At 37.3% G+C, this 121,896-nt stretch overlaps 1 protein-coding gene across 1 annotated transcript; it reads left to right on the top strand.

The window, feature by feature from the left end:
- Positions 1-52,044: 52,044 nt before the first annotated feature.
- Positions 52,045-121,341, top strand: CLINT1 (clathrin interactor 1). The gene is made up of 12 exons (XM_087709392.1): positions 52,045-52,275; positions 90,494-90,598; positions 91,331-91,427; positions 93,013-93,121; positions 94,014-94,178; positions 97,252-97,429; positions 102,411-102,657; positions 106,402-106,474; positions 112,197-112,277; positions 117,034-117,329; positions 118,143-118,347; positions 119,549-121,341. Exons 1-12 carry the CDS (start codon positions 52,235-52,237, stop codon positions 119,914-119,916), a joined length of 1,965 nt encoding a protein of 654 aa, XP_087565518.1. The 5' UTR covers positions 52,045-52,234; the 3' UTR covers positions 119,917-121,341.
- The last annotated feature ends 555 nt before the right edge of the window (positions 121,342-121,896 follow it).

A 121,896-nucleotide genomic window follows, 5' to 3' on the forward strand; every position in this document is an offset into this window, starting at 1 on the left:
AATTGTCTTCATGCCCTGCTTACAAATTTATGATGGTATCTGATTCTTTTGATGTTATGGGCAAATCCACTATTTCTTTTCATCTAAACTAGTGGCCATTCCTGTATTGCTGGTAATGAATTTGTTCAATGCTGTAAAGAAGTAAGGCAGCGGTAACCAAGCTGCTCCTTGTTTATTTTGTTTTATGGTTATTTTATTCCATCCCACTTTTTTACCGAGGCTAATCTGCACACATTCACATGAAAGTATAACAACAAAAGCATTCATATAAAGGGATATACATTTTAAATTCACAGAAAGCCAACAGCTCTTTCATCTTCACAAGCTTACAGTCAAAATGTGGGCACTTTTGCAAGTAAAGAAATAACAGCCATTTGGAAAAAGGCCTCTCATTACACACAAATACATACATACACATACACACACACACCAAACTACTGTCCTCTGTGGCCTGAATGAGCTCAAACAGACAGAACAGGAACAATAAACTTAAAGTGGCTGATATAGCACTGAAATGCATTTGTAGTGGACAGAAAATCCAAAATTTCTGGACCTCACAAATAATCTATCATCCCTTCAGTCACTTTCAGCTACATTAGTTTGTTTGCCATCTCTTGCCATCTTGAAATACCATAAGTATTTCAAGAATTAATACAAAGATAGAAGCATTTTCTTTCTTTCTGAAGACAAATAAGTGATTATAAGCAGGGAACTATTCTTCATTTCTCTGCTCTCACATCACCATGAGAAGGGGAAAAAGAACTGAGTTGAAAATAAAGCTTCACTTTTCATTCAAGCAATAATTCTCTTTTCTAGGTGGGTGATATTTAAGCAATCATCCCTACCAAATTGGTCATTACTACTGGTTAATGACCGATTTGTGAGCTAATAGCCCAAGGTGAAGCCAAGGGCAGCGAATGCTCTGGCAAACCACTCACCAATGGCTGGATTAACAGATTTCAAGGGCATCACTGCTGTTATACACCCTGTTCCGTGATTTATAACAACACTAATATGTTTTTAAAAAGAGCAGGTGCGGTAGGGTTGGGAAAAGTAATTGTTTCCTGCTGGTTCATAGCTGATTATTTTCTGTCTACAATCCTAAAATAAGAAGCCAAGTCCTGAACTATTTAAAGTGGCACAGGGGGGCATCTCAATGAAAGAGAAAATGTAGTAGGTAAGATTATTTTATTTCTTGATTGAGAGCTCATTCCATAGATCAGTGAGGGTTTCAAACTGGGTCTCTCTATTCCTAATCTATCACTTCTTTTAACAAAGCTCAGCCCATCACATGGTTTCACCCATAAAAATCATGTACAATATTGCATATTTTATACATTAATAAGGAAGATAAGGAACTCAAGATTAGCTGGAACCTTGTCTAGCACTTTAATGAAATAGGAAAAGGGGGAACATGATCATTTTTTATTGACCATCATCTGTTCTTGTACTTTTGTCTAGAAATTATTTTTCTCTACCCTGTAATGCTGTAAGACTGTTTTGTGAGAAAATAAAACAAAATGAAACAAAATGCTGGCTCAGGTACACAAATAATTTAATCTGGTAAAAGGCAGTTTTACCTCTTCCACCTTTTCCCAAGCTGAGACATTAAGGGTTGATATTGCCAAAGAGCAATAAGAATTCAAGAGAATTCCTAGATGCTTGGCACTCTGACAAATCAGCAATCAGTTGACATGTAGAAGTGACTCTAATTATGAAACATTCCAAAGAAATAACTAAAGATCAAAGAAAGGAGAAAACAGCCATGGGTTTATCCTCCCTTACTGCATGCTTACATACCAACACCAGACAAGCAGGAATCAGCACCTAATAATCACAATAAGTCACAGACAACAGCATGCCAATCGAAGAACAATGTTATACACCCTGCCAAGCTCATATAATGATGATAGGGCAACCGGCCGCCAACTTCATTTTCCATGTCACAGCACAAATGATGCTATCCAGACTTATAGTGAAATGTCTACAAAAAGACAATCAAATTAGAGAATATCAAGAATCTTACAGCTCAACTCTGAGTTACATATATTCTTTTGCATTGTTGGGATCTACCTTTATTTAAAATGTCAACAGCTTTCCAGCTGAAATTGTGGTTGAACTTGTCCATGTGCTGTGAAATTAACAGGTTTTCATATCATCAGAATGCCAACTGATGTTCAAATGTGTAGTCTGCCAAACGTCTAACAACTCATTGTGCATAGTGATTTTCACATTGTATTTATATTGTATGTTGTAAATGACTTCCTGATTTTTCTTCTGGGTTTTTGAGCTTGCGTAGGACAGTTGGGGGGGTGGGGGGTGCTGTTTAGTGGCTAAAGCGATGACAAGGGGTTGCAATAATCTGTTGGTGGTTTTGGAGATGTTCGTAATGGAAGGAAATGTTATCTTCATTGTAGGTGGTGAATGTTGTGCTACAATTGGTTGTGCAATAGACATTTTTTATGAAGTAATGTGAAATTCAATAGTTACGATGAGAAAATTCAAAATGATAGAGTGTTCTACAGTTATGCTATACAAATGCTTCCATACACAAAACCTCCTAACATCATTCCAGAACAGATCTCTGCCTATTGTCCTTCACTGTTATAACACAATAATTTTATTCCTTGTCCTACTTATCACAGAAAACTTTTCCTTCCAAATACAATTCCTTTTTCTTTGTTTTGACAGAAACCAAATGGAGAATCAGAGATCTATAGTATGTTAGCTCAAACATTTATGACATTCATAAAATTATATGTGGTTTAGAATATTCATACCAGGAATTGTCTTTCAATTTCTTTCACTTTGCATCCTTGCACTAGGCATTGACAAACAAAATTAAAATGATTGGTTAATTATTTTTATACTTTCCACACAACTTCTTAAGTCATTATTATAATTGTCTTAGAGAAAGTTCAAATTACATACAGGCATTTCCAAAGGGATTGTAGATTTCAATTCACCCAGTTCATTTTACTCTGACTGTAAAAGGGAAAAATTTCAAGAAAAGTACTGTTTCTTTGTTTTTCCTGATTAGCATCACAGCATGATAGGTTGGTATTTTGAGTCTTCCCAGTGGCTTTTCTGAAGAATTCATAGTCATATATGTATATGTATATGTATATGTATATGTATATGTATATGTATATGTATATGTATATGTATATGTATATGTATATGCATATGCATATGCATATGCATATGCATATGCATATGCATATGTATATGTATATGTATATGTATATGTATATGTATATGTATATGTATATGTATGCGTGTATATATATATATATATATATATATATATATATATATATATATATATATATATATATATATATATACACACATACATACACACACATACATACATACATACATACATACATACATACATGTTTTATTTGTGCTGATAAATAAATAAAGGGAGACTAGTATAGATCTATTTCAAGCTATTTAGCTCTCATCAGCTAGCCATACCCTTACTGGGATTCGAATCTGGGCTATATTACATATTAGGCAGACGTCTTAGCCATTAAGCCACAGGATCTGATCTGTTATCAGCTGAGCCAGGGAGAAAGGTATATATTTAAAGTCACAACCCCTGGTATGCCCCAATTATGGGAGGAAGCTAACGAATCCCAGTAAGGGTATGGCTAGCTGATGAGAGCTAAATAGCTTGAAATAGATCTATACTAGTCTCCCTTTATTTATTTATCAGCACAAATACAACACAAATATAACAAAGGCAACAGTAAAAATATTGGGTTTCTGTTGTGATGGACTCTTGTGACGAGCCGATTGACAGAGAATGGAAGCAGTTTGATATATTTATCATCTCATTATCATCTCATGTATGTATGTATGTGTGTATGTATTATCATAATACCCATGAAAAATACTTCAGGAAAATTATACATAAGAAACAAAAGCAAAAATGTGGATTTTATCACATTTATTTGAACATAAATGGGAAATTTCTACCATTTATGGGTTTGTTTGTTTGTTTGATGTTTTAAATTGAGGATGATTAGTTACACAATTACCTTTACTTTGATGCAAAATATTTTAGTCTCATTCCTTCTATTCCAAGGAAAGAAGTCCATAATTAGAAAGAATTAAGAAAAATAATGTAATTAAATCCTATCATTCTACAAGCCCCCAGATTTGTAAAGTTCTCTTTGCTACAGTAATGAGTCCTAAAAGTATAGGGCAAAGGTCAATGGTTGTGAGATAGATGTCCATTAGGTCAGCCACTAATTATTTATACTGCATAAAGAAATGAAAAGAAATCTATGGCCCTACTCTGAACTCAACATAATGTGAAGAAAGGCCAGCAAGAGAGCAAATAAGACCAATGAACTGCTGCCAGAAACAACCAACAAATGTTTCCTGTTGGGCTATTCTTCTATATAATAGCTTGTTGCTTTGCAAATCCTACACTTACTCAGTTTTCACTGGGTTGACCTCCTCCTAACCTTAGCTGATTTTTCTTTATTTTGTATGGAGTGTTGTGCTTCCAAGGAATCTATATGGTTGGATCCCAGACAATTTAATTTGATGGGCATGTTTGGCATTCAGAGAATGTGCCATGGCCACTCACACAAAATAACTCCCATAACGGTGTACATTGTCACAAATCATTTCTCTCTCTCAAAACAAGATAATGAGGATGCTCCCCATTACCCTTCCTATCATTCCAGTATGACCATTATCATCTCAGCTTTGTTGTCATTCTTTTTTCACAAAAGACTACAGGAAAGCTATTCACCACTCACCATTCATTTTCTAAGAATGTTTTTGGAGTCTATGTGAGGCCCAAAGACATCCTTGGAAATCAGTGTTCTATTTCTATTAAACTATTTGTATTATGATGCAATGAGACATTAAAATGATATTTGAATCTACACTATTCTCATTGGTTTGATGTGGGTGTTTCCTGTTTTTAAGAAACTTGGTTGTTATGAAGATATGTTTAATGTGTTCTTTTTTAAAAAAAAAAACCTCAACTTTCAGTATGGGATTACAGCAAACATCATTTCATGACAGGGAAAAATAGATTCACAATTTGTTTTATGTTGAGAAAGAGAAAGAAATAATTTTGACTTTAACCCAGAAAGCCTGATTGAATTATTCTATTTAACATAAGTATTTATGCAATATTCTAGTTCTTTTCTATTCTAGACCTAAAATTCCTAGTCAGTTTTAGAGTGGTCTGCTAATGTTATGTGGAACTGACGATAACTCAATAATATTCTTACAGATAACAAAGAACAAGTTCTGAATAGTAGCTAAGGAAGGCTTAGGTCACAAGATGGTTTCCTAAAAACAAATATGAAGTTGACCATGGATCATGCAGCTGCTTTGCATTCTACAGGGTTAAAGATTAGATCTAGGAAGAATTGTTTTTCATGTGTATATTTCTAGATTCTTCCTCCTTGACCTCATTCTTTGCCATAGCATCTACTGTGCCAGAAGGCAGTGTTGGTACCAAGGATGGTTTGCTGCTGGTTTTACTACCGGTTCGCAATGCACGTGTGTGCTATTCAATGTAAATTGTTCTTTGTGCATGCACAGAACAATTTACAGTGAACTGCGCATGCACAGTCACTAAAAACAAAAATGGCGGTGGCTCAGCAGTGGCCCAGCGGCGGCGAAGGAATTGGTTTGAGGGCATGGCAGGCCTAAGTCGCTGCCGGTTCGGCAACCCAGGCCTGAATTTCACTACTGGTTTGGCCGAACTGGGCCGAACCAGGAGCAACCCACCTCTGGTTGGTACTCAAGGAATTCATTGATCATAGAAAAGAAATTGGAATGGCATTGTGGCTTGAAGTATTCTAAAGAAGGTCATATTGCCTGCTCTACGGCTGTTTTTTTGTTCTCTTATGAAAAGCTACATGTTAGGAGGGTGTTAATAGACATTTCATGACCAAGCTGTTTTTCAGATGTTTTTCATATGTTTTAAACTCATTGGCTTTGCAAATTCCTTCCAGCCAAAACATAGGAACTAGATTCCAAGTAAAACCCAAGTAAAATCTTTAGGAACGATTTCCACTAGTATTCAAGAAGCAGGTACTCTTGGATAATCAAGCATTTTCTAATTATTCTGTTATAGTAATCTCATACATATTGTAATATTTCTAGTATTTGGCTCAGTTGGTTCAACAGTTTTAATTTAAAGGGTAAACTTTCTAAAACTACACATCAACCAAGTTTTCATATGCTGCTCTTCTGATATCTAACATGATTTGAATAGAAGAGCACGGGACAAGAGGATGTTTTATAAATTCACGTTTAATTCTATCAATAATAAATAATGAAATAATGTTACAGTATTCCCACAATTGCTAAAAATGTTAATCATTCTATGTTATTGTGAAGCAAACCATTTGGCCTGTGTCCGGAAACTCTAATATATTGCATAATCCTACACATTTGGCTTGTGTGTAAAATTGATGTTACCAGATGTGGCAAAACTATATAGAAAACTGTCTCTTTTTTTCATCCAGCGGTCATCTGGATGTTTACTCAGCAAATATGGTAGCTTCAGTTCAACATGTTTAACTCCTATTTGTATAGTTATAGGTTTTTTAGCCTTTAATTTATATAATTTATATCGGTATAAAGCCAGTTTGGTCTAGTGGTTAAGACTAGAAACCAGGAAACACTGAGTTGAAGCCAACTCCAGTCACTTTCTCTCTCACTCTATAATGTCAGGCTTGGGCAACAAGCGGATCAGTCAAATTCTGTTGCAGCCAATGGATCAAAATTCAGTTGATCCAAAGAAAAAAGCAGACCTTGCACTTGTAGGAAAACACTGGGAAAAATATTATAGAATTTTTATTCCAAAGTTGAATAAGGGTTTGGGCCTATTAAGTGTATTTAGGATTGCAAAATAAGAACTAAAAAAAAAAACCAGGAAGCTTAAATTTATACAATCACTGTATGCTGATTTTCGGTAACGCTATAGTTTTTTTACATATGGAATCTGGATTAGTGAAAATACCAGCTATGCATATGTTTTTATGGATTCTGTTAGAGTTTCCTTGTCATTTCACAACATATGTATTTTATAAAATTTTATGAAAGAATCATAGAAAAAACAAAAATTCTCGCCAATAAACTTTGTATTCCGGAATGATACATTTAAAATGATATTTGAATCTGCACTTTTCTCATTGGTTTGATGTGGGTGTTTCCTGTTTTTAAGAAAATTGATTGTTGTGGATATTTTTTTAATATGTTCTTTTTAAAAAACTTGTAATTTTCAGTATGGGGTTAAGGAAAAAACATTTCATGACAGAAAAAAATAGATTCACAATTTGTTCTATGCTGAGAGAGATCAAGGAATAGTTTTGACTTAAACTAGAAAGCCTGACTGAATTATTCTACCTACCATAAGTATTTATGCAATATTATGATAATTCCAAAATTCTGAAAGATCACCTCATGTTGCTATCTATGCTAGTAGCCATTACAAGGAAGCTAATTAACCTCTACTGCATTGATTGGATGATTATCCAGCGAAGAAGGTCCTGTTTGCAATTCTGGCCTAGAAAAGGGGAACACAGGTTCAAATATGTTCTCAACCATTCTCTGAGTGACTTTTAAGCCAGCCATTCACTCTTAGCACAGACTACTTCACAAGGTTGTTGTTGCAGAAAAAATAGGAAGAAAGAATCTTATATAAGAGCCGTGGTGGCATAGTGATTAGAGTGCAGTACTGCAGACTACTTCTGCTGACTGACTGCTGACTACAATTTGGCAGTTCGAATCTCACCAGGCTCAAGGTTGACTCAGATTTCCATTCCTTCTGAGGAGCCAGATTGTTGGAGGCAATATGCTGACTGCTTAGAGAGGGCTGTAAAGGATTGTGAAGAATACCATATTTTTCAGAGTCTAAGATGCATCTTTTTCCCTCAAAAGAGAGCCTGAAAGTCATGCATAGGCTTTAGGAGGCTTTCAGAGTGCACTTGGGGGCTGGGGAGGGCAGAAATGAGCAAAAAATGGACCATTTTTTGCTCAATTTCCCCCACCCCAATCCCCAGGAGCACTCTACAAGCTTCCTGAAGACTATTCATGCCCTTTTTTTGAAAAAAAAACTGGGCCATTTTTTGGAAGTCTGCGGAATGCAAAAACTTTTTTTTAATTTGCCTCCTCAAAATCTTGGTGCATCTTATACTCTGGTGTGCCTTATACTCCGTAAAATATAGTAAGTCTAAATGCTATTGCTGTACAACTCCTTGAGCTGTTGAATGAAACAGGAGGTATTCATCTTATTAAGAAATAAATCCCTTATATCACCTAAAGCAAAGCTCCCTCCTCAAAAAATTCAGACACTCATAGATATCTTGGTATGTATATCTATCTGTCATAATAAAACTTCCAGGTGGGCATTTCAACCTAAACATATTAATAGGAATGAGGGTCTAAATCTGAATTATCATGCCAGGAAAAATGGAATTATTTTCTTATTTCAGCTACTAATAGACTGACTACACATTTTCCTTTGTCTTAAGGATGAGCTGAAAGCACACACGCCCATACTTGATTACTAATACAGTTGCATTCTGTTGGTTAATTCATGGCACTCAATGGGGAATCCTACAGAAGGCCATAGACAGATGCTGATTTCTTAGAATCGATCTATTATTTTCCAGTGTTATTTTTTTTCCTGTGGTTCTGTAACTGTTGAAAAATATAAGAGATAATCTGAAAGAATATTGCTGCCCAAGGTAGAAAAAGTAGGAAGTGATGATGCTCTGGGGGGAAATCTTGTTTGCCTCTTCTGTGATTTAAAAGAGAACGGTGAACTCTATGGCTGGATGTGAACAGAGAGGTAATAGCAGGGAGGGAGAGGGGTAGATATCAGTTATTCATCACTGGAAGAAAGATAGTCTTTGCCTTTTCTCTTTGAGGCCTTGAGTGATCTATGGTTGCATTTTTTATTTATTTATCAGATTTGTAGAACTGCCCAGTTCAAACAGCATGATTCCTGGTAGTGTACCACAGAAATACCAACAAGCACCAAAATACCCCATCTATAAAATTGTAGCCAAAGAAAATAATGAAAACAACCCAAACAGGACTCAACTGACCTTTATCAGGAAAGTCCACATTTTTCTGAAGGGAACAAAAATAAAATTGGAAGAATGTCTTCTCAACAATTTTAAGGTTATCATTACATATTAGGATGACAGATGAAATAGGATATGTGTCTAACAAAGGTCTGTCTGTCTGTCTGTCTGTCTCTCTCTCTCTCATACATACACACAAACACACACACACACACACACACACAAGCACCATTCCAATCTTATAAACCTTTACATTAGAATTGGTTATGGATCATTTTAAAGCATGATCTGATTTGCTTGGTTTGATGTATCTGTTAATTCATCACAGTTATATCCCTTTTCCCCACAAAAAGCAGCCCTATGAAGTAGATGGGGCTGAGAAAGTGTGGTCCAAGTTACCTGTTGAACTTCCATGTCTGAAAGTGGACTGGAATCTGAACTTGCATCCATACCTGGTCAAAGTCATCACTTCCTCTTTCTATCCAGATTGCTGCATAGCCATAAATGTAGCATGCATTTAGCTGGCCTGATTTTATGGATAAAGTCATAAGAACTAAGGATTTGCTCATTCTTCTTGATCATGGAACCTCTCAGTAGTGACTTTTGATAGCTAGTAAGCATGATTCATATTACTAATCAAAATTTTAATCAATGTATAAATTCTGCCTGAACCAAAGTTGAAAAATCATATATAGTATCAGAATAGAATAAACACACACAAACACACACACACACACTTGGAAGCTTTGTTCTTGGAGAGAGACACCATCCATTATTAGAAAATCATAGGAACAGCTGAACATAAAGCAATCAATGATGAAAAATTAGTAATTGATCACTTTATTTTTGTTCCTCCAGTCAGTATTTGCACTCTTTTTCTCACAAAACAAAATGCTTTCTTCTGTATTTCTGTACATACTCTGGTAGTTCTCTGGGTCAGGGTCAGCTGTCCCTAGGATTTCTGTAGTAATCTTACTATTACAGGATCCAAGGAGATGGGAAGCTGGGTGAGTCAAGAATTCCCTCCAATACCAGCACAATAAGAGACCCATGTCTGTTTCTGAGGCAACATCCACTGCCTTGCAATAGCATCTCCTGACTCACAGACACAAAAGAAACACTTTGAAATGCCTTGCAATTGACAACTTTGGTTTTGCTCAGGTACCAGGATTCTGCCTTTGCTTGAAAGTGCTATATTATTTCTTTAAGTAAACTTTACAATACAATATAATAAAATACAATACAATAGCAGAGTTGGAAGGGGCCTTGGAGGTCTTCTAGTCCAACCCCCTGCCTAGGCAGGAAACCCTATACCATTTCAGACAAATGGCTATCCAACTTCATCTTAAAAACTTCCAATGTTGGGACAATCACAATTTCTGGAGGCAAGCTGTTCCACTGATTAATTGTTCTAACTGTCAGGAAATTTCTCCTCAGTTCTAAGTTGCTTCTCTCCTTGGTTAGTTTCCACCCATTGCTTCTCGTTCTGCCCTCAGGTGCCTTGGAGAATAGTTTGACTCCCTCTTTGTGGCAACCCCTGAGATATGGGAACACTGCTATCATGTCTCCCCTAGTCCTTCTTTTCATTCAACTAGACATACCCAGTTCCTGCAACCCTTCTTCATATTTCACATTACAATTTTTTAACACTCACACATTTCTGCAAAGTATGCTTTCAGCCAATATAGCCCTAGGCATAGGGAACTTCAGTGAATAATGGGATTGGTTCTATGGTTTCTAAAACACTAATGCCAGTTGGTGTTTCACCGTTCAGTTTCATACTGTCTTGAGGAATGATAAATAAATACATTTATTTATTATATTATCCTGTCTTAGAATGGATTACAACCCATGAAATACACAGAATAAAACATTAACATGGATTTTTGTTTTAAAAAATTAACATATAAAACAATAATAACCATTAATATAATGATACCACATACCATTTATATTGAGCCTTTATACCCCAAAGACCCTCGGTTTCTCTACTGGCTTTCCACACTTAACAAAATCAAGGATCCCAGTGAATTTCAATTTTAGTTAATGATAGAATTTATCTATTTTCTCCCTTTTCCTCTCATGCTGTGGCTATCTTAATTTTTCCCCTCTAGTATCAAAAAATAACAGTGATTCAAGGACTAGCAAAAGAGAGAGAGAGAGAGAGAGAGAGAAAGAAAGAGAGAGAGAGAGAGAGAGAGAGAGGGAGGGAGGGAGGGAGGGAGAGAGAGAGAGAGAGAGAGAGAGAATATGACCTGACAGCTTCAGAGCAGTAGAGAAAACTCTTAAGTCTTTGCTTCCATCTAGTGGTCATCTGGATTTGTTCAGTCCAGAATGAGTAAGCAGAAACTATGCTATACTATGGAGTCAGAAGAGGTGTAGGCAGCAAATCTGGAAGCTAACGAAGAACCATAATTGACTCTTCTTTATTGGTATGCAACAAGGGAGGGAGAGACAAAGAGATAGGCTCTGGTCTCATGTCCTAAATAATATATTCCTCCTATAACTTCAACCGAGGTATAAACTCTCTCATGGGCAGGGCGGGTTTATTTCCAACAATGTACATTTGATCCCACAAAAAGAAACACTTTCTGCAAAGCTATTAAAGAATCAGACAGCCCATCTATACCACAGTCTTGGTGTAATCGTAATATTACTTGTAATCATAATGTTGCCATTATCAAAATATTTGCATTTCTTCTTTATTTCTTTTTTTAATATCCTTTCACAAAGTGGGATCACAAAATTTTATGGTCAGCTCTGTCTTCATAACCACCCAGTGAATTACTTTAAACTTACTTAACCATCTGCTTACTTACTGGGTTTTTCTTATAAATGGCCAGTTGGCAAGTGCCCGACATGTGAACATGTGCCCAGAGGACAGGATGTGCAGCCACTGTAACTTCAAAATTATGTCACAAATAGCTTTTTGGGGGGCGGGGGGTGTTTGCTAAACAATCAGTCAAGGACCACTTGTATTGGCAACAACAAGAAAAATTAAGCATTTAGTTTCATTTTCATGTAGGAAAAATAATTGTGACACTAACATTCCCCTTTCCTTCCCCTTTTCTGATAAGCATCAGAAACAGACTTGATTTATGTGATTTTGCCAAACATTTAAAGACAAAGTCTCAATCTCTACTGGATATATGAACAAGTTATCATGTTTGTTCAAAACATAAATCCCGCTTGTTAGCCAGACCAGGAGTGGGTTGCTGCCGGTTGCGCAGAATGTGAAAAAATGATTAAAAACCAAGCCGGCAATGGCAGCGGTGACTGGGGACCAGTTGAGGGGCATGGCCAGCCTGCTATCCCTACTGGTTCAGCAACCCAGTTTCAATTTCCACTACCGTTTCACCCGAACCGATCTGAACTGGTAGCAACCCACCTTTGAGCCAGACGTGGACTTCCTATCTGCCTTTTTCAGCTTTTCATGAAAGCTATCTGTGAGAAATAACATTGTCTCTTCTGCCTATTCTTCCTTCTAGGAAGAACTTTGTAGAAGTGGGTCTTCTACAAAACTCTCTATCCCAGTCTTGCCCAGGCTCTCTTGAAATGGGCAACCCAACTATAACAGCACTATCCAGCACCCAATGGTTTGCCAGGTAGGCTAAGGCTGGCTGCGGATTTGATCTCAGATCTTTTTTTTTAATCTTTAGCCAGCATATTTGTATGTCTATTAAGCAAGATTCTTATATGGATGACTGGATGTTTAACAATTTTTCTAAGTCCAGGCTCTTTTAGAAGATCTGAAATTGAATTTTAGATATATTTATGACAAGACAGGGTGTTCCTTTTTCAGACCATATGCTGGGCAAGCCATAAACTAAACTTGAAAAAGAAAGAAAGAACTTGGCTGTGTTTAATGAAAGGCTTTTCAAGATCATTGCACATAGGAATCCTTGAGGAGCAATGAGGACTACAACTACTAAACTGCCCAGATGGATTTCCCATGGCAAATGACACCAGCCCATATTTTGTGCTACCTCCCAGTATTTTCTTTTCACCAAAGCATGATATTTTTTTTACTTTTTTGGGGAGGAAGGAGAGAGGTTTTCTTGGGGCATTTGTTTCCAATTTTGCAAACACCATGAATGTGGTTATTTTTATAACCCTGTTATGAAAGCGTGGCATTCGAATCTTCATTTTATAGTTAATTATAAATCATTTCAGAGGAGCTTTGCCCACAACAAAGTTCTCAGACCCTGAAACTGAATTGTTTTGTGATCGCTGTTCTCTCAGTCCCCTCCCATCTCCTGCTGTCAGATCCTCTTTTGGGAGGGGGGGGCAGGAGGACTTTATTTTAAGATGTTGCTCTTGGCTTGCAAATCCATAAAGTGTCAGTTCCAAAATATATATTTTTTTCCCAGAGCAGGATAAACTCCTTTGTATCATCCATCATTTGGGCTTTTTGCCTGACTTGACAGGACGCCACATTTAAATGCCTTTTGCAGGACCATATCAGATGGATTATGGGAAGGTTGTTGTTTTTCACGAGGATGTATTTTGAAAAGCCCTTTTCAGAGGCATTGGGCTTCCACCCAGCTTTACTTCTTTAACACTCTCCACAGCCATGCTTTCTCTTCTTTTTCCTTTTAGCACTATTCGCCTGATTTAGCTAATATTTTCAGAAGGAGTCATTTGGGGTAGTGAATTCCTCTGTTCAGCTACTTGTTTTTGTTTTTCAGAATAATACTCAAACCTTTTTAAGGATCTTGTGGCATAGTTCATTTTCCCATGTGTTTATTCAAACAGAGCAAAAATTCAATTTTGGAAAATTACGTCAAGTTCCCTTTAAAAAAAAATATGTTGGCCTTTTCTTACTTAGAACAGGTCAACTCTGATCGGACAGCGTGGTATTTGTAAGAAATTAAATATTCAATTAGATTTTCTTGCATTTATTTTTAGAAGATCAAAGTCTAACGCAGCTCCTACTAGGTATATGACTTTCCTTCTGAGGGTATGGAGAGTCTACATAGGAAGGCATTTAAATTCAATTAATACACAATAATTGAATTTATTTGATCAAATAAAAGACGTGGAGATGTGGTCATTTACAGTCACAAGAAAAGGTGTTCATCGTGTGAAGATTCAGTGTCTTTTAAGGCTGGGGACTGAGAGGGAAATCTGATTTTCAAAGTCTGTGGAATCTCCTCTGTTGGGTTCATTGTCACTGTTGTGGCTTTGGGAAGTTACTTTCTGCTTCTTTCTCCTTTTCCCCCTGTGGATTTCTGTCTCTGTCTTTTCCTTTCCATGATAGCTCTAGTTTCTACTCTCTTATCTTTTTTTTTATTCATTTATTGTTCTTGTTGTTGTTGTTGTCCTTTCTCTTCAGAGATACAGCAGCTCTGCAGCAGCTGCCAGAACTTCTATTACCTGCTGCTCTTTGTATACTGGATGCTTCGTGTCTGTCTGCTCTCTCTTCTCTTTTCTTTCATGTAGCTTAACTACACTAGCTCCACTTTAGAATTACGGTACATTTTTAAAGGCATACATAATTTAATAAAATATGCTTCGATTTCTTACTCTAAGTTTAACCAAAAAAATCATTTGTTTTTTTTAAAAAACACCAAACAAACCAGAAGCTATTGCCGTGTGTTCTCCTAATATATGGCACTGGCTTGGCAATTCAAAGTTTTACTCTAAAAAGCCTAAAAGGTTCTAAATAAGATTCAGATAGTGAAATTTAATTGCATGTAAAACTATTATATCTATGAATATTCAGATTCCATTATTAATCCCTGACAGTAACCAAGAGAAGGCACAGCCTCAGAAATCAATCCAAGGTAGGATGTTCAAAAATAAAAACATTTTAGACAAGCAACTCTGACAGCAATATCTGTTCCCATGTTGACACTCCAAAGTCTTTTTTTATTAAAGTAAAGAAGTTTTGTGAACTTGTTCTTTTTAAAGGAGAAAATAAGCCTCTTTATTATGTTAAATTTTAGTCTTTTGTTTATACTAGGATCCTGGGATTAAATGCTGATTTGTTTATATTTTAGAGTTGAGATGTGGTATGCTTATTAGAATGGGTACGTTGGTATATGGGGTGGCTTTCTTTGAAACTGTTGGCAGTTGGCATGGAGAATGTACATTAGAGCTTATCTTGTTTTTTAAAGGAGAAAGATTCTTTTTGGTCATGTTAAACTTGGGTTTTTTGTGGGAGGGTTTTGCACTAGATATCAATATCATTTTAGGGCTTTGGCTTACAGCTAAGAGTTGAGGTGTGCAATGTTGATTTTACGTATGGTAACCAGGGATGAGATACACTTACCTTCCCTCCACGCATGCGCAGATCCTTCCGTGCATGCACTTTTGCCAAAAAAAGGGCCTAAATGGGATGTCATAGAACCGGACATGGGTGGGCGGAGTCACCCACAATTTCTGCTACCAGTTTGGGCGATCCAATCCGAACTGGTAGAATACCACCTCTGATGTTAACATTATTATTTTAGAGCTCTGCTTGGCCTTTTTGCTGTTAACTGGACTGGAGGAGACCATGCCTGTTATTAAGAGAGAAGTTCTGGGATGAAGCGTTTTATATTTGTTAATTAAGAAGAGGTGATGAGATTATGAAATTTTTATGCTTGTCATGATTAGAGTGGGAAGTTGCTCTCTTGAGAGATCTTTTTAGCTTTTTGCTTTCTTGCATTTTTTCTTTTCTAATTTCTTTTTTAGTTTGTGTTATATTTCATTGTTGTAAGTGAAACTTTTAATAAAGTTCTGACAACAAGGGCATTTTCTTGCTTGCCAGAAAAATAATAGGCACATTTTCAAAAGCATTTTCTGAAGAACATAACAGTTGAATAGGTTTATAAATGAGAGATGTAGTCGCTTAGATCATATCCAGCTTTAAAATATGGAACTGAAATCCATTGAAATCCCTTAATTTGGACATAGAATATTCCAAAAAACACCTAAATAGTTCCTTCCTTTCTTCGAGAATGTGCCAGTTTGGCCATTCTAGTCTAATTTGGTGGTTTTTCTAAAAGTATGTTTCCAGAAAAAGAACATGATTCAGTGCCATTATACAGTAACTTTAAATGGGCACTAAATGAATTGTTATAAATCAAGGACTACCTGTAGTAGATTTTGTAATTTATCCAGATAATTCTTATTGGCATCTTTGGTCTAACCTATTTACCTGTCATTCAGTTTCATTGGACAGCTCCAAATTTGAATAGTATGAGAAAAGGAGAGAACTACCTACCTACATTTTTATGCTATCCCTAATCTTATGAATCACTGTCATGTTGTCTTCCCCCTTTTTTTAAAAAATGCCTTAAATACTGTAACTTCCCTCATAGCAGAAAGTGTCTCATTAAGTCTAACATAATCATTATTTGTTCAGTACATGGTAAAGATACACCTGCTCCTATTAAATATAACTGCTGTGGTTATGGAAGAAAAAAGATTTCTTTTTCAAAGTCATCAATCTCAATTTTATTTAAGCACCGTAAAAGCCCAATTATATTCTAGTACAGCTGCAAAGAAAGTATATGCTAATTCAGTATCAATGCAATTAATTACACAAACTTTGCAGTATATTTTAAACAAATCAAATCTGTTCTTAATTATCATGCAGAGGCAATTTTATTTTAAAATCTCAGTTAAGATATTTCTACTGCCACCAAATTGCAATATTTTAAATCTGCAAAATATTGACAGCTATGTGCTTGTAAGTGTTAAGTCACTGTATAGAAGACAGTGTGTTTTTAGTGTCCCTTTTAAAATTTCCAAATTATGAATTATATATTTATTTTTATGTAGCCAATTATCTCCATCTGTGTCATTTTTTGTTACACCCCTATAGATAAGGACTGTGCCCTCTTTCGTAGGATTCCAGAAAGCTTTGAAAACCTGGCCATGATCCTAAACCTGTTTTGTTTTGTTGGTTTTGTTGTTCATCAGATTATTTTAATGCAGGTAGTTTGGTTTTATGTTTTAGCTGTTTTTACCTTTTCCTAATTTTCTATGCTATCCAGAGTCTACTGGAGTTGGTCGGCCAATAGATTTAAAATAACAACAATAATAATAGTAATAATAATAATAATAATAATAATAATAATAATAATAATAATAATAATAATAAATAGAATTGGCAGAACTGTATATTTCTAAATTATCCATCTTATTTGTGTAACTTGGGTGGTTTACAAATAAAACCATACAATCATATATAAAGGCATTGTTAAAGCAAAGTTAAAAACAGAATTGAAACAAAATTAAAAATGAACAATTGAAAAGTAGAAGGGGTGCCTTCAAATCTTCCCAGGGTTGCATGCCACTCTTAGACACACACACACACACACCCTGCCAGTTGGCGCAGAGCCAAGTTCTCTGGAAGGTCAGGAAACTCCAGGCCCGCCACATTTTGAGGGGCAAGATATTCCATATCTTGGAATATATGGAAGCCCACCAGTCAAAACTGATGGGAACAACAAGATACCCTCTCTGCCTAATTGGAACAAGACAAGTCCTCATGTTACCTGGTCCTATGTCCTGACAGCTTTAAAGGTGATAGCCAACATTTTGAATTGGATCCAGAAGCAAAGTAGCACCCAATGCAGCTCACATAACAGAGGTGTTACATGCGCAACTCTAGGCGCACCCAAAACTGCTTGGGATTCTGCACTAGCTGCAACTAGTTGTGGTAGGCTACAATAACAGACTTTTGTAAGTCTTGATTCTTGATTCTTCAATGAATCAGGGAGGAACCAGTTTTTTTTTGGGGGGGGGGTTCTTTAAGCATAACACTATCTCCTTTTGTGGGGCTTAAGAATTTTTTTCTGCCACTGTTGTTTTCCATAACAGCTTCTGAATATTCTTTTCAAAGATCATTTCTGTCTACAGAAGGACGCTGATCTGTTGCACTTGTAGATTTTGAGCTACCTGCTCTGAACTTTGTAACACTGGAGAAACCACATGAAATAACCTTTCACCCTTCAGAGGCTGGGAATGGCACACTCAGCAGCATACAGCATCTTCAAATGACATTAGCTGCCTAATTTGCATAAAGTATATTATATGCGCTATTTGCATGATGATATCATTTATTATATCACTTCCTACTTCCTCCTGTGTATACCAGTCAGTGTTAGCACTGAGAAAGACCCTTCCTTGGGTTGTGAAAGACAATCGTGATCAGCATGGATTGGGTGGGGGGAGGTATTGTTAATAGAAGGAAATAGAAGAGATACTACATGTCAACTAGTCACAATGGCTCAGTAGTTAGAGTGCAGTACTGCAGGCTACTTCTGCTGAATGCCAGCTGACTGCAATTTGGCAGTTCACATCTCACCAGGCTCAAGGTTCACTCAGCCTTCCATCCTTCCGAGGTGGGTAAAACAAGGACCCAGATTGTTGGGGGCAATACGCTGACTCTATAAATCACTTAGACAGGGCAATAAAGCACTGTGAAGTGGTATATAAGTCTAAGTGCTATTGCTATTGCTAAATAGTTGCAATAAAAAAGTCAGTCAAAGTTAACCATAGATAAGAAATTTGCAGTCTACATAGCTCATCCAGCGAGATCCTGTACATCACCTGAAGGCAAGACTATATGATACAAAAACCATGTTAAGTTAGCAGCAGGATCCTAGCTTCCCTGCTGAGAGGAGGTCTATTTTAGTGGACTCCTGGGAGTCAAACTGAACAATCAAAATAGATATAATGCCTCTATTATCCTTTATCAGTCTTCATTTGACAAAACGCAGGATTGGGATATTATTAACTTTCTAAAACTCTTGCTGATGGAGAATTGCTTCGTTACTTTACATGCAGTTCATATTGCCATGGCCCAGTTTTTCAGGAATTATTTTGGGATCAAGAGTTCTTTCCTTGTATCAGATGAGAATAAAGAATGTGCCACCTGGCTGAAAGCATCCACACTTTGCAATTATCTAATCAAGAGCTAGAAAGTAGCCAATATCTTGTTCTTTCATGTTTTGGTTCCTACCTCTATTTTAAATTCTTTGTCAAGTGCTACCTTGATCAAAAGGCCTGTGACAGCAGGACCAGAGTCTGCTTCTAAAAATGCTGCCAAACACATTCATGTCATAGAACCATAGAGTTGGAAAAAGCCATGTAGGCCATCAAGTTAACCTCAGAGCAAGAATCCAAGTGAAAACATATCTGACTGACGGGTATCCAGTTGTTGTTTGAACATGTCCAGTGAAGGGGAGGCCACCACATCTCTAAGTAATTGGCTTCACTATCAATTTGCTCTTATTGCTAGAAGTTCTTTCAGCAAAAATATTATTGCAATTATACTGTAGTAATGAGAACCAGGAGAAAAGCTGAATTTCAATATGTCCAGCCAGTAGGGAACACCAGACCAAAGATTCAGGAGGGACAATAGGAAACTATTCTTCACACATGAGATGGTTAAATATAGCATTGACTACTACAGAATATGAAAATCTGCTGTTTTTGTTAAGAATCAACACCAATTTGATGGCACGTAACCATAATCACTATAGAATGTGATAATGGTTGTGATCTTATGTTAAAAGAGATTAGATGTATTTAAGAAGACTGCTCATATCAGTGATTATACATTCCAATAAGGCAGTATTTCTTTAAATACCAATCATTAGGAACAATAGCAAAAAACTGTTTTGACTTCATCTTGCAAGTTTCCCGTAAGCGTTTAGCTAGCTGCTGGGCAAAACGGTACCAGAGAAATGATTTTAGATTCAGATATCAGGACCTTTCTTCATTTCAATAAGGTTATTGCATACAATATTAGCAAACTTACATTTTGCTTAGGAACCATGGTGTCCCAGTGGTTAGAATGCAGTACTTCAGGCTAATTGCCCACAGCCAGGAGTTCAATCCTGACCAACTCAAGGTTGACTTAGCCTTCCATCCTTCGGAGGTCAGTAAAATGAGGATCCAGATTGTTGGGGAAATATGCTGGCATTTGTAAACAGTCCAGAAAGTGCTGTAAAGCACTATGAAGCAGTATATAAACCTAAGTGCTATTGCTAAGGTTATATAAGGAGAAATTATCCTTTACATTTAGGCTGCCAGAGAGTGTGACTACCAGGCTAAAAACCTGCCTCCAGGGAATTTTGGTTTTTGCCTAGATCTGTGAAAACAGTGTTAGAATAAAGGGTGTAATGCTTATAATGCATGATCAGGAGTTCCTGAAATTTACACACATTCTCTCCTAAATAAGTGTAAAATACATTTACAGAACATTGTAGATTTTAAAAAAATAGGTTTTGATAAATAATTAGAAACTTGTAGCAAGAGCAGAAGCTTCTGTTGTAGAGGCTTAAGTAATAAATTTCATTCCTTAATAGCAAAAGCACTTAGACTTACGTATATACCGCTTTACAGTGCTTTACAGCCCTCTCTAAGCAGTTTACAGAGTCAGCATATTGCCCCCAACAATTTGGGTCCTCATTTTACCAACCTCCGAAGGCTGGAAGGCTAAGTCAACCTTGAGCCTGGTGAGATTTGAACTGTAAAATTGCAGGCAACCAGCAGGCAGAAATAGCCTGCAGTTCTGCACTCTAACCATTGAGCCACCATGGCTTAAACTTCCCTTCCCATTTCAGAGATGCTTTAAGTGTGGACCTCTTAAAAGGAGTTGGAGAACTTTGTATGGCCTGCAAGCCACAGTTTGCCCATCCCTGACCTCAAATGCCCTGACTTTCTAGAAAAACTGATAGAATCAATTGTTCAAGTTATTTGTGGGGCTCAGGATAGTTCTACAGTGTCATATTTGTTAGAATAAAAGCAATTCCACCACCATACCTTCTTATTATCTTTTTTTCCCCCTTATTTTATTGATATGATGATTATTATGTTGCTTTGTACACAAAGAGCTTCTGCACCGAAGACAAATTTATTGTGTGGATATTCATACTTATTCAAATAAAGTATTCAATTTAATTCAGTATTAATGTGCTACCCACCAGTTCTTAATTTGGCAGAAAATGCAGTATGCCAGCATAAATGAAGAAGCCACAAAAAATCTAACAAAATCTTTGAAAGACACTGTTCAGACATGACGCAATTATAGCTGCTCTGATCTCTTTTGTGGCCAAACCAAATGCCAAGAGAGGGCAATGCCCAGTGATCGGAGGGAAGGGGGCATGTCTGAACCAGCCTAAGTAGACCCATAGGAGATGAACTGATTCTAACCTCTGACAGCCTCCACAGTCCACAGCAAAGTATAATAGATCGTACACATGGCAAAAATTTTGATGGAAAAAGAACACATTGCTTTAAAACTGAAACAGCTAAATATATGTTTAAACTGCTTCCACTGTAGGCAATATTATGTCATTTAAAATCAGTTAGTGCAGTGTGAGGATTAACTCTGATTAGAAGAGAACAACCGTACCAGCAGCAAAGATACCTCTAATAATAGTTCTTTTTAAAGTCTTTAGCAAACGCTGCAAACCTTCTGAAAGATTCCCATTTAGTTTATACTGGTAAAATTAAGCTACATATTAAATAGGAAGAACCAAAATAGATTTTGTGCCTTCTTTTATCATCCTTCCTGATATTTTGTTTATCAATGATGTATCACCAAAGTGTAGAAATGTCTGGTCCAAAACACAATTCATAATTTACAATGAAGTAAGTTTAATTTCCCAGGTAATTTTCTTCAATTCATTTTTTTTATGGAAAATGTAACTTTATTTGCAAAGAAGCAACATACAGCATTTTACTCTAGAAATAGATTAAGTGAAATATCATATTTCCAAAAAATTAATCTTTAAATTATCCATTCAACTATTATAAGTAATTCATCTTCCCCCCAAAAAAATTAGATGTAGAAATTTTATAGGCCACAATCATTTCTTAGGAAGCATTACATAAATACAATGGAAACTGTTGTTTGTACTGGTAATTGGCATTAGCAGGAATGCTTAAGTGAACAAGTCATTGTTTTGAAATTGGTGTCATATTCTCATTGTTCCACTAGATGTCACGGCAGAGCACAGAAGCAGACTAGATTTGACTAACAACTTCTGATTCATATGAACATTTTCTTGTGGCTACTGACACATGCAGGACTTCTGTTCTCTTTTATCCTCTCCTGACACTAGCAGTGTTGAAATCCAGTTTGTAATTTGGAAGTCTTCTGTGTGTCACTAGAGAAATGACCGTAGTGCTCTTTTGACAGGATTCCAAGAACAAGAGATTTGCAAGGCTGATTGACTTCGCCAAGGAGAACGGAGTTAAATGTCCATTCCATTCTCCGATATGCCCTGGCTGCTAGGATACCAATGATTCTGGGCAACACACTGCTGCCAGTAGCACACAATCAACATTAATTATTTAGGGCTTAGCAACTTTTACAGCCATTTTATTATCTTGTCTCATTCTAAAAGCATCTCCCTGTGAAAATGTTCCGGGATGTACTTTGCCATCATAATATAACCTTTATTGGATTTTTCCCCCAGCTCATGAAACATCTGCAAAGGTGAATTCCTCTCTCAAACATAAACCTCATTAGATACTGAAGTATACTTATGCATTGTCCCCTCACAGCTGAGCTAATCTTTGAAAATGGTAGCCTTCATAGGTAATAGCCAGCTGCCAGCTATTCTTTAAGTACATACAGGTTGACCTTAGATTTTCCTAGCTGTTAAGTATGCTGGGCACATCTTTCTCTTGTATGCATTCAGATATACACTAAATAGGAAATGCTAGTCAAATGCCCCGTCCAAAGATACAGGTTCAAATACTAGGTTCATGCTTGCCTACCATGTCCTGGTGATAATCAGAAACTGGAAAAACAACCACTATACCTGAAAGTTAACACAAGAGAACACATAAAACTATCCATTACTTTGTTGCCATCATGGGGGTCATTTATCTATTGCATTTTAGCAATTTCTCTCATATTTTTGAAACACTTGATAAGCATTTGTTATACATTTCTAAATAAGAACACTACTCTTACAGTGTGAACATAAAATTTACATTTCATGGTAAATCTTATAATTTAGGACCTAGGGTTGGGCCTGACACAAATAAAATCTTGAGGCCATTTGTTCAGTTTTCCTTGACACCAGGGTTCCTACAGGTTTGGACCAGTTCGGCCAAAATAGTAGTAACTTGGAGGCCTGGGTCGCTGGAACCCACAGCGGCCCAGGCCTGCCACGCCCTCGAACCAGTTATCTCTACGACGCCATCTTGTTTTTGCCTTCTGCGTATGTGCAGAGCAATTTGTGTTGCACTGTGCATGCGCGCGTTGCATCCCTGAGCAAACCGGCAGTGGCGGCAGCCGGGACCCACCCCTGCTTCACACACATCTGAAAGAGGGACGGAAAGGGAGAGAGGGAGAGAGAGAACACCTAGTTTATATTCCAAAGCTTAGCTTCAGGTTAAGAGCCAAGGTGGTGCAGTGGTTAAATGCAGCACTGCAGGCTACTGCTAGATCAGCAGTTCAGTGGTTCAAATCTCACCGGCTCAGGGTTGACTCAGCCTTCCATCCTTCCGAGGTGGGTAAAATGAGGACCCAGATTGTTGGGGGCAATATGCTGACTCTCTGTAAACCGCTTAGAGAGGGCTGAAAGCCCTATGAAGCGGTATATAAGTCTACTGCTATAATATTGCTATTTTGACATGCAAGACTAGCCAGAACTCGCTAGAAAAAATGTCATCCTTGGCTTCTCTCTCCTCATGATGAGGTGTTGAACTTGTTCCAGCTCTCTTCCATACAACCTTCCCAAGTCTTTCAAGACACAGGGGAGATGAGGCAGAGTCATTTGCTGTCAACTTACAAACAGCCTAAGTAATCACTGATGTAGCCATGTGTGCTAGAACCTTTTCCTCCAGGCCTTTTCCTCAATTACTTGAGGATCATGTCTGCCAGGAGAAATAACCTCTAATCAGCAGAGCAACAGTTTTCGAACAGCAACATCTGAAGAATATTTTTTCTTCGCTAAAAATTCTGTATTTGGCCACTGCAGCCCTTGGAAAAAAAAAAAAGATCTTCCAGCATACAAACCATACAAACACCCTCACAACACATACACACACACTCACATATATACTGGTTAAAGCAAAGGGAGAAGGACATATTTCTTAAGATTTTAGAACAGCGTCCACTGATATTTTCCCCCCAAAGGGGTGACTCCACCAATTTTCCAGCAAGTTGTAAGTCATGCAAGGAAACACCCGGAATTATTTAACTCTGCATTTCTGTGAGGGAATCCGTTTCCCCAATGAGTTGGTTTGACAATTCATCTATTAGCAGGTGTGAATATGTCCCCAGCTTCTCCTCCTTTCCTTCCTTTCAGGACCCCCAGGGAGCCACAGATCACTCTCTTAGCAGAAGGAAATGTGCTGTCGGAGGCAATGAGGGAGCCAAAGTCTTTTCAGGAAAAGAAAAAATGTTTTGTTAGGGTCTCTCCTACCCCTTTTAGACCAGCATAATGGAAAATTGATACGTACTGAGATTTGGATGCCCTGATGGGCAAAGAATGGCTCTCGCTTTGTGCAGGGTTTTTCCTTGGGGAAAAAGGCAAGATATGGTATCATGGCTAAATAGAAGCACCGGCATTTCAGAAGAGGCTCAGATAGCAGCCTTGTTCAGCTTCTGTTTCTTATTCACTTGAGGCTTGCACATTTGGAACATGACTAGCCTCCCACATCACACAAAGCAGCATTTAATAATTCTATAGGTAATTATTTCAGGCGTCACCTCTGACAGGGTTGAACAACGGAGCCAAAGTAAGACCGGAGCACAGGGAAGGCTAGGAAGCAGGCAGGATTCAATCAAAGCAGCAAAAATGTCTGGGGGTACATAGTTGTGATGGTATAATTGTAATGCCACCCCTGCTTTAGCCATTCTGTTCAGAAAGAAAGGGAGAGGGGAATTTGATCATGCAGTTGCTTTTGCTACATTGTTTTTTTTATTAAATTATTGACTTATTATTGATAAGACTTCAACACTGGAAGTCTTTAAGGAGATGTTGGATAGCCATTTGTCTGAAACGGTATAGGGTTTCCTGTCTAGGCAGGGGGTTGGACTAGAAGACCTCCAAGGTCCCTTTCAACTCTGCTATTGTATTGTATTGTTGTATTGATGCCTGTGTGGTCCAGAGTGCCTTAGGATGCCTTGTATGGGCCTAATGGTTGTTATTTGTCAGCTATTCCCAGTTAGCTGAGGAACCACTTTTGCTAATATGTAAATAGAGAATGCCAGCCAATCAGGATCTGTACTGTAATGTGCCTTATGGACATAATACAGATAGGTTAGAAACAATGGTGGGATTCAAATTTTTTACTACCAGTTATGTGGGTGTGGCTTGGTGGGCGTGGCATGGTTTGGTGGGTGTGGCTTGATGTGTATAGCAGGGGAAGGATACTGTAAAATCCCCATTTCCTCCCCACTCCAGGGGAAGGATATTGCAAAATCCCCATTTCCTCACAATCAGCTGGGATTTGAAAGGCAAAGAATAGATGGGGGTGAGGCCAGTCAAAGGTGGTATTTACCGGTTCTCCGAACTACTCAAAATTTCTGCTACCGGTTCTCCAGAACTGGTCAGAACCTGCTGAATACCACCTCTGATTAGAAAGCTTTAGTTAAAGCAATTATACCACTTTATTCAGCTTTCTTAGAGCCAGTGATGCTCTAAGTAAGCAATACAGATAGTCCTCGACTTACATCAGTTCATTTAGTGACCATTCAAAGTTACAACAGCACTTTAAAAAGTGACTTATGACCCTTTTTCACACTTATGACTATTGTAGCATCCCCATGGTCATGAGATTTACATTCAGATGCTTGGCAACTAACTCATATTTATCACAGTTGAAGTTTCCCGGGGTCATGTGATCCCCTTTTGCGACCTTCTGTCATGTAAAGTCAATGGGGAAACCAAATTCACTTAACCACTGTGTTACTAATTTAATAACTGCAGTGATTCCACTTAATAAATGTGGCAAGAAAAATTGTAAATGAGGCAAGCCCCACTGAACAAATTTCTCACTCAACAACATAAATTTTGGACTCGATTGTGGTTGCAAGTTGAGGACTACCTATACAAGAAGAACGATAGGGGAAGATGCAAAAGTGTAAAACAAAAAACAAAATCAGGCACAAATAACTCATTCCTATGAGATACTGTATTTATCAGACGATAAGTTAAATTTTGCAAAGGGGGGAGATTTTATTCCCCTCTTTTTCAAACTCCAACTTGCAGACAAGGATGGGGAATAATTGTAGGGAAGTAACTCACAAAGGAATCGCAGTTTGTTTTCTGTTTCTTATTTTTAATGCATTGCTTTTTCTTGTATACCACTCAAAAGCTGCTTGGAATGGAATGGTGTCAAAATCTTTTTTAAAAAAAAAAAATAAATGAAAATAAGAACCTTTTGTATGACAATCACTGTCCAGAAAAATAACTGCCAGGACAGGGAGTTAAGGGAGTTGCCCTTCACAGCAAAATAGTTGGCAGGTCTCCCATGCAAAGAAATGTTGGATACTATGTGTTACACAAAGTAAAGCAATAGTAATAGGCCCTACCATCTGGCGCCAGAATTACTAAATCTAAATTTACCCATATATCTGTGTCCAAATCCAGGCTCTGTGCACTTTCTTGGAACAAAGCAGAAAGCAGCAATTCTTCATAAGCTGGCGTTAATGTGTCATTTTTCTCTAATTAAACAGGATTGGTAGGAACCATCCTTCCCATTAATCAGATTGAAGTAACCTCCTCAAGTTTGGTATCATAAAAGAGCAGCAAATTGTTTGTACTTAAATATAGAATATTTTACTGTAGCGGATTGAGGTTTATCAGGCAGCCAAAAATTTTGGGCTGATCTTGACTGGATCTTCTCTATCTGAAGGAAATGTGGGGTTTTTTAACTACCAGTATATACTGGACACAACTGTTTAAGTGAAACTGGATCATGAGTTATAACAGAAGCCTCATGAAACACAGAATTCTGGAATCTTCTGTTAAAGCTTCAGTCAATATTGCCTATCCCATGCTTCTGCAGTATAACCATTCTTCGCGCAAAGCTAAATTACATATCAAAAAGAAGTAATTCATACTCCACAACGTTTCAGTTGATCAACTATAAGAATCAGATCTTAGAAAAAAAGAAAAGGTATCTTTTGGGCTTCAAGTCATAATTGTTGCCATTCTTCATTAATGACAGAGTTGAACAACAAGCCCAGTAAGCTTTGGTAATCATCCTGCAAACCATAATGATGGTTTATTATGCCTCCAGGCTGACAATCCCTCTCTCTTCATACTTGAGTCACTCTTATACGTGTCCATATGTAATGTATTCTTTAAACAAAACAAAAAAAGCTTCTTCCTTACTTATCATTTCTAACAAGCAACCAAACCAGTAGGAACCTTGAAAATGAGATATAAGATCTCAGTATGGCCATCTTAGGAGCACAAATTTAACATATATGCAAATCAATATAACTCTCTTCAGGTGGGAAGAAGCATGTGAATACAGTGATTCCATTTTAAATTAATTTTGTTGTGAAAAAGATTTTTTTAAAGATACAAAGGAAATGAAACTAAAATATTAAGAAATATGACTAGATTTTTTTTCAAATTTTTGCCCAAGCAGACATTCCCTCAAATCACTTCACAGTAAGATTTCAGAGAGTTTAATGATAGTTCTAAAATATATACATACATAACCATCACATTAATTCCTCTCATGGTAAGCAATGTTTTGCAAACCAGAAGAATTAAAGGCCTGAGACAAGAAAAGAAAATGTAATGCTGGTAGCTGTTGTTTACATCAAACCTTTCACCAATTTTTTTTGTACTTTTCTGTTTTTGCAAACCAAGTTCACCTTTACCATATTCAACTCCATAATCACAACTATTTTTTGTCCTCCCATTCCACTCAAGCAGCACAGTGGCTCAATGCTTAAGATGCTGGGTTTGTTGGCTGGAAAGCCAGCAGCCCAGGTTTGAGACAACTAGTTGAGTAAAATCACAGGGACTCCTTTACCTTTCTTGTTTTAATTCCTCTCAAGCATTTCATTTTTCTTTCAATCTCTTGGAATGTGATCCATGCATTCTCTCTCCATTAGCAAACCACCTCAAAATATTTATTCTGTTGTGGTCATTCTCTTTTATATTTAATCTATATCCATTCATTTTTTATTCTATATGTCTTCTTGTTGTATTATACAGACTTCTGACAGAGCCAACTCTCACTTCCATAAAACAAAGGCTTCAGACATTATCACTTCTTTCAGCAAATGTTCATTTCTCACAACAGATCATATGTTATGCACAACTTTCTGTAAGCATTTGTAAGCCTTAAAGATTCCACATCCATTTTCTTGTTGTTATTAAATGTTATATTGTGATATACAAATTAGTCTCCAGACTCTACGGATTTTTTTTAACCTTTTATCTATAATTTCTAATAATTTACTTTGTTTTCTCTGTCAAGCCAACTTTGGTCTTTGGTATATTAATTTTCAGATCCACATTTCTTATTGTATCATGCAGTCTAATCTAACATTGTGGTTCTCAACCCAAAAAATGACATCATTCGCCTACAAAAGTACACACGTACTTATATCTTCAATCAATGCTTAACATCAACATCATTCCTTATTAGCTTGTCCATAAATAGATTTTAAAAATTAAGGGATTTTTACACATTATTGTTTTATCCTCTTGTCAACTTTGAACCATTTATTAAGCATTCAATTTATTGTCATGCCCACTTTACTTCCAACATATCCCAAATGTAACTGCATTCAACAACCAATTACCTTTATATTCACATTATACTATCTATGATCCATTGGGTCATTTTTCAGAGATATTTACCTAAACCAATAAACAAAATGACCATGGCAGACAAAAAAGCAGTGCAAGCAAAAGTGATTTCTGACTTCCTACTGGTTTCCCCATTGATTTTCTGTGTGGATATTTGGCGGGGATGGTTGGAAATCATGATCACGTGACAGGAGCTGATGGCAGCAGTGTGGTGACATTGCAGTGGCTACAAATTTGCCAATGTAATTGGTCTGAAGATCCTTGAAATTTAGGTTCCACCACAAAACCACGTTCGACTAAAGGGCGCTCGACGAAACCGCGTAGCTGCCGTCATCACAGCGCGACAACAGCGCAGAGAAAAAAGCACGCTGTAAACGCTAAACCTAAAATTAACCCCTAAACCTAAACCTAACCCCCCTAAACCTAATCCTAAACCTAACCCTAAACCTAATCCTTAACCTAACCCTAAACCTAACCCTAAACCTAACCCTTAACCTAACGCTAAACCTAAACCTAATCCTAACCCTTAACCTAACCCTAAACCTAACCCTAACCCTTAACCTAACCCTAAACCTAACCCTAACCCTTAACCTAACCCTAACCCTAAACCTAACCCTAAACCTAACCCTAAACCTAACCCTTACCTTAACTTGAATCGGCTTGCTTTCAAAACGCTATTTAAAGCGCCCTTCTTTCTCCGCGTTCGCTGTTGTCGCCCTGTTGATGATGTCAGCGACATCATCGGGCGCGCTTTAGTCGAGCGCGGTTTTGTTGTGCCACGGAAATTTAAATTCCACAGAAGTAAGGGGTCCTAGTTTTGGGATGTAGTCTTTAAATTAGCCCATTTGAGATCCCTTGATTTAAAAAAAATGATGCAGCAGTTTACTCAATTGAAGATTACAAGCAGGCAAACAGACAGGAGAGTTTTAGTCTTATATAGGTACAGTAGATAAATTCTAGCCATTTATCAAGTACTTCCTTTAAATCAATCGATATACAATATAATTTTCTGCCCCACATTCATATATTTCTTAATGAGCTGTTGAAGAAGAAAAAATCTGGTCAGCCCCCTGTCCAGCATAGAGCTGCGCTGCCATTCCCATATTCTGCTTGTCATCATCTCTTTTATCTGTTCAATTGATATTTTGCCAAAGATCTTCCAAGGCACAAGCAACAAAACCATTCTCTCATCATTACCTTTCCCATACAAATCTTTAAAATATTCTGTCAAGCTTTTCCTCATTGTGGTTTCACCCTGAATAATTTTCATTCTTTTTTTTTAATTCTGTTCATTGCTAGAGGCTCCATATTGAGTTCTCACAAAGCCAAAAGTAAACAGTCTCATACTAGATCAGGCTATTATCAAAATAAGGAACAGATGGATGCAGTATCTCCCACTCAAAAGCAATTCACTTCTAGTTCTTTATGTAGAGTGGGCAGAGGAACTAGACAGAAGAAATTTGATTATTGTTACAAATAGAGCTTGGATTTGATACACATTGGTCAATTCACGGGAATTCTTTTATAATGGCTTCATAGTTTTGCAACAATAAATCCTATCCCAGCCTTTGTGTCTTGATAGATGTATTCTTGCAATATTTTGTGTTGTTGCTGAGAAAAGCCTGACATTTAGCTGTCTTCCCACATTTCCAAAATATTTTTTTATTCCCATCAAAACCATTTTCTTTGCATCTTTTAATCTAAACCATTCCTTGCTTTCTCTCACTGCATTCTTGGCAACATATTTTTTCTCTCCTTGTGTGTTATACGATTTCTGTATCTCATCCCCATTTTTATAGCACTCATCCACATATATGCATTGGTTTCCTCAGCCAATATCTATCTATCTATCTATCCATCTATCTATCTATCTATCTATCTATCTATCTATCTATCTATCTATCTCTTCTCTCTCTCTCTCCCTCCCTCCTTCCCTTCCCCTCTTCCTCTCTCCAATAATCACCTTTTTCATAGTTCTCATTATAATAATAACACCCACTTCTGTTATTATTCTCAAGAAGAAATTCCTCTTTCTTTGAGTCCACTTTCCATCCAAGATGTATGAGGTTAATCTGTCTTCTGATTCTTCTTTGTACAGAATGTGTGCTTTCTCTTTCTGAAATAATTCTACATTCCTTCTAGGTTTTTATCTCCACCTTGTGCCTATTTCCTTTGAAGAATTACACTTGGCACTATCTAATAATAGTCTATTCTGCAGTCAGAATCTCTTATCACTACTGTATCCTTCATAATTCTCTCTGTTTTTCATTATTAACAATCAATCAATCATGTGTTTGGGTTGATTCTTTTACAATTTTTATCTATAAATAAGCTTATGCTTAAACTATAAAAATAAGCAGGTATTTTTCTAAGCTAATACATTCCAGTCACCTTTCTCATTTATTTTTGGATCTCCAAATGGCCCTTCACTCTTTCTATACTCTGTACCTCGTTGCCACCTATGTATTCATGTTACTTAACAGAATCATTCCTAACCCACTTGCCTGGATCAAATTAAGAATGTTCTCAGCTCATGTTTTCATTTATCACTCAAAATTCTTCTTCCATAATCACCATGCATTGGACCATAATTATGAAATTATCATCATACACCAACAACAATTAAATAATACTAACCCATACTTCATAACATCATTTTGTCAATGGTGGAATTCAAAATTTTTTACTGCCGGTTCTGTGGACGTGGCTTGGTGGGCATGGCGTGGCTTAGTGGGCATTGCCTGGTGGGCATGGCAGGAGAAGATTACTGCAAAATCCCCATTTCCTCGCCACAACACTAACCTGCTTTCCAGCTCCATTCTCCTGTTCAGGGCAACAAAAGAAGATCAAATGGGAGGCTGGGAGGCAACGAGGGCAGGGCCCATCTATTTGCCAGTTCTCCGAACTACTCAAAATTTCTGCTACCGGTTCTCCAAGACCTGTCAGAACTGGCTGAAAGCACCTCTGATTTTAGTCCTTTCATTCATAAGCAGTGAAAGTATTGGGCTAGAAATGAGGAAACACAGATTCAAGTTCGCCTTCAACATGGAAGCCTACTGGGTAATTTTGGGACAGGCATTCTCCTTTAGCTCAATTTCCCCCACAGAATTGTTGTTGTGGTCAATTATGGAGGAGGAAGCGCTATACATGCTAATTTGAGCTTCTGAAAGAAATGTGGAATCCTTATGAAGGGTCTCGCATATAGAGACTACATAGTATTGCTATTATAAAGGAGTGGAGTGGAGTGGAGTGGAGTGGAGTGGAGTGGAGTGGAGTGGAGTGGAGTAGAGTAGAGTAGAGTAGAGTAGAGTAGAGTAGAGTAGAGTAGAGTAGAGTAGAGTAGAGTAGAGTAAGGTGACCAGACGTCCCGCTTTTGGCGGGACACCCCCGCTTTTTGATGCATTTTCCCGTGTCCCGCCCGCTTTTTTAAAAGGCACGCTTTTTTTGGCGCTTGCAGCTCCCGCCCATCAGCTGCTGGGCTGGCTCATCGTTCTGTTCTATGCTACCACCTACAAATTTAAGCCAGCCCAGCCTGCCGCTCACTGATTTGATTGGCTGGACTTCAGCCAATCAGTGAGCTGGCCAACCAGCTCACTGATTGGCTGGACTCCTTAGCTGAGGACACATGCGCGAGTCTCCATTTTATTTCGTCTTTGTTTTGGGCAGCTGCGCTTACTCACTGGTGGTGAGTAAATCATGTTTTGTATTGTCTAATTTGGTACCGTGGGAATCGGGAGGCGCTGGGCTGGGGGAAGGAGACAGCCCCCTTGTGGAGTTCGCAGCCAGCCCATGTGCTGCGCTGGAACGGGTGGCAAAACCTCTGGAACCACGTGGAAGTTCTCGGGCGGCTGCTCCCAGCTCTCCTGCTCCGGAGGGAGCAGCCGCCGGCGGCAGCGGAGGAGGAAGCAGCCCGGCGTCGCTACTCGCCGCGCGCTCCCTCGCTCGCGGCCAGGCTTTGGTGCTGCCTTTCCCGCTCTGTGCGTGCTGCCCAGACCAGACCTCTCTTCCTTCCGTGGAGTCCGTTCGTGAATCAATGGGATTCGCCGCGGAAGAAAGAGAGGTCGTGGCAGCGGCAGACGCCAGCAGAGAACGTCCCCTCGCTTCTGGGCTTCCCCGCTGCTGTCCCGACCTCTATTCCTTCCGTGGAGTTCGTTCGTGAATCAATGGGATTCGCCGCGGAAGGAAGAGAGGTCGGGGGAGCGGCGCCGCCAGCAGAGAACGTCCCCTCGCTTCTGGGCCTCCCCGCTGCTGTCCCGATCTCTCTTCCTTCCGTGGAGTCCGTTCGTGAATCAATGGGATTCGCCGCGGAAGGAAGAGAGGTCGGGGGAGCGGCGCCGCCAGCAGAGAACGTCCCCTCGCTTCTGGGCCTCCCCGCTGCTGTCCCGATCTCTCTTCCTTCCGTGGAGTCCGTTCGTGAATCAATGGGATTCGCCGCGGAAGGAAGAGAGGTCGGGGGAGCGGCGCCGCCAGCAGAGAACGTCCCCTCGCTTCTGGGCCTCCCCGCTGCTGTCCCGACCTCTCTTCCTTCCGTGGAGTGCGTTCGTGAATCAATGGGATTCGCCGCGGAAGGAAGAGAGGTCGGGGGAGTGGCGCCGCCAGCAGAGAACGTCCCCTCGCTTCTGGGCCTCCCCGCTGCTGTCCCGATCTCTCTTCCTTCCGTGGAGTCCATTCGTGAATCAATGGGATTCGCCGCGGAAGGAAGAGAGGTCGGGGGAGCGGCGCCGCCAGCAGAGAACGTCCCCTCGCTTCTGGGCCTCCCCGCTGCTGTCCCGATCTCTCTTCCTTCCGTGGAGTCCGTTCATGAATCAATGGGATTCGCCGCGGAAGGAAGAGAGGTCGTGGCAGCGGCGCCACCAGCAGAGAACGTCCCCTCGCTTCTGGGCCTCCCCGCTGCTGTCCCGATCTCTCTTCCTTCCGTGGAGTCCGTTCATGAATCAATGGGATTCGCCGCGGAAGGAAGAGAGGTCGGGGGAGCGGCGCCGCCAGCAGAGAACGTCCCCTCGCTTCTGGGCCTCCCCGCTGCTGTCCCGATCTCTCTTCCTTCCATGGAGTCCATTCATGAATCAATGGGATTCGCCGCGGAAAGAAGAGAGGTCGGGGGAGCGGCGCCGCCAGCAGAGAACGTCCCCTCGCTTCTGGGCCTCCCCGCTGCTGTCCCGATCTCTCTTCCTTCCGTGGAGTCCGTTCGTGAATCAATGGGATTCGCCGCGGAAGGAAGAGATGTCGGGGGAGCGGCGGACGCCAGCAGAGAACGTCCCCTCGCTTCTGGGCCTCCCCGCTGCTGTCCCGATCTCTCTTCCTTCCGTGGAGTCCATTCGTGAATCAATGGGATTCGCCGCGGAAGGAAGAGAGGTCGGGGGAGCGGCGCCGCCAGCAGAGAACGTCCCCTCGCTTCTGGGCCTACCCGCTGCTGTCCTGATCTCTCTTCTTTCCGTGGAGTCCATTCGTGAATCAATGGGATTCGCCGCGGAAGGAAGAGAGGTCGGGGGAGCGGCGCCGCCAGCAGAGAACGTCCCCTCGCTTCTGGGCCTCCCCGCTGCTGTCCCGATCTCTCTTCCTTCCGTGGAGTCCGTTCGTGAATCAATGGGATTCGCCGCGGAAGGAAGAGAGGTCGTGGCAGTGGCAGACGCCAGCAGAGAACGTCCCCTCGCTTCTGGGCCTCCCCGCTGCTGTCCCGATCTCTCTTCCTTCCGTGGAGTCCGTTCGTGAATCAATGGGATTCGCCGCGGAAGGAAGAGATGTCGTGGCAGCGGCGGACGCCAGCAGAGAACGTCCTCTGGCTTCTGGGGCTCCCCACTGCTGTCTGTGGAGTCCGTTCGTGAATCAATGGGATTCTGTTAAGGTTACAATTGGATGTGTTGGACGAATCTTAAAAGATGAAACTTTTATTAAAACGTTTGACTTAACTAATAAACAAACTAATCCAACCTAAATGTAGAGGAGGAGAAGAAGGGGGGGGTTAAAAAGAGCAGAGGAAAAAGAAAAGAAAGCATGAAGAAAACATAAAGAAAGGGATGGGAGGGAGGGAAGGAAGGAAGGCAGTTTATGTTGAAACAGAAAATATTATATAAGGAAGAAAATGGAAATAACTTAGGAAGGAAGGAAGGAAGGAAGGAAGGAAGGAAGGAAGGAAGGAAGGAAGGAAGGAAGGAATTGCACTTAATATTGAAGGAAAAGAGAATGAAGGAAAAAGTATTGGAAGGATTGAAAGAAGGAAGGAGGAACAAAGAATTACACTTAATATTGAAATGGAAAAGAAAATATAATGAATGAAAGAAGAAGTATAGGAAGGAAGGAAGGAAGGAAGGAACAAAGACTGTTGAAACAGAAAAGATAATATAAGGAAGAAAATGGAAAGACGTATAGGAAGGAAGGAAGGAAAAAAGGAAGACAATGTTGAAATGGAAAAGAATATAAGGAAGAAAATGGAAAAAATTATAGGAAGAAAGGAAGAAATGTACTTAATATTGAAACAGACAAGGGAATGAAGGAAAAAAATATTGGAAGGATTGAAAGAACAAGGTTTTCCTTGTATGGGATTGATAGTGTCATTCTTAAATTTATTCCCCAAAATTTTTCCCATTTGTCTAGTTCAATGTTATAGCCAAAGTTCTGTGCCCATTTTATCATTGGTTCTTTTACAGTTTCCAATTTCCTCTTCCATTTGATACTTCAAGAGGAATTTGTATATTTTCCCTATCATCTTTCTGTCCAGACTTTGAATAATTTTATTCAATTTGTGTGGTTCTGTTTCAATACCATATATTTTAGTGTCTTTATTGTATGTAGTTTTAATTTGGAGGTAGGTTAGCCAGTCACCTTTCATATTCTGATCTGCCAATTCTTCAATTGTTTTTAAATTTCCCTGTCTGTCAATTAGATCTCTGTATCTTAGAATTTTGTTCCAATCTGTAAAATTTGGGTGTGTCGTTCTTTCTGTTGGTGATAGCCAATTTGGGGTTTTCACATAGTGGATTTTTTTGATTTTGAGCCATTGTTGCAGTAAAGTTCTAATTAAATGATTTTGAAAGTATTTGTGCGTTTTATGTTTGTCATTCATTCCATAAGAAATTATGCCAGCCTGCCTGCAGGTCATGGCCTTCTAAGATCAGAATTCTTTTATTCTTTAACTCAATCCAATCCTTCATCATTGTCATTGTTACTGCAGTTGCTATATATAGGCTCCCTGTGTGCTTCCATCCATCCCTACGAAGATCTGCTGACTCTGCCTGCCTGCTGGTAAGTGAGCTGGGTTTTTTCTTTTATTTTTTTAATGTATTTTAAAATAATATTTTATTTATTGTGCATATGATTTTTAAAAATAGTGTTATTCTGTGTTGATTCTTTTTTAAAATTGTCTTAAACTATTTAAAAAAAGATTCTATCCAAAATAAATTGAAACAAGCCATTTTTAAAATTTCTATGCACAATACTTTGAAATGGACTCAGGAGTCATGATTGACACTGAGTGAATTTGCACTTTTAATAATCAGGAAGATACAATGGCATTGAAAAAAGTGACTGATGACCATTTTTCACACTTAGCGACCGTTGCGACCATTTTTCACACTTAGCGACCATTGCAGCATCCTCATGGTCACGTGATCAAAATTTTGTTTGGCAACAGATTCGTATTTATGCTGGTTTCAGTGTCCTGGGGTGAACCTTTTGACAAAAAAAAATTTTTTTAATCAAGGCCCCCCCCCCCCCCCCCCCCGGTCAAGGGCGTCCCTCTTTTCCAATCTGAAAATCTGGTCACCTTAGAGTAGAGTAGAGTAAAAGATCAGCCAATACTTAAAGCAATGAAGATGAATTCTTCTGACCTATCACAGACATTTAATTCTCAACAAGGTCGTGCAGTATGTTATAGTCCATATCCAACTAATTCCTTGTCTTAAATGATTATTTGGGCCTCAATTGTCTTGCTTTTGATATGGCCAAGTAATCTGGATAGCTTCATAGTCTTCTGTCATCCTCTATTCACCATTTTGGAGAAGAAAATTAATGCAGATTAATTAAAAAAAACATGACGCTAATTTATAAACCTATGGACATTTGAGTACATTTTCCCCGAAAATACGACAGGGTCTTATTTTCTTTTTACCTACAAAATATGGATTGGGCTTTATTATGGGGGGGAGGGTTTATTGTTTTGGGGTTGCCGGGCGGCTGCTCTCTTGCGAGCGGGCTCAATGCCAGTGAATGGCGTTCTGCATGACTGGAGAGGGGGGTTGCGTGAGCGGCTGTTCCGCTCTCGCTCACCCGCCTCCCAGCTCACAATGCATGGGCCAGCTCTCATTACGGAGCCAGGGCACATTCACTGCCGCTGCCACTGCCATCAGAGCATACAACCATAGAGCGTGCACCCAGAGTGGCCACTGCCAAAAGACTCAGTTTGGAGGCCCCAAAAAAGCCAGGTTGGGATGGCGGTGGTGGCGGCAGCAAAAGTGCCCTGGCTCCATAATGAGAGCTGAGCCATGCATCATGAGCTGGGAGGCAGGTGAGCGAGAGCAGAATGGCCGCTCGTGCAACCCTCCCTTTCCAGCCATGCAGAGTGCCATTCACTGGCATTTGGAAGGTGCCAAGCCGCGGGAGCTGGGCAGCGGTGAACAGGCGCTCATGCAGCTTGGCACCTTCAGGATACTGCTAGATTGGTGAGCGGCGCTTTGCCTGGCTGGAGGTGAGGGGTTGTCCAGGGGGCTTATACGCAGAGGGGGCTTATATTTTTGCCCAGCAGAAAAATGTGGCATGGCTGTATTATGAGGACATGCCGTATTTTCGGGGAAACACGGTAACAGATGAGCAAAGCACTGACAGTTTAAAAACAGATCCAGAACTTCCAGACCTAAAATTTCCTCTTTTAGGCTTGAGACACTGTTGCTTTCTGGGATTTAGGGATCATCCATTTTCCCATTGCTGGAACTTTTGTCTCATCTAGTTCCCTGTTGCCTGGATTCAGATCTCTGCAGTAGATTTCACAAGGAACCCAATCTTAATTCTTCCTATTATCTGCTAGCCAATTAACAATCTCTGTAAAGCTGCAATGGCACATTATGATGCAATAGAAACACATAAAATAGATTTATGTTCACTGTTTATGTCTGTTACCAGTTTGTGTGGAATGAAACTCATCAATGCTTGAAAAGATGTCAAATGTTTTTAATTTTCTTCCTCTTTCTTTTGTATTAAAGTACAATAGTTATATGCCCCTTTACTAGATAAATCCTACCTTGGGGTATTCAGGTATATGTTCTTTTATTTCTTTTGTAGGTGTTTGGGTTTGTTGTTTTGTTTTGCTTTTTGTTTTAGACTGGGTAAACATTTTATGAATTACCTGCACTCTGCCACATATGAAGAATTAAGTTGTTCTAGGAATGGTGCAACAATAAGATTCTGAGTATAAAAATTAAAAAGTGCCATAGATTAGGGTGTTCAATTGCTGGGAAAATAAAAATCTATTCTGCATCAGAAAATAATAGGACTGGAACAACAAGCAGTATTTGAAAATATAGTAAAAGTCCTTGGTTTAATTTCTCTATCTCAAATCTTCATTCAAATCCTAAACACTTCAATAGCTTTTATTGCTTTTTCACAGAGAAGATCTTGATTAAGCCCTTCCCTTCCCTGTGATAGCAATAGCACTTAGACTTATATACCGCTTCACAGTGCTTTACAGCCTCCTCTAAGCGGTTTACAGAGTCAGCTTATTGCCCCCAACAATCTGGGTCCTCATTTTACCCACCTCCGAAGGATGGAAGGCTGAGTCAACCTTGAGCCTGGTGAGATTCGATCTGTCAAATTGTACCTAGCCAGCAGTCAACAGAAGTAGCCTATAGTACTGCACGCTAACTACTGTGCCACCTTGGCTCTGCCCCATGAGAGGACAACATGCCCAGGAAGCTGGAGTTCTTAAAATCAGGTTAGTTTTCACTTTCAATTTATGATATAAAAAAAATGTGGCACTGAAGAAAAAAACAAGTAGAGGAACAAAAGAAAGGGGGCGGGGAAGAAGGCAACTAAGTCAGCACTTCTTGTGGGTTCTGAGTTCTCAAAACTAATCCAAAACTAAGTGAACAAATTGCTTATAGTTCAAACCAGACTTATCATGTCTTAGAGAAATCTTAATTTGCTCAAAAAGAGGCAATACATTGGAAGGCCTATAATCTGACCACTTCTTGTTCCTCTGTTCTGCAGATAAGGCCCAGTTGAGATTGTCAGTTACAAAGTAGATATCCCCCCCCCCACAGAATGAGAGACACATGTTTTTCCTCCATAGATGGTTCCAATGATCTTTATCAGATGAGAGCAGACTAGGTTTGAATCAGCTGATAACAGTCATGCAATGGATGGAAATGATAGTTCCTCACCATCTGTCTCTTCTTCCTGGAACCATTGCTTAACAGATTATTAACACTGCGTTATTGGTAACTACTAGAACTACTAGCATAAAGCAAAGAAATACTGTGGACAGGGTGTACTTGAGCCACAGAAAAGATTTCAGAGAAATCTTGTGAGATAGTCTCCTTAATACAATGGTAAAATAAGAGTTAGATGAAACTAGTATTGCATGGATTTATCTTTATCTGAATGACTTTACCGTAAGATTTTTCATTAACAGCTTCACTTGAGCTTGGAAAGATGCATCAGTAACATTGTCACTGGGCTCTATAATGTTTTTATCAAAGTCTTGGATGAATGAATTGAAGAGAAGACTTACCATGGTTGTAGATGGCATAAAGCTAATACTTAAGGTTATTAGGGAGGGAGAGCTAATACTTAGAAGAGACAAAAGTCGGAAAGGCTGAGCAAGCAAAAACGGGGAGCTAAATTGAACAAGATGGAAAGAAATGTCAAGTTCTCCATGTGGGTAGGAAAAATGAAAGTTATATGCATTACTCTACTAACAAAACTTTTGAAATGCAAAGTTTTGCTGATGTGAACAAACTTGTCCATCATTCCAACCTAGAAATAGGTTCTGGAATTTGGGTAAGGTGAGATAGGGTTAGTTTCTAGCATGCCACTTATGGAGGTGTTTTGGAAAATAATTCTTTCCTATGTTCTCCCACCTTCCTTTGCTTGACTTCCACTTGTATACTGTTCACATAGATGCACTTACATAATGTCAGGTAAGAACTATACCATGTGTCAGAGTTTGTTGCAGCAATCACATCCAGAAAGCACACACAGGTAACTGATTCAGCAGAAGTTCATTAACTTCTCGTTTCGTGGCACGACAAAACCGCGGTCCAGTCTACCGCGGTTTTGTGGTGGAACCCGTTCCGTGGCAGGACAAAACCGCGGTTCACTAAAGCGCACCCGATTAAAGCGCGTACGTGACGTCATCAGCAGCGCGACAAATAAAATTAAAAATAAATAAAATTAAAATTAAAATTAAATTAAAGCAAGCCGATTCACATAAAGGTAAGGGTTAGGTTTAGGGTTAGGGTTAGGGTTACGTTAAGCGTTAGGGTTAGGGTTAGGTTAAGGGTTAGCGTTAGGTTTAGCGTTAGGTTAAGGGTTAGGTTTAGGGTTAGGTTAAGGGTTAGGGTTAGGGTTAGGTTTAGGGTTAGGTTTGGGGGGGTTAGGTTTAGATTTACATGTTAATTTTAAGTTTACCGCTCACAGCGTGCTGTTTTTGTCGCGCTGTGATGACGTCACGTACGCGCTTTTGTCGAGCGCGCTTTAGTCTACCGCGGTTTTGTGGTGGAACCCTTCTCTTTATATATAATATAACACATGAAGTGTGTTACAGTACCAAAAGCAGGTTTTCCAACATGGTAGTAAATACAAGCAAACACAGGCAGAGAAGAGAACAGTTTCAGTTCAGAGCAGCAGATTAGTTTAGTTCTCAGCACAGACTCAGAACTACAGAACTAAGCCATGCCCAGGCTCCAAACTGTTTCAGCTCCCATTGGCTGAATGACCTTGTTACTAACGCAGTGGTGGGTTGCAGGTGGTATACCCCAGTACGGGTGTACTAGATCCTGCCCGGAGCACCGGGTACCATTCCAATATGGTGCTCCGGAGGGACCACTTGCCTGCCCGCGCTTGTAGAAGCGTCATTTGATGCTACAACACACGTGTGCACCGTGCGCATATGCGTGTGTGCTGTGCACATGCATGTGGGTGACTTGGGGGCCGTTCCAACCGTACCGGAATCCGGAACCCACCACTGTACTAAGCCCTATTCCAATTTATGAATGTACACTGGCACTATGCACGTTTTTAATGCTTGTTAGACATGTGCACAAAAGAGACTAATGAACAGCCTCTTGGAGCATAACCCTTTTGTAAATAGAGCACTGTCTGTACAATGGAGGAAACCTGACTTGGTGATAATACATGTGGAAAAAAATCTGAGCGTTCTTGTGAAATTAGTGCAGCAACTAAAAAGGCAAATGTTATTTTGGAATGCAGCAACAAGAGCAAAGAGTTGAGATTATGGAATGTCAGCTGGCAAACATTCTAGATCAGGGGTGTCAAACTCAAGTCGTCACGGTGGCATCATATGACGTTACGGGACTTTTTTCCCCTTCACTAAAATGGTCATAGGCGTGGCCAGCACGTGATACATCCAGCCCACGGGCCATGAGTTTGACAGCCCTGTTCTAGATCATATTTACCACAGTGGCACCACAGTTTAAAAATGGCAGTGACATTGGGAGAAAGTTCAAAGGAGGGCTATCAAGACAGTGGGGAGTCTGGAAATAATGTGGATATGTTAAGACTTCATAAAAGGCAACTGAGGGGAGATGTGGTATAGGTATTATATTATCTAAAGGATAAATATCTAAAACATTGAAAGGGTTGTCACATAGAAAAGGAAGTACACTTATGCTACATTGCCCCGGAAGCATGACCAGAACCAATTGGTTAAAATTAAATGGAAATGCATAAATTCACATCTGGAGGAACTTTATGCCAGTATGAACTGTCAGCTAGTAGAGCAAGCCACATATAAATAGATGAGTTTTCCTTTATTGGAAGACTTCAAATAAAGACTGAATAGTCATTGATCTGGGATGTTCTAATCTAGTGGATCCTGCACTGAGAAGGGAGGTGGACTAGAATACTTCCATAGTCCTTTCCAAGGTATGATATATTTGTTTTGTGCTTCAGAGGCTACAATGCATATATGATGCTAAGGTTAAATAAATTGGCTGCAACTGTATTATTTGAGACACACCCCACTACATCTTTACAAAGAATAATGCCATGTATGCCTAATGTGCATGTGCCTATGAAAATTCATTGCAGTATTTTCTCCGAGAGAATACAGATATTCTTTATGGATATGGGTAAACAACTTTTAAAAGTATTGAACACATAAAATCAATGTGGGTTCTCATCCCACAATCCTTTTGTGTTGTGTTTTTTTCATGGACAGTAACTAGTCTCTGTGCAGTTGTCAGTCAGTGGACTCTGATGTGCAGTTCAAACAGGAGAGTTGAAACTAGATATACCTCTCAGAGTTACTGCTTGGTCTTTTCCAACACAGCTATACTGGGATGTGACTAGACTAAACAATGAGATTTTTTCTTAGAATTTTCCTTAACAGTCAATTTATACCCCTAACTTCCAGTTGCTTTTTCCTGTTAATTGTAATTCATCTGAGGATGGGAAGAAAAATGACAAGAGATTGTAAATCTGAAATGTATGATATGTTGTCAGAGCAGGTGAATTAATAAATCCTGATGGATGTCATCTACCCAATTTTGATTTTGATAAAAAAAATTAATCTAAAATCTTTAACATGGAGTTTTAATATACAGGTAGTTACATCCACAAAATTTCTGTTGCTAAGTGAGACATTTGTTAAGTCTTAAAACTTACATTTTGTCCCATTTTACGACCTATCTTGTAACAGTTGTTAATTGAATCACTGCAGTTGTTAAATTAGTGACTTGGTTGTTCAATGAATCTGGCTTACTCATTGACTTTGCTTGTCAAAAGGTCGCAAGAGGAGATGACATGACCCCAGGAAACTGCAACTGTCATACCAAGCATCTGAATTTTGATCTCATGACCATGGGGATGCTGCAACAGTCCTGAGTGTGAAAATTGGCCATAAGTCACTTTTTTTTCAATGCTGTTGTAACCTTGAATGGTGACTAAATGAACTGTTGTAAGTCAAGAACTACCTGTACTGGCTTTGGCAAAATTATACAGTCCATACTCTGTATCTGAATATTATTTTTTTACAGTCTTTTCTTTCCGTATATAATAGTCTATACAAATTTAATTAAGAGTAACAATACAGGGTTGTCTTCTCACAAAATAGTGTCAAAAGCAAAAAAATTGAAAAATATTCAGGAACTATTTCTGCATTTTAAAATGTAGATACAATTAATATTTTTATAGAAGTTTCATTTCAGCTCTATTGATTGTTAGTCAAAAGACCCATGCCACAGATTATCAAAAGTAAACATACTCAAGGAACAACAAAATCCATATATATCCTAGCTCCTAAAAGGCAAGCTAAAAAGGAACATTTCAGTTTAGCAATTATATGTTGTCTGCGCACTTAAGTAAATGGGAAGGTAAGATACTTGAAGGACTCTCATAGCTTCTTTGTGCAAGGAGGGTTAATATTTGAAAATTAGGCTACTAACAATAGACTGTCATATAACAATGACAATCTGGCAGGATGCTGAGAATACAGAAGCACATTCCACTATTTTGTGCTAATAGTACATGAACATGTAGCTGAGTCCAAGGCAAGGAAAAAAAAGAAAAAGGAAAAAACTGTCTGACAGCTGTTCAGTTTCTGTATTTCTTCTGTAATAATGCATTCTCCTTGCAGTGGAATGCCATTGCCTCTGGCAAGGTATCCCTTTTTCTGAGGCAAATGAAAAGCTCAAAGCTATGAGAAAGTAAGTATGCTCTTGGTGCCTACAGCTACTTGTACTTTTGTGACTTTCCTTCAATGCTAAAAGTACATATTCCTCAAAGATTCCAGCCACTTTAGCTCTCGTCCATGATAGAATTGTTTCAGTAATAATAAGCACTAGGGCACAATGATGCAGATTGCAAGCATAACTTTCCATAGAATGTTGTTCAGTTTCTATAAATTCTCATTCCACTTCTGCGCTTACTCTCCACAGATAAGAGTAGTACGCTTCTTAGCAAGGTGCTCATCCAATTCCACGATTTCCCCCCCCCCCCATATTGAAGAGTTGAAAATCTTTTCATTTGATGATTTATTAACCTTACGCAGTGTGCATCATCCCTATGTTTTTTTAAAGATCCATCAGAATCCATCTGAATAGATTTTAACCTTGAATCTACCCATTCACTGTTTATATAAGTTTTATTAGGTGTAGAAACTGCATTGTAGGAGGAGGAAAAACATCATTACATTGTATATGCTTTTGCATATTGCATTTAAACTCTTATGCTAACTCAGGCTCTTTAAAGAGAAATGATTGTTCTCCAAATCTCTTCAGGTAGTGGAGGTAGTGTCTTTACTTTTGATTAGCTGTTCCTATAACAAGGTATATACTACTGAAACTCTCTTTGTGCATTTCTGTTTTTTTGTATCCTCAGGTGCATTATACTGCAACAAGTGTTGGATCAAGGAATCTAAAATCCACTAACTTAAATAATGCAGAGAGTTGTTTGCCGCTATAATTATTTTTCTACTTATGGTTTATATTATTTTTAGATGACCCAGCTTTGAAATTAAAAAATATATATGGTCAGCCTAAAGTGTAATGTTCAGTCTGATCACACCAGACTGCACTATCTTTCTCTCAAAGGATGACCCATAGGGTTGTCTAGTTATCTTTAAAAGGCTTTCACACTGAATCCACTTTATGAATCTAAAGAGTCTGAATTAGGTAATTTACTAGGCTCCACATAGTTTCTGCGGTTTCTTGCCTTTACAGGAACACAGACTTTATCTGTTCCACATGAAACTCTAGTTGACTCATCAGCATAAACCTCTCCCATTTCTGCATGTGGCAGTTCTGAAAACAACCAAATCTTTCTCAGAGCATTTAGAGTTGGTAAAATGAAAGTTGGTCTCACTGTCACTGATTATAGTTTTTCTAAAGCTTTCAAAGCATTTCATCTCTTTAATGATGACGCCAACAACAATCGGTTTACATAAATTGAGATAATTCTGCAACTTCAAGGAAAAAAATACACCAGTGCTTTGTTGACTGAAAAGTGTCACTCTTGTGTTGTAACATTGTAGTAATTCTAGTATATTTATCTCACTTTAGTAACTAAAGTTATGGCAGCATATAGGATTTCAAGGAAAAGCATGGTTCTGATCGTGTGGAGGCATGAACATAGGACTTGCCTAATGCATTTAACATTAATCAAAGGTGTATTTTTCTCAAGATGACTTATTTGGAACTAAACCCATGATATAGCACTCAGGAATAACAATTACAATGTTGTAACAATCATAATTACACTGATTCCATTTTCATTAGGATTTGTACAATTGAACTGAGTATAGGGCTGGCATCTTTAGAGTAGAAACATCTGATTATGAACGCTACCCTGCCCCAACAATTTACCAATAGTTACTATTAGCTGATGCGATGTTCTTGTGTTGTCTATCAGCCACTTCCTCTTTTGCTAATCAGAAAAACAAATACTCAGTGCCTGCAGATTGTTTCTCTGGTAAGCAGAAAGAGGTGGAAAATTGCTAAGAATCTTAAAACCAATCCTAACTAGATCAATTGTAGTCACTTTTGAGTTATACAATATTAATAAATAATGATAAACAGGTTTTCCAAACAAGGTGCCTATGGGTTTATGCATTTTTTGAAGCAAAAGCAAAAATTTACTTCCCATCTAATATGATTCGAGCAAAGAAAGATTTCTGTTAATATATTGTAGCATAAATCTTGTGTGGGCCAAAAGCGCCTTCCATCAGATACATCATATATTCTTACTTTTGTGACACAACAGCTATTATCGAGTATTTATTTTTTATTCATTTTATTTCTTCCCGCCCCCCCATGCCAAATTCCAAACAGACTCTTTTGTTGTAAGTGGCCTACAACAAAATTAAAACACATAATACCAGAGAAACAAACAAATCCTCACCCCCACCCACTGACTATTATTGGTATCATATCCCAAACACTGTCAAGAAGAATTCCACCATTATCTTCTTTTGGAAAGCAAATAATAATAATCCTAGTCAAATCTTCAACAGGAGGCAGTTTCTTCACCCTGCAATATAGATCAGACTAAGAAACCAACACCATGTGGGTCAGGAGTACTTTTATTTTAACATGCACATAAGAGAATTCGCTTCCCCCTTTCTCCATGTAAACCAGGAAGAGACAAAATATGTGGATGGAGGTAAGTGTTTTTCCCCCTTCTCTCACAAACATTGAATTGAAATATTCCAAACAGAAATGTGGAATGATCAGCACTAATAACATGACGTTCTACACTCAAAGTGTGTGTATACTGTCGCATTTGCTAGCAGATTGGTGTTATTAGCAGTTCACAATTTAAAAAGTAAAGTAGACAAAAGTCATCAAATGGTAGTAGGTGCTATCCCTGATAGACTTAATTGCCCTGGAACCTCAGATATACCTTAAATAGCAGCTACTTAAGGCTTTTTTGGTTGGCCACAGCTTGCCACAAATACTGTAAATCATACTTCTTAGCAACTCTGGCTGAGCATTCTAGAACTTAGCAGTTATTTACCCATTGCAAGTTAAACTAAATCATGGTTTGCTGAATAAACCAGAATGGATTGGATTCACATAGCTTCCTGTATCACAGGCGAGCAAACACTGTTTGGGTATGCTGTTTTTCAAATCACAATCTAATAGATCTGGAAGATAACAGATTTGGGAAGTGAATATTGGTAGTACCCAACCTCGTTTCCTATGATGACTGTCATTCTAAAAAATGATTAAGGATGCCCTTTTCCATGCTTGTAGTATAATTGGATAAAAATTAAGATATTTTCCTACCTAGGTACAGGCATCCCTTTCATCAACCAAATCCTCATCAACTAATCTTCATCTACTAAATCTAATCACTTTCTTGGGAGTGTTGAATTACTTCCAGTTTATGATGATTTTTAAAGATTAGGGTTAAATCATAGGTATCTGTAATTCAAGTGGTTATTGTTTTAATGATAAAGAATGAATGTCTTTTTTCATTATTGCATACCCCATCATTACAATCATAATTTGATAGGACAAGCAATGTAAACAATCAATATGAAATATGAATAAAAGGACAAGACCATGTTAAACGTGCCTGACAGGGGAAAAGAAAGCCTTTTTTCTCCCGAATACACCCATCCTTAATTACTGGAAAGAATGACTAAGCTTTAGAGAACTTGTGTGCAAGTAAAAACTTGAACGTGCAGTGATGTTAAAAGGTACCATCCTGTTTTCAGTGAAATAGGCAGGAGTTTCAGAATGCTCTCACATGCAAAGTAGTAATTATCTCTCTTCTATATCACTTGCAATCAACTTGAATAAAAAAGCTTGGTACAGATACACGTCAGCAGTTAAATCTAAATATCATCACAGAAAAGGTATAATACATTTAGTGTTAGGATCAGAGGTGGTATTCAGAAGATTCTGACCAGTTCTGGAGAACCAGTAGCTGAAATTTTGAGTAGTTCGGAGAACTGGTAAATACTACCTCTGACTGGCCCCATCTCCATCTATTCTCTGCCTCCCAAGTCCCAGATGATCGGGAGGAAATGGGGATTTTGCAGTATCCTTCCACTGGAGTGGGGAGGGAATGGAGATTTTACAGTATCCTTCCCTTGCCGCGCCCACCAACCCATGCCACCCCCACCAAGCTACACCCACAGCATGGGTAGTAAAAAATTTTGAATCCCACCACTGGTTAGGATATATTCTGAATAGACACGTACAAACACATGCATATATTCAGACAAAATATAACATTGGAATAAATAATGGTGGTAATGTAGGAAGACAATTCAGTAAATATTTCATAATTTTAATTTCATAAAAGTTATTTTGGCCTAACTCAAAAAGCTTATAGTATTATAAGAGAGGTTTATAACTTCTCTGTACTAGCAATATGATGACGTTGAAAACAAAATCTGCAATGTATTGTTGGCATGTGGGATGAATCAGTATTCTTTTGAAGTAGGGTGGGTTTTTTTGGATAAGTCTTCATCATTTTTATTCACACGTGTATTCACAAATCTTTTTTCACATTAATAGTTATAAGTAAATAAAATACAAAGAGTTCCTCAATATTGATCATAAGGAGAAAAAGATCCAGAATGAGAAAATATCTTTATTGAAATGACATAACTTACTGTATGTATCTAAAATAAAGCTTCACATTTCCAAACCTTAACTGGTTAGCATAATCAAAAGCCCAGGGAAGGAGAAAGTTCAGAGATTGTGGTGGGAAGAAATATGGCTACCATTAGGACCACTTCTGGGAAAAACTGCAGATATATAAATCAGGTCCTTTCAAATATAAAAGTGACATTTATTTGTACTTCAGAAGAATCAAATAAGTAAAGTGGTCATCTCCAATTTTGGAAATATACATTTAATCTATAGAAGTATAAATAACAGTTTCCACACTTTTTTTAGAATGTATTTGTTTTTTTTATAAGGTACCAAGCCTAGAAACCAGGAAATTGCGAGTTCTAGTTTCACCGCAGGTAGGAAAACCAGTTGGGTGACTTTAGGGCCAATCACTCTCAGTCCAGCTCGCTTCACAGGATTTCTTTTGTGGGAGAAATAGAGAAAGAAGGAATATTAGATATATTCATTGTCTTGAGTGATTGTATTTATAAAAATAATAAAGTCAGGGTAGAACAATCTAAAAAAAAAAACATTCAAGTGACCCTAAGGAACAAACATATTGAATTGAAAAATAAAAATAAAAAGGTAGTCAACAAAAAAAAAACAACAGAACTTATTATTATAACAGGCAACAATACAGCATGAACATCAAATTATAATATCCTACTCAGTATAGGATCCCAAATTGTCCTGTCCCACAACCTATTGAAAAGTCATATTTTAGGGCTTTCCTAAATAGCAGCAGGGTGGGGCCCTGCACACTTCAGGAGAGGGGTGTATGATATTGCAGCAGCGGGCAGAGTTAGCCATAGAAAAGCACATCTTTCAAATAATGCTATTTAGCAGGACCTAAAAAGTGTCCCTTGTCTGTTGCAGCACCCACCCTCTGGAATAGTATCCCCCAGGAATTCCATGTGGTTCCCTAATGTTGTTCCAGAATACTTCTCTTGTGGTGCAGAGTAGGGCATTTGAGTCCATATTGGGTATATTTTGTGTCCTGTTTAGACATTTATCTTCTTTTTGTTTATTATTATGGATTTTTAAAAGCTGCCCAGAATTGTTCTGCCCTTGAGCAGTTCTAAATCAAATCAAATACAAATCCACATTTTGACACAATTTTAAGTTGGATCTTGAGCATCATCACTTGTCTAAATGTAATAGTACAGTAAAATAAAATTGAAGAAAAGCAGTCATAATCAGAACTAAGCCAAGAAAGACTTTTGTAGATAACAACTTTAAATTTTATTTAAAGGCCAACAGAGGAGTGGTGCAGCTTGTGAAAAGTGTTATCTGGGCATCTAAGGTGTAGCGCCATTTCAACCTACAGCTTCCAAGTAGTCTTTAAGAGCAATCCCAAGTAGAACAGATTTCAATGATCTAAATGTCACTGAATGATTCTAGATAGGGCTTCCCAATCAAGGAAAGGGCATAAATGGAGCACAAAGTAGATCCCTGAAAAAGCTCTACAGGCCATGATTGCTACCTGCTCTTCAAACAATTGCTCATAAAACTCACAAATTATGCATAAGTTCCATCTGGAGAATAAAACTCCATCAAGAACTAAGGTATTTATGTTGACATGCAATGTGCCATATTTAAAATAGAAGGCACCAGGCTAGAAACCAAGACCCTGTTAGTTCTAGTTCCTCTTAGGTAGAAAAGCTGGCTTCATGATTTTGGACCAGTCACTTTCTCTTAACAATCCAGAACAATACTTGGTTGCTGAAACTGAGTAGTCTAGTCTTATGAAAAGAAGGACTAGGGGTGACATGATAGCAGTGTTCCGGTATCTCAGGGGCTGTCACAAAGAAGAGAAAGTCAAACTATTCTCCAAAGCACCTGAGGGTAGGACAAGAAGCAATGGGTGGAAACTAATCAAGAAGAGAAGCAACTTAGAACTAAGGATAAATTTCCTGACAGTTAGAACAATTAATCAGTGGAACAACTTGTCTCTAGAAATTGTCAATGCTCCAACACTGGAAGTTTTAAAGAAGATCTTGGATAAGCATTTGTCTGAAGTGATATAGAGTTTCCTGCTTAACTAGGGGGTTGGACTAGAAGACCTCCAACTTTGTTAAATTATCAAATTATTTCAATCAAGGAATTACCAATTTAGACAAACAACCTAACAGTAAACAATAACCCAAAGAACCCCCAAGAACACTTTCACCAACACTGACAGGCCAAGCCACTGGTGCGCAAACCCCACTACCTACCAGCACAGATGATGTTACCTAATTTGGCATTGAAGTTTCTGCAAGAAAACAAGCAAGCTCAAAGAGCACCAAGAACCCCACAGTTCAAATGTTCAAATGTTCACTTCTATTTGTGCTCTTCACAGCCAATTCACCTCACAGGATTGTTGTTGTGAGAAAAAAATAGAGCAAGCAGAATTAGTTATGTTTTCTGCCTTATTTATATAAAAAAGAAAGGTTACTTCAACATAAAATAAGAATAACATGTCAAGAAAGAAGTGGCTTGAACTAGTTTGGAGGACATAAGATGCTGAGCTTTCCAATAAAAAAGAGGTAATGACATTTATGAATTAGATCCAGATTAATTAATTACTAGAGGAGTCATTGGAAAAAGACCCTGATGTTGGGAAAGATCGAAGGCTAACGGAGAAGACAGCAGGGAATGAGATGGTTAGATAGTATCATCAACACAATGAACATGAATTTGTGCAAATTCCAGAAGATAGCGGAATCTGGCGTGCTATGATGGATGGGGTTGTGATGAGTCACAACTTAAGTGACTGAAACATCACATTTAACTGATGAAAGAAATGTCCTTCTGGGTTTGGCTCCAAGTGGGGAAAAAAACACTGGAGACATGGAGGCTGCTTGGAAAGATGGTTTATTGATGGAGAGGACCACATGGCTTGAGCCCCGAACAGAAAAGGTGATCACATGCTTCAATGTTGGTGGAGAAGAAGGGGCTTGCTAGGTTTTTTATAACCTGTTCAGTCCCACCTCTTGCCCTTTCCTCAGCCCTTCTCTTCTTCTCCACCAACATTGAAGCATGTGATCACCTTTTCTATTCAGGGCTCAAGCCATGTAGTCCTGTCCACCAATAAACCATCTTTCCAAGCAACCTCCATGTCTCCAGTGTCTTTTTCCCCACTTGGAGCCGAACCCAGAAGGACATTTCTTTCATCATAACCTTGTGAGCAAAACTTATGCTAGACATTAATCCTTGTGGAATCCAGAGTTAGCAGATTTGGACCACTTCTAAAAATCAGTTATTTGGGTGTAGTCTAGCACATTCAGGAAATAACAATTAAGCTCCTTCTTCACCTTCTTCAAGTAATATGTTAAACAAAGTCTGAATTTTCCCTTGTGATGGCATGCCAGAAAATAACTACTTAAATGGAACGGGCTAACTGGAAATAATTTGCTGTCTTTAAAAGTACACGTAATATTTAATTTATAACTGCAACTTTGTGATCCACTTAGGACTTATTTAAGTTCTTTCAGAATAGATTCCAGTTTCAGATCACTTTAAGCTTTAATAACATAGAAACAAAAATACGAAATGAAATTCTACACTTCTTCCTTATTGCTTTTTGGCAGACAAAAACAGTTACGTGGACATTCAACTGCTGAAACCTTTAATTTACAGTTTACTTAAAGTTGCATCATTACGACTTCCTTTACCACGAACAACTTCCACTAAAATCCAACTGTTCTGCGCCCAAGAAAGCACTTAATTAAAACTTCAATTCCCAGCAAGCAGTGCGGGACATAGACTTTTCTAAATGCTTCCAACAAGGAGAAGAGCCCGGAAGAGTCCCAGGATGCCATGCGATGGAATGCTCTGCCTTTCCTATTTTCTAACAGGCAACGTCGTTCCTATAGTTCAGGGCTTCGTTGCGTCCAAACTTCATATCCCGGCAGGCTTTGCGACCATGAGCTGCCGGTTTCCGGAGGCAGAACCGAGTTTTTCTCTCTGTGCCGTTGGCGAAGCTGGGGAGGTGGCAAGGCTAGACGGGCCTGGCCTGGCGGTGCCGTGGCTGACGAGCGGCTAGTTGGGCTCCGAGGGGGAAAAGAAGAAGTCTGGGGGATTAAGAGAAGACTAGACCGGGAGAAGGCCCCTCGGCGGAGCCACCGCCACGATGCTCAATATGTGGAAAGTCCGGGAGCTGGTGGACAAGGCGTGAGTATTATAGGGTGCCTGGTAAAGATCTGTGGGTCTCTTCTAGGCTTCCCCATCCCTCTCAGTCAAACCATCCAGATTTATGGCTATGATTCGTTTATTTTCTCTTCCACCGCAGTTTCTTTCTCTCTCTGGCCATGGGTTCAGGTGCCCCATCCCCTCACCCACCAGACGATCCCACCCCCGTCTAATGCTTCCTGCTAGATCCTAGCCAAGATGCCATCCAGGTTGGCTCTTCTCTTTGGGTTGCCTCTTCCGGCGCCTTTACAGCTTAGAAGCCGTCACAGAAACTTCTTTCTTTTCACCTGCTGTAACTGATATTTTACCTGTTGGCGCTATGGAGACCTGGCCTTTGGTTGTGGTGTGGGGTTTTCAACCATCTCCACCTTCCTAATCCAATTTGATTGCCCCATATTAACTGACTTCAGCAATGCCCCACTTACAGAGCTGTGGTTGGCTTGGATTCCCAAGGTTTATCAATCTGTACTAGACTGTACCCACTACACACAAGCTGTTTGGGTAGTTGCCTCTGGCTGATCCTGAGTGTTTCCTTCCCAGGGAGGAATCTTGTTTAGCATAATTGTTTCTTATCTTGCCAGTTCCCTACCCCCGCCCAGTACACTCATAGTCCTTCATGGGAAGTGTGTGTTGAGTTGCTGGCAAGGCATAACTTTGCATAGAACGGTGCCAGTTCATAAAGGGATTGGAAGCGTTCAAAGGTTTACAGAAATTCACCTTTGGCTTCCATATCTAACACGGTCTCCTTATTACCTTGCTATTCTGCTAAGCCTGCTCAAAAATGTAGGAGGAGGGGAAAAAAGGATAGTGAGAGCGGAAGTAAAATAACTTGCTGTCTTTGACAAAGGTGTGGTGGTTGCTATGTGTAAGACGTACATTAATGGCGTATTGCATTTCTGTAACAACCTGTGTGATTCTAACATAGCTGTCACAATAATGCTGGTATCTGCCAGTAATATGCAGGCTGAATAAATTCAGTAATTTTCTACTTTTGCTTAACGGTAGGAAATAATACTTTCATTAATGGCCTTATCACCTAGAATGAAATTGTTTCTTGAAACATGATTAATTAAATCAGTTTTCAAGATCAGTAACTCTCATAAATTTTGCATTATTACTTGACTGCTGGTTAAAGGATATGTTAAATTGTTCCCGCTACCAGCACCTTGAATAATAAATAAGTACATTGCCCAAGTTTGACTTACTTTTGTAAAGTAAGAAGCAAAGGAATCCTTTAGGAACTTTTTGAATAAATTTTGTTGTCTTTATCTGAACAAGCTAAATTTACACAAAGTACTTGTTTAATGGTTCTTGAGAAATGACATGTACAGAATAGTGGATGCATCTTCTAATCTTTGCTTACAGTTGAGTTAGGAAGAAAATGGATTCAATCAGAACTGTGTGTTTCACAAAATAGTTCACTGATGAATTGGATTTAATACCAATTCTTTAAGAAGTGAGACAGTTAGGTGAATTTTGCCCCATTTTACACCTTTCTTGCCACAGTTGTTAAGTGACTCATTGTAGTTATTAAGTTAGTGACATGGTTGTTAAGCGAATCTGGTTTCCCTATTGATTTTGCTTGTCAGAAGATCTCAAAAACTGATCACATGTCCCAGGATACTGCAGTCATCATAATTATGAGTTATTTGCCAAGCATCCAAATTTTTTTAAAAATAGAATTTATTTTTATTTTCAAAACAAACACAACACATAAAATCTTCCCTCTTTACATACTGTAGAAAGTGTATCAGTTGGTTACAAAGGGTTTTCGTGCATCTCGTCCACAGTCATCAAGCATAATTCATATTAACTCAAGTATTTTAACTCAAATATTTATACATGTTACCCTTATATCTCCATTTTTATTTGACTATAATTGTTTAAACGTCCTTCATCATAAAATATACCAAGATTTAATACATAACCACATACTGGCATTTCATTTAATATTTCTAAAATCCTCCAATAACACTGAATTCTTATGTCCTATTCTAGCCAAACATCCATAATATTTAGTAACAAACTTTTCTAATTCTCCTTTCCAGATCACTGTTTGCAATTTTCATCCAGTTTCCTTATATTGTACCCATACATATATATATATAGGTTGTCATCATTATCCCTCCTTTATTTGACTATATCCTGTATCATAACATTTTCCCCCTAATAATCAAAACTTAACTGTATCTAACTTAGTTCTTTTTTATTAACCTTTGTATATAATCCAAAAAGATTTCTAATCTTCCTTTCATGGGTGCCATTCAATATTCATATCCAATTATTACTTATCATAACACTAGACATTGTATACATTATTATCATTATCAATTATTTATTTAATTATATCTATTATCACTAAATTTCACTAAGTTTAACTAGTTTTAAGTTATGTTCTTCCATCTATCAACCTGTATCTTTCCAATAACAAAATAATCTCACATCTTCTGCCATTTGTGGTACCAATCCCCTAGTCATCTTCTTGATCAGCTTTGTATAGACTTCTCTTAGCAACTCCTTGCTTATAAGATCTCTCATATAATCTTGATGCCCTCTTTCTGTTTCCTTATTCAGTTTGTCTTTGATTGTCAGCAGTGTGATCAAAACTTTTGCTAGTGGGATTTCTTTTTTAAGTCCATTGGTTCTTTAATTTTATCATCTTCTATATCTTGACCTTTGAAATAGATTTCCTCTCCATTTAATTCCTGTATTCCATTATTTGCATTTTCAGGAACAAACCAATTACCATAGATATCAGCAGGTTTAGTCTCTTTATATTCATTTTCCACCGGGTTTTTGAGTTTCAATCACCCCGTTTTGCATTTGATGAACATCCTCAATTTTTTCATCATATTTTCTTGTTATGAGCTCTAGGTATTCCAGTTTTTTCTCTACTATATTTGATGATTTCTGTAGTTCTGAAAATATATTTTGCAAAGTCAAGACCTCTATTTTTCCTTGGGATTGTGTCATTCTGACAAACACAGCTACTCTAGCTTGAAAGATCAACAAAATTAAAGCATAGATTGACAAAGAGCGCTGCTTTCACTTCTCTCTGGTTGAAAATATACTTCAAAGGGACATCTGTGCGCTCTTATCAGTCTGTAGCCAAACAGTAAAGCCTTGTGGCGCCAAGTCAAAGCAATCCGTGAAAGAAAGAAAAACATTATATTTTGAATACACAAAACTCCAATCAACAATACCTCCCAGCCTCTGGAGCGGAGACACTATTAAAGAGTTTCTTTTTGTATCTTTTTTGTATATCAAATTAGAAAAAGAGGTCCAATCTTTAAATGAATTAGAAAAATACCCACAGCAATAAAAGAGGAAAACTTTAGTCTGTAAATTACAGAGAGTCACAAAGAGAAGGTAGAAGAAGAAAACTTAATCCATCCGTTTCAAATGGTTTGCATAGATTCAATCCATGTAAATAGCATTTAAAAAGTAAGATAACCACTGTTCAAAACCATTCCAAATTCAATTCCGCTGCTTGATTCTTCTATTCTTTAATTTAAATTGGTTTTTGAGTTTTTATAGGCAGTCTCTTTTTTTAAAACAATAAAAATTCCTCACCAGCTGGAAACACTTTCTTTTTCCATATCCTTCCGTTTTGGAGCTGCCCCGACTTTGTTAGGCTTGGCTGGATTTTTTGTCACTGGCTTGAAGAACTTCTCTTGCTTCTTTCGAGGATTTTGCGATATCTCCGAGATCAGCAAGACATATTCTTCCTGTTCACCATCTCTTTGGGACGGTTTAAGTCTGTTTGGACCACCCAGCGGCAAAAGTGTTGACTGTGGTCTCAGAGCATTGAGACCACACAACCATCTCTTTGCAACATTGGCTCCTCCCCCCCCCCCCAAGCATCTGAATTTTGATCACATGAGCAGAGAATGCTGTAACAGTCATAAATGTGAAAAATGGTCGTAAGTCACTTTTTCAGTGCCATTGTAACTTTGGTCACTAAACGAACAGTTGTAGGTCAAGGTCTACATGTGTTGTAGACGTTTATTGTAATCAGAAGTAAGTTTTAAGGCTTAACTCAATGTTGTCTTATATTCACCAATTTACATAATTTGTTTTGTAAATAAAAATGTGTGAAAAGAAATACTAAGTCCAGTTTAGACAAAACCTTTCCTACATCAAAACAGTTAAATAACACTACAGGCTCAGGAATATGGGTAAAACAGGGGCCTTAAAATCTTTACAAGGAACTTTGCTTTTGACAGAAAACACACCATCTCTACAGACTCTGTAACAGAAATTGAGTTGACTAGAATGGCTTCCTAGTGTCTAACAACAACAACACAGTTAAACCTCAATTTATCAGCCCTCAATAAAGAGGGGTTAACCATTTGTATTATTCTACTGTTGTTTAAATTATAAAAATTGATACCAATTACATTAGATCAATTTGCTTAGTTGCATCCCTGTGTAAATAGTATAAATTGCCATATTTGTTTACTTATTTAACAGTAATTTGTGAATAGTTGATGCCCTTTCATTAGTTTATTGAAATGAAATTTCCCTGGATATCCAATTTATTTAATGAACATACTATGAAGCAAAATTTTTGGTACTTTTCAGTTTGAAATTAGGTTTGACCTTGGAATTCCTCGCTGTTCTTCACTAACAATTAAAACAAAATGAAATTAATAACTTGGAAAACAAAGAGTTAAAATATGTTTGGAAAGTTGTGATGAATTTTTACGAGGTTTTTTTAGACCTGTTATGTTTCTTGGTTTTGACTACCTTTGACAGAACATGCTAAACTGAATATAATAGGTTATTGTGATTTATATTTCTGAACTTATGATCTTGTGAATATGATTTTTGGGGCACATAGATAAATATAAATGAATTTAGAAATGTTGGGTTATTTCAGATCCTCTTCAATATCAGCCTTATTTGTTCAGATTATATTTAATATTTGTTTTGCATTTTTTAAAAATCATTTTAATATACAAGAAAGGACAAAAGAAAACAAGTGAAAACAAGAAAAGCATTTTGTAAGCTGCCCGGAGTCCTTCTTTTTCTAAGCTGCCCGGAGTCCTTCGGGATTGGGCGGCATATACATTTAATAAATAAATAAATAAATAAATAAATAAATAAATAAATAAATAAATAAATAATGCAAAAATAAAACAGTTCAAATTTTACACTATACTACATTAAACCATGACCGCAAAGTATAATATTGATCAGAATTTTCCATGTTCATAAACATTGAATTCTTAAACAGAATGCAAACATCAGTCTAAAATTGTAAATCTGGGATGGCACTAACTATTGCAAAAAGGGTAATTGTGTTTGTTTATAGTTCATGCATGATAAATTCATAATTCATCACATACTGATATATTTAATTTAATGGTAAGTTCCAAAATGTTGGCATATATTTAAAATCACATTCGTTTCTTTAAATTGTATTACTATTGTAGTCCCATACTTTACTAACAAATGTATCATATTAAACCAAAAAAGGTCAATAGAGGAACAAATCCTTATGATATGTGTAAGTGTCTCATGATTTTACATTTCCAGTGTAATGAAGTTGGCCACCAACTTGAAATGGATACAAATATGGGGAATTGAGTATTTTGTTGAATTAGTCTCATCCTAAATTTATAAGTAACCCCTTTAAGAATTTTCCAGGCCCTTAATGTTTCAGATTTCTTGCAAATTAACAATATCCATTTTAGCAATAACTTGTAGGCCTTGGTAAACAGTGGTGCTTAAAAAAAACCAAAGGAAAGCAAAGGTAAGCTAAAGTAAGATCATAAGCAGGGGTCACAATTTCACTTAACAGCCAAGTTGCTTGTCCTGGTCCTGTAGTTCATTTTTTTTAGTTTGGTATATAATTTTGTGGTTGTATATAGACTTTCAGTGTAACAGGTGGGTTAAATAAATTATAGTTTTAAAAAATATAGTATCAAAATTAATAAAAGAATGGTCACCATATGTAAAAATGGCATAATTATATAAGAAAGCAGGGGAAATTGGCTAGGTTCACAGAAAAGGGTACCATGTAGTTCTGAACAATTCACATCTGTTTAAAAGGAGCTTCTGCATGTTATTCCAGAGTGATAGAACTTCACCAGGTTAATTTTTTAAAGTGATATATCTGAACTAGAACTTCTTGATTGTTCCTGTCCTAACAAATGCGAGTTTGACCTTATTTTCTCAGATTGAAAAACAAGCTAGGAATTACAGTTTCACTACACATTTCTTTTCTTTTGGACAAGTTCTTGGTTACATTATTTTTGTGGGCAGAAAAAAGCAAATGAAGTAATTGGTAATGTTTGTCAAAACCTTGCCATATAAAAAACTAGAAATCACCACAATTTTAGTTCATGAGGTTATAGAATGCATCCCTTATCTACTTTGGCATTCCTAAAGTTGATGTCTTTTAGACAATACGGCAATCAATGTGTCAAATTGCTGCCATAAGACTGCCTTGCAGAAAATCCTTTCTGAATGTACCCATCTACATTCCTGATTGTGGAAGCATCCATCAATATATTACTTCACTCAGAAAAGCTACTAGGGAATTAAATAACATTAGATTTATAATCAATTTAACTTTTCCCAAATAAGCTCTCTATTTACATATGTTTTCATAAGTTCAAGAGAAAAAATTAAATATAAAAAATACCAGTATCATACTTCAGTGTGAATAGACAAATACTGTACATAGGAAAATTTGCTGTATGAAGTATATTATATTGTAATTTTTGAGATAAACTATAAAATCCATCCAAGTTTGATAACATTATGGTTCCTGCCTCAAATGTCTCATTAATTTATCTTTGTAAAAAAAAATTAATATAGTTATTGAAGAAGTTTTATTAATCCACAACTTAGTTGTTACATTATAGTTTTGCACAGTTATTAACTTAATAATTAACCTAACTGCTAAGATTAAATAATTTTTAAGCTTATGATTTGATCCTGTAAATAAATTCAGTAACCCTAGATCTGAGGAACATTCAGTTTTTTGATTAGTGATGGTGCTTATCTTCTCCCACAAAATGAAAAATTGCCCTTTTTTGGATGACTCCACCAACATTTGTAAGAGTGATTTTGATATATATGAGCCAGCCAAACAAGAGTCAAGTCCCAATGATGTATAATCTTCCACTGAATTTCTTGCATTGAAGCTGGAGCTGCCCAGTTTTCATAATTTCTGTCAATTTCTGTATAAATTACTAAAATGAGTATCCCAAGCTTCCTTTAAACCATATGGTTGGTCCTCTATTTCTGATTACAGTAACAACCTATATTTTTTTGAAATTGTTCCTTTTGGTTGTTCTAAATAAAGAGGTATTACATTCTTGAAGCTCTCTACTGATTACCTGACTGAGCCTTTAAATTTGGAAAATGGCTTTTCTGTATTGGTGTAACAATGTTTGTCTAATTGCATTTAATTCTTGTTAGCTGACCACAAGAAGTTTGGTCAAATCTCCCTGAGTTTTACATATTAAATTAGATAAGAGCATAGAACTTTTTAATTTGTCTACCATATTTAATATACATTAAAATTATAAGCAACCCTACTCATATTAAGGTAGAATACAAGATAAAAATAATCCAGTACAGGTCAAGCAAAATAGATGATAATCTGGACATTAATGTATCAAAAGTAGAATTCTCACAGAGATATTTCCTAACCTAGCACTAGGGAAGAAACCATGTCTTTAAAGCTGACTTAAAGGATGGAAAGATTAAGGCAACCCAAACCTCCAAGGGGATACTATTCCAGAGGGTAGGAGTCACACCAGAGAAGATACCACTTCAGTCCCATCAGATTACAGTTTTAAAGCTGGGATCTGTAGCATATCCACTTTGTCAGATCTTGCCAGACAGGCAGAAACATTGAGAGAAAGATGATGTCTCCAATAGCCAGTCTCTAGGCCATGAAAGATTTTATAAGCCACAACCAACACCTTGAATGGCATCTGGGAGAACAAGTGCATTTTGTACAGCAGAACACTTACATATGTGTACCCAGATGTATTCATAACTGGCACAGGCAGTAGTTTCCAAATGGTCTTCATTGGCAGCCACATACAGTATAGAGAAAATTACTGATGTCCACACATGGGATGTTACTAATGAATAGCATTAGTAAACATGAGAAAGGATTCCCAATCTGAAAATGGGCATAGTTGGCACACCAAGCAAATTTGAGGAAAAGCTCCTGACCACAGCTGCCATTTGCTGTTTGAGCACAAGCTGTGATCCAGCAGAAACACAAATTGTGTCCTTGTTCTGTCCAATGGAGAGCTACCCCATTTAGAGCTTCAGGTAGTTGGGGCTTCAGACTTGACCTCTCCCGCCTCCAGTAGAACCAACTGCAGAAAAAAGAGAATCACTTCAATACTATACCTGCCACTTCTGATCCCTGTGGTTAGGCCAAAAGAATACCATAATTGAAAACTGATGAGAGATCAGAAGGACCACGACAGTTGAACCACCACTATCCTAGTTCCACCAGAACTAAGTCCAAGTTCAATTAGTAGTCTCCGTGTCCTGGCCTGAAATCTGTTTGAAAATGCTCCAGATAATCTATTTCCTCTGGGTAGAATGATGGGAACTCATCAATGGTTGTTGGGGCATCCCAGGAGGATGACTGAAGTTCTGAACTTTTAATTTCTGTTTTTATGGTTTTGTGATTTTACTTCTATGAGCTGAACAAAGTTGTACTCTATGACAAACATACACATATTTTAAATGAATGAATAAGCAATACCAACTATTGTATTAGCCATTGAGTAACAAGAATGTATTTTTAGATAAGGTCATCTTTGATTCTGGCCTAGTGCCTGGGGTAAAAACCATAAAGATAGCCAAACTTTCAGTGGAATTATATTTCATAAGACAGGTGCTAGATATAAAACAATTTGGAATTCTAACAATACCACATTAGCGGCATTATTCTGCTACTGTATATTGTATAGGTAGAAGATTTTTAATTATATCTTTTCTTTTAATGGAGTAGCTCAATTAGTACAGAGTTTAGAAATAATTTATTACAGAAGTAGTACCAACTATCACAATAGTTCTAGTGAGAATTTCTCCAATGCATCAATTTTAGAGTGAAGTATTATCTGCCTTAGGGTAGAACTGCTCCTTGTTCTCTCATTTGGATATCTTATCCTTTCTTGTCTTTTAAGTTAATTTTAAACTTTGGCAATGGAAACAACATAACCTTTGATTTTATAACCTTCAAAACAGTTCTTCAGCAAATGAAATTTGAAGGAAGCAATTAACTTGACTGAAAGACTTAGCAATATTTAATTCAAGCTTGGCAGTCCTTATTGCATTTCTCAAAGTTCAGTATCTTCCATTTGGTAAATTACTATTCCCAAACTTCTCACCAGTGATCTTAATAGCTAGGAAATCCTGGGAGCTGACATCCATACTTTTGAAGACCATTGGAGTGAGATAGTATGTTTTGATTTTCCAAGCAAAATTATGTATATGAATAGCTGAGTTGCTTGAGAAGGGACTATTAGTACCGGAAAAATTCAGATAGATTTTTTTTTTTGTCTTTGGAGGTTTACAAACAAGTATTATTTTTCTATAGTAGTAATGACTCCTTATGTTTGTATGTCTGAGATTCCTCTGTTTACTGTAACAATTGGGGGGGGGGGACTGACTAATTAGAAGTATTTTGTATTATTTGTGAATTAAATAAATAGTAGATCTGACTTTACTATTCCATTTTTTTCTTTTCCTACATCAGTGACTAAATAAGTTATAGCTCTTCTTACAACATTGTTTTTTTTCAGTTACCAGCCAACCATTATATTTTTATATAATTATCTGTCTCAAAATTGATTATAATGCGCTAATTATAAGGAGAGCCAATTTTCTGCAGATTCTGTAGGAATCAGCTCTTGTTGCCGTCTTCTTTCATTTCTGGTCACACGGTGAAATTTATTTCAGTTTTACTGGTTCTTACTGCAGTACATAATACCACCCAATTATTTTTACTTCAACATACTGTAGTCATCCCTGCAGTGATCATGGCTCATGGAATTTCATGAAATTGCCTTTCTGGTGTGAACCATTTAGTGATTAAGTTCTATTTCTTGGCCCCCAAAACATTACCTATTAAGTTACGGTACGTCTGTGTGTATATTCATCCATCCATCCATAGGTGCATATAAAATGAATCATAAAAGTCAGTTTACATTATTTAATTAACGGTAACATTACATCCCTGCGTCCCATCAGATCGCATCAGATCGCATAGAGTTGGCCTCCTCCGTATTCCATCCGCCAGTCAGTGCCGACTGGCGACTACTCGGAGGAGAGCCTTCTCCGTTGCGGCTCTGACGCTATGGAATAATCTCCCCGTGGAGATCTGTACCCTCACCACCGTCCAGGCCTTCCGCACAGCCCTCAAGATCTGGCTAGCCCGTCAGGCCTGGGGATAAGTTTTTACTTTCGCCCCTCCCGAATGTTGAGTGAATGTTGTGTTTTACTGTTAAATTTATTCTTGTTCACATTTCTTTTTGTATTTGTCCTACACTCCCTTTCCCCTTTTATTGTAAGCCGCCCTGAGTCCCCTCAGAGAAAAGGGCGGCCTATAAATGTACAATAAATACCTAAAATCCTTATATTTACCTCTGTTGTTTGACTTTTCTAAAAAGAACCTTTTTTAAATGGTCATTAAATTTTATCTTGCATTGAAAATTTATTTTAGTTATTTTAAACACTCTTATAGATCACTTTGATCATGGTAAATGAGACATTTAACCTTTAACTAGATAAATTAACCTCTTCTTATGGTATATTGAAGATCATTGAGCTATTTTGGTATTTTGAACCATCATGTATTTATATGCAGAAAGTTGATTATTGGTTTATCCTGCTTAATTATGTGCCCTCCACTCTTTTATAGTACACTGGAGAGTGACATTTTATAAAATTAGATAATGAAATAATTTTGTCCTTCAGAATGTCACATGCAGTGATTTCCCTAGGCCATTGAGTACAGAAGTTTAAGAGAGTATTTGGTACCAAGATAAACATTGTAAAATTAAAGTTTATTCTTATACAGGGTCTGTTTAAATACATGTGTCTTTAAAAAAAAGCAGTCAGCCAAGTTCTAAATATATGCCATTTGTATAACTGTTGCATTTCATGTGTCTTACTTAAACTTAAGTGTCTGTATATGTATCTTCAGTACCTATAGCAGGTGGAAGTACTAGGTGGAATATTGGCTGATAACCTCACCAAGTTGGCCCTGATTAATACTTGGATGGGAAAACCTCCAGTGAATATCAAGACTGTAAGCTAGAAGTCAGAAAACATCCCTAAAGAAGGTAGTGCCAAACTACTTCAGTGTAGACAACAAGAATACTACATCAACATCCATGTCCATTTTCTCAACATATATATCACTAAATAAGAATGCCATTCAATTTGGAGACTTTTGTGGATATCTTTTGCTGCTTGTTGTTGACTCCTAGCAACTGATTGGACCAGCCTTCTTCCTTGGAATAAAGGAGAAAGACCCTCAAAATCCCAAATTGGCTTTGTGCCTAAAACAGGATTAAAAATCACAATCTTCAAACCTGGTGCCTTAACCATTACACCAAACTGGCTTGTCTAAATTATAGACATTAAAAGCTAATTATATTCTACCTTTCATATGTCTGAGTAGCCTTATTGTATAGTCAGATGAGAGCCATTAAGACCTGGCCCTTCCTTCAGGCATTAGGGGTCAGCTTAGTGGAAATTCCTTCATGATTGTTTTGTTAGTTGTTTGGTTGCTAATTTATACTTGGTATTTATATATTGATTAATGTTAATGTGAGTTCTCTAGTTCCTTCTTTGTTTTTGTGCTATACGTCACTCTGGTTGAGTTGGGCAGCCTTGTAAATCTAATAAATAAATAAATAAATAAATAAATAGTTCTGGCTCTGGATCAGCCTTTGTCATTTTGATGTCTTCAACCACCGCTGTTTTTCTTGAATAGTATGATCAAAAGATATTTTAGGTCTTCTATCTGCAACCTGCACAGGTTTTTAGATATTTGCCAAGCTTCCACATTTCCTATGTGTGAGCTCAATTCTTTTCCCTTTATTGTCTCTTATCTATGATGATGTATGCAATCTTTTTTCCTCAGTCATTGGGCTTTTTTTTAAAAGTTAAAAGTTCTGTCAGTGAATTGTTGATGTCCATTGTAAGCTGCTGTAACTAAGTGAATAATCAGAATACAAAAATAAAATGTCTTCACCGTTATAGTTGTTTTTCTAGCCCTAGATGATTGGCTTGATTTTACATACTGTTCATCAATTGCTCTTTTTTTAGTATGTAGAGCTTAATTTGATTTTATTAACCCTAAATATCTCATCTTAAGTCTGAAACTTATTTTCAGTGATAGGATTTAAGCCAACTTTTCTCTACCTTGTGGTATCCAGATGCCATCCTATTTTAGATTTATGGGAGCTGAAATCTAACACTTCGATAGCACTAGGGAGAAGGAGGTTGTTTTGCTTTATTGGTGTGGAAATAATAATAATGATTCATGTCTTGGTTATATACAGTGTCTTCCCATGAAACAAGGAGCCTCAGATGCATTTAGAATTAGGGAATCATAGTTTTAAGTCTAGATTATTAAACTCTGAAATATAGAAGGAATTGAAATGTGTTGCAAGGCTACATTTGTAGTAATCAGGCAATATACATAGCACAGCTGTCTGATTAGCCACAATTTTAGGTAGCTGTACCATAATTTTAAAATAATTTTAAAAAACATTTTAAAACATTTATCATTTTTTGAACACTTTTATTTTAGAAATGAAAAATGTACAAAGGTCAAAAAACAAAATGTCATATTTGGCAGTCTCATCCCTCAGGTTTCACACAAGTATGCCAAAATATTTTGACATTACTGTTTGAAAATCCTGAAGGGTTTCAAACCAAAACACCTTGTGAGATTTTGATTTTTTTTAAAATGAAGCAACTTTGTTAAGAAAAAAATTAATTTGGAGACTTGATGTATATATGTATCCATGTATTTTTATATATTCTTGGATACTTTGTATATATGTATCCAAGTATTTTTACACTATGTTGATCATCCATGTCACCATCATAATATCTGATAGTTCTTATTTGGAAGTCTGAAAAAGTATAAAGAAAACACTTTTGGAGTAGTATAAATAAAAATATAAATAACTTAGTGGTTAAATATTATGAATCTTGCAGCAAGGCCATGGTTAAAATTTTCCTGAATAAAGAAACTGCTAATTCTGGGTCTGCACCATTTGGACTTCTATTGGGTATTGTAAATAAGGCAGAACACACATTACGGCTTTTAACCCAAAACTAATTACTAGTCTATCTTTCCAGCACGTTGTGCAACTTCTAATCAGGTCAATTCTTTTGTTTCTTTTTTTCCTGCAAATATCTTCTGTATAAACACTTGTGCTGTCTAAATTCTACCTAAATACCACATGAAGGCTATTAGCTGGAATTAAAGGGCAGCATGAGTTGCAGAATTAGTGAAAAGCACTAGCTCTTAAGTTTAGATAAATTGGTATGTAGAAACATGAGCTGCTTTGTTCACTTTAAATGAAGATGTTAAAGGAGGGCATTAATTCTCTCTGGCCCTTTATTGGTGAATGCACTTCTGTACTCGGAAGGGAAAGTAGAATTTTTCATGGTCTGTTTCTCCCTGTAGTTTTTGGTAACTACATGGTGATGGTTTTGTGCAGCCAATAATGGATGCCTCTGAATTGCTTTGAACAGTCTTAACTTTTCTTACACATATCAAGGGAAAAATAAATCCCCTTATTTCTTGCTTGGAGGCTGCTTAAAAAAACAATCATCTGTTCCAGGCCTCTAGATTTCATGCATTTAATTTGACAGTGGAGAGTTAAGTCTAGTGGTGACACTGATAGTAATAGTGCTGTGGCAGTGTGTGAGAGGTGATATTAAAGGCCATCTGCTAGATGTAACCATTTAAAGAAGTTTAGCAGTATGCCTTTAATACGTAGTGTCATCTTGAAATGTACGGTTCAGCCATTTCCGAGTCTTAGGAATTCTAAATGCCAAAACATGTACCAATTCCATAAACTACCTGCAAGTATTTTGCATCAATTCTCTCCTTTTTATTTTTTACATTTTTCTTTCTTTTTCATATTACTCCTTGTCTTTGTTATGGCCTTCTGGTTTATGAACATAATTGAATCTAACAGTATTCCTATTTGTTTTGGAATAAGATAGATGTACTAATAAGTTCTTATTCCTCTCCATTCAAGTTATTTCACGAGACCTCTGTATATTGGGACCTCCCAAAAACTGAGCAGTCCTAAAAACATACAGCACTCTGGAGGGTGTTACAGCCTTATGGCTATGTACTTACGTCCCATCTTATAACATAAAAATATGGTTCGCATTGTAGTCAAGGGACAGATTGTCTAGTGAATGTATTTCTTCATTTGACTAATGAACACATAGGTGAATGGAATGCAGCAATTAAAAGTATAATGTTCCTTCAAGTTCAGTAGAAGTTGAAAAAACAGCTGGATGTGGAAGAATTAGGAGTAATGCTGTGTATTATTCCCCATGAAGGAAAAAAATCAGGGCCTGAAGTCAGTATATCATGTTGGTAACTGACTGTGACCATCAGAGTTTCCCTAGATACTGTAAAGAGTATTACCATGAACTTTGCAAATAAATTATTAAGATTGCCTTTGATGATGTAAAGACTTCTATTTGGCTCAGATTTGTAGGTCTGACTTATAGATCAAAAGACAATCCTTATTACTCTAAATATTCTAAAAAGAATATTGTTATTGATATTCATGATTGTATATTGTATTTCTATTTGCTTCAATAACCAAGTAGTACGTGTTGCTAATTAAACAATCAGTAGAACAACTTGCCTCCAGATGTTGTGGAGTCTTAACAATCGGAGATTGTTAAGAAGAGACTGGAGAACCGTTTGTCTGAAATGGTATAGGGCAGTGTAGGCTAACCTTTTTGCAATCGCTTACCAAAAGCGGGGGGGGCGCGGGGGGGTGTACTCCCCTCCCCTTGCTTTTGGTGTGCAATGGCATGGTGGACCTTTTTTTTTGCCCTCCGCAGGCTCCAGAGGCTTTCTAGAGCCTGGGGAGAGCAAAAACGCCCCCGCCCCTCCCGGAGACTGGAAACGGCCTGTTTTCTGATTTCCAGTTTGCATGTTGGGCTGTTTTTTGCTTCCTGAAGCCTTCAGACAGCAAAAAAAGGCCCAACACATAAACTGGAAGTTTGGGAACAGACTTCCAGGTTGCCCATTGGGCCATTTTTCTCCCTCTGGAGGGCGAAAAATGTCCCAAGCCCAAACTAGAAGTTTGGGAATGGACTTGCTGGTTGCCTGTTGAGCCATAAAACAGTCCAATGCGCAAACTGGAAGTCTGTTTCCGAACTTCAGGTTTGCACATTGGCCATTTTTCGCCCTCTAGAGGGCAAAAAACAGCTGAAAATTAAGGCTGAAATCAGCTGGCCAATGCGCGCTGGAACTGACAGGGCAATGTCTTGTGTGCCCTCAGAAATGGCTCCGTGTACCACCTGTGGCACACGTGCCATAGGTTCGCCATTACGGGTATAGGTTTTCCTGCTTCAGGGGTTTGGACTAGAAAACCTCCAAGGTCCCTTCCAACTCTGTTATTCAGTTACATGGTTAAATACATTTTATACATAAAGCATTTAATGGACTTCTTCGTATTTCTGCTGTTGCAGGTAGGAATCAGAGTGTATTCTTCCCTGAGAAGGGATTATCCTGTTGCTTTTCCTCAGAATAGTTTGTACTGAAATGAAAGAGGAAGGCCTCCTGCCTAACTGGTGAAGCTCACAGTATACGGAGATTATTAAATTAAGAAGTGTGCTAGCTGCCTTGCTTGCTAAAAGAAGCAGTGACTACAGAGATTACAGTCTGCAGATTCTTTACCTGAGTTGGAGTTCTTATAACAAATGATTGAACAGAATGATGCTTTCCATTTTTCTCCTAAGGGAGAGAAAAAGGCAGGGAAAAATCCAGACCATACACTGAGTTTTGGAGAGCTTAGAAAATGTCAACAGAAATTTCAGATAGCAACATTGCAGTTAAATAAGTGTAATAGCTTGTGAAACCTAGCAAGAATTCTAGTCAGTATAAAACTAGATTTCCTAGGTTCCAGACTTAGTTTGTTAAATGAAAAAAATCCTCCTCCCATACATAAAGAGAATTGTGGACTTCAGTCATAGTTGCTACTTCTGTAATAATAATGATATATAATACTAAACAATAATATGGGTTGTTTGCTTTTGACTTAATCAGATCAGGCAGTTTTAGGCAGTTACAGATAAATTATCACCATATCTTTGAAGATTTCTATATGTGATGCAACGAGAGGGAGAACTGATGAAATGCATGCATTTATTTATGCTTTTCTGATGGATATACGTTATAATATATGCATATATGTTGTCTGGATCGCAAGTTCAGTTTTGGTTTTGGTGATCTTTGCCAGGATTACAACAGTATATGATGTGTACATACCCACAAGTTTGTCTTGTATTTAACTATGACCATGCATTTCCTGTTTTATCAGTCACTTTTCCATTTGTTGTACATTCAGAATGGTTTTCAACATAAAACAATATATGCATTAGAAATTGTCTGTATTCCATAAATTGTAACATTAAAAGTTCTCATTTCAAGATGCTTAGTTTTCAGTCATCATGTTTTAGATTTTAATTAATGAAAATTACTATTGAACACTTTTTACCTATGTTCCTTGATATGCACTAGTGGCCTAGCTTTCAATTGCTTTTTACTTCAATCTTCAGATCAGATCTCTGCATGCAGCTCAGTGTACATACCGCCTACGCCAGTGATACAAATGTTTTTCTGCTCAGGTGCCAAAAGGGCACACGTGTGTAATAGCGTGTGCATGCGTACCCACACGCATAATGCAATGCCCTCTCCCCACACATGCGTGCACAAAGCCCTCTGCGCACAACCCCACACGCCTGTGCGCAGGCTTCATTGAAAGCCTCCTGAAGCCCGTGTATGGCGAAAAACGGGTCCAATGTGCCTACTGAAAGTTCATTTAGAATTTCCTGAAAGGTTCCTGCAATTGAATTATCTCACTTCATTTATAAGACATGATATTTATTTGAGAAATGCGTGCTACCAATTTAAAAAATGATTTCTCTGAAACATATGAATATTTAATATAGATCTGGAGATAAACAGGGCGTAGCCTCTTGAAGGAAATAGCAAAAGAAATGTTTTGAAAGACTGCTGAAAGTAATCAATTGTCATTTGTACCTGAGTGAAATAATAATGAATTTTGGAACGAAACCTGGAACTTTCTGAAAGTACAGTGGCCAGTGTAGTTGTTGCAGCATATGAATTTATATCTAATTCAAAAGTTATAAAGTTGCAAGATAGCTTTTTTTATGATTAAACTGTATGATGCACAAGAGGCAGGCCATTATATTAGCAAGTTTTATTAATTAATATGCCTTGGAATAGCTTTCCTGACTGCCTAATAATAATATTATACAGGACTAGTTGAAATCACTATAATCATCAATGAATTTAAAAATAATATTTATGTGTGACATACTATTGTCAGGTTATTTTAATAACGTAATTTTAGATAGTTTACCTGATAGAAATTGAAAGTAAAACTTGCCACTTTTCTTTGAGCAGCATTTTAAAGGCCTTATGTACTGTATATTTTCCTTGTCCATGTAAAGACCAAGGACAATCTAGAATATATTAACAATATGACCAAGGGATAATGTTTACCTTACTGTAACATTTACTTGCTTTTTTAATTTAGTTTTGTGAACTTAGGAAAATTCATGGCAAGTAAAAGTTGTCAACAAGACAGAGATCATTCCTTATCCATGTTTATGCAGCTTCTTCCGTAGACAGTTGCCTTCTTCTCCCCTCCTTCTGGGTTCCCCCCCCCAAAAAAAGAGATACATCAGATTAAATATAGGATGATAAGCAAGAATACAGTTTTTAAATTCTTTCGTTAAAGGTTTGTTTTTTTATCATTTTTGATGCATCAAAGTCATTGTTGACTCCCTGAGCAATTCCCTGCTGTTTTCTTGTCAAGATTTCACAAATGGTTTGTCCTTGCCTCCTTACTAGGGCTGAGAGAAAACAACTGACTCAGGGGCACCCAGCTGGTTTTGTGCATAACTGGGACTACAACTCAATGTCTCCAGGTCTCTAGCCTGAAGTCTTAGCCACTACCTCAAACTAGCTATTGTTAATTTTGATTAGAAAATAATTACAGAAAATTGCTTTTCCAATTTGAATGAGTAACATATCTAGCATTTGGAGATAAAGTGATGTATTTGTGTCTGTAGCCAGTTTTTCCAAGGACAAGTAGCTGTATTCGGAGATAGATTACTTTTTTCTGTCTCTGCAGCTTTGCTATTGGATTTCGTAAGAGTTGTATTTCTTTCTACATCTAGTTCCATAGTGGCTATGCCAGAAAAAAAAGACCTGTTAAGGTCAAATTTTAATGTTGATCATGAAAAGCCTTTTGTTAAGGTATTGTTTTAGCAATATATTTGTAAGAGGTAGCCCAAATACCTGCCCTATTTGGAATTATATTGCAGATTCTCAAACACTTGAAAATTGTAGGAAAATAAAGAACTATTATACTGAAAGATCATATATAAAGTTTTAGTACAACATTATTGGTTTTAGCTAAATTTTAAAAACTCAGTGAAACTCAGTTTTATTTAATTTTTAATTTCATTCAAAGTCATATTTAAATTCAATCTTAGGAAGCTCATTCCATCCCTTTGAGTAATTCTATTATATTAGCTTTCTTCTAGCTAATAATGTAGATTATCCACAATAATATAAACATATTGACACTACAAATTCCTTAGACAGCTTTATATCTGGGAATTCTGGAAGTTCTAATAGTATCTGGAGATCACCAGATACTTACAATCAGAGGATGAAAATAATTGGATTTCAAATCCTTACTATATAGGTGATGATATTCCTAAATTTAATACATTTTTTCCTATGACTTTTTTGTTCTTTTGTTCAGAGCAGCAAAATAAACCAGGAAACTGCAATTTTGAAACTAAACAGCAATTTGCTGTAGCTTATAGTAATAGTTTGAACGCTAACTGCAGGTTTTTTTTACTTATTTCAGAAAAAAAGAGGAACAGTATGCCAAGGGAATACAAATATTTTACATAGCTGTACACTGATGATTCCTAATATTTCATACTAATATGCATTAACAGAATGTAAACTGCTGGGATTTACACGTACCATATATAGCAATAGCTACCAGCGCTTTAGGGAAAAAGGATTGTTGTAGTTAGAATATGGCTGATTTCACAATGATATGGGCAATCAGCTTGAAGCAGCTTTGAATCCCCAATGTATTTAACTCAAGGAATTACGTGCCACATTCAAAGTTTGTGAATAGTTTCAATCTCCATGATTTATTTATTTTCATATATGTGCACTGCCCACTTCAGTAGCTGGAATTGGGTTTGTTTTGTTATGATTATGTTTAGTATTCTAAAAATTCAGTTCATTCTTCTCAGTCCTCCCCAGATACTTCTGTTTTCAACAACTTTATTTGGCTGTTAAATCGGCAGTAAAATAGAATAGTCACATGCTCTTTTATTTTAAGAAACCTTAATATCTTGTAACCTCTAATGGATAAAATCCATTAGAAATTAACTGCCATCAATAACCCAATCTAGTCATTTCAGAGAGCATCTTATCCTGTGTAAAGGTCAGGTGTTTGAATTAGACCAGTCCCCTTGCTTTATGTTTGTACCATTTTTTCATCAGCAAACTTTGTAAATTAATGTTGGTCATTTTTTTAAAAAAGTCCCTGCTAGATTCTTCATGTTTTGTGTTTTCCCTGAAAAAAAATGCTTTACAGTTAGAAGAAGTCAGAAATGATATTATAAAAGTCCTGTTATTTCAAGTGAAATAAATACTATACAGTTGAGTAGCTCACAGCAATAAAACCATAAAATGAAAACTAAAAATCCAGTACTCTCTGGGATGCCCCAAAAACTAGCCATAGACACCATCACTCTACCCAGCACCAGGTAAAGAAACTTTATGGCCTTCTGGAAGGCCAAAAAAGGGGGCATGGGAGTGCTGGATTACCAGGAAGAGAGTATTTCACAAGATAGGAGCCAGCTATAGGCCCAGTAATGGCAAAATTTTAGCAAAGACACCTGGAACATGCCTATACTATCCAATTTAATACTGCAAGTAAAAATGGTTTTCACTTGTACTAAACAAGTTGTAATTTAAACAACCATTATTCTGGGACTTTGGATTCAGTGAAAACCATTTTTTCTTCCTGATGTTTTCCCAGAAGTGCAGAGTCCATTTTCTTTTTTTTTCTCTCTTCTCTTCTCAACTGAGCATTGATTTATTGGTTGCAATAGGAATGGGCTGAGAGTGACTTGGCCCCAAAGTCACCTAGCCGACCTTCACACCTACGGCAGATTTAAAACTTCCAGTTTCCTGGTTTCTATTTTGGTGCCTTAACTATTAGACCAAGCTGGCTCTCTGATTCAGTATAAACAAACTGGTTAAAAAAGCAGAAAGCCGATGATGTAGCCTGCCATTTTTGAAGCAGAAAAGGAGGGGAAAGAAAGCATGCAATTCTGGAATTTACATAGTATGGAGTCATAGTTTCTCATGTAGGAACCAGGCTACTGTTTTTATTTAGACTAATGGGTAGTTTCTGTAACTTAAAGCAAATTCTTGTGTATCATACCTCTGTTCTTCAGGCTTGTCTATAGAAGCAAAAACCACTTGTTGCTGTCCGAAAATGTGTGGTATTCTATATAAAATCCCCAAATAGGAAAGATATTGTTATTTCTTCCAGAGCTGAATGTAAAAATCCTTCAAGTTAAAAAAAAAAAAAGCAAATCTACATAAGTGTAAATTCCTTTAAAAGAACATTACAAAGTTAGATAATATATAAACTGGGATTATTTTGCATCTGAACAGAGTTTCTGTAGATGCAGCATTTTTATATTTGTTATATGCAACTTCATCCTGTTTGAAATATTTAAAAATTGCCCATAGTTCTGTCTTGTTTAGAACCAACATCTGAACTATTTATAATAGGTTGTATCTGCAAATAAATGTAGGCTTGAAAAGAGAAAGAAAAGAATTATAGGAACTAAAGTGTTAAACATGGACGAAATTCGTATTCCTGGTCCTGTGTTCATTTTCTATTCATTGAAGAAAATGAATTACAATGGACTAGAGAGATCAATATGTTGAGGGGGTTTTTTTCTCCCTCTTCTCCAAATAACATTTAAAGCTCCACCAGCAGGAGGCAACTTCCTGGCTTACAATACAGGAAGCTAACCCTTTATGGCCTTTAAAGCTCTCTGGTCTTTAAAAAAAAACTTGCAGCTTTAATTAAAGGGCTATCTGAAAGATCTCACTTGTATTTTTAAACTTTCAAAGTTCTCCAAAACATTCTGACAAATGTGGAAGTTCTGAAGAGTGATTCCCTAACCTGAAAGCTTAGCTTAAAAGAAAAAGTCTTCATTAGCAAAGGAGAACTTCTCACACTGTGTGCCAAGACTAGAATCAAACCCCTGTCCTCAGTCTTCAGCTGTTCTGAACCCATAGAAAAAGAAAGTCTGCATAATGAGCTTTTAAAAAAAAAAAACACACACACACAGCAGATGTGAGTAGGAAATGGTTTTTTATGGTTCCTTCCTACACCAAGTCATAACTCAGTTGTGGACATCAGGATGTTCTTATCTTTTTTCTGTTTAGTTTGCCTTGCACATTTGCCACATAAAGTAGTGTGATTTGTACATTAAATCTGTAGAATATTTTTGTGGCATTTTACAATCTGATGATTCTTAACCCTGAAGCAACCAATTTGAGAATTGCTTTGTAACACATTACCTTGAGGATATTTTTTGCATAAGAAAGGGAAAAAATCTCTAAAATCCCATTTGGATTCTGAACTGGGTCTTTAAAAAGCCAGTCCACAGACCTGATCTATCATTTGTATTTATCTATGCAGCTATGTGTTAACAGGATTGGACTGGCTCTCCAAATTTTCTTCAGCAGCTATTAGAGGTCAAGCTGCTGAAATCTATCAATAAATTCCAAAGTTGATGTAATTTTTCAGAGTAAAAGTGTCTAATCACTTCTGCAATGTTCGTGTGAAAAATTGTCTTAAATCACTTTTTTCTTTTTTTAATGTTGTAATGTTGTAACTTTGAATGATTACTAAATGAATGATTGTAACTCAAGCATTATCTGTATACATCTGTATATGTATCAAAACTAATACATACGGTATGAATTGAATTATCCATGAATCAGGTTTACTGTGAACTTCATATATGGAAGTTTGTAATCATATATGCTGTTTGTAATCTCAGAAAACTAGTGGCTCACCATAATCCTTTTCATAAGATCTGACCTTAACTGCCAAAACTGTTCCCAGGCTTGGGTTTAGGATGCTTGGAGAGCTCCTGTCGTGTTTTTGACTAAATATTGTTGCTATTTTGTCCTAAGGATTATATTTTAACTGTATTTTTAAATTATATATTTGAAACCTTGTAAGCACCAAGAGTCTTTTCAGAGTTGGGTAACTTTAAAACTCAAGTAAATAAGTACATACAAATAAAAAAGCTTTTCTCCTGACATACACTGGGTTTTTGACAATAAAGGCAACAGACTCATTGATCTTTTTGCGATTATGCCACTTGCCAAAAGTATTTTATATTGCCAATAAGATATATATATTGGGGTATAACTGTTATATATACCCAAATATATATCTTATTGGCAATATAAAATGCTTGCTTGCTTTCTTACAGTGGAAAATACAGTGCTGAAGAATATTGTTATTTTTACATCTATGCTGAGCTTTTTCCTTGTCTAACTCTAATCCCACATACTGGTGTCAAATTCAGTTCCCAAGATCTGTAAGAGAACACTGAAAAGAAGAAAGCATATGAGTCCATGGTGCAAGCCAGCTGATCTTTTGCTGGCCCAGATTATAGGTCTTTGAAGAACCAAGCAGCACCTGTGCTTCATTAAATCTTCAATTTTTGGAATGATTGGCATTGCTGCTGGTACAGGATTGGTAGCAAATGAAATTATCTGTCATCTGTTACTCTTCCTCATGTTTAGTATTATGATTTAGTCATTCAGATGGGGAAAAGGAATCTTTTTTCCAATTATGCATTTTACGGGAGCTTGAAAGTACCAGAAGGAGGAACCTACCTAACAGATGGACATGTCTAGGCTTTCAGAAATACTTAATTTGCTTTGTTAGAGTATACAAATTCTTCCGTCTTGTTAGTCAGTAGCAGCATGGCATATTCTACGAGAGTTTTATTAACGTAGCTTTGGAGGTGGCACCGAAGTCATTTACTATATATATTGGGATAATGCATCCAGGAAAATTGGTGGAAGATCTATTGACTTTTTCTGTGAACAGTAGGTAACTGGTAACAAATCATAAATGCTCCAGTTCATATCTCCATTCCTTCCCTTTGCTGTCTAGCTCTTTGATACCTGGTATTCAGAGTGTCTTCCCAGGGTGGCAGTTTGTTCCATCATGGGCAGGCTGGTATCGAGTGAGGTGCAGTGAAGTTGTTCTGCGGTTCAGAATTACAGTTCTGGTCCTTGACACTAATGTACTTTTGCTGTAGGGTTAGAGGGGAAACTTGATGCCAGTTGTTGTTAGTGCATCAACCAGCAATAAGGGAGCAGATTTCTGTACATATAGCTTGCCGTAGTATCATTGACTATTTCCTATTGTCCACAGTTGGTGGCCTGCTAGTTGTTCTACAGCGTATGTACATTTATTTTAACACTTATACCTTAATAGTAGAAAGACAAAAATAAGAAGAGAATTTTCTCACACTGTGAAAAAATAAATGCAGCCTGATACTAGATTAATCCATGACCAAAATGAGAAACAGATGGAGCTTGTCTTTCCAGTCCAAAAGCGAATAGTTTCTTGCCCTTTTCATCATAGGTAGGAGAAGGAGTCATAAGAATATAAAGAGTGATTTGTTTTGCATTTGATATGCAACTATTGCTGGAACTCTTTCCTAATGGCTCCATTGCTTTTCTAAAATCTGTTTATCTAAGTATTTATTTTCTTGGAAATCTCTTTTTGAACTTTTTACCTTGATGTTTAAGGAGCTTGAGAAAACATAAATTGAAGTCATCACTGCTGAAGGAGATGCTACCAACACTGGAAGTCTTTAAGAAGATGTTGGATAGCCGTTTGTCTGAAACGGTATAGGGTTTCCTGCCTAGGCAGGGGGTTGGACTAGAAGACCTCCAAGGTCCCTTCCAACTCTGCTTTGCATTGTATTGATCCTACCAATGACTAAATCTAAAGTTTCACACTTTCCAGGAAAGACTTCGAATGATGGTTCAGAGCATTCAGATAAGTCACATTACATTTCAGCATTTCGGATGCTGCTATTTTAACCACAATCTCTTTATCTATCAACAAGATTTAAATGGAGTTCTAAACAGATTATAAGTATTGGAATACAACTAGTCCTCAACTTACAACAGTTCATTTAGGGACCATTCAAAGTTGCACTGAAAAAAGTGACTTATGACAATTTTACGACCATTGTAGCATCCCCATGGTCATGTTATCAAAATTCAGACACTTGGCAACCGACTCATATTTATGATGTTTGCAGCGTCCTGGGCTCATGTGATCCCATTTTGAGACAAGCAAAGTCAATGGGTAAGCCAGATTCACTTAACCGTGATATTTAACAACTGCAGTGATTCACTTAACAACAGTAGCAAGAAAGGCTTTGCTGTTTGTTTTTACGATATTTTTGGATGGAGGGCAGGGTGGTAGTGGTGTTGGTGATGATGATGATGACATTTTCTGAATTCTATGATAATAGATGGTCATCAATAGAGGGAGTACAGTTGATAGGATTTTTTTTATAGCAGGAATTAATGTTTTGCATGTGGTTTGCTGGCCTCTGGTGTTTCATGAACAGTGCTGAAATACTCAACTGAGCCCAAATTGGTTGCATTCCTGAGCAAATGCTCTGTTAGACATTTCAGGCTCAGCTGGGGAAGCATTACATAAGTTATGTTTATAGCAGATGAAAAATACTTCTGGAAAATAGGTTATAGTAGTCTTTTATTGAAAGAGATGGGTGGGCAGGCGCATGTTACAGCCAAGTAATTTGGCATGTAAGCAAGCTGAAACCTGGAGTAGGCTATCTAAAGTTGATTTCTAATTCTCTACGAAGAAAGAGAAACTTTAATCCATGAAAAAAGATTTTCTTCCCGGAAAACATACATTATGTGATGACCTGGGGCAATGCACAGAGGCAACACAGTCAGCTGATAGTTCAAACCGCCCCTTTATTTCTCCAACTTTTCCCCCAAACACTCCCACATTTCTGGCAAATCCCAGAGCAAGGTGATCTCTCTCTCTCTCACACACACACACACACCTCCAGCAGCCTCTGGTTGCAAGTAGTCCAGCACAATGGCTGCAAAGCAAGAAATCCAGCAGGACAAGAGAATAAGTCAATGAGTCCAGAAAGCAAAGGAACAAGGCAATTAATCCAGGAATTAAAAAAATAAAGCAAGGAGCCCAGGAAACATCAAACATCAGCAATGGTATACAACACCATGAATTCACCATTTGTTCCAACAAATATCCTTCCTCACAGTGTTTCCTTAAATCTCAGTTCCCAGGCGTGCCTTGTGAAGAGGGGTAGGGTGCTCTCCTCCCAAGTCGTCGGGTCAGCCTGCACTGTTCCCGTCTTCTCTCCACTCTCCGTGCTTGGGGATCAGGAGGCAATAGTCCTTGCTCATTGCCTGAGCTGTCTCTCCTCATGTTACTGCTTAGCCTCTCTTGGTCATCCTGTCCCCGTTCCTCCCTGCCTACAAGCCATCCCAATCCAGAAAGGTCCTGGCCTGACTTGGCCTGGTCTTCACCACACTCCTCTGAAGCCAATGAAGCCGCCTCCTCGGTCTCTGTTGGCTCCAGCTCATCTTTCTCTGCAGATTCAAGCTCCAACGGGGCATGACACATTATATTAACTGTCCATTTCACTGAGAACTTTGCTCTGCTTTTTCAACCAAAACAACTCAGAACAACTGATAACAGTTTTATACTTTTATTCCCCCCCCCCCCCCCCAATATTAGAAATTCAGAAGATGAGTCCTATGGTAATCCCTTTCTTAAGCTTATGTATATCTGTTTATCTTGATGACCCATGACTGCTGTGCCAAATCTGTTATGAATCATTGTGAAGTATGTGGAAGACACAGCAATGGTGGGTCTTATCCGGAACAACAGTGGAGAGGTGAGGGCTCTGGTGGACTGGTACAATAAAAGTAATATAGTTCTAAATGTTAATAAAACAAAGGAGATCATTGTAGATTTTAGAAAGAGCCAGCATGGTCATACTCCACTCAGTATCTAGGATGCAGCTGTAGAGGTGGTCAACAGCATTAAGTATCTGGGGGTGCAGATAATTCTCAACACATTATCCTTAGTGAAGCGTGCAAAGCAGCGTCTGCATTTCCTGGGTCGGATGAGGAGAGCATATCTCTTTCCTTCAGTCCTGGCCACTTTTTACAGAGGTGCAATTGAGAGCGTTTTAACAAACTGCATCACTGTTTGGTTGGGTGGCAGCAGTGCCTCAGATAGAGAGTCCATTCAGAGAGTGGTAAGGACAGCCAAGAAGATTATAGGAAGCTCACTTTCTGTTATTTAGGATACTGCTTTGGCATTGTCAGAGACCCACACACCCACTTTACGGTCTGTTTCTGTTGCTTCCCTCTGGGAGGAGTTTTCTAAGTATTTCTAGCAGGATTTCCAGATTCTGTAACAGCTTTGTTTCCTATGCCATCCATCTAGTAAATGCATAGGATTCATTTTTCTCACCATGTACATGTATACATCCGGATTAGACTGTGTTGTTTCTCTGTGACATATAATATATGTGGATACGTACATAATTTTGCATTTTATTTATTTTGTCATGTTTATGTAGTGTATGTTGGATGTGACCTTTTGAGAGCTCCGTACAACAAATATAAGCCAATTAGTGTACATTCAAAGTGACAGTAAAGGTTTTCTATTCTATTCAAATTACTGAACTCTTTTTTTATTCTTAATTTTTATTTTTTTTTATTATTTGTTTTTTTTTTAAATACATTTTATTTATTTCATTTTCATTTTCATTTTATACAATCACTTATATACTGTACGTAACAAAAAAAACAAAGAGAAAAAAAAGAAAAAAAAAACCCCAACATAACACTTCAATCCCCCATACACCCTCTCTTCTCCCCCTCCAACTTTCATTTCACCCCTCCAGCATTCCCCTCTTCTACTTCCCTTCCCCCTCAGACATCTCCCCCTCCCTCCATCTCACCCTCCTTACATTCCCTCTCACTCCCTCTTTACTTCTCCCTCCTCTTTCCCTCTTCTCCTCGCTTTGGTGTATCCATCAGTTTGTTTTTTTAAAAAAAAAAATAAAAGAGAAAAAGAAAAAGAAAAAGGAAAACGAGCCGCAGTATACAAGTGAATTCTTATTGTTCTAAGAATTGAAACTGTAATTCCACCCTCCCCCCTCCCCCCTATAATCCCCCCTCCCTAACCCCCTTACGGCTTCGCAGGTCCCATACCCGGCATAATTCTTTAACAAGCATTTGAATATAATAAGGCCAGCTAACTTTAAAATTAAAAAAAGAAAAGAAAAGAAAAGCCAAAAAAAAAGGAGAATAATAAAAAATAAAGAAGAAAAAAAAAGGCACACACACACCCAAAAAGAAAGGAGAAACAGAGAAGGGTCAATAAACCCACTACGTTAACACAGCTTCCCATTATCTGTAAATCTTAAACAATGTAGCTCATTCCAAATTTCGATTATTTTACTACTTGCAGGGTTTCAAACTGTATTAGAGCCAGGTAAGTTGATCAATTAGGATTCCCCAACTAAAAGTCTCATTGCTTTGTCTATCTATTCAAACCTTTAATTTATCTCTTTTTTATCCGAATATCCAAACCTTTCTATAAAACCATTAAACTCAAGTACTTCTTTCATTTTTCATTTCCAACACCTCCCTTTCTATCCTTACCCACCTCCACATGTAAATTTTTTACCTTCCACCCTGCCTTTATCCATGTCCATATATATATTTTATCCGCGTCCATTGCTCCTCCCATATTTACTCCACTTTCCTGAAGACTCTCCGACCAATCTTTCTTGACCTTATATTGAAATAGCAACTCAAACAAACATCAGCTTGCATTCTAGCCCCAAGTAGTCTAATTAAGCTTTCGCTACCCTTCCCTCTCCCACACACCTCCCAACTCCGTTCGTCCCAGACCACAACTCAAAAAGATCGCAATCTCCGCTCTCCTCGCCTAGGAAAATAATTCATGCGCAATTTGAGTTAGAGTTCAGACAAATCTTATATACAATATGTGTCCACAATCAGCAACGCTTCTTTCAGTCTCCATGTCTCATCATCAATATACCACTTTTCCATTTTATCCCAGACGGAAATCATAAAGCTTTAAGAACATCGCTTAGTCTTTATTCTTTAGTCTTCTGCCCTTCCGGAAGAGGAAAGCAACACCCTCCGCCTTGTAGCCACGTGTCTCGCTGTTTGTCTTCTCCTTCTCCTTGTCTCTCTCCAGGTCCGGATGAATCAGGAAGTCCCGCCTTCAGGGTCTCGTAGTAAAATTCTCGGGCTTCACAGACAGAATTAATGCGGTGTTTTTGGTTGCCAAATGTAACTGTAATACCAGCTGGGACTTCCCATTTGTATGGAATCTGAGAATATCTGAGTTCTTCGGTTAAGAAAGCGTACTCTCTCCTTGTTCTTAATATTTGAGATGGTATCTCTTTGAAAACAATCAAGTCCTGTCCATCAATTCTCAACCTCTTTCCGTAAAGCCTCTGTATTATCTCATTTCTGGATTCCCTTGTGGTAAAGTATATAATTATGTCCCTCGGAAGCTGTCGCTGTTTTGCTACCCACGAATTCTGGCTGTAAATTCTTTGAATCTGCCAATCAAAGTTAAATCCCGGACTTCCCACCAAGCGGCTGAAAGCCTCAAAGAAGATCTGTTTCAAATTCTCCTGTTGGTTTTCACGCAGTCCTCTAACTCTTATTGCAAAGGCAGTCTTATTATAATTTATCATGACAAGTTGTTTTTGAGCAGTTTCAATTTCCTGTTGTAACGTTTGAATTTTGGATATCAAATTAAGGTTAGTTTCTTCCAAAAGTTCCAATTTGTCCTCCGTTTCAGCAATATAATCTGTCATGACTGTCATTACTCCGATCATATCCTCCTTTGCCTGAGCAATTTTAGCATCAAATTGATCATATAAATCCGATATCAGTTGATTAATTTCCTGTCTGAAATCATTAAGCGTTTTGAGAAGAAATTCTTGTGTTAGCAAATCTCCCGTGGAGGGTGTAGGAGACAAGGGTAGCGGCTTCATAACAGTTTTTGGAGATATGTTATTAAGGAAGCGCTTCTGTTTAGATTTGGGAGCCATTCCAGAGTAAAAATAAAAGACAAGCAATCAAGCGAGCCAAAAATCAAAGTCTCTGCTCCCCTCAGTTAATCTTTTAGCAATTAGTACGGAGAAGCCTTCAGGAGGGTAGGGCTGACTAAGTACGTCACATCAAACACAAAAGCTACGAGATCGCCATCTTGTGACGCAGCTAAAAAAGAAAGGGAGCCTTTTGCGAAGTTGAAGCTGGTATTTTAAATAGTAATGGAAGAAATTCCTCAGGAATGGTCCCCGCCCGGATTGACATTTAAATAGCTTAGCTTTGTCCTGGGGGGGGGGGCAATCTGCCTAGGGCTGCAAAAAAGGCAGCGCGGAAAACTGGCCGGAGTAAAGGCTCAGCTAATGTTGAACCTCTTCTCCATTCACAGCAAAAAAAAGCTATGAATTACAAAGAGATCCTAACGACTGACCTTCTCCCTGCCCCTTTCTGCCAGAAAGGGGAGATATCTATAGATCTTATAAGATATACGAACCAGAGTCCTGACAGGAGCTTCGTTGAGCTCCCGACGGCGGCAGGCTCCTCCCCCCGAAGCCTCAAATTACTGAACTCTTATTGTTAATGGTAATCTTCTAAAATGGTTGTTCTACTTGTTACATTTAAATTCATTTGCTTGAGCTTCTCATATTTGTCTTTCCTCTTTTTTAACACATGTGAAATACACTTGGCATTTGTTGGTACTAGGGCACCAAAACATGTTCTTAATTAAAATTTGACTGGAATCAAACTTCCTCAGATTTCCTCAGCACAACTAATTTTCTTGGCCACAGTACTATATTATGGCGATTTGCATAGCTGCCTTCCAGATTTATTTATTTTTTTACTTTACAATCTACAAAATATCTCCTGTGTAGATGCTAACCTTATCTGACCTTGCTTAGTTTGAGTTTGGCAAGATTATTTAGATCAGAGTTTCTCAACATTGACAGTTTGAAGATTAGTGGATTTCAATTGAAATACACACATCTTCGTTGCCAAGGTTGAGAAACACTGATTTAGATGCTATATTACTAACGTATGATAAAAAAAAGTTATTTGAGCTTTGCAGAAATGCATTCTAGGCTTACTAGTCTATTGATAGGGGATTGTACAGTTGTTACTGTTGGTTGCATTTCTGTGCTAGGAAATGAGGCTAGAGGATACTGGAGGATTAGACACTCCTTTTTGGCTTGCTTGTTTTACGGGGAAGCATCAACTTTTATATATTTGCCTGCATTCAGTTAGTTCTTTTTTGCAGTGGATTCCAACCTAATGCAGAGGTACATGGCTGAAAGGGACTGGTGCAGATTCATAGCAAGTAGCCACACATGTTCATTTGGGCCCTTTCCACACAATTATTGCTTCCTTCATCAAATACCAGTCATTTTATCTTTTCTTGTATTACTGTGTCTATACCATATAATAATATAGTAATACAATACTTTGCCTATTCTCTAGCAGGGAGTCCACCTTTTAGTATAATTGCTTTGCTTTATTGTTCAGAGTTGTAATTTATGCAGAAATGCTTGGCTGAGAAATAGTGACCCGGAGGACTTTATCACTGAATGGAAATTTGAACCTGGGTCTAACAGTCCTCTTAATCAGTATAGTACAACGGAATTCACATAAAGTCCAACACCTTTGAGACATTTAATCCCTAATCAGAAGTTTCTTCCTTTTAGTTATGTGGATTTTTTTAGAGGCTTGTTTCCTGGAATTTATCAGATTAGGTCATTAAAAAAAAAACAGCACTTCTTTGCAAAATCTTAAATGTGGCACTTTGGACTGGAAAGACAAGGAATGAATAGCTCATATGACTTTTCTAGGAAAGGCAAGCTAGAAAATATCTAGAGATATTCCAATATAGGCAACACACTCACTCTGGGGATTGTGATAAAAATAGCCACTGTGACACTGATGTGATCCTAATTCAAGATTGGGATTATTTTTATGTCCTATATAACAGAAGGAGAGAATAAGGAATCATTATGTGGTGTGTATGTAAATTATGATTAGTATTTTGAGTTTCTAAAATGTTAGGCAAACTGTATTGGAGTTTAGCTAGCTAGGCAATCAGTCTGCTGTTGTTGGGTTAAGAAAGGACTTAAATGTTTTCAAAGCTGTATCAGATCCTAATACTGAATGGCACAAATTCTAAACTTCCTCTAGAATAAAACAAGGCAATATAATGTCCTCTAAATACTTGGCTCTTAATTTAATCTGTCCAACTGGCATAACTAAGAGCAAAAGAATGGGGACATTTCAGCTCAAAACATCTGGAGATAAAGTTGCCTAACTGGGTTATCTCATCTACAATATTGGTTTTGTGTACCATTCCCCATATTGTGTTTGTTGGCTTGCAGACAAATGTCCTAAGGGTAGAATCTGTTCTTAGGGAGTAAAAGGACAAAACTGCATTCAAACATTCTTTCTCTTTTGCCCTCCCTGCTGTTCGGTGAAAAACTGTTTTGGATCTTGGGAGATGCTTTAGATTAGTGCATTCCTCTGCCCTTCTTTCAATGGTTCTGGATGCTTTTTTGCTAGATGACAGACATTTCTGAATCATGGAACTGTGAGGGAAACTTTAAGTTTCCAAAACCCAGCCTTCTCTGCTGTTGAAATTTTAAGATGCTAAATCAGTTTTAAGTAAGAATTGGTGGCCAAACAGAAATATTAAACTGTTCCACCTTTGAAACATTCTTACACTTTGGGAAATAATACTAATGCATCTTATTTATATAAGCATTTTATTTAATTTTGCAATTATATCTTGTATTATTTCCAGGAATTCAAGGGCAAAATAGACTTCCTTTAATGTTTATCTTCCCAACCACAATCCTGTGAGGTAGACTGACAGATAAAAATGCTGGTACAGAATCACCCAATAAATTCCTTGGACAGATTACATTCTTCATATTTGAAGCTTGATACTTAATCAAAACCAAGGTTCTTATTTGTAGAAAAGGTACTTCTAGTTCATTTGAAAACAGAGTTTGAATTCAACTGACGCCTTCAAAGTAGCTATTCTACTTGGAAGTAGAATTGAAATAACAAGGCAGATCCCAATAGACTAAATGTTTACCATGAGATAAATATATCCATTCACTTAATTTATTTATTATACAATACAATACTTAGAACATGCTCCAATCCATAAGGACTTCGGGTTGCATGCAGTAGTTCAAACTGTAATCAATTAAAGTAATAATGATACTCAATTAGCTATGATGATCATCCAAACAAAGCTAAGGACCCAAATCTTCCTGGAATTGTACCAGTTTAACTTTGATTTTAAAAAAGGAGATTTGGGTAACTAGTACTTTTTGAGGTAAGAAGTAAAAGAATCCTCCATATTAAAATTAAAATTGATGACTTTTTCTCTTTTTTTGTATACCATTTTTTTCTTTTTTGTGATTGTTAGGGTTGAATGTAAGTTTTTGTTTTGTTTCATTTTGATTGTTTTATTGTTTGTATTTTATTTTTATGATAAAACAATAAATAATATTTTAAAAAGAAGTGGAGGAATCCACTGTCAACGGAAAGCCTGTCGTTTGCAGCATACGCCTTGAACCAGGGCTCTCCAACCTGTGGACCATGGCCCAGTAGTGGGCCGTGAGAGGTTTGTAACCGGACTGCAGAAACAGCTTTCAAGTGTGCCCGCATCCTCACTTGCACAAACACCAAGTGAGCACATGCACACACACTTCCTTTGCGTGAGTGGCAGTCCCAGGTGCTCACCCCTTGCACAAATGGAGCTGTATGCATGCGCTTGCCATCCGCTCGCACGGAACCATCTCCTCCCCTCCATCCCACCGGTACGCAAAGTAGGAAAATAGCTGTGCCTTAAACCATAAACAAGAACTTTGAACTGGTTGGATTCATCTTTTATCTAGAAATGGGTAAAGGAAGTTTGAGCCTTCTGCATGAACTCTTGAGTCATTAGTTTATAACCTGCTTGGGATTTCCCCTGTGTTAATGTTACAAAGGTCTTCGCAAAATAGGTTTAAATTTATGTTTTCTATTACATCCGTAATTTTACTTCTGTAGGTTTTGTTGAAACAGTTCTGGGGTAGGAAATGAGATTTTTTTATTTTTACTCATATGAACATTTTTAGAAAATGGTTTATAGTGAAGATTCTAATTGAGGTACAAGAAAAAAAAAAGTAACTTCTGCCAAACAGCATCTTGGAGTTTAGCAAGCGTTAAGCACAAAGTGTCCATAGCCCATTTGTCAATCCAGCTATTATGTAGCACATTCATATTTGCAAAGAATTCTGTCTATGAAGTCCAACCGGATTCTTTGGAAGAGGCCCAGGATAAACTAATTCAGGAGCCCCCTCCCCTGGTGTCTGAAAGTGTCCTCAGATATCAAATTTATATCAATCACAGGAAGTCTTGGCAGTCAAACCAGTCACTTTTTCCCCTCACATCTGGAAGTAAATTTTTTTCTGCTTGAAAGGTCACAGGCATCATGGGTAGGGCATGGATTGAGGGCCATAGAAAACATGGGAAAGGAAGAATAAAACTAGATTTCCACCTTTTTAGAAACAGTTATTTTTAAATGGCCTGGAACGCAGCCAAACTACACAGCCCTCTTTCTCTCTTACTCCCTCCGTCTCCCTTCCCAGTTTACATTTGTTGCTGAATGAAATGTGACTGCAAGATTTTGTGTGTGTGTGCGCTCGGATCTCTGCTTGGAATTTACGAGTACTTTTGTTTGCTTCGAACAATATTTTTACAACAGGATGAATTCAGAAATACATTGTGTCCCAGGCTATTTGTAATTTAGGGTTTTGTGCTGTTTTTCAACTTTCACAATCTTTAAGTACCTCACAGATTGTATTACTCAGGGAACTTTTCTTCTAAAGTGACTGATGGGGGGGCGTGCATGCATGTGTGGTGTTAATGGATGCTTGTGGCTTTTCTTTCCTGCATGACTTGAAATCTTAAGCATTTAACTTAAAGAAATGGAGGAAACACTCCATCTTCCAGTCTTTCCTCCATCCCTTCAAACAAGAGCTTGGGGAAAGGTTGTAAAAACAGAACCTTTTGCATTTGATCTACAGGTATTTCTTACATTAGACAAGGGAAGTTGTGTGCTGAAAGCTACAAAATCTCTGAAGCCTGTCTTGAAAACCAGTTCCATATGAATGAGAATCAAAATTGGCATGAGGTTAATATGTGCCTGTAGAAAAAAATATGTGCCTGTAGAACATTAGGATGAAGGTGTGTGTGTTTTGATGGTCCAGTTTTAGTGGTGAATAAGTGCCGTTGTAATTGTTATTATGAAAATCTGATTTATTTTGATATAATCTGAGATATGTAATAGTTTTCATTTATAGACTGACAATTATATCAAAATAAAGCAGTTTTGGATTATATATTGGCCAACTATAACAAAAAAAATTAACTTTTGTCTTTGACCCTAAAAACTTTCTACTATTAAAACAAAAATATTATGGAGGGTTTTTTTTAGGGGTGGGGTGTTAAAGCAGTGTCAATCCCAACTGTCCAAATTTTATAAGATCACATTATGAACAATGAACAACTCTGCCTGAAAAATCAGTTCTAGGTATTTAATTATTTATTATCAAATTTATATCCATCTCATAACTCCAAGCAGCTTACAAACAGAGACAAATATAAAAATAGTAAACAAAAATGCAACAATTTAAAAACAAGAGGGGGGGAATGTAAAAAGCGTATTATAAATACAAAAAATATATAACATTCACAATAGAGGTAAAAGTTTTCCATCCATCAAAACATACAGGGCAGTCAACCACCAGTTCTACCACAATTGTTGTTCTCCATGGCTGTTGGCATAACTGTAGTTTTAAGGCCTTGAAAAAGGCCAACAGGGTCAGGGCCAATCTGATTACTAGACAATGTTTCTACCAGATGGATGCCACAGCAGAAAAGGCTCTCCTCTTGGAGCCTGCCAAATGACACTTCCTGCCTGACAGGACCTATAGGATACCTCTCCTGTCAAACTTGTTTAAATAAATAAATTCATACTCAGTTTCCCCAAAAATAAGACCTCCCGGATAATAAGCCCAATCAGGCTTTTGAGCGCATGTGCTAAAATAAGCCCTTCCCTGAAAATAAGCCCTCCCTGAAACTATTGCAACACAGCAGCAGCCATGAGGTGACCATGCTTGCCACCTCCTGCACCTCAAAAAATAAGATCTTCCCGAAAATAAGGCCAAATGCTTATTTCATGGGTGAAAACAAAATAAGACCCTTTCTTATTTCTGGGGAAACACTATTACTTCATTAGTTTTACAAGGTATGGGCAAAAATAATAATAGATCATACTTCTGAACATTTCTGTCACATCAGGCAGTATCTTTATCTCCCTCCCAAGAGGAACCCTGGTCATAGCTTTCTTAGCTCATTTTAAGATGAGTGATGTAGGCGATTCATCAGAGGATAGTTTGAGTATGTATGGTTCATATTCAGAAGCTATTGACTGACTATTAATATAAAGTGGCAGCTCCACAATGATTACATTTTTTTTCCTATTCTGCCAGGAAATAGACAGTATTTGATTAAATGTTATAATTTTTCTAGCGGTGTTTAAGTGTACAACAGGCTATAAAGGCATGCTGGTTTGTAAAGTAGGTCCAATGGATGCACGATTACATTTATTACTGACTAACAGCCACTCTTAGTTTCTCTAGAAAGGGAACCCAGCCAGCAGTTTAACTAAGATTTAATCTCCAGGAACCCCCCTATATCATATATCATCATATATTGTTTACTCTTTAGATTCATATTCCAGAGTTGCTATTGGTGCATCAGTTGTAATTGATAAAACTTCTGCTATTGGCAATAGCAAGCAGCTAGGATTAGTAGGCCTGACTGTAGAAAAATACCTTTCTGTAAACCTGCCTGTTCAAGAAAGTATTATTTTGCCCCAAATATACACTTTTTAAAAATAATTTCCTCTACTTTGATCGAGTTCAACTTCTGTTGTCTTTCATTAATGAATGCCTGTAAGAACTTGAAGAGCCAGCGTTTCGCTCACCTATACTTCACCAATTTCCCAAAACAATTTAACAGAAATTGGGCAATGATTTGTGAAAGCAAGAGTATCAGTAATGTATGTATTCACTCAAGTCTGTAAAATCAGTTTAGCCCAAGGCAATCTATGACCCAGTATCTAACCTAATTGAAAGAAAGCTATCTTCTGCTGCCTAAATGATAAATGGAGGATTGGAAGATCAGGAGCTGGCCTGTGGTTATCAAGATCATCTACACACATATGAAAATATTGTTTTCTTCAAAAGTGTAACTTTATTTTTTGAAAACAGATGAATAGTCCCAATATTCAGATGCAGTTACTTGAAAAAATAGGCAAGAACTAAAGAGAACATATGTGATCACCCATATCCATATCTATCCATAAATATAATCTCTGTGTAAAGTATGATGCAAACACTGTATTATACATCCGTTATTTCATTTACCAAGAAATAAGTAGGAATCTCTTAGGTTGGATGGCAGTAACTAGGAAATTATCTTGTTTGTTTTATCACCAGATAATTTAGAAAATCTTGTCCATCACAGGTTTTTTTTTATTCTTAGAATTAGGACACTGAGTACATGATTGTTTGAATGTAAGTTTTTAAAAAAATGTTTCCAATGTTAGGATGATTTAAGAGCATATACTGTATCAGTAAAATTTCAATAAGAAGAATATAAATATCTGTTCCTAGCCCTACCTAGAGCAGCAATTTATATCGTATTTCAGATCTACCGGCTTCAATGTCAGCCTTATTTTGAAATTCTTGTGAAATGGTTGTGAGTCAATCATACTGTTAGCTTCCAATCTATTTAGCTGTTATATTATATGGAGATTAATTTGTTTTCCTATGCATGTTTGGAAAAAAAAAGTTCAAAGTATGTTAATTAGACAAATTTTCCCTATAGGGATCTTCAGAAAAATAGAAAGAAGACGCCATTTTTATGTGGCCTTTCATATAGATACAAAAATTCTTATAGGCAAGCTATTGAGTACAAAGATGATTAACGGTTCTTCTGTAAGGGAGTGGTTCTTTGGATTTTGCCATACTGTTCTACCTTGCCCAGGCTATATTCATACTATTACGATGCTCTACTCTTCTCTTCCCCCCCCCCCCCCCCGCTTTCTGTAACTGGACAAGAATCTGCTAAGAAAAGATACAAGTCTTCTTTTTCACAATGCAGTGGTTTTAAAAGAACACACTTCTCACCTGATTCCACTCAAGATAGGGGGTAGTTTTATGGGGGTTGTGATAGAAAGCAAGTAACTGTGCCTTGAGCTGCTACTGCCTTCTTCAACAGATCAGTTTCTCTTAATTTTAACCAAAAGCCATTTTCAACTGGGCTGTTTCCAAGTCTCATGTAACCCCTTATCTCTGATCTATATTCCGGAAGGTTAATGGGATAGTAAAACCTTCTTAAAGATAGATAAATGTGTTCCAGTTTCCTCAGGGTAGTTCTCTACTAAAGACGTTTTCTTTCCCACCCTGCCGAGGTATCTCATTAAGCTCCCCACTAGTGTCATTATTAAGTTTTCATGTGTTTCACTGCTTTGATGCTAATCTTTGTGCTTGCATTTAATTCTGTTCTGTACAGCACCAATGTGGTTATGAATTATTCTGAAATTGAGTCTAAGGTTCGAGAAGCAACCAACGATGATCCGTGGGGACCTTCAGGGCAACTCATGGGGGAGATTGCCAAGTAAGTAATTTGATTCAGCTCTGTTGAAAGATACATCTTTAAGTATATATGCCACTGCTGCTTCATCGCCCCTGAAGGATATAAATAAATTAGGGAGAGAACTATATTAATGATGGAAAAGAATGATCACAAGCAACTACTTTTAAATACAGGTTGTCCTCGGTTAGTGACTATTTGCCATTGCAGTCCTTATGAAAAAGTAATTTTGCAACCGGTCCTCACATTTAAGCCCTTTGCAAGACTGTAAAGCACGTGAAGATTATAATAGCATGTTCCCCTTTCACTTAGTGACTATTTTGTTTTAAATTGCCACTCCCAATTGTAGTAACTAAACGAGAACTACCTGTGTTCCTTTTATTAAGTAACACACAATGTTTCTTTTGGATAAGAATCTTGTAATGCATTTTTCAAATATAAATAGTGGGGCTCCTTCACAACCATATTTTCCCACAAAGAGCACCTGAATGTCATTTTGGACTAAAATAACAAAGCTGTCCTTATTTTTATTTTTCCATGATTGCTAATGGAAAGACATCAGCATTGCTAACTCTGCATATGAAATACTTCTATATGTAAATGGTCCACAGCTCTTAATTGCTGATGGAGGCTTTTAACTCAGAACAAGTCTGCCACCTGCTGTCAAATACAAGTGCTGACATACAGTAACACCATTGATCATTCTCTTTCTCCCTCTTCCTTGTTCTTCCTCATTTTCATCTTTTTCTTTTCTAGGGCTACTTTTATGTATGAACAGTTTCCAGAACTTATGAACATGCTTTGGACACGGATGTTAAAAGACAATAAAAAGAACTGGAGAAGAGTTTATAAGGTATGTACAGTAGTGACTTTTTGTATTCACTTATTAAAACCTTAATTTTGGTGTAAACTTTGAATGCTGAAAAACACATCTGAATGTTTTAATTTAACCACAGTGTCCTCTGGCAATTAACTCAGTTTTGTGCGTTCATTATCATAATATCCATGCTAAACTTCACAGGTTTCCAGATCCTCTGTGTGCAATTAGTAGAACTTGATTTTAATCAAGTTAATTCTTTTTCAGTATACATTTTTAAGAAATGGTCTGCTTTGAAAACCAAGGGATTTTTTAGGGAGGGGGGAGCGGGCTGTTGTTGTTTTTATAAAAAGGCTCCTAAATTGAATTCCTTCTAGCAATTTTGACTTTTATTGCTTAATAAAAACCAAATAAGGGATCCTCTGTAACTTGATTTTCTTAATCCCTCCTAGCAGTCCACTGTTGAGAGACCCAATTTTAAATATTTGTTCTGAATGAAACTATTAAAGGAACTTTCTACATTTATTTCTGATACATTTTATATATTCTGTTTTCTCCCTCTCAATGCACAGGATTATTTATCACATTTTATATTTTTATATTTTGTCTTACTAGGCATAGAACCAATTGTTTATCACTTGTTTTACTCCCATTATTGGCCCAGTTCAGTTTTATTTCTTCTACACTGTTCTTCCACTATACTTTCAGTGAAATTCAAGTATGTGTAATGCCATATTTCCAAAGTATCTTGCAGTACTAAAGGGCTTTAAATTAAAATCTATACAGTCCAGACAATTCTGAAAATGTTAACTTTTTAAAAATCGGAAGTTTATGCCCGTTTTGTATTTTGATTACTTGCTGTAAACACATACATACATACATACACACACACACAGATACACACACACATATGTTTTAATGCTATTTAATGTATTTTGTTCAATATTGTTAAGGCTATATAGAATGATCTGTTTACTTTCAGTTACAATTTATAGACATGTTTCTGCTGATGGTGAATGACTTATATGCATGTGGGGGTGTTCCATTTTGTTTCCCTGGGTTTAGTTTTTCAAAAAGAGGCAAATTCTGGAAGCTGTAGGAAGTTTAAAGAATTAACATACTTTAAAAACTTATTTTTGTTTTGAAGTTTGCTTACATTTATCTGAAAATACTGAATTTTATACATCAACACATTTCCTGCAGGAAACGGCGTAGAAAAATTGCTGTAAAATTGCTTTTAAATGGAAAAACACTGGGGAATAAAGTAATTGCAAAAAAGAGACACAAAAGAAAATTGTTTCAGTCTTTAAAGTTCAGAACGTTTTTCCCCAAATTGCCTTAACTGCAATTTTTCTCTTCCTAGAAAAAAAAAATCATCTTCAGGCAAATATCGTATGAATTAATGTTCTCCATTTATTCTTTTGTCTTAGTGCAAAACACAGATTTACATCTACAGAGTATTGCTCGTAGTTCTGTAACATTTTTAAGTTGGCTCATTTTTACCAGAATGAATCCTACTTTTCTTTCTAATTTATTGCACGTTTAAGCTTTCCTTTTCATTGCAGTTTAAAATACTGATGGCATTTTTCATGCAGTCATAAGGTGCTTTGTATTTTTATAGTCTCTGCTGCTGCTATCTTACCTCATAAGGAATGGATCAGAGCGTGTTGTTACAAGTGCCAGAGAACACATTTATGATTTGCGATCCCTGGAAAATTACCACTTTGTAGGTGAGCGATAGAAGAATCTTATAAGCAAATTAAAGCAGTTGTTGGAGTTGTCAGTCACCTGAACCAGCTTAGAAGCTTCCCTGCTCTAATTAGAATGTGACTGTTGCCGGTTGTGTGAAGAGTACAGAATCCAAGACGTGGGGCCCTAGAGTATTAATTAGTGAAGACAAGAACTTGCAGAAAAGACTGGCTAATAACAACAGAACCAACACAACATGAGTGTTTGGGTTTATATTAAAATATGCACTAGAGACTTGTTCCCTGTGGTGTATATAAAGGAATAGCTTTAATCATCTGGGAAGAAAGGTTAGAGCTCCAAAACATACACATCTGTTTGAAGCTAGGGATTTTTTCCCCTCCTACCAAATAATATTTACAATGCTCAGGCAGCAAGGCCAGTTTTTTTTCTGAATAAAAAAGAGCCTTTGAGAGGTGGAGCAAATTTTAGTGTGTAGTGCGGTTCAGCTGATAAGATTGTAAAAATAAAGATTTGAAGCAAGATAGAAAGCTAGCAATTAGCATTTAAAAAAAACCTGACTCATTTTTCCCCTTTTCAAATACCCCACCCCTTCCTAAAGACTTGAACAGCAAGGTGGTTTTAAGTGGGTTAAAACTGACAGGAAATGTGTTTTTAAGCATCATATTTTTCACTTTCTTTTAAAGTGAGCTTTTAAGTAGATCAATATGGGTTAGAAAACTGTAGAAACTAAAAATGTGCTCTAATGCTGTCACTTTAGGTTAAGATGAAATATTGGCTATAAAAAGTATAACTTATATTCAATAAATAAAATTGCTTTAGAAAACATAACCTTAGCAGTTCTCATTTTATATAGAGATTTCTCCAAATGCTTCAGGTTAAAGACAATTTCTTTTTGTATGCGCCTTTTTTCAGATGAGAATGGCAAGGACCAAGGTATAAATATACGCCAGAAAGTGAAAGAAATGGTAGAATTTGCCCAAGATGATGACAGACTTCGTGAAGAAAGGAAAAAAGCAAAGAAAAACAAAGATAAATATGTTGGGGTTTCTTCAGACAGTGTTGGAGGATTCAGATACAGTAAGTTCAGCTGGAGAGGACAGGTTTAGTGACATAGACTGGTATTGTGAACCCTCTTGAATTTTCAGTATTTCTGCATAAATATGACCTGAAACATGATCTGTTCACAGATCCTAAAGTCCTAAAACTAGGCAAAAAGAACCTAGTCAAACAAATGGATCAAAAATCTTATACTTGTTAATTGATTTATTGAGGAAAATGATCAACAAAAATAAGTATGAAATACAGATGAAACAGACACATAGTGCATGGATATATGCATGCTTAAACACATCATAATGTGAATGAAGTTAATTTGATATAAAGTACCTAAACTATATCTCAATTGGAACAAGTAATCCTTGGTTAATGATGGTAATGGAACTGGGAACTCATAAAACATAACATCACATGACCATGCCAACTTACAGTGGCAGTTCCAATTCTTTCATTAGGCAAACCCCACAAGGTCCATGGATTGGAACATCAGTTGATCACCATTTGTAACCTCCTACCAACTTCCCCATTGACTTCTTTGTAGAAACCAACAGTGAAGGTTACAAATGGTGATTTCGTGACTGCAGGACTTTCTGACATTGTAATTCAGACCCGGTTGCCAAGCACCTGAATTTTGGTCATCTGACTTCAATGGCTGCAACGACGAGGACCAATCCTATGTCTCATCAGCACTATCTTAACTTCAAATAGTAGCTGAATGAGTGGTCACTGAACAGGGATTACCTATCTAGGAAAGGAACTCTCACATTTTTGAAGATTTATTACTTAATACTGAAATAATTACTTTTTTCATGATGGTTTATGTGAAGGGAAGCAGAACCATGTAGTTTTGTGTACAAGTAAGTATTGATGACTTGAAATAATGCTTTTGATGAATCTGCTTGGTGATTTTGAGAAAAATGGAACTAGTAATTTGCCATATTCTGTGAACTGTACTCATTTCATCTGGAGGGTCACAAATGAAGAAAGTTATCATCGGCAAAAATTACAAACAGCTTCATTGGCCCAGTCCTTGTACTGTCATAAAGTGGCTGCTATCAGACTTGAGGCTAATCAAAAAACACAGAGACATGAACACAGCCATTGAACAGAAAGTAAGCAGATGAGATTGCTTTTTAATACGACTCCTGATGCAGTTGTCCATACATAAACCATTCTATGTGCAGTGCAGCTGGATTTGGTGGTCCCTGACCAAACTGAAACACTTGTTTCAGATGTTTGTAGAATCAAATGTGATGGAATAAGTAGACATGTCCAGTAGAGATGTCATTGTTTCCAAGCAAGAGTGGGAAAAGTGAGGAAAAAATGAGGCCAAGGGACTTTCTTTGGAACAGTGGCCCTTGACACTGCTAAGGGGAAGAGAGGAGAGGAAAAGAGAAGATTGGAAGACCGGCGGCCAATAAAAAATGTCACTCTAGGAGGCTCTTCTAGATTGCCTTGCTTTTCTCAGCCCATAAACTGCTTCAGAAGCTTTCCAAACTTTGTGTTGTCCTAAACCTGGAGCAACCAAGCTAGAACGTGGAGAAGGGTTGGTTGGTAGTTTCAGCAGCCCATGGAAAATCCAAAACTATTTGTCAGAATTTCTGAAATCCCATAGTTTGCTTCAAGGTTACAGCAGTTTTGTGCATGCTCCTATTCTTTCCTATCCTGTCTTTTTTTTCTGTGCATGGAAGCATATTTTCTAACCAAGCACTCAGCTATTGTCACCAACAGATATTTTTTCCCCAGTAATGTCCGTGAGGGGCCCAGAAGGAGTCTTGTAACTCAAAATGATACAGGGTGCTTTGCAGCAAGCCAGCTTCTCATGTAAAATACTCAAAAGAAAAAAAAAGTTGAACACAAATGGAAGCCAGGGACAAAGGATAGAATAGCAGACATATTGTCTCCATGGATGTTGTGTATCTTATCTGTGGTCATCTGGTGAGATGTATAAATGGAGCTGTGTGAGCATAGGAGGGGACTTGGTAATTTCAGATTGGGGAAAATAACCTGCCATGAGCTAATGGAAGTGGGCAGAGAGAAAATTCCACATGTAAGTAATGTATGAGTTTGTATTTTATTACTCTTAGTGCACGTGCTATGGTATAACAGGCTAAGTATTTTGTTCGTGGATATAAAACAAAGTGATGTTGCACACAATCTAGTATCAGTATAGAACATCAATAAATACACCTCAGCAATTATAACTGAAATTCTTTGGGCCCCTGCTTGATGGATTGTCCCCAAAAGAAATTAAATGAGAAGCTACTCTGCATTAGTATGATACAAATGACAGGATTGTAATATGAGAAATAATCTGTATTTTTTTTTTCAAATGAAAAGAATTTTGCAAACAAAATCACAATTTTGAGAATTTTAAACAAATCTGCAAGGGATTATACTCGGCTTTAAATCTTCCCTCTTGGCTACCTAAACTGTATGGAATTTAAACCTAACCACTTAAAACTGTATTTAAAAACAACTGAGGAAAACTGGCACCTTCTATTACAGTTCACAGCCAGTTGGCTCTCTTGCAAAGCAAATTTTGTTTATGTAGCTATTGGGGGAAAGGGGTGGAGTGAGGGTGGGAGAATGGGGAAATTAAAAACTCCTAACTAGCACATAAGGGGATAATGTGCTGCATCGTCATTAAAGACTTTGAAGAGAGTTTAAAATTGTTAACTGAGGCTAGAAATATTGCCGTCTTGCAGGGTTTGGTATGAGATCCCCATGACAGCCTGGTTAAGAGTGTACTAATGAACATTTATTATATTTGGACTTAGTCATACATGCTTTATATGAGCCTCATTTTATTGGGCAGAAAGATGCTTTTCTACTCGCTGTTACAGTGTTTAGTTTAGCATATTTGTCAACAATAAGATCTTTTAAATATATTTTCTGGCAATAGAACAATATTATGTGAAACATAATGTATTGCATGTTAATTCAACTATGTAAAAATACTTTAAAATTTTCCGTTGTTTTTAACTCAGATTTAAGCTCTATTGTGAGTAAAACTGCTAGAAGTAGTAGTATTTTAGGGTTATTCACTTTTTTCTTTTCTTTCATTCTTTGGCTGTCTATTTACATTACATAGGTGAAAGATACGATGCTGAGCCCAAGTCAAAATGGGATGAGGAATGGGATAAAACCAAAGGTGGATTTCCTTTCAGTGATAAACTAGGTGAACTGAGTGATAAAATTGGGAGCACAATTGATGACACCATCAGCAAATTCCGAAGGAAAGACAGGGAGGATTCTCCAGAGAGATGCAGGTATTTTTGGCAGCAGTCTTGTTTTTATGTAGTTCTTGTAATAGTTCTTTAATGAGCTTTTAAATATTTGTTTACTGAAAAATTACATTTTCTGTGTCGAGCATCTTCTTCAAAGTGGTTTATAATCTAGTGTTTTAATATAAAACATGTTAGTTTTCTTGGCAGCAATATGGAAGCAATTCGTAATTTTCTTTTTCTGGGTTGCATTTCACTTTCCCAATTTATCCTGCAACACAAATATTTTCTGGAACTCTGTTCAACTTACACCTATTGTTCACAGCAACCATTCAAAATTGCAGTAGCGCTGAACGAATGGTGGTTATGACTGACCCTCAGAATTCTGACCATCCCCATACCCCCTAAATCAGATGATCACAATCTGGGTGCCTCACAATCACATGATCCCCATTTGTAATCTTCCCTGCTAGCTTTCCCAGAAAATCAGTGGGGAATCGAGGTGCTACTTGTCACCCATAAAGCCCTTCATGGTAGTGGATCTGGGTACTTGAGAGACCGCCTACTGCCAATCACCTCCACGCAACCAATTAGATCACATAGATTAGGCCTCCTCCGGGTTCCATCTGCCGGTCAGTGTCGACTGGCAACCACACGGAGGAGAGCCTTCTCGGTAGTAGCTCCGACCCTTTGGAATGATCTCCCCGTGGAGATTCGTACCCTCACCACCCTCCAGACCTTCCGCACAGCCCTTAAAATCTGGCTATCCCGTCAGGCCTGGGGCTAAAGACTGTAACCCACCCGAATGGTATGAATGTTGTGTTTTTTAATTATGTATTGTTCTCACGTGTTAAATGTCTGTTTTCCCCCCCCCCCATTGAGTTGTAAGCCGCCCTGAGTCCCCCCAGGGAAAAGGGCGGCATATAAATAAACTTTCATAACTCATAACAATCCAGCAAAGATCACAATCTGTTGGGGTAAGTCTTCATCACTTGCACCCTGGCCCTTCTGTGCTCCCACCACACTGATCACACACACACATGCTCTCTGAGCCTCTTCCACCATTTGTGTACCCTGCACATCCACTGGGAGCTTCACTGCACCACCCTCATGTGCACCACCCTCATGTGTCCTGCCAACCCTTACCAACCCTCACACATACTCTCACCATACTCTTCCCTTGTAGTCCTCTGTACTCTCACTGCGCCTCCATCACCCTGAACCTGGTATGTGCCCAGTGGATGATACTGAGAAGTATCGAAGTGCTTCCTTCTGTAGTCTCTGTTATTGCCTTATCTTTTCTGTAAACTATATACATGATCCAGAATATAGGTAATCTTTGTGTGTTCAATATGTATTGCAGCGGTCTTTTTTTAATGAATTCTACAAGTAAGCATATCTTGTGATTTTAGTGCAACTCTTAAGTATAAGTTCTCTTTATTGTGGCTAATTTGATTTTCCAAGGCCCTGACAACCTGTCACACTAGATGGAGCAGTTGCACTTCCATCATTCCTGATTGACATCAGCCAACTTTTAGTCCTAGACTCTGCTTCAGTATATACTGTTTCAGACAGGCAGCCTGCCTCTCTATTTAAAAAAAAACTTCCATAGGATAGGACATGAAAACAAAACAAAAGCCTGTAGCCTAATATTGCTTGAGTTTGTTCTGCTTCTTGTTTCTTCTTGATATGTCCAGATCTGTAATGATTCACCCTACAGCTTAGGATGTGTCAGGGTTCATCTTTATGTGTTCATTTGAAAGCTACTTTATAGTAGTTATGTGGAACAGGGGTAGGTTGCTGCTGGCATTGCTGCTGGTTCGATGCCTCAAAAACGTTTGCAAATAAAAAGGTCCCCGCATGCGCAAAACCTTTAAAAAAAAATCTCCACTGAAAATTGTTCTGTGCATGCGCAGAACAGAAAAACAAAATGGCAGCCCCATAGGAGAACTGGTTCGGGGCATGGCAGGCATGGGACCGCCAAGCCAAGTTACTACTGGTTTGGCCAAACCGGTAGAAACCCACCTCTGATGTGGAAGGTGAGGTGATACCAAAATATCTCTATATAGCTGTTTCCCCAGTTTACATAGGACTTGATCTGGCTACACCACAAAATCAAAATGTAAAGAATGATGAGAGGACATGGTTTATGTGCATTGGACTTCTGTAAGTTAGCCAATTTGATTTGAAAATTGTTTTCGGCGATGCACCAGTTCATTCATTTGAAGATTACAAGGTATCAAACAGCCCTAAAATGTTTTAAGTAGTTATATAGATACAAAGTTCTTTCCTGGAACAGAGTAGATTCTATTTTGTTTTAGTATTGCTATTGCTATTTTTTTAGTATTAAAGATAAAGTTTCCCCTCGCACATATGTGCTAGTCGTTCCCAACTCTAGGAGGCGGTGCTCATCTCCGTTTCAAAGCCAAAGAGCCAGCACTGTCCGAAGACGTCGCTGTGGTCATGTGGCCAGCATGACTAAACGCCAAAGGCGCATGGAACACTGTTCCCTTCCCACCAAGGTGGTCCCTATTTTTCTACTTGCATTTTTCTCTGCTTTTGAACTGTTAGGTTGGCAGAAACTGGGACAAGTAACAGGGGCTCACTCCGTTACACGGAACTAAGGATTCGAACTGCTGACCTTTCTGATTGACAAGCTCAGTATCTTAGCCACTGAAACACTGTGTCCCTTTCTTTAGTATTAATATTATATTGTCTATTAATATATAATATTTTTAAAATCAATACGCTGAATTTGTCAATCAGAAAGGTCATCAGTTTGGCGGTTTGAATCCCTAGTGCTGTGTAATGAAGTGAGCTCCCATTACTTGCTTACTACCAGCTATTTTTTAGCGTATGGCACGTGTTAGCCAGAGATCACCAAAGTGGCTGGCTGCCACTGAAAGGAATTTTTCTGGTGGTGTTATCTTACCCACAGGATGCCTGAATTCCAGTAGGCAATTGGGGGAGACTCCTTTCCTATCCCTATGCAGTTTATTTGCTCACAGGAATCGAGCTGCCAAACTGTCAACCTCAGCGAAGTGCAGGTCAGCTTCTTACCACGTGAGCCACCACAGCCCCAACACTAAAAAATTTTTAAAAAGCACAGCTGTAATGTGGCTTGAACTTTTTCTGTATTTCAGTAAAGATTTCTTTCTTTCAGAATAGTTAAACAATCTTTGGTGTATTTATTCTTATTTTATTTGGTTGGTGCTCTTAGACCCTCATATTATTGTTCCTCTGTAATCTGTTGAAAAGTGCTAGGAATTATGATCACTGATTTTAATGAATTAAACTACCTTTGTTGGCAAACAGCTAATATACAGAGATACAATGGGGAAGCATAACTAAGTAATAGATATAAAAATAATAATGGCAAAGCCTGAATCACTGTTTAGTAGAAAACAAAGGCTTTCCCACAGGGATACTGTACAGTAGTTTGTGTGCCTCCATGCTGACAATAAGACAACCTTCTTTAAAAGAAAATGGTTTAGTGCCCTGTTGCATTATTCAACACAAATCTGGTGCAGCTAATTCTTGTTTGAGAACACATTTAATTGAATTGAATTGAATTGAATTGAATTGATTTTATTTTCAACACATTATCTTTCAAGCTACCTCACAGCATATTCTTATTATTCAACAAGGCAGCTTCAGCTCTAACATGAGCTGCAGTTTTGCCTTATCTTTTCTTTCTGGAAAAAAGCACAAAGTTTGAGTGGATCAGTAAGCCTTGTTTTCTTCATAAGCCGAGGAATCGTAATTGTAGCCAATATAATCTATGTAATAGAATGTATAATAGAGTTGCCTTATAGTGGAGATAAGCAGCATATAAATTTAATAAATAAGTAATCTTATACAAATTGCGTTTTTAAATTATAGCATAGTCACTAGAAAAAATGGGTTATCTTCTAAGGAGAATATCAACAGCAGAGGTGGTATTCAGCCGGTTCCCTCCGGTTTGAGTGAACCAGTAGTGGTGGCTGCAGGAGGCTCCGCCCACCCACACTTATGTAATGCACGAGCACTGCAAATGTGCAGAAGGTGGTGCGCATGCGCAGATGAGGTACATTTGCAAACCGGTAGGGAAGGTAAGTGAATCTCACCTCTGGTCAACAGTAGTAATAAAATGTTGGTGAAGATCCAGTATTTCCAATGTCAGTGCCCTAAAAGGAAAAGAGAATTTTCTCAATTAGTAGAATTGATAGTGAAAAGTCTGGCAATGATTCAGCTCATCTTATTTGATTGGGCATCCCAACCAAATGTGCAGGTAATGATATTTAATATCTTAAATTGAAATTTTCTAAACAGTATCCTTTCTGGTTTTATAAAATCTTAATCATAAAACCGACTAAGCACTTGGTGCTTTGCTATAGTACTTGGCACTGAAATTTGATGTTGCTTAAATCTCTATCAAAAATCAGGAACCAGGATAGAGGTCAAAAGTATTACAACTTTATTTCATGTATCTATGTACAAGAATCTGAACTACTAACAGTCAAGATGAATTGGTATCAGATAAGAGTTAATCAAGTAAGGCTGGACTTAGGTCTCTCACAAAACAGAGAGACTCCAGACTGATGATGCATTTGACCTTAGCTCAGCCTGGTCATTTCCTACAGTGTCAGATTTAAAAAATATTATAATTTGTAACCAAAATGTTATAATTAGTTTAAAAAAATCAGTGAAGTCTTTTAAGCAGCAATTCCCACAATAATAAAAATAACAAATGGGTTGGAAGAGATTTTGGATTTTAAAATGATACCGTTTGGATTTCTTGATTAAAATTCAGATTTAGAAGATGCTGACAAAACGATTGTAGCACTGAATAATTTCTAGAAGTGTGTAAGATATTTCAGAGAGGTGTTTCAGAATTGGGACGCTTCCAGGTGGTTGAAAGAATTTCAGAAATAAAATTGGAATACCTTTTTTAAGTTGGCATTGCACTAGTAATTACCTCTCCAGTCTCTTTACTTATGTCTTCATATAATATCTAAAAGGTGTGTTTTGATTTTAATTTTCACAGTGATAGTGATGAAGAAAAGAAATCCAGAAAGGGTAAATCACCAAAAGGTGAATTCAAAGATGAGGAGGAAACAGTGACCACAAAACATATCCACATTACACAAGCCACAGAGACCACCACAACCAGGCACAAACGCACAGCAAATCCTTCCAAAACCATTGACTTGGGAGCAGCTGCCCATTACACAGGAGACAAAGAAAGCCCAGACCAGAATGCCGGATCTTACACTCCACAGTCAACAGCCAAGGTAAGAAAGTAACCAAAAACACCACTGTGAGTTAGAATTCTCATTCCTCTTAATCCAAATTGCTTTTTGTTTAAAGTAATACATCTAAAAAAGTTTTAGCTGTGCTGGAAGTCATTTATTGAGAACTATTTTTGTGTTGAATGATCAATGATTATTGGAAGTCATGGACGTAAGAACCACAACCTACCAGAAGTAGTGCTTGTGATTCATAAATATGAGGTAATTCTCATAGGCTTGACTTAGGTTAGTATCTCCAGATTCTCTTTTAAAGATTCTAAGCATCTTTTGGAGAACCTACAGGCTCCTCTACACATTACAAAACTTTCACTAAGGCTACCTGGCCTAGACAGCCTATACATGCTTTCCCAAGAAGCCATCCCAGTTAGCAGTCACTCTCTGTATAAGACTGCTTCTTTGGTAGGCTGCCTATTCCCACCAATGGTCTACTGGGAGGAGAGTAAACCACATTGCTGAGTAGACTGTTGGCTGCTGCATCACTTATTCCTGCTTCAGTGTCTATCCTGATTGAGCGCTTTTGATCTTAGCTGTCAGACCCAATGATTTGATATTAAGTGATGTTAACATCATATTTAAAACTGTTCAGTATTGTACTGTACTTCACTGCAGACTGGTATTCCAGGTGCATGGGGATATAAACTGTCTGATTCAAAGATAAAACTTTGCAAACACAAGAAAACAGGACTCAGATTTTGGACTCTACCATTTTTGTCTTAATCTTCTATAGTATTGCAAGTCAAATTTAGCTTTTAGCTTCAATAAATTTTTCATTTACTGAAAAGAATGAGACAAATCTATTGGCATTCTTTTCCAAGTATCTGCAATAAACGAACTTAACTGTTAAGGGCTTAGCATCAGAAGTTGCTGTTTTATAGAATCAATCAAGCAGGCAACTTGAAAGGCTATTGAAGGGATCATAGAACAAAGGGACAACCTCATCAGCCTTAGGGAAGTTCAAATACTAGAAATATTACCTATGCTAGTGAGTATATGGAAGCATAGTATGTTTTTGCATCAATAACATTTATCAGTACTTCTCTGGCATCATCCTTGACAGGTATGTGCTATAATAAAGGGGCGTCCATGTCATAAAAGAATCTAGAAAATACTGAGGAAAGGTACAAGCACTTTTCTTCCCACTTTATCTACTTATAAGCTTACTTAACCTCAATCGAAATTAATGCAGTTGTAAAATCAGCCACTGGGATACAGTTTTCTCAAGCTAAGCTGAATAAGGTGTAATCAGGTGGCACAATGTTTAATTATGTCCTAAATTAAAAGACGGTTTGTTTATATCTCTTTCAGCCACCTGAAAGCAACTATAATTTAACAGACAACCGTTCGGCAGCATCCCTAAACAAATCATTTTCATCTGAATTGTCTGCTGTCAAATATATCTATTTGCTTTGTTGTAAAATTGTTTTCTGACAAATTACTTAATTTTAAAAATAACATCATACAGATAAAGACATTTTATTGGTTAGAATTTCCCCTCAGAGAGGAAAGAAGCTTGGACTCTGTTTCAGAAAAAAAAAGCTTGCAAATTGCCCTAGATATTCTAGTAGTGAGGTCCTATTTGATCTGTACTGTATTTTTCTCTTGCTTTTTTTTCCTTACGGAAACAACCAAGGATACGAATAAATTAAAAGCATACAGTCTGCAGTCACTTCCTATAAAAAAAACTCTGTTAAGAAATTATCTGTGGGAATTAAATCACCTCCACAGTATTTCAGATCATGTTCCACTTCATTTCCTGCTCCACAGCTAATATGGTCATTGCTAAGAACAATGGGAATTGAAATCCATACATCTGAAAAGTGCCAAAGTTGGGAACTACTGGCCTATAGTTTTACAGTACATCTCATATGAAGGAGCCTCTAGAGGAGAACAAGAGGGTCAGTTTCTTGAAGGACCAATACAAGTAATCCTCAACATACAACAGTTCATTTAGTGACGGTTTGAAATTACAACAGCATTGAAAAAAGTGACTTCTGACCATTTTTCACACTCAATGACTGTTGCAGCATCCCCATGGTTGTATGATCAAAATTCGGACGCTTTGCAACTGGTTTATATTTATGACAGTTGCAATGTCCTAGAATCGTGTGATCCCCTTTTGTGACCTTCTGGCAAGCAAAGTCAGTGGAGGAAGCCAAATTCACTTAACAACCCTGTTATGAACAATAGTGATTCACTTGACAACTGTGACAAGATGAGTCGTAAAATGGAGCAACTTTCACTTAACAACAGGCTTGTTTAGCAGTGAAAATGTTGGGCTCAGTTGTGGTCATAAGTAAAGGAATATCTATTGCCCAGTTAAATGAAACATTGGATACATAGTATATCACTGAAATTTTGATCACTCCCACATCTATGATTATTTTGGTGCTCAGTGTTAGAACCTATTACATAGCTAGGAACATAACACTTTTTAAGTTTTGTTTTCCACCTCCATTTTTCCTTTAATCTCAGAAATCAGTCACAGCACAAGCCTTTTTTCCCCGCAGATGTAGGAACCACTATTCTGATGCACCTTTTCTCACAAAAGATGTTGTGGACTGTGTTATGCTTTCTTTGCTTATTATTCAGCGAAGTTTTTTTTTTTTTGTTTCCAATTATAACTTATCTAACAATGTACTGCTAAACTAATGTATTGGAGAAAACATCATACAAAAAATTAAGGTGAGCCATTTGTCTACTTAATAAAGCTGCAATGAGCAGATTTTCTAGAAGCTCATCAGATATGCAGAGTTTACTATAACGTGTGCCAACATTCATGGACTATTAAAAAAAGATAAGGTGCTACAAGAAAAACAACTTTCCATCCATTGTTATTTGTGACTATGCAGAAAAATGTACATTAATGGATCACACATATTAAAATATAATGGCTTTATGAAATTATTACCTTGCAGTTTAATCAGTGATTTATTTTAGTAAATTCAGGGCCCAGTGGTAAGATAAGTCATCACAATATCTTTAATTATTGATAAGGAATTAAGCATTTTGGATATGATATACAGTATTCAAGAAGTTCATTTTCTAGCTTAGTAGTTTTATCAAATATAGAGAATTTAAAATATCAGTTGTTGTTATAAGAGCCGGTTTAAACCAACACATTTTTAATGTTGGCTCCTGGAGTTGGCCAGTCTTCTAAAATAAATAACACCATTTACACATTTGCTTACCTTAGATGGGATGCAATGTGCTGGAAAGTAAATACAGTAGAATTAAAACTTTTACTTCCAAAATTTGAATGCTGAATTTAAACCACAAATCAATTTTCAAATTAGTGATTATAGTGGGCTTAGTAAGAATAAATAATGGGAATAGATATTTGTGAAGAGCTACAAGCATTTTATGAAATTGCAGTGGTTTTCCTGGTAATCTTAAGGTCCCAATATCAATTTTAAGGAGCCAACTTCATAAAGGCATTTCTGTTATCTTTATTTTGAAACTTTTTAAAAGTATTTCTTCCTTTTTCATCTTTGCAAATCTAATGGGAAGAAATTGTTGTACTAAAATCCTAATAAAATTCTTTTGATATGTTAATTTCTAGTCTTTCATTTTTTTAATGTTTTTAATATGAATTTATTTCTAATAAGGTTTCTGGGGATGTACACTCCCCAGCCTGTATCCAATAAAAGAGGAGCTTTATAATGCTACTGTTTTCTTCAGTTTGTTTACATTATATATCTTTAAATAGTTCAATTTTGCTTGTCCTAGGTTTTTGGTAACAAGTCATCCAATGATCTGGTTGATCTTTTGTTCGATGGTACAGACCAATCTGTTTTAACAGGTAAAGTGCATTTTCTGTTTTCCATTTGAGCTGAATTTTCTGTTTGAGATACAGAACTATGGAGATACTGCATCGCAATTGCCTCATTATATAGATTAACACCAATATTAATACTAAGAAGGATTCATAAGTAGTCTATCAGGAACTATAGTGACTGGAATATGCAATCCAATCAATTTTCAGCCCTTAGCATGCTTCACACATTGAAAACAATGTATTTCTAATTCTGTTGTATGCTGTATGCTGCAAATTAATTTTTAATTTGTTTTTTCTAAATAAGCCTATAATCACAACTAAGAATTATATGTGATCATCATAAAAAAAAACCAGCCAACTTTAACTATTTTTGAAAGCTATCCATGATCATCTCCCAAGTTGAGTACTTGGATGGAAGATCATGCAGAACTTGAAAATGTTTCATTGGTTTTCCAGGTCCCTTTCTTTCCATTCTCACAATAGAAATGTCCCACTTGTGGAAGCTGCAAAACCTGTGTCCCTCAACATGAGTTAGAAGTATTGGCAGAAGTGAGAATGATCTCATCACCTTTGCTGAATCAGGAAGTAACTTTGTCCATGTGTCTGATTAGCCTAACCTACTTAACGTTATTCTCCATGCATCTCCCCCTCAAAGGTTTGGCAATGAGTACCAGTATCAACTAGTTTAGTTCTTTTTTTTTTTTAGGGAGAACATTTTAACAGAAGCTGAATGCCAATGTGGGTATTTAGGAAGCTTTTAACAATGTGCATATTTTTGCACATGACTTCATTCTTTATCTCCAAGCATAGTTTTCTGAAATGTAATAAATAGATAGTCTTACCATTTGAAAAATTTACTGAGGTAGGATTATTCTGTTAGTTTCAATATATAATTCATGTGTTTGTCCATGTACACATGAATACATGTATGTATATTTTAAAATACACTGATATGTAGATATATTTTCTTGTGAACAAAGTTCAGTCTTACTATGCCTTAATCATCCTCCTTTCTTAAAACATACACATTTGCTTATTAATGCAAAGGTAATGTCAAACATAGTTTATTTTCTTGGTCTTGATTATTTTAAAATATAAATATTTTGTTCGCTATCTTTTCTTTCTAAAAACAGGTCATGTTTCTATCTAGGTAAACATTGCCCTGAAGTTTGTCTTACAGTAATGACCTAGTCTTGTAAAACAGCACCGTTTTAAAATCTATTGACTTTTTAAATATATCATCATGTAGATAAATAGTTTTTCGGGCAACAAAGTTCATAAAAGTAATGTGTTACAGCACATTACCTAATAATCACAGCAACAGTATGAATTAAATATATATTCTGTTAAGAACAATAATTTGTTATCTAACCTATAGCTCTCTCCTACTTAAAATTGGAGGGCTTCCCTTAGTTCCTGGGGCTCACTGGACTTCTGCCAATTGGTTAGGCACAGAGCCATCTCTGCAGATGTGTGCAGGAGATGTAAAGGGAAGAAGAAACATACTTTTAAGTGCTACTGGGAGACTTTAGGCACATCCTTTAGTCAGATGGGAGCCACTTCCCGTTGAGTGAGTCCTATGCAGCTGGACCTGAAGCAGAATGGGACTCCTATATTTGAGGATTCTTCTAAAAGGCACCTTGGTTCAAATACATTGAGCTTATAATGCTTGTGACTTATCAGCTCTCTAACCAATATATTCCTCTAAAAAGCAATTGGTCACAGAGGCTTTAATTAATAGGAATTGTAGTCCAAAATATCCTTCCCATGCATAGGTCAGTGGTAGGTACAGAATGCGCTGCTTTACATAAAATATTGTTAAGAATATGCAAAATGTGTATGTAGAAAATACAAAATATGTGTTTAGTAAAGGTAAACCTCTTTACCATAGTATTACTCATAGAATTAGAATGTGTATGCATTGAAATGCAATACTACTTATGTTATTTATTTCTAATGATGTAGAAATAGCCAATTTCAATTGTATTTTTCTTTCATGTTCCTGAAGTAGATGATCTGATTTAAACGACTGTATTTTTCGGAGTATAAGACACACTTTTCCTCCACCAAAAAAGAGGGTGAAAATCTGGGTGCGTCTTATACACCGAATACAGCATTTTTGGCCTTCTGAAACCCTGCCCCACGCATCCCATTTTTTGCAAAAATGGACACGCAGAGGGTTGGGGTGGTCTGTAGAGTGCTTCTGGGGACTGAGGAAGGCAAAAATGACAGAAAAAAGGCCTGTTTTTCACAAAAATGGGGGGGTTGCCCTCCCCAGCCTCCAGGAGCACTCTACAGGCCTCCCAAACTCTCTGCATGCCCCATTTTTCACAAAAAACAGTGTGTGCAGAGGGTTTGGGAGGCCTGCAGAGTGCTCTTGGGGGACAGGGAGGTTAAAAACTCTTTAAAAAATTTACCTCTTCAAAATCTTGGTGCGTTTTATAGTTCAAAAAATATGGTACTTGAAGTCAGACAAGTCATTCACATAGAAGCTTTTCCTATAGGAATAATATGGGCCCTGCTCAGAAATTGCTTTATTCACAAGCACTTCTCAGTTGGGCACAAAGCTCTTTGGATCTGAAACAGAAGAGAATATTTGCAACTCAGGGTTGAATTGTGAGGTCCTTTGTACTCTCTGAGCTTGGTTGGTCTACCACTGATGATGTTACTTAGTTTGGTAATGAAATATCTGCAAGAAAACAATGAAGCTCAGAGAATACCAAGGATCCCAGAGTCTTTCGATCCCACTTTCAAACCATATGCTGTAAAGTTTGTTTAATAACTGAATGCTTTTTTCCCCTGTTACACCAGATGAAGAAGTAGTTCCAGCATTTTAGCATTATTAGCTGTAAACACTTTATGAAAACAGAGTATGCAGATCTTTGTTCTGAATGCTCAACACTGGAAAGTAATCCATTCTGCTTTCTGTGCTCTGATGGAAGTTAGACTTATCTCTTCTTTCTACACCATATCAACATTTAGAGGATGTCCTAGGGATCAAAAGTTTTACTAGTTTGCTACCACAAATAATGTCATTGGCGGCCTAAGGGGGCATTTAGAGTTAGTTTATTATGACCATGTTCACTCTGGAGTCTTTTTATGTAGCTGCTGTCCTTCATTAGCAGATAAGCACTGTCCTTGGCTATGTGAAATGCATTGTGTGTCGCATTGGTCCAAATGGTCCATGCCACAAAATAGATCTAAAGTAAGTTTTACTTCTGTAAAAGAAAGGGTCAGGAAAATGTATGCTGCAAAGAATTTCTTCATTTTCCCTCTGCGAGAGCTTTTCATACAAATTTAGCCATTTCCTCAGCAATTTCACCTTGGAATTTAGCTGGTATTTATCATTCTAGGGTGACAATTAGATTACTTAGGGTTCTTTTGTCCTGTGTTGTCTTAAATGAATGTTTAAGACTATACTTTTTGGAAGCTTCTAGACTTTCCTGAAACACATATACTGTACAGTACAGTGCATGTAGATCAGTGGTGGGTTCCGGATCCCGTTGCAACCGTACCGGTTGCAATGGGGCCTGGCGTCCTCCACATGAACATGCACGGCGCACACGCATGTGTCATACCTTCCAGCAACACCTCCATGACACTCCAGCTGCTCAGCGGAGCATCGCACAGGCGCTGTATACAGCATGCGCGGAAATGGCAAAGGCTTTAAAGGACAGGAAAGGAGCTTGGGTGGGCCCTCCAGAGCAGCATACAGAACGGTACCCGGTGCTCCGGGCAGGCTCCGGTATGCTCGTACTGGGGCGTACCGCCTGCAACCCACCACTGTTGTAAATGTGCTATGTAAAATTGTACAAAGATAATTACTATTCATCTTGGTCCTTTTGTTTGTATGTATGTTTGTGTATGTGTGTCTTGTACAACCTGTACCTATTTAAATCATTGAGGTGATGTCCAGCTTTTCATAAATTGCTAGCATGAACCTAGTCCACTCCCGTCATTATTTTAAATCTGTACCTGAAAATAACCAGCATGGCTTTTCCATCAGCATCACAGAATAATTAACAATATAAGAATTTGAGACAGATGTGGAGTCTATTTTTCAGTATTTCTTACTTAATAACAAATCAGCGTACATTCCAAAAATAGAGGCTTCTGTTTGAGAGTCAAGCCAGCCAACCTAACCTTGACTACAAATGGTATTAAAAAGAAATACAAGTACACATGTTGTAGAAAGGGAATTATTCGTTTTATTGCTGCTAGCCATTTATTAAAAAAGGAGATGGTTCTAGTTTAATTAACTGAGTTGAAAGCAGCAGATGGAACAGAATGTCTTGCAGCGATAAGACAATTCCGAAATGGTACCAGATGTTGGAAACTGTCCCTGGTGTTGTTTGAGTACAACACAGATGTTACAGTCCCACCTGGCTAGTTTCTAAGCACTGCAGGCTAAACAGCTGTGATGTAACCCATATAATGTACACAGGCACTAAAAGTAGAATAATTGAGCCACTGCTACTTCCTATAAGGATGTGACCACTCAGAGATGACATTTTTTTTAAGGACAAATGAAGACTAAGGCCAACTTTTTACTACTTTCAGGGGAAGAAAGGAGCTAATTAATACATTGTCCAGGAAGCTCAAATTCCTGTATTAATGAGAGGTTGATAGTGCAGCAATGAACATCGACTCGAATAAACACTCTGCAAAATCTCATTAACATATACAGGTTTAAAAAATTAAAGAGCAGCTTTTCTCCTGAGTCTAATAGCAGTTTTAGAGGAAGCTGATGTTTTTTTGTTCCAATTATGGATATCCTACTGAAGTATCACAGCCCCACATTTGTCCATCAATCTTGTCTAACCAGTAACGCCAAATATATAGTAGTGCTAAGCTATATAGTTTGTTCTCCTAGATCGAGACTCTCTGTGAAATGGCCGATGTATTATGCCTATGCTCAACTGAATTTTACTACATTTTTCTATTTTGATTGATAAAGAATGGTTGGGAAGAATAATTGAAATACTGAAGTACTTTTTGAATCAAATGGTTTCAGTTCTGGAAAGAGAGTATGTCAACCTATAAAAAATGAAGGCCAGTTTAGATTATATGACTTAAAACATGGAACTTTGTGTTCATCTTTCATACTTTCACTTGTTCAAGATTTATTTTGTGCAAAGTCAGTTTAAATATTGTATTACCGGCAGCATAATAAGCAAAAAGAGGGGATTTTATTTTTATTTTGTTTTTTAAAACCCCAACCATTATTTTGTGTCTTGTTTGTATTTTGTGTCTTGTTTGATTAGAATTGTTTTAACTCTTGCTACTATAATAACAAGCCTTTGTCTGTAGTAATGTTTTATGAGTTATGACAAGCATTATATCATGCAGCTTTAGAAATTCTTTTCATTGCTGTATAAATATATAAATAATAAGATAGACTTGAGCTGTATAAGAAGAATGTTCAGTATGATTTGGATTAATATTGTACATAAAAGGGGAGAATGCCATTTATGGGCCTCATTGTATATTTAGTTTGGATGGGCATTGTTTAAGAGTTGTTTATTGTCCCTTCTCTCTCTCTCTCGCTCTCGCTCTCGCTCTCGCTCTCTCATATATTATCAGCATTAGTATCGACCTTTCTTTTTCTGTATCCATCGCGACATGCATGCTGGATCCCTCTTCATTCTCTTTGGTTTTTCTTATAAAAAGTTTGTGTAAACTATACCACAGGAAGCGTTTCCAGACGCCTTCATGGTAACCTGCCTTCTCATTCCTTTGGTTGTAGGTGGCTCCACTGATCTCTTTGGAGGCTTTGCTGACTTCAGCTCTCCTGCAGCTGCCTCTGCAAGCTGTCCCCCATCGCAAGGTAGGAAAGGGAACAGAATAGGCTCCAAAACTGTTGAGCACTATCACACTAGAACCAAAAGCCAGTCCTTTTGTTTGAACAGAGAGCTTTAAAAAATGCTGCTGGTGAGGAAAGAATCCAGTTTTTTTTAGTTAGTACAATCACCAAAGCCTGTAGTAGGCAGGATGATAATTCATACTGATGAGAGGAGGTTTTGTGTTTGATTTTGGTATACATTATAAATGTGTTAAACCGTTCCAGAGGCTTATAAAAACTATTTTCTTTGGGTGTTTTTTTTTACTGAAAATCTGCATGAAACCCTATCTCTGCTTTTTGGCGGTTTACCACTCGGTGTTAAAACTGCATCTTTTAGAGAGCATCAAGGCCCACAATAGGGGGTTTGAGAGCCATATGTTTTCCCACTACTGCTTTAGGTCCACCTGTTGGCAATTCAGAGAAAAAATGATTTTTGTCCTCCCTCTAATAGAATATTTGCCCCAGTGTATTAGTTCTGCTTCTTACAACATAAGATTATGATAGGTTGAAAACCTAGGTTGGCAAGACTTAAATTAATTTCCTCCTGATCTCTTTTGAGTATCTTTATGTTGATCAAGTCATTCAGAATTAGGAAATATCAAAGGTATTTATTGTGCTTCCATTGTGCTTAATCAACAATTTCATTCCTCAAGTATTCCCTCCTCCCCTGCCCCCCATTGCTTGTGGAGATTTGTGCAGTTTCTCTAGCAGGTTGCAGGTTCCATACCTCCCTTTCTCTCTCTCTTAAGGAGATCAAGAATTGTAAGGCTTCCCATAGCATAAAAATATAATTGGTTCTGTTTGTCTTGATGTGATATTAGAAGTGTTGGCACATGGTAATATGACATACCATCATTGTTTTTGGGTCATGGGCGTTAATCTGAAATTGCCACAGAGCTCTTCACTGCTGAATCCCAGGACTTAACTAGGAACAGGTTCATCTATATGTTGGCTCTGTTCTTTAGTACTTGAAAGAAATGGAAAAAAATATATCAGCTTTAGAAAGCTTTCAAAAATCTTACACATTTTAAGTGACCTCGGTATTTCTCTGATATTTGCAATAGTTCTAGATCCAGTACTTTTAGTTCTACAACTCCTTGGTTTCTTTATAAATACATTTTATAATCATTTACCAAGGCCTTCATAGATTTTAAAGCAAGCTTGTGTAGAAAAACTTTATACTTGTTGACAATAACAAAAAAACTATGGCAAAAAACATGCCATTCAAAAAAGTTGAATGGCATGTTTAGAAAGCCCTCTTGAATAAATGATGTGAACTCTGCTGTGGTCTTTGATGTATAATCTGAAGACATTGACTGGGCAATGGCAATCGATAGACTTTGATATCACTATGTAATCCCATTTTATTCCTACTTATTGGAAGACTAGATGTATATATCCAAGAATCCAGAATTGTCTCAGCAAATGGCTGTGTGATCCAAAAAAAATGCATGTTCGTTGTTGGGCACCATATTTACTATCTTGTTTCATTTTATGACTTCTAGTGTATATTTAATATTTTGTTTTTACTGTGTGAGCTGGCCAGAGTTGATTTGGAGTCAGGCAGCAGAGACTAAGACTAATTAATTAATACTTTTATGTGTAGACATTATTTGGACACTCCCATTCTGTTTGCTATGATAATCGTGCTTATGTAATCTACACAAAAACTTTTTAAAGACCTATAAACCATAGTTCTGTATCTTGTGGTGTTGGAAGATATCCTAAAATAGTTGCATGTCCTAGAAAGAAAGAGAGAATTGCTTATTTTCATTACTTTTTTTTTTCCTTTAAGATTCTTGTAAAATAAAAATTATCCAATGGAAGGGAAAAGGCCTGAAATGTCTTATTCCTAATATCAGATCCCAAACTGCTGGGTGAAATAGATTATCTCACCCAGTAGTTTCATATACGCATGAAACAAAAAGCTTTAGTCCAACCACTTTCTCAAAAGCTTTTCTTCAAAAGAGAAGGGAGGTGGGACAGTAGTTATTTAAACCACTGGGTCTGAGGATGGCCTTTTCAATAGTGGGTATACTGTCTCTGTTAAGGCTGGAAATTTCCATGCCCTTTTTAAATTAAAACATGTCACAGGTTAGGAGCTAAGCCCAATTAAAAGTGGTTTTCAAAAAAGACCAAGTTAACTATGATCCCAAGGCAGCTTTCATCCACTTGAAATGAAGCAGGTCTGCACGACTTTTGATTGTCCCTCCCATGTCTGTGGCCCAACCACCCCAAAAATACGATGAATAGATTTCTTGATGCGCTGGAATCCAGAATGTAGACTTTCCCAAGAAAGGCCATGGGATGGATTAAATTAAAGCATGTCCTTTTTTTTTAACTCATCACCAAAAGTACATTTTATGAGAAAATAAGATCTGGATTGATCTAAGAACTGTGCCTTTAAATACTTTAACATGCACTTTTCCACCTAAATCTTCACAGTTATTAAAACTGTTGTTTTGGATAGCTGAATCCTGTTATGCAAATATCATAGTATAACTTAATAATATTCCTTTATCACTATTACTGTGATTAATCTGTACTGATCACCATTATGCAAACAGGCAATTATGATTTATCTTTCTCAAACAACAAAGCCCCTCTAGCAATCTTGGTTGATTCATCATCTTTGGTGTAAAGTTCCCCAAAGAATGGCAACAGACACCTATTTCCCCATCTCCTTTGTATGTGTATTTGGAATATGAGCATCTAGTAACTAGGAGAATCAACACATTCAGCAGTTACTTACCCATCAGGAATACTTTAAATGTGCTTACATTTTTAATAGGCAAGACTAATTGAAACACTCCCAATAAAGTCCTTTTTCTAAGGGAGATCAAAGCAAATGTTTCATCATAGCCCCAAGCTAATGAATTTCAACCTGCTACTTGCAGCTTTAAAGTGCATCATTGTGCAGAGAGGTGTGGATCTTTTTTTCCCTCCCCGTCCTTGCTAACTTAAATTTTAATCCACCGTTGGAAGTGAAATTAATTAAAATAAAGGCTTTTATACCCAGGTGCACAGGTAATATTAAGAGTTACTGAAGTGAGATATAAATTATTGCAACAACTTTATAATTAAGCACATTAGATTCTAGATAATCTGCAAGTTTGTCGATCACTAATTCCTTATTATCACTACAGGTTGGATTATTCTGTAGTCAGAAGGGTCTCCTTTCTGTGACCTTATATTTCCCCAGTCTTTCATTGCTCATTTCAAAAAACTCATCCCATAAATTCATGAAAAAAGTCCTGAATTATTCACTTTTAGCCCTGCCTGACATTAAATATAAAATGTTAGTTGCAAGGTGTAAATCTGTATAATAAGCAACATTGCTGTCCATTACCTTCTTTGTTGAAGTATGGGACAAAAATGATTGGTTAATCATTTATTAATCAAAATTTCATTACATTATATGCGACTAAAAGTTATAATATTCATCAGTGGCTAATGAGTGAAATTTATCATCAAAATCTACTTCACATTTTAAAAAATGAATAGGCTTTGCTTTCATCCATACAGTTTCATCAAAAGGTTTGCTTATGCAGGTAATACTCCACTTATGACCATTTGTTTAACACTGATTTGAAGTTACAATGGCCATAGAAAAAGTGGCTTAAGACCCCTCCTTAAAAATACAATCATTGCATCACCCACATAGTCACGTAATAGCAATTTGGATATTTGGCAAACGAATCCTGTTTGTGAAAGTTGCAACATCTTGTAGCCACGTAATCTTGATTTGCAAGCTTTTCAGCTGGCTTCTTAGAAGCAAAGTCAATTGGGGAAGCTAGATTCACCGAACAACTGTGTGATTCATGTGACCAAGTGATTTGTTTAACAACTGTGGCAAAAACAGCTGTAAAAATCAGGTACAGTCACATGATAACTCACTTAACATCTCTTATTGACCGAGATTCCTAGCCAATTGTGGTCATATGTCTAGGATTATTTGTACATTTATTCAAGTTAAATATGTACTTTTGTAAAATATGGAAATAGATTCCTCTATAATAAGAACAGAGGTAAATAGAGAGCTAGTCAGTATTTTCCGTGGAAAGATTTGAATGTGTGTGAGAGCTTTAAATGCATATTTATCAAAGCACCCGCAGAGTGCTAAATAAATACTATATAATGCTGTCAACCAGCACAACAGAGGTGAGATAAACACCCAGAGGCAGTTGAATTTGAAAGCCATTATTTTATTGGTATCCCACTTAGCTATACTGATTTAATAACTCTTTGTACAGCAAATAATTTATATGTAATCGGATGAGTTTGAACAAATTGCTGTTTTTATTACTTACGACCGTGAGACCATTCGTGTTTATTGTGATTGATTCAAAGCGTCAGCCTAAGTCAGTGTTTCCTGTTTTACCTAAGGCTCCCCATTTTTCAGTACTAACAATTTAAATACTGAACCTCTGACACCTCCTCTATCCATCATGTGCTTGTGTGTTAGATGTTATACTGTCCAGGAATTTGCATCCTACTGATAAACTGTCAACAGGTGTCACCCTTCCAAGACATACTTTTTGCCATTGGTGAGCAAATGCCTCATTTTCTTGTTACCATTTTCAAGTGGTTAGAATATTCATGAGGGAGACCAGGGCCCAAATGGAGATTCTACCTGCAGATGTTAATCTGGGTGGAAAACTGTCAATTCCCATTTGTATCAGTTCATATAATGGGACCTTTATTTGACTTACAAAAGGTTTCTTTTCTTTTCCCTCTCCAGGTACAATTACAAGTGGGAATGGAGAATTTGGTGACTGGAGTGCCTTCAACCAAGTTGCTCCAGGCCCAGCTGCTCCAGCTGGAGAGCTCCTCAGTAGCTCTGCTCAGCCAGCTGCTGAGCTCTTTGGCAGCTCTGGTCAGCAGGGTCTTGGTCAGTCTCCAGCTGCTGCAAATTCTGCTGACGTGTTTGATTTGATGGGTGCCTCCCAAGCCACAATGACCTCTTCTCAAAGCATGAATTTCTCCATGATGGGCTCTAACACTGTCAGCATTAATCTACCTATGTCAAGGTCACAGGTATATAATTGTTCTGCAAGCCAGTAATCACCATTTTCTCTATGTTTGAAATGGTGTCTGAATAATTTAGACAAATACTCAGCTTATTTTATCTGTTCTGAGTGTTTCTAGCCTATTTACTTCGATCGTTATTCTTTGAGATTCATTCAAGTAGGAAAAAAGAGTCATTCTAGAGCAACAGAACATATTGTAGAATTTCTAGCTATAACATTGTAATGGTTCAAAAGAAGTGTCAGTTGTTTCCTGTGTGAAGAGTTTGAAGAGGGAATATTAGTCCTTTAGTTAGGTAAATTTTTATCTAATTTAAAAAGATTTCAAAAAATAATTGGAGGGATTTTTCTGAGTTTCTGGTCTTGGCAGAAACTAATTATCAGGTCCAGAATCTAAAGAGTTGGGAAGAACTTCAGAGTCATGTAAACCAATCACTTGCCCAATGTAGGATTCACCAAATTGTTTCTGACTGATGTCTATAAAACCTTGTAGTTTTATCCCACTGGTTCCAGTTCTCCTCTCTGAGCAATAAAGAATAAGTCAAATTCTTCTATGGTGAAAAAAAGTCAATTCCCTTTTAGGATATTATCATATTGCTACTTGGACATCTATTCTACAGGCTAAACATATTCAAGTCTTTTAACTGCTTCTCGTAGAATTTGGTTTCCAGACCCCTTACTACCCCGGTAAGCCTCCCCTAAATTAAATTGTCAGTGTGCTTTGTGATCTCATACTGTGCAAACTTTGTAGGTTATTCCTGTGTCAAATGCTAGACAATTAAAGCAACGAATCTCACAACTCTATTTTTTTCAATGTTTCCAGCCTTTGCAAAGTGTTAATCCAATGATACAGAAGCCTAATCCGCTATATAATCTGGGCACAGAAATGGTCCCCAAAAATGTAAGCAAAACTCTGCCTTCAACATGGTCCGATCCCAGTGTAAATATCAGTTTGGACAATTTAGGTCCTGGTATGCAGCCTTCAAAACCCCAGCAACCGTCACTGAACACAATGATTCAGCAACAGAGTAAGCAACCATTTTCTTCGATCTGTTCATGCATGTTTTCTAAAACGGGTCCCTCTGAACGAGTTTGGGTAGGATTAAAATTATCTTCATTTTGAAAATATTTCACATCACTTCAGTTTCAGTGCTTCTAGTCTTTTGTTCTCAATAGAGTTCATGTTACATTTCAAATCAATGTAGGGCTTTGCCAATTCAATAGTAAATTATGATTTTGCACCCGTAAGATACCAAATAAATTTGGTAATAAAGGGAAAAAATTCTGATTCTTCTTGGCTGGCAAACTGCTTCCAGTAAAAATAGATAGTATTGAGATGAATTGAATAAGGGCCTGATGATCTTTTAATAGCGATGCAAAAGGAATTTGGATTGAGGAATGTTGGAAAGGAGAATGAAATGTATTCAGGAACTACCAACTAGAACTAATTGGTCCCACACTCCTATATTCTGTTGTACAATATGAATTAGTAGGACTCAACAGTTAACAGGGTTGGTTGATTTGTGTTGGCTTCAACCTGTCTTTAAATGTTGGAAATGTACATCACGAATGGCATTTCCAAATAACAGAAAGTGATAACTCTTTATTTCTCTGCTTTGGAACGGAACCTTTTGTAATCCACCAGTATGTATTGTGGTTTGCCAGTAGGCAGCAGGCAAGCACAATTGTAAGTAATGAGATGATGTCAGCTTGAAAACTCCCAAAGTATAGTCATATTTAATCTAGTGGTATATCATACCCATTTACTTCTTTTGTCAACCTCTTTTCCCAAACACTTGGGAAATCCCAAATCCATCCGTCCAGGCAACAATTGCTCTTCTTCCTAATTATAATGTCATCCAATCAGAGATAAGGGAAATTCAAGCAGAAAAGGAAATGTGGCGTTTTTTCCCCTCCCAATGAGGTTAGGAATGTGCTATAGGTGTATAGATCACTCAACATCAAAATATGTTGATAGGGATTTTGATAAGGGAATAGAAAGAGAAGCTGAAATTTGGATGCAACAAGTAGAAGTTAATATTATATAATAATATTAGATATTAGAAAGATATGGAGCGATGCTATAAAGTTTGTGACTTGAATTTTAATTTATTTGAAGCTTTGAATTGAATACATCTCCAGGGAAAAGAGAGAGAAAAGATTTGCCTTAAATATGTAAGACAGCAAACATTTAAAATGCTTTATACTTAAAACATATTTTTCTTCCAGATATGCAACAACCTATGAATGTGATGAGTCAGAATTTTGCAACTTTGGGCCTCAACTCACCCCCCAGCATGATGCCTCTTCGACCTCCAGCAAACCCATTGATGGGCAGCCCTGTTCCCGTGGGGATGGGAATGCCTACCGCAATGACTAGCACAATGGGCATGGCTTCCATGGGAGGCCCTAACCCTATGATGAACCAGGGCATGATGGGAATGAATGTGAACATGGCAATGCCAACTTCTGGAATGGGTTTGTCGGGTACAATAGGCATGGGCGTTTCTAATATAGCTGTGGCAACCTCTATGACTCCTGGAACTGTGCAACCTAAGCAAGATGCCTTTGCCAATTTTGCCAATTTTAGCAAATAAAGATTATTAACCAATCAGATCGAATGAAGGATTTTAGCTGCACAAATAAAGCTGGGATAAGGGTGGAAAATGCTGATCAAATGCTTTTTTTCCTTCTTTTTATTGCTTATTTTAAAGGAATCCACATATGACTCCAAAGGTGTTTTTTTTTTTTTTAAACTCTAAAACTACTTTTGTTCAAGTTTTGGAATTGAATGTTCTTCCAGTGAATTGACACTGCATTGTCTAGGCCATGTTTTATAATGGGACAATTCAAAGCTTTTCTGGTAGCAGCAACAGTTTTAACTTTGAAACTTATGGGAAGAATGGAATTTGGGGGTAAATACGTGTGAAACTAATTTTATACTTGATTTCTTTTTTTCCCCATTGGAATCTGTTTTATCTTAATTGGATCCATTCCTTTTCCTACCACTGAGTCAAATTTGAAGTCAAAGTATGCTGATCAATTTTTTATAAGAAAATATATATATATATTTTTGTCCAAAATGGCTTACATATGTGATTATGGCTAATTCAAAGAGACCTGGAATGTATATATACTTTTGCTACTCTTCCAGCAACACTGCTGTACTATCCAAATTTTTATTATAGACCTCTTCGAGAAATTTGCCTACGAATAAAGCTGGGGGCAGGGAGAGATGTTCCTGCCAGGTTCTGCTCTATAATATTCAGCAACAGGACTGGTGGAAATATTCTCCAGAACTGCTACATGGTTTCCTTTTGGAGAACTCTTATGTATAATTTGGAATTCTTTTTAAATTGTTTTCTGCAGTTCTGCATCAGCGGCCAGTGGCATATTCCCTAGCATTCTCTGGGGTTATTGTTTACATCACCGATAGACTAAAGGCAGCAATGTTTATTCATTCTTTCTTGCAACTTTACAAAAAAAACAACAGGATGACTGTCTTTTAAGTTCATGGTAATCATCTTCAAACATTTTGTCAAGCCAATAGCATTAAATTTTAGATTTTATACAATTGTTGGCTTTGTTTTATGTAAATATGGCCTTAGCAATTGCAGAATCCAATAGAGAGGAGTTAAATATATATAAATAAATATATATATATATTATTATTATTATTAAAGGAAACCTGTAGCAGTCAGATTTTATGAATCAAATGAAAATAAAAGAAGTGAATGAATGAATGAAAGATTTTTTTCCTTTACCTGTTTAAAAGAAAGCCTCCATTTAGGATCACCCACATATCATGATTTTTGATCTGGCATGCAGAAGTTCAATTTATGTTTGCAAAGTCAGGGCTGCTACTGAAATAAGTACTATATTCTAGGTATTAAAACTTCATTGCTTCCCCCTTCTGTTGGTTACTTTATTTTTTTATTGTTCCTATTAAATTGATTAAAATTTATTTCCATTGTACTCATAATGTTCTGTTATGCATAACATTAAAGTGTTCATTAAAAGCACTGTTGGGGCTGTTCTTCCTTTCATTCCATTTGATGTTTATGAGAGCAGTTGGGGGGAATAAGGATCATTTGGGTAAAGTAATTTTTATAAATAATTTAAAAATGTTTAATGACTTCTTATCACCCACCTTTTCTATCCAACTCTACTGTTAAAAATTAAAAATGAAGCAGCCAAGATATCTTGACCCACTCCAGCCTTGCTAATGCTCCATCTACAACATTTCTAATTAGGCAGAAATTCATGTACTTCAGCTAAGTGGTAATGAAAAGTGATTCATTTGCTGAATAAGAGATGAGAGTGAGTGTAATTAGCTGACTGCGGTTTTTAATCTTTCAACAATTCAGTGTGTTTAAATTAGTTTCATAAAATAGGAGCTTTCAAGTGTTGTTACATCAAAGTAATCAAGACAAGCTTTACTGGCTGAGCAGGACAGATCTTCAGTTCCAATTTCAAAATCCTTGAACTTTTTTGTGGAAATTGTCTTCATAACTTCAGCTTGAGACAGATGTTAAAGAGCAGAAAAAGAAAGAAAGCATGCAAATAGAACATGAATT

This window comes from Thamnophis sirtalis, unplaced genomic scaffold (assembly GCF_051295495.1).
Source record: "Thamnophis sirtalis isolate CommonGarterSnake01/CBP01778 unplaced genomic scaffold, rThaSir2_p1.2 scaffold_3, whole genome shotgun sequence".
Lineage (NCBI taxonomy): Eukaryota > Metazoa > Chordata > Lepidosauria > Squamata > Natricidae > Thamnophis > Thamnophis sirtalis.

Coding starts and splice junctions, on each gene's coding strand:
- CLINT1 (XM_087709392.1), top strand. CDS start 52,235: ATGCTCAATATGTGGAAAGTCCGGGAGCTGGTGGACAAGGC. Junction 90,599..91,330: donor CTCATGGGGGAGATTGCCAA/GTAAGTAATTTG, acceptor TTTCTTTTCTAG/GGCTACTTTTATGTATGAAC. Junction 117,330..118,142: donor TACCTATGTCAAGGTCACAG/GTATATAATTGT, acceptor CAATGTTTCCAG/CCTTTGCAAAGTGTTAATCC.